This window comes from Cinclus cinclus, chromosome 23 (assembly GCF_963662255.1).
Source record: "Cinclus cinclus chromosome 23, bCinCin1.1, whole genome shotgun sequence".
NCBI classification, from domain to species: domain Eukaryota; kingdom Metazoa; phylum Chordata; class Aves; order Passeriformes; family Cinclidae; genus Cinclus; species Cinclus cinclus.
The window spans coordinates 1596663-1713308 of NC_085068.1; the positions used below are offsets into that span (position 1 = coordinate 1596663).

Sequence of the window (116646 nt, forward strand, 5' to 3'; positions counted from 1 at the left end):
CACCCTGGTCTCAGATGTGATGATCATGTGAGCATTTAGTGATTTAAATCAGCTCACAGAATCCATGGAAAACTTCACCCAGCCAAGGAAAAAAAAATAGTTTTCACTTGAATCACCCAGCTGAGCTGGTTCATCAAGGAATCTTGTGATCCTTAGTCCTTTCTGAGGAACATTATTCCTTGTTGAGGGAGGTGGCAGAAGCTGTGGGTGCCAATGTTTGGCAGTGAGGTTGGTTTGGAATCCCATGGAAGCTGACCTGTGGCAGCCCAGTGCCTGTGGCAGGGGCAATGGAAGCGCTGTGCTCTCAGGGTGCCATGCCTTGGTTTTCTTTCCTTTTCCCAGGGACACTGGGGCTGCCCCATGACCTGGAATTATTCCCCCTTGCCCCTCTAATTAACAGTGCTTCAGAAGGTTTCTAAGCAACACACCATGGAGGTGGAGGGTGCAGGGGGAAGTTCAGCTTTTAGATCTGCAACTTGCAGCACCTCTGTTTCTTTCCCTACCTGGCCACCCAGGGATGGAGGAATTGCAGGATGGAGGACTTGGGCTTTTTCCCAGTTTTTTCTGGTTCTGATCCAGGATTGTCCCTTGTGTTTTGAAAGCATGAAATGTGCAATGTAAGAGCCATGTAAAACAGTAATAGCCACTGAGTTCAGTCACTGGCACAATAAGTTGTTATTATTAGAATTACTGTTATTAATTACTTTCATTTTACTTGAGTAGACAGATGAAAATTTTTGGTTTTGGACAGGCAGCAAGGTGAGGTGGTGTTGTAGAGGTAAGCAGTCTGCTGGCTGACACTAAAAGGGATTTTATTTTTGTCAGGGCCACAGAAATAAGTATTTTGGTGGCAAGGGAGCTTCAGAGCTTTGTCTCATTTCAGGCAATAGCAGGGGTGCAATAGTTGCATAAAAATCTTCTCATTAAAAGAAGCAGTTGAGCTATTTAGGCTTGTGAACTGCCACTAAAATGCTAATTATTTTGAGATGTGAGGACGTCTGGAAAAGCTGCTTCATCAGGAATCATGAAGGTTTCTCCTGTTTAAATCAAGTTCATGCGTTATATAGAAGCCCAAATTAGTGTGGGCTGGGAGGGACCTTAAATCTCATCCAGTCCCACCCCCTACCACAGGCAGGGACACCTTCCAGTATCCCAGGTTACTCCAAACTCCATCCAACCTGGCCTTGTTTTGTGCCTGGAGCAGCCGACCCAGGAACTGCTGCCCCTCCAGCATTTTCAATAGGAGACCTCCTGTCTCGTGAGAATGGGCAGATATTCGGGTCTTCTCAGGGCACAGAAAGTGATTTAACAGCTGCTGCCAACTACAAGAATGATTTTAGAAGAAATGTCAATGTCTCTGGTCAACTGAAAGCCTGTTACTCAGTTTGGATGATTTTAATATTTGTATCTGTATTTACAGCTTCCAGATTGTTTGTTGCTGGTGTGGTCAAGTCTGGTCAGCCTCTGGGGGACACCACAGGGCAAGGATGGCTTGGTGGCTTTTCTCTAACTAGGAAGGGGAAAACTAAAAACTGTTTGTTATTACCTTTATCTTACTGAGGTCTTTTTATCCCTTGTGCTTCCATACAAGTGAGCTGCTGCTTTCAGAATGGGTTGTGCTCCTGGAAGAGATGCACATGGGTATGGGGAACAGCATCTTCAAAAATCCCCTTGTGGCCTCAAATCAGAGCATTAGTTAGGTAGATGTGTGGTTATGGTATAGCACAATACTGCTTCTGCTCGTTCTTGAGGGTGTGTACCTGCTCCTCCTTTCCCAGTCCCATCAAACATCCATCCTCTCATTAAATCCTCCAGACTTGCCTGATTTGTGAAGCTGGTGGTTCTCATGCTGTGAGTTCAAGTACTGAAGGCTTAGGCTGTTACCATCTCCTATGGGAATCACAGAATCATGAGGTTGGAAGAGACCTTAAAATTGAGTCCACCCATGCCCTAACACCTCAACTAACCCAAGGCACCAAGTGGTGCTGCCAGACAGGCACCGCCTGTCTTTTTTAAACACATCCAGGGATGATGAGTCCACCACCTCCCCGGGCAGTGGTGATTCCAGTATTTTATCACTCTTTCAGTAAAAAACCTTTTCTTAATATCCAAATTAAATTTCTGGCAGTGCAGCTTGGGACTGTGTCCTCTCATTCTATCAGTGCTGCCTGGAGGAGACCAACCCCACCTGACCACAACCACCTTTCAGGAAGATATAGAGAGTGATACGATCACCTCTGAGTCTCTTTTTCTCCAGACTAAACAACCCCAGCTCCCTCAGTCATTCCTCACAGGGTTTGTGTTCCAAACCCCAACCAGCCTTGTTGCCTCCTGTGGACACGCTCAAGGGTCTCAACATCCTCCCTCAACTGAGGGGCCAAGAACTGGACACATTAAAGAAAAATATTTCTTAAGGGGGATCTGCTTGGTTCTCATTTGGGAGTGCAGGAAAACTCTGGAAAAGCATGTGATTCAGCAGTGTAATTTTCCTGCAGAAAAGGAGGTTCAGGGGAACCTCCTGGCTCCGCAGAACTTCCTGACAAGAGGGTGCAGTCAGGGAGGGGTCAGACTCTGTTCCCAGGGATCAAGGGACAGGATGAGAGGAAACCAGGGGAGGTTCAAGTTGGATACTGGGAAAACCTCTTTACTGAAAGGATGGTCAGGTGCTGGCACAGGCTCCTCAGGGCAGTGGTGGTGTCCCCAGTTCTAGAAGTGTTCAAAAAAATGTGGGGATGAGGCACCTGGAGACATGGTTAATGGTGAACACAGCAGTGCTGGGTTAAAGGTTGGACTCTGTGATCTTGGGGGAACTCTTACAACCTTAATGATTCCACGATTCTAATGTTTAGGATTATTGGGTTATGTTCAGATCTGCCTTGGCAGCTGCCTCTGGGATTACTGCATCCCCACAGTTCTCACATCCCTCACAGTGCAGGGATGTGCTTAGGTAATCTACACCAGAAGCATTTAATGGGGCAGCCTTTCCCTGGGTGACAGCTTAATCCTTCATCTCCTCTCCGTCCACACCTGCAGGATCCTGCCCTTGGGATTACACCTTCCTGACAGTAATTTTCCTCTGATGCCACCTGACAACTTCGAGGTGCCATGGACGCCTACCCTTGCCCTTAGGAGCCTTGGGAACAGAGGCTTGTTTATTCCCTTGTTTCTGCTAGGAGCTGCCTAGGGATAGGTTTAAGTGCATCCAGCTGCTGCAGTTGTTTTTTTCTCAATCAGCTCGTCCCCTGAAAGGAACCTAGGGCTGGATTTGGAGTTTTAAAAAGCAAAATGAAAGGTTTGAGAGGAGGGAGTGAGTAATGGGAAGTTGCTGTGTCATGAGGTGGGAACAACTTAAAAGCTGATTTCATCAGGAACTGTAGTGATGGGATAAGGAATTACGGGTTCAAATTGAAAGACAAGAAATTTAGGTTAGATAAATAGAAGAAATTCCACTGTGTGAGGGTGGTGTGGCCCTAGCAAAGGTTGCTGTGGCTTCCCCATCCCTGGAAATGTCCAGGGCCAGGTTGGACGTGGCTTGGAGCAACCTGGGATAGTGGAAGGTGTCCTTATCCATGGCAGGAGGTGAAACTGGGTGATCTTTAAGGTGCCTTGCAACCCAACCCATTCCATGATTTCTTTTCCCATTGTCCTGCTGTTTTGGAAACCTCAGTGGTTTCCTGATCTGCAGACCTCCCAGACAGCCAGAAGTGGCTTCTCCAAGTACATCACCCCAACTTGGTAGCAGGGTGACAAAGGTCTTACCTCGGGCATGTTGGATGTGATTTATTCCCACACATGGCTGGTGCCTGGGAACGTGCATCTCCTCTGAAATAGCAACAGGGAAATGCAGGTTTTCTTTCCCTGCTTTATATGCCTGTGAATCACCTGTAAATGTGCATTTACACATTGTAGGATCCTTACAAACACACTCTCACTGCTCTGACTCTGTGTTTTGATCACTTAATACTTGTTTTAAGAAATAAGGGAATGATGTCTTGGTGTAGACCTTAAGATAACAAACAAAAATCCAGGTTTGCCTTTAATATACGGATGTAAGGAGCAACAGCACCAAAATCCTTCATTCCCACGCCTTGGCTCTCTCCTTGGTCAGAAAGCAAAGAAAAGCTTAATCATTGCTGAGAGCAGCACATCTCCAGCAGAGATCTGTAGTTATTTAATGGAATTTTAGGAGGTGTTTAGCCCTGTATCACATGGCATGAGCCCAGCTTCCTGGCATTGCCCTGCCTGGGTCTTTAGGGCTGTTTTGAGGCCTGTTTCCTGCAGCCTAATGGGAGTTTCAATTAACATGGACAAGTACAATCATAAATAACACTCCTAAAATTAATGGAATTTTAAGGCTACATCGTCACATTCCCTGTGATGATTCCCTGATTCTCTGTGGCAATGTCATGATTTCCAGCTGAAGGGAGCTGATGAGATGTATTGACTTTTTCATTTTTTAGAAGAGTCCATATATTTTGAGAATAAAATGTGAATTGAAAAAATATGGAAGTGGCTGGTGTTTTATGGAGGAAAGAGAACAAGTCAGCTGGTGAGAAGTTATCTGTAGCTGAGCAAGAGATGTTCTCCTGGCACGTCATTCACCTTGTTACCTGAGCTGGCACAGGCACAACCCAGGGAGCCTCTGTGACTTTTTTTTTTTTTTTTGTAATTGTTAATATTTCACAGCTTGGTTGAAACCTGGATTTAACCTTATTCAGGCTGTGCTGGGAACACTTCTGAGAGCCTTAAAAATACACCTCAAAGTTCACAGTTACATAAATACTCCATACTTTGCCTCCAGACCCAGCTCCTGCCCACCAACACCCTGCTTTGAGGAAAATCCCAGCAGGATTAGCAGGGGTTCGACACAGTTTCTTCCACCCCAAACCACCTTTCCAGGTCTCAGCTGAAAATAGCCTGTTTGCCTCCATGCTGAGGTTGCAGTGGAGGGAGACAAACTAACAAAATCAGGTTGCCCTTAGAAACGCATTTGTATGGGGCAGGAGAATTGATTGGAGTTTTGTGGTGTTTGTTGGGGTGTGGGTCTTGGCAACCCCCCGAGAGCTCTCTTCACCGGAGGAGACCTGTGGGGCGAGGGGAGGTCTGGGGTGATTTAGTGCAGGTGAGCTGTCTCAGTGCTGGTTAGTTTAGAGATGCAAAACTGAGCCTGGAAGTAATGAGCTCTGGCTAATTAGGTGCTTGTCTGCAGGTGGAACTATTGCAGCTGGTGCTTCCAATATTGCTGGTTTGTATTTGAATGCATCATGGAATCAGTGGCATGCTGGGAATACAGATAATTTGCAACAAAGGGGGGTTTTTTTCTGTTCTCTTCTTCTAGCCCCCAGCTTTCCTTTGGCATTTCCATTTGGCTCGACTGTGAGATTATCACACATGGACCAAAGATGGAAGGGAAAGGATGAGGCGAAAGGGGCTTTTTATACAGACAAGACAAAGAAGAATGGCTTCCCACTACCAGAGGGCAGGGATAGATGGGATACTGGGCAGAAACTCTTCCTTGTGAGGATGTGGGGGCCTTGGCACAGGTTACCCAGAGCAGCTGTGGCTACCTTACCCCTGGATGAGTCCAAGGCCAGGTTGGATGGGGCTTGGAGAAACCTGGGATTGTTGAAGGTGTTCCTCCCCATGGCAGGGGTGGGACTGGATGAACTTTGAGGAGCCTCAGAACACAAACTAATCTGGGATCCTGGGGTGTTTTGTGGAATGAATATTTAAAGGGATGTAAAAGTTGGATGATTTGGAGACGTGCTGGGGTACAAACAGGATGTGCACTATGTCTGTTGCACTGTGCACTGTGGCTGCTCAAACAGAAGCGCTGAGGATATGCTGGGTGGGCTCTGCCCCTGAACTTCAGCCGTGCAGTCGGATGTGCCAACGCCTGCATCTGCAGATTCCCAAAACGTGTCGGGAGTCCCAAAGGGAGAGGAACAAGAATCTGAATAGTGGCAGGAGAGGGACAGCACGCTGTTCAGTGAGCATTTGAAGGTGACATTTGTCTTTCAAGCTGCAATTTGTGGCCCTGGAAAGCTTGTTTTCTGACTGGCATTGAGGTTCATCGGCATTTGTGTGTCCCTTCTCTTTGGAAAGCTCTCCATGTTCCCATTCAGCTCTGTGCAAGTGCAGCTCAGGGGACATTAGGTGGCACACAGCAGGGAAAGGCAGTGTTTGGGATTATCTGGAAGATGATGCTGAGATTAATGATACATAGTTAGGTAAAAAGCTCAAGATGTATTTCATGGCAAGTTTTGTTATGAGGAGAGTGTTCAGTTTAGGGATGGTGTAAACTGGGAAAAGCAGGGAAAGCCTCGCTGTAACATTTGGATCCAGACAGAGCTTGGGGAGGATGATTTAATGAGGATCACTTAATGCAGAGGGATGGATAGGATGGTAACTTCTAGTTATCATCTCGGAGTTCAATTGGGGAGCAAGGAAGAAGTCCTGCAGTCAGGGATTTTGAACGAGGCAATAAAGGAGCGGTGAAACATCAACAATATTTATATAGGTGTGCTTCTGGTACAAAAGGAGAAGATAAATATCTTATTTAAGATTTTGTTCCAAGTACAAAATAAACAAGAATTCAAAGAAAGTTCAGTGATTCAGTTTAATAAACAAAATGCATGAAGAGTTAAAGAGGTTGTTTGTATAAACACTTCATTGATCCACTTAAAATTTATATGTCTGATAAATGGCAGCTGGGCTGTGAACACTGACTACACGTGTGGCACTAAGGAGCTTTATACCCGGCCATAAAATGTTGGAACAAGCTTAATGATGGCTTTTACCATCAGATCCTTCTGGGGATAAGTTGTTCTGGAAAGTGGCAGACCCTGGAGGTTTACATCTCTTGACAGGGATGACGTAGTGCTCCATTAAAAATCTCGGTACTTGTAATACATGAACCCCATTTTTTCCACTTTGCAAACACTTTTTATTGTGTTCATTTTTAAAACATTTGAATTGCCAGAAATAGTCCTTAGATCAGAATTAAGTATTGCTGTAAAGCTGTCATGGGCTTTTCAGGAATTTCTCACCTTCAACTCTTAACCGTGACCATATTCCTGATTGCTCATGCCAGCAAAAAGTTGTACTTGCTTTTCGCTGGTATAATAACAATAAACACCAAACCTTGAAACATCAGTGCTGTGTTGGATCTTGACATGTGGTGTAGTCAGGGCTCAGAATTGTGCTTTGTTTTGACATCCTATCACATTGTTCAAGAGCAGTTGTATCCAGCTGAGAAAACGGAAATAAAAGCACTCTTTTTATACACAGGCCTCCTCACTGCTTTGAGACTCAGCCAGAAGGTCTGATCCCCTTGTCAGAAATCCACTAGCAAAAAAAAGCCCTGAACAGACAAAAACCCCGTCCAAACACACCCTAAAATAAAACACGATCTCTACAAGGATGGGAGATGGGATATGTCATTGGATGGAGGCAGGGGAATGGTTAGGGAGGGTCAGCATTTTATTAGGTGGAATCTTTAAATGTTTTCCAGAGTCCTTGAATTGTGTTGATCTTGGGTTTTGTAGTATTAATTATCTTCCATCTCTTATAAGCAAGAGCATCTCAATTGTGAAGGGTCAGGGTGCTTGAGTCCTATAAGCTGAAAATGTGGAGGTGACAGGGAATGGAGGAAATCAGCTTGTGCCTCAGTAATTAGGGGCTGGGTTCTGTAGATACACAGGAGGATTGAATTATTGTCACCTAGGCAACATCAATCCTGCCTTTCCCTGAGTTTGGAGTTACTTGCTTTGTAACCTGAGTTTAGTTTTCCTTGGAAGAAGTCAGTTTGATTGAGAGTCAGTCAGCATGGAGAGATGACGATACTGTTTTGATCTTATATATTTTAATTTTTCCCAGGTAATGTGTCACTTGGTGGAGTTTGCTTTGGGATTTTGTTGTTTTGCCTTCTAAAGGCTGTAGTTTGCTTTGCCAGCATTCTTTCCTCGGGCTTCTGAAATGTGATCTGTCAAAAGAGGGATTGATTATGAAGGGACAATTGCTTGCTGAAGTAGTTACTTAGTAAAGGGGTTTGTGGTTCTACATTTGGGAGTAGTGAGATGAAAGCTGAGGGGAAACAAGTTGCAAAATTTCCTGATGAGGAGTTTGTGCCGTGATTTAATTTTCCTAATAGGGAGCACTGATGCTTTCTGAGCTCATTCATTGCCATGCAGCTTTCCAAAGAACTCTCTGCTGTGGGGGAGTTAATGTTTTTCCTTTATCCTTTCCTTTATAAGCTTGGCTGAATTATTATCCCATATCAACTTGCTAAGAGGAGCGTGATACTGCCTCCCATTCCTTTTCTGCTGCGTGCGCAGCATGAAAATTGGGGGAGCAGTGAGACTGCAGCTGCGTTGAAGCGTTCGGGTACCAAACCCCACGGAATCCCTTTGTACTGCCTCTTTAAGAGCTCAAGCTCTGCCTGCTCAGGGATGGGCAGGAAGAGCTCCAGAGCTAGCCCGACGTGGCACAGATGGGATGGGGCTGTGATGTGACTGTGATGGTATGATAGGACCATGGTGGGATGTGGCTGTGAAGGGATGGGGCCGTGGGCTTTGCTGATGGATGCAGGGGGAGGATGCAGCACTGCACCAGCTCGCAGCCAGAGCTCTCTGAGGTTTCCCTGACAGAACTCTCTGGGATCTCACTGCTGGAGCTCCCTGGATCTCACTGACAGAATTCTCTGGGGTCTCATATCAGAGCTCTTTGGGATCTCACTGCTGGAACTCTGGGATCTCGCTGCTGGGGCTCCCAGGATCACACCGACAGAGCTCTCCAGGGTCTCACTGACAGAGCTCTCCAGGATCTCACTGCTGGAGCTCCCTGGATTTCACTGACAGAGCTCTCTGGGATCTCACTGCTGGAGCCCACTGCCAGGTAGGACTGAGTGCACTCGTGGCCCCACGAGTGGAGGATGGTGGAGCTGGGAAGGATGGGGTGATGCCAGGGAAGTTCCAGCTGCTGTGACTAGCAGCTTTTCCCTTTGAACCTTTTCAGAGCTGTGTGGTTTCCCAGCTGGCTCAATGAGATTGCTGTTGTTAGGATGTTCACATCCTGCATTTTAATTGCATGCTGAATAGAGAAGAGGCTGCAGAGGAGAAAAATACTACCTGCCATCACATCTTTGCATACTTGGAGGGGTTTTGTAGATTCCTTGCTCCAAAAAGCTGAAAGAAATGCTCAGATTTGGTGTGGTTTCTTGCCTTTCTGTAATCTTGCTTGACAGTTTTTCCTTGGGATTTTTAATGCACAGTTTCAGTACAAGCAAGGACACATGTGGATTATATAACCCTGGGGAAGCTGGTGGGAGACTGGCTCCATTTCCAGGCAGGGATGAAAATCAGGAGTTCTGGAATGGTTTTGTGGAAGGTGTTTGCCAAGGTACCCATGGGTACCGTGGGTGTTTTTATTCCTGGGAAAAGGTGCTTTCTGTGAGCTGGAAGGGGAGGAGAGGCCAGTGGTGCTTGGAATAAAATGGTTTCTAGTTGCTGAAATGAGCTTAGGTGAGAAGCACCATTCGAGGAAAAATGAATCCATTTTGGGAGAAAATGGAATAATATTCTTTCTATCTTCCTGCAATCTCAGTGGAGTAGAGAAACCTGTACAAATTCCTGCTGGAAGGGCTCATCTTGGTGTGTGTTTCCAGGTCGGTAACAGCATACAGAAATCTCGCAGAATCACTGTTCTGTAGTATGATTGCAACAAGCAGAGAAATGTGATACGAGGAGATTACTGCAAGGAATTCCTGCTGACTGTCATTTCACTCTGCATTTGTCAGTGTCACTGATTGCTCCAGCAGCTCCAGGCCAGATTTTTTCTCTTTAATTGCTTTATAGAGCAGTCACATATTCCCCTCTCCTCAGAGTGTGGCCATGGCCATCTAATTAACAGAGGCCCTCCTCTTTTAGAGAGATTTTTGGTTTCCAGAAAAATTCTGTTTGGTTTCCAGCTGGTGTTCCCTCTCTGTCTGGGTCTGTAATAGCTCCCAAAATTCCCCAGCTTGTTATCACTGCTGCAGCCAGATGGGGATTAGGTGGAACTCCCTTTGCATCTGTGCCTGCATTTTTGAATCTGCCAGAAGTATCTCACTTAGGTGAGATTTTAAATATATATTTCATGAGTTAATGAGCCCTGAACAGCAACAAGGAGAATCCAGTGCTGGTGCTGCCAGAGTTGCTGTCCTTCTCCTGGATCCTGGCTTGATACTGATGGAGCAGGGAGAGCTCTAAGGAGTCATTCATGACATGAGCAAAGCAGAGGCTGCAGTTCCACTTTACCAACCTTGATGGTGCTTTAAGAGGTTCTTGGATTTAACAGGGTCTCCTTGCTCCTGCTCTTCTGCTTCATTGCTCTCCTTTTCTCCCTGTGGAAGGAGCTCTGAAAACTATGTGAGGTTTGGATTATCTTTGCTTTTCCCTCCCTCCCACCCTCCTGGATGATTTTGTAGCATGGTTGCACAAATCACTGATGTGAGTGGCAAGATATAGGGGAGGAATAGGGAGGGCACAGGTTGCTCCTGAATTGGATCTCAGCATGGCAGGGCAGTAACACAAAAGAGCTGCCTGATTACTCAGGGTGTCCTGGTGTTCCTGGCTCTGGTGATTCCAATGCTGCCATGAGGCTGGGCTGGCTGGACTTCAACTCCAGCACTTGCCTAGGTGTGCTGGAGCAGCCTGAGGGCAGCGATCCCAAGGCTTGTGCTGCATTCTGGGTTGTGCAGCCCCAGTGGCACCAAAATCTGTGTGAGAGCAGATGAGTGAGTGCCCTGGGGGTGGTGTGGGTGTGGATGTGCATGTGGATGGGATGATGCTGCTGGATGAGGTTCTGCTTCCCACCTGCCTGCCCTGACCTGTTCACCTCCCTTGGTGGAGTATCCATGCTGTCACTTAACCCATTCCTAGGAGAAGTGCCTCATCAGCATGAGTCGTGATGAACTTTGCTGTCACCCTGGCTTGCTTCTCCTGCAGTAACAGCAGCTATTATCCCAGGACGAGGTCCTGTGGCAGGTGGAGGGAGAGGGAAGGTGGTGATTTCCACTGGGTAGCAGGAACAAGCTCCAAGAAGCTTGGTGGGAACCAGGAGCCTTTCCACTTGCCCAGCTTCTCTCAGGGAAACTGGAATCTCTCCACTAGCCCAGCTTCTCTCAGAGAAGCAGGAACCTTTCTATTTGCTCAACTTCTTGCAGAGAGTCAGTCTGTGGATGCCACAAGTTGGATTCTGGAAATAATCACGTTCTCCAACCAGTATTTCATTAAGGCTTACTGGAATTTAAGGTGTTTTGTTCCTATTAGTCTTGTGGCCAGGTCAAATCCTTTGGCAAAAAGGACTTAAAAGGTTTCTTCTTACAAGAAGATCTGACAAGAATCATCCATTTCTAGGAGAGCTCTTAAACAGTGACTCCAAACTCTGCAAATCCATCTAAGCTGCTCCTTCCTTCAGGCAGCTCTTCCTGGGTGCAAAAAGAGCGGTTGCTCTGCTCAAAGGAGATTATTTCCTCCTGACTTATGTAAGTTCTAAAATAAGAATATAAATACCATCCTTGTCAAGGATGAAACTGTTTTTCAAAACTCAGGAATGATCCCTTTTGAAGCAGTGATTTGAAGTAATGAATTGGCAGGAGTGCTTGGAGAAGGGAAATCTTGGCTGTGACACAAGGGGGGCAGCTCCGTCCCAGGCCTCGGGCTGTCATCCCTGTCATAGGGATGTTCTAGGAGAGAGGGAATGGTGCTGCAGCAGGAAATGTAAGTTTTCTTTCCATCTTCCACTGTGTTTTTACTTCTCTCTCAGATTTTGGCTTTTTTGTTGTTGTTTTCCAAAACTTGGGAGTGAATGCAAGATCTTTGGGATGAAGGCTGGGAGTAACTCTGTTGAAGTTTGTGATAAATCTTACTATTTGGCTGGATCAGGGTTTTAAATCCCATTTGTTTTTTAAAAACCTCTCTGTTTACCAAATGACACTGCTTGGGCCTGAGCTGGCAGATGAACCTTAGAGCCTGCAAACAAATTCTTGCCGTCATTAAAAAAAGGTAAAAAGAGACGTAGAGTGAATGAGCACCAGCCTGGGCACCAGCAGGGCTGGATCCCATTCCTGGTTTTCCTGCCCTGGAGCTGGCCCTGAGCTGTCCCCTGTCACCTGGCAGGTGACAGACCAGGGCCTCCCTGCAAAGGTGTTGCAAAGGTCAGGGCTGGGCTATTCCCAGGATAATCCCATCAAGCAGCTTTTTATTGTGTCTAGTGCTCAAACATTGAATATATAACAAAACTGAGAAGTTTTAGAGTGATTTCTGAACCTCTTTGGTGAGGAGGAGCTTTTTTGTGACGAGTTCAGAGCCAGAGCAGAGCAAGATTGTAAATTTAACTCTGTGTGTTTCTGATGCTGGAAATTTGCCTCAGCACTGCTGGAGGAGGAGCTGATCCAGCTGGGATGTGCTGTGAGCAGTTGGCAGGAGCAGAGCAGGTTGTGTCTAACCAGTCCTTACTTCAGCCTTAACATTTGGTCCATTTTAAAGGGAATAGTTGGGATTGTGGAGCTTGGGGTGGCTGTTTAGTTGTATCAGCACTGGCAGGGTCTGTCCTGTCACTGTGATGTTGGTCCCTGCAAAGCTTTGGGCAGCAGCATTAATCTGGGAATCAAACTTGGGGTGCAAAGATATTTTGACTCAGACTAATCTGGGCTCAGAATTTAACCTAGCAATGTGTTTTTCCTTGTTAGAATAAAACTAAGAAGTATTTTAATAACTTTATTTTCTTTCCAAATGTTAACAGATGAGGTCTGTGTCCTTCCATGTATGCAAGGACCTCAGTCAATCCCAGCTGTTCTCATTTCCCATAAAATTTTGGTGTGTAAAATATAAACAGCAAAAAAGTAAAATCCGATTATGGCATTTAGGAAATTTTTTCAGCAAATGCCTTTTCCGTGACAGTGGGCATTGGATATTGTCTATATCTGTGTGAGGCCACAAAGTGTTGCCCAAGTCAGGCTTTTTTATTCTTATGGATCCCTGCATCCCCCTGTTTTATTCCACAAATAAACAAGATTCTGCTGTGGGGGCTTTTTTTTTTTTTTCTGCATAGTTTTTTCCCCTTAGATTTCCACAATGCCTTTACAATTGAAACTCTTGCAATTTGCCTTTAAGTCACCCTGCAGCAGCTCCTCAAAAGCTCCCATCTCTCTGACAACCCTTTTTTTTGGTGGGTGGATGAGGAAAGGAGTCACTGGGTGAAGAGAGGCAAACAAGGAAACAATTCCAGCAGGATTCCTGCGTGGTTAGCCGAACAGGAGCTGCCATTGTCCAGCAGGGCCCTGCTGATCCGCAGGGTTTGTGTGCTGAATGCCGAAGGCCTGTGGCTTCAGGGGTTTTTCCCTTTCAAATAAAAGCAGAGGCGGGGGTCGCTCTTGACAGACTCAAGAGTTTTGTGGATTATTTGGCGAGAAGTTTGCCTTGGTTTCCTCTGTAGCTAGTGTGGGAGCAGTTGCCTCTGGAGCCATGGGAAATCCCGAGGGATCCCAGCGGCCAGGCCCGGGGTGGGGTGTCCCTGGGGTGTCCCCAGCACTTCTACGCTACTTTCCTTGACTCGCTGTGTTCCAGAATCCCCCGAGGTCCTGTGCAGCAGCCCCTGGAGGATCGGATCTTCACTCCGACCGTCTCAGCTGTGTACAGCACTGTGAGTATCCACTGGGGCTGGGGCAGCACGGGGGGACCAGAGGCTGTGCAAAATATCAGTGCAAACAGAAACTGCACTTAGAAATTATGCACTGCAGAAAATGCAACTTCTTTTTGCCCCCTGAAATAAATAGTGCTCAAAAAAACTCTTGGTTGCATGTGAGTAGCCTTCTGGCTCTGCACAACTCCCTGACAGGGGGGTGCAGCCAGCTAGGGGTTAGGCTCTGCTCCCAGGAAACAAGGACAGGACAAGGGGACGCAGCCTCAAATCACGCCAAGGGAAGCTCACACTGGATGTTGGGAAAATCTCTTCACTGAAAGCACAGGCTGCCAGGGCAGTGGTGGAGTCACATCCCTGGACGTGTTCAAAAGATGTGTGGATGTGGCACCTGGGGACAGGGTGAAGTGGACATTAGGATATTGGTTGAACATTGGGCTTTACCTTGGAGGTGTTTTCCAACCTTAATAATTCAATGGTTTTCTGAAGAAAGTTTTATTGTTGCATGGGAGCAAGAAAGGGAGAAATCTTTGGAGGACTTGTGGGTCCATTGCTGTTTTTAAGTGTCTCTAGTTTTATTTAGCATATTGGAGAGTGGGTTTTCCCAACAATGTCACTGGAATGACAGTGTTTCGGCTGTGTTTTCACTTGGGCGGCTCCATCTCTTTCCCCTGCATCTCACAGACTGATCTTTTTGTGTACTATTGGCTTCACATTTCTAATACCTTCTTATGATAAAAATAATCAAGAAAGATTTGTTTTCACATGAAACATTCCAATACACAGAGGAAGAAATATTTTGATAGTAAATAGAATATTTGGGATAGGTGCTTTTGGCTTGCTGTACCAGATGATTGCTAATGTATAATGTTGATTGTTGTAGAAATTTAGCTTAGAAACAGCGATGTTTATTTGTGAACATGATAGTCCTTTCCTTTTATTCACTTCTTTTTTTCCAATGGCAATAGCTGGAAGCATGGGGTTATTTATAAGCTTTGCTAAATCAGCACAGCCCTGGGAAAGTAATATTTTGCTTTTTCTGGTTGGGATAGTGCAAATATTTTTAATGCCAGAAAACCCTACTTTTAAGCTGCTCTTTTAATTATTTGGAAAACAGGAAGAAAAGCTGTAGATGGGATAAATTCTCTATGTTTCATGCAGGAACATAAGCTGCTTATAGAAAAACATAAGCTGCTGTGCAAGGTTTTCTCCTCTGTTTGCAGGAGTGACTGGGGGTGGAGTTCTTGGCTCTTGCTCCCTGGGGGCACCTGGAGCATCTCTTGCCCACAGCAGCTGTGGCTGCCTCTGGATCCTTGGCAGTGTCCAGGGTCAGGTTGGACAGGATTTGCAGCAGCCTGGGACAGTGGAAGGTATCCCTGCCCATGGCAGGAGCGGAATGGAATGAGGAGGAATAAAGTCCCTCCCAACCCAAACCATTCCATGATGATTCCATGATGATGATGATATTTAGCCCTTCCCTTTTTTGGGTTGTAGAGGAGTTTTGTGTTGCCTCCTCTACTGCAGCTGTCAGGTGTGCTAAGCTGAGCTCTGGGCAGGATTGAGGGTAAAAGTGCTGCCAAGTGCCCCTTGGTCCCAGAAATGCAGCAGCTCAGGTGGCTGTAGTGGCAGAAGGTCTCAGGTATGGACTTGGGTGCTCTGGTGGCCAGGGAGCCATGGATTCCCATCCAGGTGAGTTGGAATGGTTGGGATACAGCTCTGACAAGGGGTAAAGATTTTGAGGTTTGTGGCATTGACAGCAGTGAATCAACAAACCTGAGCTGCAGGCTTTGCAGACCCTCTGTTCTCAATATCAGATATAGAAATGTTTGTGTGCAGAAAAGCAAAACCAAAGGAACGAATTCAGAAGAAATTTCTCCCTGTGAGGGTGGGGAGGCCCTGGCACAGGGTGCCCAGAGCAGCTGTACCTGCCCCTTGATCCCTGGCAGTGTCCAGGGCCAGATTGTACATTGAGGCTTGGAGCACCCAGGGATAGGTGAAGGTGTCCCTTGTTCCCATGGAACAAGATGAGCTTTTAAGGTCCCTTCCAACCCAAATTATTCTGTGAACATAAATGTACAAGCAGTTATAATAAATAATTCAGTTTATATTATCTTTTATATACCACATACAACACTTAAAAAACACTTTAAAAGTATCTGAAGTCTTTTAAAGAAGGTTTTTTTTTTCAATTCTTTCTTCCCAAGATATAATGCGGGTGCCTATGGGGAAAAATATGACTGTAAAAATTTAAATTAATGTAAAATAGTAAAGTAACTGTGAAGAAGGACCTAAAATAGCTTTTAAGTGTGGAAAAATATCACTCCTTGCTATGTGACAGGAATAGAAGACAGGGCTGGGAATATATCAGCTCAGGATTTGAGAATGTACAAGTTGGAGAGAAAATTTCATGTTTTGGGGAGAGAAATTTCTCATCTGGGTTCCTTTCAGGCTTCCATTTGAAGCCCCAGGCAGATTTCAGATTCAGAGGGAGTCCAAGGAAAATGAATTGGGATGGAGAAGGCACGTGGTGGGAGGCCCCTGACAAAGTCATTCACAAAAGGTCTCAGTGGTCTGTTGCACAAGGAATAGCACCATGTGTTTAAGGCCTGGTTTGCATTAACAGTCATTTTTTTTATTTGATGAATTTGGTACAATTTGTCTAGATTTTACAAAAATCCCCTAATTGAAGGTGAAGGAGAGCAGTATGAGATCACGGAATCGTGAAGGTTGGAAAAGGCCTCCAAGATCTTCAAGTCCAGTCTTCAAGTGCATCCTCAGTATCCAGAGGCTGCTTTTCCCCATTGGGGTTTTATTCACTTGCACATCCTCTGTGGGATGCACGTGGATTATGGATCGTTGTTTCTAGAGATGTGTGTTTTATCAGAGTGTGGCTGGTGTGGGAAGAGGTCTGGGGTCCATAACCACCACGTGGTGACTCTGAGCTGCTTCCCTGTACATCGTGCATGGGGTGGGAGGAGAAATCACTTGAGATATGGAAAACCCACAGATGAGCCCACAATTTTTAGCTAAAGATGAAAAATAAGTCAGTTATCTTTCCATGCCTTTCCACATGCATTATCAGGACCTTGGTTGCACATTCCAGAGATCTTTTTTTTTTCCCTCAGCTGTAAAAACGGGAATGGAAAATCATGTGGCTTCCACTGTGAGCCCCAATAATAAAACTGAATCTGAGGAACAAATTTTCCTGTAGTACAGAGATAGGAGGTGAGGAAGAGGTCAAGTGGGTTGAAGTTTGTCTGAGAACTTTGAGGTGCTCAGAATTCACAAGGCTAAATTCATCATAAGTCATCTTTCTTTATTTATTGTGACATCTTACACTGAGTGGATTGTTGGTTTGGGTTTTTTAATAAATAAATCCAGCAGTAAAATTATTTAAAAGCAAACCACAGTTGGAAATAATTATTTCAATGACCTAACTTTGTAATAATTTTCCTTAATAATGGAGAATGCTCTATTGCAGAGCTACTTTTGGACATACACATTTAGGGGTTGTCCTGTAAACAGCTTCTTGCCTGGTGTTTCCTAATCCTCTACACTTCAGGAAATAAGGGTGATTACTTGTGTGGCCTCTGAAAGATCCCAAACCTGTTGAGTTCAGAAGGGGCATAAGAATGAAATTCTGTTTCTGTTATAAATTATTTCAAAGAAATATATTCAAGAGAACTTTTGGTTTGGAGTTTTTTTGAAAGATGTAGATCTCTAACAAGAATGGAACTACACACAAGGTGACTGCAAATCCCACCAGCCACCCTGTTCTGTGCCCAGGGGAATGGGGCTGAAGCTATGGAAAGTGAGATTCTTGAGCAGAAGCAGACATGCCCTTCAAATTCAGCTTGAGGCACAACTGGAATTGGATAAGAACAATAACAGTGTTCATGGACATCCAGTTTTTGCACAAACAACTGTTTTTGGCAGGTTATAGTGGAGGTTTGTAACTGCTTTAGCAACATGTTGTGATTGGAAGTGCTGAAGCTTGGACCAGCACTACTCTGGTATGAGCTTTCATGGGCTGAGAAGCAACACTGAGGCCCTGAGCAATCTGGTCCAGTAGAAAGTACTCCTGCCAATGGAATGGGATGAGTTAAAGCTCCCTTCTAACCCAAACCATTCCATGCTTCTGTGAATGACTTCTGGATGAGAAGTGATGAGGAGTGAGTGTTAAAAAGGTGTGTTTGTGTGGCAGAAGTCGCTTGGTCAGGTGCGGCCTGGAGTGGGCTCCCTGTGCAGGGCTGGATCCAACACTCCTTGAAGCCACTTGTTAATTGCTGTCACCCATGTGCCTTTGGAGCAGGTACCAGCTCCTGTCAGGGTGCCCAGCTCATGCCAGCTGGGGGCAAAGAATGTAATGGGGAAATGAGGTGCTGAAGAACCCCCTTGCCCCAGATATTCAAGGATTAAGGGTTGACTCCATCGTTTGCTCTTGGGGTGTTTGGTTGTTTCCTGTCCTGGGGTGCCCGTTGTGTTTCACACCCAGCAGAAGTTCTGTGATTCGCCTTCGTGTCCTTTAAAGGGACCTTCCTGCAGTGAAGAGAATCCTGTAGAAAAGGGATTAGGGAGGATTAGCTGTTCCAGCACCCTGTGCTTATAGGAAGGATCTTGATCAGGAGGCTGATGTGGTCCCTGCCTGGCTGCTGCAGAGGCTGTGGAATGTGCAGGAGGGAAGCTCAGTTCCTCATCCTGTTCCAGCCTAGAATCATGGAATGGTTTGGATTGAAAGGGTCCTTAAAGGACATCCAGTGCCACCCCCTGCCATGGGCAGGGACACCTTCCCCTATCCCAGGTTGCTGAAAGCCCCATCCAACCTGGCCTTGGATGCTTCCTGGGATGAGGCAGCCACAGCTTCTGAAGTACTTGAAACCAGGGACTTGGATGGGATAAAGAGAAATCCCAAACTTGTAGGAGATGCTAAACCCAAAAGGTGTAAAAGGTCTCAGAAAGAAAAACAAGAATTCCAGACTGAGTTTTATTTTATATTTCATTACCTGCTTCCTTTAAAATACAGGATTAAGGCTTCTGGAAAACTAAAATTAGCTCTTGCTACTCAGGGAAAATAGAAAGTGATGCCCTAGAAAATTAGTATGTAATTTTGTGCATCCATTTTTAGGAGAACAATTTAACCTGTCGATTTAAGGAGGATATTTGCTTCTATAGTGATCTCAGACCATTTAAGAAATAGCAAACCATACCCTGCGCTCTACAGGGGCAGGTACCTCAGGAGTTATGAGCTTAGACAGTCTCTACGTTTTACCTTTGTTAAAAATTACTGAAAAACCACACAAATTCAGTAAGTTAGTCTTTGTACCTGTTTACATTAAAATCAGCATCTTATAATTCAGTTTATTTGTAAATAATTTGTTGTAGGAAGAGGAATGTGTAGAAACATCACCATTGCTGTAGGTGCTGAGAAAGGTTCTCTGTGCTTTTACTTCTGCTAGAACAAACAGCAGTCCTTGGTTTGGGTGCACTACGCTAGACTTGGCTAACCTTAGGAGGTCCTGGAAAATCAGTGGTAGGCTCTACAGGTTACTCTCCAAGTGTGCTGTTGCCAAACTGTAAAGCTAGTACAATTTTATAATTGTTCTGCTGCCTTCGTTAGGCTTTCAAGACAATTTTAGTAGGTCCAGGCCCCTGTCTGTCATGTGTCTGCTGGACTGCATGAAGGTGTCTCATGGACTTATTGAAGCGGCTGCAGTTTTCCTCTCAGCTCAGCTTCCAGATTTCAGATCCAATCATGAGAGCATTTCTTGAGGTCTTTCAGTAACCTGCAGCTTAGGTTATTTTCCCCAAGGCAGTGCTGGAGTCACCATCCCTGGAAGCGTTCAGAAGGTGTGGAGGTGCAGCACTTTGGGAACGTGGTTTAGGGGTGGACCTGGCGGTGCTGGGTTAATGGTTGAACTACATGATACTGGATGATACTTTCCAACCTTGGTGATTCTGGGATTCTATTCCGTTATTCTGTTTGCATGTTATAATTTCTGAGGAGGAGGAGGACTGCTGGATGCTCACACTGACCTGAGGTATTGGTAGTGCCCCTGTCCCCTTTGTTAAAGTCCTGTGTGGACTTGGCTGCTATTGGATCAGAGGATTTTGGATGGCTCCAGCCTTAGCTAGAGCAGTGTTTGCACTGCTGAGAGTAGGGAGGTGAAAACTGGCAGTGATTGAAGTCCCACAGCTGTCACAAAATAACCTCTATTTTCCCCCAAGAAGTGCCATTCAAGGAGATTTGTAGTGAGGAGCACGGGCACAACCTGCCACTGGGGCTGTTGATAGGAATGATTTCCTTGTATTTTGGGTTACCTTTGCTTCCTCCCCCTCCCTGACTGCATCATTTGATATCCATCACAATGCGTAGTCACTTCTAAGCAGCGAGCGCTGCACGACTGACATGACAGTTCTCTCAGGGTTGATACAGGAGTCATGGGAGAGACTTTGATTTTCTCAGGGATGGGCTGTGGAAAGTTTTGTGGAGCTCTCTGCAAGTCTGGCCCTGATTCAGCTGAGGCTGCGTGCGCACACCTGCCAAGAGAGATCAGCCTGAAAAAGAGATGATTCATCCCTGGCGCAGGGAAGGATCCAGTTGGGGACAGAGGATGAAGTTCTGTGACTGACCCACCCTTTCTTCTGATGAGCACTTGGGGTCTGTAAATCTTCCTGCAGTGAAGGCTCCTGGCACATTCCCAAGCCTGGAGCTTTTACATGCTGTGATTTCGTGGGATTTCGGTGCTGGCACAGCTGCTGTGGTGGTTTAGGAGCTGTAATGACAGGCGTGGACACTCTGAGTGCAGTAAAGTGATTTGGAAAAACCACTTCAGTGGTGAACTCCGTGACTTCTGCTCTCTTGCAGCTTGGAGCTAGTACTCCATTAAAGGACCCAGGAATTTTTCTCTGCCTTCTTTACCCTGCTAAGGACATTTATGCACACATTGGCCTCTGCAGTGCCAGTGACCTCTGTGGGCTTCAGGTGCCTTTAGCTCAGACTGAGGAATGTTAAATAGACATTGGGAAGGAATTCCTCCCTGGGAGGGTGGGCAGGCCCTGGCACAGGTTGCTCAGAGAAGCTGTGGCTGCCCCTGGATCCCTGGCAGTATCCAAGACCAGACTGTACAGGGCTTGTAGCAGCCTGGGACACTGGAAGGTGTCCCTGCCCATGGCAGCAGGTGGCACTGGATGAATTTAAGGTCTCTTCCAACCCAAACCATTCCATGATTATGTGGTGCTTTTCAGCAGACAAATAAGTGGGAAAAGGTCAGTGATAAGCAAATGCTGGATTTCAGTAGTGTAGTTTTAAAATTAATCTGCCAAAATTTAATTGTGTTGAACAGCTGGAGGTGTCACCCAATAGTTGTGTGACTTTTTTTCCTTTGATTCCCCTTTTTTTTTACTATAGCCACTCTCTAAAAATATATTTAAAGCAGTGCCATCATGGAGATAGTAAAGTGGAACAAGTATTTGTGTGCCATTGAAAAGTTTTCCTAATATTTTGCTTAATGTGTTTTGCTGAGTATTTTTAATAGAAGTTGAGAAAGGAGATAAACATATGCAATAATTGCTTTGCTGTTTCATTCTTTGCTTGTCACATGCCTTGCAGATACCATGGCCTCTCTGCAGTCCTTTATTTTTTCATTTTGGAGGGGAATATGTGAATTTCCCCCTTATTTGTTGCTGGTAATTGTATCCCCTTGCAAAATCCCAATATTTTTTTGATGTGGCTTTTCATGGAGGGATCAGAAGGTCCCAGGCCTGAAGGCAAAGGAATCCCACATATTTCCACCCGTGATTCCAGCTGGTGCTCTGATTTTTTGATCCTTCCACATTTTTCAGAATCACATAAATAGTTAAATAACTTATGCAGTGTTTCGCTTAGGTAAATATATATTATTTTGTCACTCTAGATATGTACAATGGAGTCTCTGCAGACTGATTACTAATGTAATGTTTTACTAACAGTTTATCTCCACACAGGTAACACAAGTAGCAAGACAACCGGGTCCTCCTGCCCCATCCCCTTATACTGCACATGAAATAAATAAGGGACATCCAAATCTTGCTGCAACGCCACCGGGACATGCATCGTCCCCTGGGCTCTCACAGGTAAGACCTGGTGTTGGAGCAGAGCATTCCCAGCCTCCCCCTTTTCCTCCTATCCCATTCTCAGTTTCTCTGCTCAACAAGTAACTGAGCTGTGTTGTTTGTGACCAGTGTAGAAATAAAGTGAATTCAAGGTGCGGCTTGACCCTTGCAGTGACCTATTGACAGTACTTAATTAGCACACCAATACCATAAATTGGTATTTATAAATTAAATACAAGTTAATTAGACATTAGTTCCTTGTGGAGTCTGTAACAGTAACTAAAAGCAACTTGAAAAATTAAGAGAAAATAATGATGGATGAGGAGGAATATGTTTTGCTGTTGGATCAGGCAGTTTGAGGCATGGCCTGACTTCCAGGTTAAACAGCCTGTGTTGTTTAAAAAGTGCCTGGTGTCTTCTCTCGGGGATTTTCCAAGAGGAGTTTTGTACGAGATGGTGCAGTTCTGTAATTCTAAGAAGTGGGTCAGGAAAACGAGTTGCACAAATGATTTCTCATAAAAGAGATGAGGCAGAGGGCTGGTTACAGAAAAGTCCAGAACAGGAGATAAATGAGGGTTATAAGAAGAATGGAGAAATAGAGTTGAATGAGATATGTGGAATGAATTGGTCTCTTTGTAGCCTCTCTTAGATAAATATTCTACAGGGCTCACTTGAGAGCAGAGATTATCTGAAAAAGGAGGGGACAAAAGAGGCAGATAGTGGGGTGAGAAAAAAACAGAGATAAAAGATACTGGGATGGGGAAAGTGGGATGTGTAAAGGAATGAGGTGTGAGATAGAGGAAAGTCTGATGTTCTTTCTGCTTTTGTGGATAAATCAGGAAGGCCTGAGCAGGTCAGCAGTTAAGGAGAGTGGGTTTGTTCTGAGGAAGGGGAGCAGGAGGAGAGGCCAGGGGTGGGTTGGGAATGGGGAGGTGATGGGGAGAGCCTCAAATGGATCCAAGCCCCCTGCTAGCCTCTGAAACATTAAACTACAGCTGACTTTCCAGACCATGAGATGCCTGGAAACAGGTCGTGGAAGGAGCACTTCACCTGAATGATGAACATTTTAGATAGAACATGATGGGGAAAATGAAACGTGGTTGTTTTTGGGACTGTGCAGATGCTCATCCTCCATGGGTGGGAAATTAGAAGGTGAAGTGTCTCTGGCAGTCATTAGTGGTGTTGGAGCTGTTCTTGCACTCTTGCTGCAGGGTTGTTGGGAGTGAAGGGTCTGGGTTGGGGACTCACAGAACAGGGAGGAGGACACAGAAGAGTTTCAGAGGAACCCTTAGATGCTGCCTGGCTTTTGTCAAGATGAAGACATTCCTTCCTAGTAAACCTCATCTACACAGGGAAGCTACTTATGTGGCAGAGGAGAGGGGAAGCAGAGAACATTCTGGGCAGCCTCTTTAAATCTATTGTAATCAAGGGATTTCTTTTCTTCCCTTAATATTTTTCCATTGAGTCAGTGCATCCATAGAGAGAAGGCTCTGTGCCAAATCTCCAGCCAGCTGGATAATGCTGCGTTCTACTGGCTCCTGGAAGTGAGGGTCCCTGCCGTGCTACTGGAGTGACCACGGATCCTCTGTGGCAGCTGAGGGCTCCCGGGGGCTCTGGAGGGTGGCTGTGCTCCTACTGTATGGAGCCAGCCCTTGTGTGTTGAGGAACAGGGAGGAACAGCAAGACCCAGGGGTAGGAGGCAGGCGAAGCTTTACGCGTTGTGGCCTTTGGGGCCAGAGAGACCACTTTGTTTGAATTAGAGTCTGATTAAGGGTCATTGATTTCTCCATCAGACCCCTGAGTTAATAAATACTCATCAAAGTGAGTCTTCCTGAGGTAGGGACTGTGCTTGAGGCAGCAGTGAGTGAAAATACTGGTGGATGCTTTAGGCTATGGATGTCATTTGGTACTAAATGGAGTTTGGGCAGAGGTAGAATGTGTGTCACTGCTGGTGTGGGCAGATTGCTCAGCCTGGGCTCAGCAGTCTCTTCTTGCTGTTACCCAGGTGGGATCTCAGCATCCCCTCACGCTCAAGAGTTTCTTGAAGTGGGGATCTCACAGAACCAGGAAATATCCTCAGCTGGAAGGGATCCACAGCGATCAGAGTCCAAACCCTGGCCCTGCACAGACACCCCAACATTCCCACCTTTTCCAAAGGCTCCTGGAGCTCTGGCAGCCTCGGGGCTGTGCCCATTCCCTGGGGAACCTGGGCAGTGCCAGCACCCTCTGGAGGAAGAGCCTTCCCTGATCTCCAATCTAAACCTTTCCTTGACACAGCTCCAGCCTTTCCCTCAGTCCTGTCCCTGCTCACAGAGCAGAGATCACAGCTGAAGCCCCCAATGAGAGCTCCCCTCTGGCTCTTCCAGGCTGAACACATCAAGTGCCTTCAGCTGCTCTTTGCATGGCCCCTCCAGACCCTTCACCCTCCCTCTTGGCAGAGGCCATGCTCCAGAGAACGAGGGTTAACAAATGCTTTGGTTCCACTAGTGACCCCTCACTGTCCTGGCTGCTCCAGAGCAGCCTGTCCCAGCACATCTAAGGGTTGAGAGATGAGGTCATAGCTTCAATTCTAGTAAGTGATAAAAGGAAGTGCTGTCCCTCACCAGAGCTCTAGGAGCTGGAGCAGTTCACTGTAAGTTTGTATGTGATAAGATGACAGCATTGTGCAGAGTGGTCTGAAGGGGAGAGTTTGGGAACCAGGGAATGTATGGGATACTTAACCTGAAAAGTCAGGTGCAAGTGAACACTGTACCTGTATTTGGTTTCCTTTATCTTTATCTAAACAGACAGAAACAGCTGGTGCTGTGGTTGGGTGGCCCTTCCTCTTACTCCATGGTTTCCATCTGACATAGGCAGAACGAGAGCACGGCTCCCTGTTCCACCTCCTCTGAGGGCTTTCCTGACAGACAACCTCCAGCTCTTTGCTGCCCTTCAAGGTCAGTTTGTGCAGCACAATGGGGAGACCTTGGCAGCAATGTGGAACAGTCCCACACCCTGTCTTTGCAGCAGCAGGCGGCATCTCTGCTTCCCAAATTCCAGGGCCTTGAAATCATAGTGCTGCTCTTGGGAATGTGCTGAGCTCTGGCACAGGGGAGTCCGCAGCACATGCTGCTGCAGTGATGTTATGGCCAGATGTGGCCCCAAGTACATAAAATTTCATATTCCTGTTGGGTTTTGCATACTTTTCCCTCATTCCAATAGGGAAAGGAGGGGCATGACCCCTCTGCCTCCTCTCCTGGCTTGAGGCTGCAGAAGGGGCTGGTTCCCTTTCTCAGTGTGTGCAGGAAAGGAGATGCCGTTGGAAAAGGAGCAGAGCAGTTCCTCCTTGGATGCGGCTCCTAGAACAGGTTATCCAGAGCTCAGGTGGGTTGACAATCAGGTACCATCCCATGATGGATGGGAGAATCCAGAGCGGCTGAGAGAATTCCCAGAGCCCTTAACAGAGAACAGCTGAAACACTATAAATCTGCCCCATTCCAGCTGTGCCTTACACTGATGAATGCGGCAGCCATGGTAGGATGGGATAATGAGAAAGCAGAGCATTTCCAGAGCAACTGGGCTGGGAGCAGCAGGAAAGAGCTTCCCTCTGTCCATGGAGTGAACAGAGGAGGAAAGGGCTCCTGCAGAGGCAGTGTGCAGAGCCTAGAGCACCAGGAGAAGAGAGTTTCATCCCCCTCATGACCTGGGAGTGTTTTGGAGGATCCCAAGGAGCAAATGCAGTGGGTTCTGGCATGTGAGGGTGAATGGTTTGGAAAAGACTCTTGGCTTTCTCTGCCTCAGCTTTAGAACTGCAGGCTCCAGTGGGATGCTGAGAGATTCTCTTAGTCCATGCCCACAGTTTAGAAGCATCAAGCAACCACACTTGGAACAAATTGCCAGGAATTTCCTCTATAACCAGGGATAGCTTCTGCTGTCATTAAGAGCATGCTGTACACTGAGCAGATTGGTGCTGCCTGCCCACGGCTGCCTCTTGGAATGGACTGGAATGCTGGAGCACCCAGGGAGCAGAGGATCCCACAGCATTGATGGGGACCTTCCTCTGGAGCTGTTGTAGTTGTGGACATCCCTCACCTGCTCCTAAAAAGGTTGAGATACACCCGAGTGAACAAAAGTGCAAGAGAGTTGAATTCTCTGGATCTTGGTGCATGGAGACCTTGACTTTTAGGTGACTGATTTCAATCCAGAACAGCTTGTACCAACTGAAACTTGTTACCATCTGGTTCTGTGCCTGAAGTGAAGAGAGTTTTGTGGTCTCATTCTGGTCCTCAAAAATGTCACCATCGTTAAATTAGCGTTTGTAAAAGCAGGGAGACAGACATTCCTTAGTACCTTCGGGTCTGGGAATGTGTGCCAAGAAGCAAGTCTGCCTGCCATCTGTGGCATGTTTATTAGGCAGTCCCCAAGCCCCTCTTTTATGATCTTGGATCCTTTCTACAGGAGCTGGAATAATCCTGTTAGAACCACAATGTTTATTCAATGCCTCCATCTTCTGCAGCCCAATTAGAGATGCTTTTAATAAAGGGATGTTTATTAAGGGATTGGAACAGAAGGAGAGATATAATTTAATTGTAACCTCACCCATTGGTTCCCTGGGGTCAGTTAAGTGCCCTGGGACATGGGGAGTGTTACTCCTTGTTCTCTCCTCATGTTGGAGGCAGCTGCCTTTGGAGTCTGGTTGCTGCATATTAAACTCATCTTCCCCCAAATTCTGACCAGGGACAGGACCCAGGGAAGAGCTGGAGCTGTTGGGGGTGTTTAGTTTGGAGATCAGGAAAGGCTCTTCCCCCAGAGGGTGCTGGCACTGCCCAGGAAATGGGCACAGCCCCGAGGCTGCCAGAGCTCCAGGAGCCTTTGGACGGGGTGGGGTTGTTGGGGTGTCTGTCCAGGGCAGGGGTTGGACTGGATGATCCTTGTGGGTCCCTTCCATATCCATGATTCCTCATTATTTGGGTCCACGTGTGCTTTGCTAGAAGGAAATAGTCAGCATAACATCAGGTAATAAATTTGCACTGCCCCTGGGCCACCAGGGGCTCCCACTTGTCTCATTCTGATGAAACCCCTGTCCATAATTTTCTGTATTCAGGAGCATCATTGTGGATCCCTTGATCTGAGTTGGTCTCTTAAACTTCCCCCAGATAACTTCTCTGTGTAGGAACTTCTATTTTTTTTTTGTGTAAGGTGCTATTATAGCCAGTTCCCTGCTGGTTAAACCCACCTGGCACCCCTAACTCATATGGTTGTCAGTCCAGGGTATTTATTCCTTGTGTAGACACAATGAAAGATTAAACTCTCCTTGTATAAATGAAGAAGTTGGTGCTGGACCAGCTGAGGGGAAATGTTGGCTGTTTGTGCTGCTCCTCCAAGCAACAGATTCCAGTTTCTTGTATCTTCTGTCCATTCTAGATAATGAGAATAAAGCAAATTTAAACAACTCAACTCCTAATAGTGTTTTGTGAATGATGAACCTACCTAAATAACCAGATTAATGTGTAGTAATGGATTTTTTTCTAACCAGTCAAGAGTTTGACTTCTCACTTCTTTCCTTGTGCTTCCTTCTGTACATCTGGGTCAGGCTTCATCCCAGCACATATCCAATGCATTTTGGAAATTCCAGGCTTGCAGGAATATGTGACTGCAGGTGGAGATTTGAAACTGCGAGTTATTTAATAGCTGATAAACCCAGAAGTGAAATCTTCTTTTGGCCTTTGTGTTCAAGACCTGCTGGAAGTGCAGCTGAACCCTCTGGTTTGTAATAGGATTAGGAGGTTTTTGATTGGGTTAATAATGCTGAGAATATTTCCTCCTAGAATGTATTTAATTATTTTTGGTTCATTACTGTGCTTATTACCTCATTAAGTTAAATCTGGGCAAATCTGGCTGGAAACATCAAACATATCTTGTGTCTTGGTGCCTTTGTACTTCAGGGGGCTTTTGTGTGGGGATGCTTGACTTCGTGGGTGTCTTCTAATTTGGGAGAGCATCTGGGTGTAAGAGCTGCAGGAAGGGAGACTTGGGAAGGCATAATGTAGCTTCAGATGCTGATTAACAATATTTTAATTATTTAACCTTAGAAGCAGTTGGCTTTCATAAGGCGCAATATAGGAGGGATGTATAAATTAGTATTTGTGCACTCAAGAAGGACAGAAAGAGCCTTTAATTGTTGGGTTTTGGTTTGTTTTTGTTTTTTTTTTCCTAGCAGGGAAAGAAAGGAAGACCCATTACAATTTTATCATGTATGTGTGCAAAGAAAAGATTACAGCACAAATACTGAGTCTAGTTGGTGCTAGGACTGGCTTTAGACCCAACCCACATCTGCCTCTTGGAATCCTATCATAGAATCCCAGGATGGTTTGAGTTGGAAAGGATTTTAATCACATCCCATTCCACCCCCTGCCGTGGGCAGTGACGCCTTCCCTTATCTCAGGTTGCCCCAAGTTCCATCCAGCCTGGCCTTAGACGCTTCCAGAGCCAGGGGAAGCCACAGCTGCTCTGGGCACCCTGTTCCAGGGCGTGCCCACCCTCCCGGGGAAGGATTGCATCCCAATACCCCATCTATCCCGGCCCTCTGGCAGTGGGAAGCCATTCCCTTGTCCTGCACTCCAGGCCCCTGCAAAAATTTCCTGCTCTGAGTGGTGTTTAATCCTTCTCCAAGTGGTCTGGTTTGCCCAGTGAGGAGAGAAGGGTTTTTCTGTTGCTGCTTGAGTTTTTCCTATCTGGAGTAGCCGTGACCTGGCTCCGAGTGTTGCCTGGCCCTTCCACCCTATGCAGTCTCAGGGATTTGGAATGAGAAAGCTTTCAGTGGGTGCCTCCGCCACACAGCCCATGCTGGCTGCTGCATGAGCGGAAGCAGCTTTGTTTGGTGTCTGACATTACTGAGAATCAAAAGCACTTTTAAACTCACCGGTAACTTGGTTTGGGGTGGAATGAAACAGCATTTTTAACAGAAAACCAAATTTCTCTGTGGCTGTTTAAAAATTCTCCACATCCCTTTCTTCAGGACTCTTCATGTGCATTCTCTGTTCTCAAAGTCGTGTGCCCTGGACTTTATTTTGGTGCTTTTCAGACTTTGCCACTTGTTGAACTACATTTTTATTCATAATAGAAGAAGACAAAACAATACGAGGCAATTTGCCATTTTCTTACATTTAACAATTTCAATTCTGGAATTCCTTTTGTAATAGTACCTTCTGTTCCATGCAATTTAATGGATGTTTTCTTGCATGATCCAGAAAATACGCAGTTTTTAAACACCATGTGTTCCATAAAGCACCAGAGTCAGCACAAAAGTCAGAGCTTTACACAGCCTGCATTTTGTAAGCACAGAGGGCCTAAAATATCCCTGTAGGCAGAGAAACCAGGGAGATGGAGCCCTGGAGTTCCTGGAGTCCACTGTTAGCTGTTGTGTCAAACTGGGAAACAAAGGAAAAACCTCTGGAGCCATTTAACCTGCAGCAGGGACCGCCACATTCCAGAGGTGAGGCTTTCAATCCATAAACATCTTGGTTCTCCTGCCAGCTGAACTCATTGTGCTGCTTTCCATTGAGACAACAAAGATGATGGAGCGATAATTACACTGCCTTCAACCTGGAAGGGCTGTGTCTGTGTTCTCCACAGATCCCTCCTTATGGTGCCATTAGAAACCCATAATTTATTCAACTGTTTTAACTTTGTTCAAATTCAGACATTTTATATGTAGGGTATTTCTGGGCTTCAGTGTAATTCAGTAAAACTTGAATATTTTATGTGATTGCTGCCCTCACACAGGTGAAAGTTGGAAGAGATCTGGGATCTTCAGGTCCAGGTGCCTGCTCTGAGCTGGATCAGCTGGAGCAGATAACTCTGGGCCACCTCCCCTTGGATTCTGAGTATCTCCGAGGATGGCAACATCCTCAGAGATACCAGGTGATGCAGTTTTGGAGCTTCTTGTTGGTTTTTGGAAGAAAACAGGAGGAAAGCTGCAAAGCTGCTGATGCTTTGATTTTTGATGTGGAGTAGGGTCTTGGGTGGTTGGAGCTGTGTTCCTGGGAACAACTGTTTACCCTCAAAGTCTATTTTGTCAAAATGGGAGGCAGTTCTGTAGAACAAGTGAAAGGCACTGTGAACTCAGGGGTTTTTATGCACAGTCTGAGCTCTGCTTTCAGCAGTGGAGATGCTGGAATTTCTGCCCTCAGCACGCACACACACACTCTCCATATTTTTGAGTACCTTTATTACAGAACATGCTGATTTACTTAATTACATAATGGTCATTAATAGACCCCCCCATGCTGCAAGCCAGGTGCTGCAGCCAGGGCAGAGCCTGGCAGTTCAGTCTCAGTAAGGAGCCATGTGACGCCATAGCAGTATTTCCAGATGTTAGGGAATGATTTCCTTTGACGTTTTCCGTGGCCTCACACCCTTGTTAGTAGCAGTTCCATGCTGATTGATTTAAAAATAGCTTTGGGAGGGAGCAGCCACCAGCAGGACACCTGCCTATCCCCATGGCTCAAAATCACATTGGTTTGGTCTTTCACTCCAGGTGCTCTGCTGTGTTTGCAGTTCAGCATGGGCTCCTGGGCTGGAGCCTGACCTAGGAAGGAGATAGATGATTCTTTCCTCCCTCAGGCTGGGTGTTCTGTTTGCCTTTGCACTGTGGTAAGGGACACGTACACCCAGTAGAGCTGAGGAGAAGATCACTGAAACCCAGAATGGTTTGGGCAGGAGGGACCTTAAAGCTCATCCAGTCCCACAACTTCCTCTGTCCCAGGCTGCTCCCAAGTCCCATCCAGCCTGGCCTTGGGCACTGCCAGGGATCCAGGGGCAGCCACAACTGCTCTGGGCACCCTGTGCCAGGGCCTGTCCACCCTCCTAGGGAACAATTCCTTCCCAATATCCCATCTGACCCTGCCCTCTGGCAGCGGGGAGGCATTCCCTGTGTCCTGTCCCTCTAGGCCCTTGTCCCCATTCCCTCTCCAGCTCTCCTGGAGCCCCTTCAGGCCCTAGAAGGGGGCTCTGAGCTCTCCCTGGAGCTTCCTCCTCTCCAGGTGAACTCTCCCAGCCTGGCTCCAGCTTTGGAGCATCTCTACGGGCTCCTCAGGACTCACTCCAGCAGGTCAAGAATGTGCATTTTGTGTCTCTGTTGTCCCTGGCACAAACAGTCCTTGTCCAGGAAAAAGCAGAGTATGTCTCTTCACCATCTTCCCTTGGAGACAATCTCATTATCCATATTGAAGTAGGAAAAGTGTCTGTAGCTCTGTGGATGTTACCTGGGACTCAGTTTCCCTGTGCCTTGCTGCTTTGCCCACTCAGATGTGTGAGGTGAAATTATGTAAAGCCATAAAAAAGATTGTTACAAATTTGGCTCTGCAGGTAATGGTATGGATGATGTATTCTGAGACAAGCTGCTGCATAGGAAAAAGGGGAGAGGGGAGTAATTCCTTGTGGGTCAGGATATTTGTGTCCTTTCAAAGGCTGAGCTTAATCAGAGAATCCCAGACTGGTTTCGGTTGGGAAGGACCTTAAATCTCGTCTTGTTCCACCCCCTACCATGGGCATGGACACGGACTTCTTCCACTAAAATGTTAATATAAGAGGAATTCCCTGAAGGCTGGGCTTATGAAAAAAGAATGCACTGGAATAAGCCAGTTTACTTGTCAAGAGAAGGTCAATGAGGATGCCAGCTACTTCTCTGCATCTTCTACTTGTCTGCAATTTGTTAAACTCCTAAAATCAGGCAAGACACCTGGATCTGAGTCCTGGCATTTCGAGGAAATAGCTTTAGATGAAGCCTACATATTTTAATAAACTCACTGACCAGTCACAGTTCCTGTTTATTATATGCCTCCACCCAAATCCAAACCTCAAAACTTCCCAGTAAATCCAGTGTGCAGAGATTTGGACCATGTCCCACCCTGGTGCCAGCCCAGCCCCTCCATCAGGAGCACTGGAATTGTGTTAATTCTGGTTTTTATGTGGAAACTCTTAATCTGCACAATTTGTTTGGTGTCAGAGAAGAGCTCTGGTCCCTTCATCAGTGATTTTAATGGGACTTTGAATATGCCAGGTGTTATATACCAATATACACAGGAAAACTATTTCTCAGGTGCTGACGCACCCTGCAGGGAAGTAGCCCTGGCTTAGAGAGGAAGCAGAGCAGAACTGCTGCATATTTTTGTTTTGCAGCATTGTCCTGGTGAGGATGAGCTGATTTCAGTGATTCTGGATAATTTGCAAATGACCTGCTTAAAAAATGTGTCATCCCTGGTATAATGGGTACCTAAAACCTGCATATATGAACACTTTGTATCTGTGAATGGGGACTTGTGTTCAAGCAGAGGGTCTGAGAATGTGTGTGATGATCATTGAAATATCATTGTAATAATAAAAGGCAAACTGGGAGGGGAGTTGTCCTTGTTTAGTGGTTTAATCATTTGTTGTGCTATTTTTAAAGCTGGAATAGTTCACAGGTATAGTGAGAAAATACGCTTTATGTATTATTTGAGGGGATGCTGTATAAAAAAGGCTGAAATGAATAAATTTAATAATTCAGGTTTCTCTCCCATCATCTGTAATATTTGCAGATGAGGTGGATCTATATGTTACAGATACTCTGGAGTTTCTCCTGCCAGCAGCTTTCAAGCCTGTTCTGTTGAGTGCAGAGCACACCAGGGAGGAAAAAAAAGTGATGTAGACTTGAATTGTGTGCTTGCCAAAACAGTGGTGACATTCAGATGTGTCCAGAAGAGGTGCAGGAGAAAGGCCCTCTTTGTGGTCAGATGAAAGAGGTGCCTGAGGCTGATCCTTGGTATCTCCCGAGCTCAGTAGCATAGTTAAAAGTGGTTTATTTTGTCCCTTAATATGATTTTAGGTTGGAAGCTGCTCTACCCTGTGTTCAGTGATCTCTGCTGCAGCCCCTGGGAGTGCAGTAAGGGAGACAAGGGAGAGCAGGAACTTCTTATGCCTTTCCCTGGATGCTGTCTGTGTTCCTAAGGCAGCACCTGGATGGAAAACGAGCCTTTCATTGGCCACATGTCTGTGGAAGGAGGAGATTCTGGGCTCTTCTGGGATTCTATGGCTGAGGCTGTTCTCTCTGCCTTCAATAACACAGCTTTTCACATCAGACAAAAGTAAAATGTCGCTGCAGCCTTCAGTCTTCAGAAGTTTTGTGCATTTTCACAGGAATGGGAGCAGCTGCCTGTGGGGAGGCCAGGAAAGGCTCTTCTGCCACCACTGAGTTTGTGCTGCTGCACCTTTCTCAAAATCCAGGGCATGCAGAAACCAAAGCTTGGGGGAAATCAAGGTGCTTGGTGTGAATGAAGAGGGGCACGCTGAGGAGCTGCTGTTCTGGCCTGTGCTGCCTTTAGGGAGTTCATTAGGGAGAAATGAAGATACAGGGTTTAAATTATAATCCTCTTACTTTCCCACAGCTGAATGCCCAGAGATTTCCCTCATTGGAGGATTGCAATTGTTTGGGTTGCAGTGATTGAGTTGTCACAGTGATTGGATTTGGGGCTGTGGGAGGGCAGAGCCACAGAGCCTAGCTCCACAAAGAAATGATGATTCACAGTTAAAAGCCACATCCTTTCTGTCATCATTGCTCCATACTTGTGAGCAAAATATTTGGTTCTGCTGCTGTGGGGGATTTCTTCACCTGCATCTGAGGCAAAATTCTTGCTGTCCAGGCCAGTGACCCAGGGGAAAACTCTGCAAAAGCAGCCTCAAGGGCTGGTGCATCAACACAGCTGGTCCCATGCTCCCTTTGTGGTTTTCCTCAATGAAAATCGTTCAGCAGCTGGAAGGAAGAACCAAGTCTTGTTGTTCAAAACGGGGATAAAGAGAAGACTCCTGTGCAATGATCTTCCCTTCCTGTACCTTGCTCCACGGGCAGCTGCCTTTGGTCTTAGGGGCTTGTGTGAGTAAGAATTTATAAATCGAGGGACAGGACCCTTACGATGTACAGTATAAAGAACACTGTCTGTGCCTCTGAGTGCCCAGCTGGGGGGTTTGAATCAGTATTTAGCATTTAACCAGATCAGGGAATTGCTTGGGAACAGACCAGTGCAGGTTTTATGCGGAAATCCCAGTACTGCAGGAGAAAAGGGGGTGGGCTGGGAGTGTTGTGTTGTTTGGGGAAAGAGATGGATCTCTTAAGAGTTTTGTCCTGTTTCCAGCCAGTGCATATTTTTCATATTTTATGTCTTGACATTGAATAATAACAAGATATTTTTGAAAACACGTGTGGTGGCACTTTGCTGAGTTTTTAGCTGGGGGCTCTTCATCAGTAATGCAGCGATACATGAGATATAATGAGATGTAAAACCACCTGGACAAGGGACCATAGTTTTAATTCCCCTGCAGCAACACATTGGTCTGTGGCCACACAGAAAAAGCCTTTCGAGACTGCTGGGGAACAGCCAGGGGCTGCCCATGGCCCTAGAAAACCCCGTGTTGTTCTGAAGTGTTTTGCTTTTTCTGTTATGTTCCTCCCAAGAGATTTAAGCTCTGTGCTGGTGACCAGGGGGAGCCAGAGCTGTGGCTGTGCCTGTGAGGCTGGGAAGTGACTGGGAATGCTAAGGTTTGGACTGGGCATGTGGAGGCTTCCTCCCCAAGGTCACCAGCGGCCATGAAGCTCCTGAGTCACGGTCATGTGCTGGAGCTGAGTCCAGTTCTCCTTGTGTGTAACTCAGTAAATACAGACCCAGCAACCTCTTCCCTGAGTCCAGAGAGGATTCGGGAATCAGCTGCAGGGATTAACCCCTTCCCAGCCAAGCCAGCCACAGAGCTCAGTAACTGACACCTTTCTGCCTAGGACTGGAGGGGTTTTGTTCCCAAAAAAAATTTCCAGAGGCAGAGCTGGGTGACTCAGCTCTTTTGAGCCTGATGTGTGTACTTCGCTGTTTATTCCCAGGACAGGCAGTCCCAAGGGAGTCATATTACGCTGCAAGCTCAGTGTTTATTAACCAGCTTGGGACCTGAGCTAAGAATAACTTTTTTTCAGTGGTTTTGTTAATAGTGAATATTTTTTCCTTGCTTAGCACAGGCAGCAGCTCCAGGGGGAAACAGCCCAGAGAAAGGGTTTTCCCAGCAAGTTGTGGGAATGCGTAAACACTCAGCTGTTATCACCTTCCTCCCCTGAACAGCCACAGCTGAAATATAAAGTCAGGAAGGTGAGAGCTTTAAGGGAAGCAAATTGCTCTGTCTCAAAGTGGAACAGCTCAGCAGCACCCTGTCCACTTCCAGCAGTTATTTGAACTTCAGGGATTCAATCCAGCCTTTAGATGCTTCCCCTTTACTTGCTTCCCTGCCCTCCCCTCCGTGGGAGTTTATTTAGGGGATTTGTGGAGCATTTCCTCTCTGATCTCTTCATTCTGTCACTCCAGCACTCCAGCCCCAGTGCACAGAGCCCTGTGAGCCCTGTGTGGCTGCAACATGACTGTGTCACTCTCGGTACCCATTTAGCTGCTTTGCACAGAATAAAGTCCTTTGACCGATGAATAGATGCAATGCTTTAATCAGCTGGTGTGTATGAAAAGCAGCAGAGTGCTGTGATTTATTCTGTTGGATCTTTGATAGTTTATTTAGGCTCTCACAGCTGATGTGAAGTTAATACCTGCAGAAATTTATAAACCACTTTTCCCTCCCTTTTCGTCCCCCTATTATGGTTTTAACATAAATACCAGTTAAGGCAACATCTCTCTAGTTGGTAATGTGTGGAGCAGAAGCATTTGTTATTGTACAGTAGTTGTAAAACATGTTTATTTAGCTGATGTTTGTGGTCTGCAGTAGGATTTGTATTGCACGTGTTCCTTACTTGTGACCTTGCACCCATGGAGGTCATCTGTCCAAAACTGCCTTGGTTGATGACACCTTAATAGCAGAAACCCTTCTGTGGCCTCTAGTTAAGCCTTCATATGCTTTTTTCTTTATAACTACATGCTGTGCTCATTTTGTAGGGTTTAAATACTAAAGCAAGTTTAATCCTGGGTTGTGTCAGTGTCACAAGCAAGTGTCACCAGTGAAGTGCCTTTGGCACTGTGTTTCCAAATATCTGTTTTATAGTTTTGCTGCTAAAACTCAGAGGACTTTTAGGCTTAGTGCTAGCTGTGCTCCCTTTCTCTCACATTTCTTTTGGCTTGGGTGATTAAAATAAAATGGGAGCTGTTTTGGAGGCAGGTACAGAGTTTGGGACAACATCAGATATCTGACTTACCCTTTGGGAGTAATTACAGAGCTCTTCTCTGTCACATGCAATTTAAGCCTGAGGAAAATGTTTTCATGAGCCTGAAGATGGGGAGGGATAGTAGATATTTTCTTCTCTTGCTGCTGAGGTGCTGTGGGAGCAGCAGTTTGGGATGAGATCTCATCTCCTGAGATGTAGAACTGGAGGCATGAGGAACCAGTGATCATCTGGTGCATTTATTGATACTATTTATTTACAGTATTTCCCAACACAGTCACCTACCCTGTGTGCTCACTGCTGGCTGGTGGGTGAGATACAAGGGAGAATGGCATTAAACAAAAAGAGAGTAGGTCTAGGTTGGATATTAGGAGGAAATCCTTCCCCATGAGGATGGGCACAGGGTGCCCAGATCAGCTGTGGCTGCCCCTGGATCCCTGGCAGTGTCCAAAGCCAGGTTAGACATTGGGGCTGGAGCAGCCTGGGACAGGGGGAGGTGTCCCTGCCTATGGCAGGCATGGAACTGGATGAGGATGACTGAAGTCCCTTCCAACCCAAACCCTTCCATGATTCCATGATATTAACAGCAACAGGACCTTTGGAAGAAGCCTTAATCTCACATTGGATAGAGATCCCAGATGCAGAAGGTCAGTAGCAGGATACTATAAAGGCAGGACAACTTCTCCAGGTTGCGGATGAATACTTTCCCCACGTCTCCTTAGCTTTGGGTTATTCACTCTGGAATGACACTGACAGCACCAGCTCCAGCAGAATCACTTATCAAGTAAAAGGGGAAAAGAGTTGATGCTGCATCTGACATCTCAAAAAAAAAATAGGCTTCTTTCTATTTAGTGGTTTACATTAATTAGGTTTTGGCTGGAGTGGATTGGATCAGTGAGCTCCTGGAGAGGAGGGACAGGGCAAACCTCAGAGGATGCTACTGCCATCAGGTGCTGAGCAAAGCATTTAATTGCTCTTGAAGGAGAGCTGTGCTGCTATATCAGTATAAACTCCTCCAGAACAACATCATCCTGCTAAATACCCTGCCCAGTGTGTTTGATGTCCTGGATCACAGTAAAGATCTAGTGGTGTATTTGGAGACACACATTTTATCATCATTTTGACCCAAAAAGCTGTGAAAATGAGGCAGAACCTAACAGAAGGTCCTGCCTAGTTAAGTTGTGTGGTAGGAGCAGTGTCCTTGCATGTCTGTGGAGTTGTGTCTAAGTTTTGCTCTTTAAAAAGAAGTTCCAATGTGGTCCCACAGTAGGAATAGAAGGTGTTGCAGCCATTGGGGTTTGGGATGGGGCTATTTTTGGGCTGTGCTAATTTTCTTCATCCCCTCTACCATGTTTTGGGGTGGGGGGGGGGGTGTTTGTTGTATTTATTGTATTTATCCCCTGAGACCAGGGAATTCCTGGTTGAATTGTTTCCGAACTGTATTTTCATTTACCCTGTGTTGCACTTTAGTCAACAGGTGATTAGTCCAAGGATGGAAGAGCAGAAAAAAAAAAAAAGATAATGCAAACTATCCCTGTGCTGGCACTTCTAGGGCATCTCCAGTTCTGGGGTAGTTCTGGGACCCTCATTAGAAGAAGGACCTGGGAAGGAGATGGGAACAGAGCTGGGAAGAGGCTGGAGCACCAGGAGTGGCTGAAGGAGCTGGAAAGGGCTCAACCTGGAGAAAAGGAGGCTCAGGGGGTTCCTTGTGGCTCTGCACAACTCCCTGACAGGAGGGGGCAGCTGGGGGTCGGGCTCTACTTGCAGGGAACAGGGACAGGGAAGGGCCTCAAAGTTAGGCTGGATATTGCGAGAAATTCCTTCAAGGAAAAGGTTGTTCAGCCCTGGCACAGACTTCCCAGGGCAGTGGTGAGGTCCCTATCCCTGGGGGGGGGGCGAGGGGGGGGCGGGTTAAAAGATGTGTAGCTGTGGCAGTTGGGGACGTGGTTTAGTAGTGGCCTTGCTAGTGCTGGGGAACAGTTGGGCTTTAAGATCTTAGAGAGCTTTTCCAACATTACCAATTCCATGATTCTGTGGTTCTTTGTTGAGGGAGATGAATCAGGAAGACCTTACAAATACGATTGCCTGGCAAAAGATGATGAGAATATGGAAACTATAAGCGAGATTGAAATGAAAGCCATCTTTGACATACCAAACCTTAGTTACTTAACAACAAAGAAAACAATAGTATGGCCAGCTGAAAGTAATCCCCTCTTGATTAAACAATTCCCTCTGCTTGCAGACAGGTCTAAGGGTCAGAGAAGACCCTACTAGCTTGGCAGAAGGGGTCCAAAGAGGAGTTTTTAGGGTTTGAAATGTAACACAGTGTGGTAATGTAATGATTCTTATAGGCTGTATGTAAATGGTATAGGATTTGTATAGTATATTAGATTGGTTAGTGAAAATTAGAATATTCAACACAGATGTATTGTATTGTAACGGGAACTTCGCTCTCTTACCTCTTACTCTCTTGCCTTTCTTTTTACTACTGCTCTTACTTTCTTGGCTCTTTATTCTTACTCTCTCAGTCTTCTTCTTACTCTTGCTGTTATGGACCTGCTCTAAGCTGTGGCTGGAGCTCCAAGCAGGGCCCTTTCACCCATGCCCTTTACAATAAACCACAAGTTCCAAGACTTGACTTCAGAGATCTCTTGTCTCCATCCGTCCTGACCATCCTACCCCACCGACGCTCCTACAGGCCTTCAGAGCAAAGGCTGTTGAAGGCTGGAGGCTGGTTTTTGTGCCATTACAATAATAAACTATCTCAAAAATTAATAATGTAAATTGTAGTATTTTAGTTCAAAAAGAATGAGGAAAAAGACATTCTGAAAAGTTATTTCTAAATGTCTCGTTAAAATGCGTCATCAGCAGAGCTCCATAGCTCCAGTTTATTGTTACTTTGGGCAAATAACACTTGGGGAGAGCATCTTTTGGGATAAATTGTTATAGCCCATGGAAATGGGTGGAAGAAGGAAAAATGTGCAGACCCTGTAGCCATGGCCTGCCTTCCATGTGGGATGATTTGGGGCTGTTCCATTGCATTGGAAAGGCTTTATTATTGCAGCAACAGCAGCTTCTGTTAAACACACTCAAGGTTGTTTCTTGCTGTTTGTCTGTTTCTGGAAGGATTTATTGGCATGATCTACAGTTCTGGCTTTCCTTGGAAGCTGGTTCAGGGACAGCTTTTGGAAACCGGTGTCCAGGCCTTTGGACACTAAGGGTTTTGGTGACACTCTGTTGGGGTATGTGTCTGGTGGATTGTTTTCCACTGCAGCACTTTGGGAACTCAGGTGATAAATAGTAGCAAACTGACTTATAAAATAGTAGTAAACTCTGACTAATCATGAGTAATGCAGCTGTTAATTACTAGTGGACCTGCTATTGTAGCTACAAGCTGCTACCATGAGAGGCAGTGTTGACGAATTGGTCCTTGACAGAGACAGTTTCTCCATTGTAATCTTTTCACCTTTATCTCACTGTCAGTCACTCCAGCTGATAACATGTTCTGTTCCTTCTTTTTTTTTTTTTTGGATGAATCATTGGATCCACTCCCTTTTCTTTTCTTGTTCCCTGGCAGGCTCCTTATCCCTCAGGACAGAATGCAGCTCCAACCACGTTGGTGTACCCTCAAGCCCCTCAAACAATGAACACGCAGCCTCAGACCCGCTCGCCGGTAAGGAGCCCAAGCTGACCTCATCTGTCGTTCTTTCCTCCTCCTTTGTGTGTTTTCTCTGTTTGTGTGTGTCTATAGCACATGGCTGGTTCTCTGGAAAGCCTGTTTTACTGACCTGGAAGAACATCCCAAATGTCAAACTTTAATTGAGTTTTTTCATACACTATCTTGGTAGGCTAATTTTCCTTCTGAAGTTCCTAAAGAAGCAGTGGAGGGAGTCTCATCTACCTTCAAATAACACCATTTATTTTTAGCCTAGTTGCTTTCAGGTTCACTTCATTATAGAGCTCAGGTTCATTGCCAGAATCTTTCTCTTATCTTCTTTTTTATTTTTATTTTTATTTTTATTTTTATTTTTATTTTTATTTTTATTTTTATTTTTATTTTTTTCTTTAAGGATGTGTTTTATGCAGGGATGGACCAAAGATCAGACACAAGCAATTTTGTGCAGAAGCACTCGGTCTCCAGTGGCCTCTGGGCTTTGCTCCCAAATCAGTACCACTGATCAGTTCTAACCCTGAAGGTGCTCACATGTAGCCTAGAGCTTCTGTGTACTCAGATCTTTTCGTGCTAAGCCCCTTTTTCATCCAACTTCAGGTTTGATCATCCTTCACAGTCTGTTTTTTGGGGGTGGGCATTTATTGTAATACAACTCTGCTGTTGTAGGACTTCAGTCCTGCAAACCTGGTACGTTCTGGGGATTCTCTGCTTGTAGCACAGCTCCACATGATGTTAGAAGACCCTCCTAGGGCATCAGAGCCTTTGCCCAGCTTCTGGAGGCATGATGGCTTCCCATCACTACATCTCAAGGATCCGTCAGCCCAGGGAGCAGCAATCCTGCAGCTCCCTGCCCCTGTGTGTCAGGACACCTTCAGGTTGTCTATAACTCCCTGGTGCCTTCCCAGCACTCTTCTCTTTTTAAAGTAAGGCAAATGCTCCTGGAGCAAACTGAAAGCCTCTGGGATGGAGGAGTTTGTCCATAAAACAGGTGTAAATACAGATATACCCAGGGCAAGAGCACCCCAAACCTGCAACGTTGCTGGGGGGCTTGCCCATCTCTGGAGGTTTGCCCTCCAGGACATGCTAGGATTTATTCTGAGGCCCCTTAACCTCTGCTGATGAATGAGCTGGCTAACGCTGACTTTTAAGTTCTTTGATGTGAACAGCTGGGAATTTGTCCTTAGTGCCCCATTCTGATCAGTAATGCAGGACACTGCTGGTAAAACTCTTTTTCCTCAGTAAGTATAATCATCTTTCTCTTTAATTGTTGCAAAGCACAGCTAAGCTGGTATGGTTAGAACTGGAGGAAAAACTTGACTGAAGAGCTGCATCTCTGAACCAGTTTTTTTGACAGCCCAGCAGAACAGTGCCAATACATTGCACAGAAAACTGGAAGAGGAGGAAGGTTTTGGAACAGAGTCCGGTTTACAGGTCCCTGGCTGGAAGAGGCTGGATAAAATACTGCATTGTAAGCAATATAACAGACTGTACTCCTTCTTGCAGGCAATTGTGCCCATGGCACTGTTTTTATTTCTTCTTCTTTTCTTTATTATATATATATATATTTTTTTTTTTTTACCACATCCTCTTTTGTTGGCTACAGAAATTGCACTGATTTTGCTTCTTTGCTGAAAGCACAAGCTGCTGTGGCAGCCTCTGCCAGGTGAGGTGGTGCCTCAAGGACCCAAAGCTGAATTACAGCTGGGAGGGCTCACCTGGGGTAGGACAGAGACCAGGGCCCCTTGGGCTTTGTCACCCAGCAGAGAGAGAATCTGCAGGAAATTTGGCCAGTAAATGTCAAATTTTGTAGGGTTTTGGCCCTGTAACTGAGGAGATCCCGAGGAAGACTTTATCTGCACCTGTCAGCCTTGTTTGTATTGTTCTGAGCTCTCCTGTGTGCAGGTTTTGCTATGTGCTCTGCTAGTGCCCATCTCACCCCATGACTAAAAGCTGCTCCCACCCATCACATCTCATTCCACCTCCCACCCCAAAACAAATGCAAGACTAGCCCAGGCCTGAGCTACTCCTGCGTTTGGTTCTTCACATGATTTATTTGTTTGTAATTTAATTTTTTTTCTAGTTTTATTTTTTAACTGTCCCATCTGGTGGGGAGGGGAGGGTGAGCAGGGGACAAGGAGGGTGGCAGGGTGGCTTTGCCATCCCTGGGTTTCTGTTGTGAACAGGCAGAACTGATCTAACCCCTCCCTCAAGCTGGAGTTTCCTCCATCCTGTTCTGCATCCAAGGTCCATTGGAAGTGCAGAGCTTAGGCTTTTCTGTTTCTCCCAGGACAGCTGCCTTTGCAATCCAGACAGCTTCATGTTTGCTCCCTGTTAGCATTGCTCCCATAGCAGGAATTGCAAAGCTCCAGCTGGGGAAGGAAAACAAAATCTGGGTCCTTCAGCACTGCTGAAAATTCCCCATTAGCCCTTGGCTGTATCAGACCTGAGCACCGGGTGATCTCAACACAAACAGTCCAATTTTAGGACTTCTTCCGAAAAAAGATATGCTGGAGAGGGTGCTGGTGCAATCCAGGAGGGGTGAGGTGTGCCAGTCCAACATCAGCAGGGAGAGAGTCCATGGAGCAGTGGGCAGGACTGTAGGGAGTGGGGGTGATGGGGCAGGAAGGTTGGACCCAGGATTTAGAAAGCTTTCCTATCTACTGTCTTCATCAAACAGAGAAAAAATAACCCAAAGTGTCTATTTTGAGCCAGCAGTGACTACAGTTTGTTCTGTTGCTTACAGCTATTATCAGGGATAATTCATATCAGACAGAATTATTTAAAAAAAAATAAAAATCAAGAGCCAGTGGTGACCAGTGCAAAATAGTTGAGGGCATTTTTCACTAACTTGGAGCTTTTATTTTATTTCTTGTAACACACATTACTTTCCACCATGGACTAAACTTTGGCTTCTTCAGATATGAACTTCCAGTTCTTGTTTTAGGCACAGTGAGAACAGGTCTTTTCTGTGCATCAGGGATGAGAAGGGTGCCTTGGCCCTGAAGTGAAGCAGTGCAAGGATTCTGCATCCCAACATTCTCTTTTTGGCTGTTTTATTTCACTGGTGTCTAACACAGAATGTGCACCCTTGCAGAAAGGCTCAGCCCTTCCAGGGTACCTTAGTCCCTTTTCCCAAACACAAAATATTTGAGCTGGTTTAAAGGAAGTTCTTTGAGAAAATATGGACTTGAGGTGCTTTTATCTCCAGAGACTCATCCAGGTACTGTTTCTCCTCATCCTCAGAGCTACTGCCCTCCTCTCCCCCAAGCCTCAGGAGGATGCCAAGAGGCTGAATCCTTCTGTTTTATTAAAATAGAAATTAGAGCTTCTTAGTTTGACAAGGTGACCATGCTTTGCTTTTTATTCTTTAATGTAGGGCTTAGGGAAGATTTCTCAGGGTGAGAAAACTATTTGGTGTACCAGTGCAGGTCATTCTTTATAAACTCTTGTCCCAGGAACAGTTTGTGGTGTCCATATTTACTCACTTCTGAAGGTTTCTATGAGTTCCATCCAAGTGTCACCAAGTGCCATCATGAAGTGAAGGTAGAAGGAATATATCAACACCAGTTTTAACAGAGTAGTTCTTGGAAATCTTTAAATATAGGAAACTTAAATGTTTATAAAGGAGAAGATCAAATGGACCAGTGAATTTGTATGGTTTGCTTCATGTTTGATGGCACTAGAGGAGTTGGAAGGGTTGCAAGTGAACACAAGCCCACTTTTCCTTATAGAAAAAAAGCTTATTAAAAAAGTCGATAGTAGCCAGTTTTGATCACTGGCTACTAACCTAAGGCAGAAAGTAAACCACAATGAGTCCCTGAGAGAGCAGAGGTGGCTGTTCTAAGCCGTCACAGCAGAGGCACACGGTGGGTAAAATCCACTCTGGATGTAGTTGTGATCACTGCAGTTGAGTATCAGAGCTCTCATCAGTAGAATTCTCTGGTCTCATTGTGGAGCTTTGTTCGTTACACTGAGAATTAAGGGTCTCAACACCTAACTCAGCTCTGGAATTGAGTACCTGGTCATCTTTCTTTATATTTTCCATTTCTTGCATTCATTTTTTATTTCTATTTTAACAATCAATTCTTTATTGGGAAATGCTTTTAATGTCAACTAAGCATGTTAAATTAGGATTATTTTCCTCTGCGTGTGGCCCAGGTGAGTGGGAAATGATTGAGTAGGCTGAGCTCAGGGCTGGGAACAAGGGCCTCCTGTTCTCCCTGCAGGCTCCACTGCTGATGCCTTCAGCTCCCCAGGATAACCTGATCCTTCCCTTTCAGAGAGGGTGACAAATCCCACTCATTACAGAGGGGCTTGCTGCCATCCCAATGGAGGAATAAAGCTGGAAATGCAGTAGCAGGGGGTGTATGTGCACGGGATGGCTGCTCTTTGCCTCTCAGGGATGTGCCATGGCCCCTGTGCCTCCTGGCTCTTCCCAGCCATGAGTCTCCATCCTCCACTTCCACCAAACCCCTGGAATGGCTCTGGCCCAGCTGCTTTAACCATTGACCTCCACCTTGAACAGTTTCAGAATCTCCACTGCCGCTCGTTTTAAGTTGTTGGGTTTTTTTATGTTTTGGTTTGTTTTTTTGTTTGTTTGTTTGTTTGGTTTGGTTTTTTTATGTTTTCTGACCAGGCAGGATAAGGAATGTCTACATCCCTGAGTGCCTTTAGGATCCTGGGCAGCTTTGGCTGTTTATCCCAGGTCCTAGCACAGTGCCTGTAGCGATGTCCATCGTGGCACCTCAGTCCCTGTGTGTCGCTGTCCTGCAGCAACGCTTTTGACTGTGTCGTTGTTTTTTTATTTTCCGTGGGTTTATTTTGCATAGAGTGTGACATTTTGGTTTGTTGTGGTGTTTCTGACTCTTTGTGCCTTTCCTTTTGTGTTTGTTTCTCCCGCCTTTCCTCAGTTTGCAGCGGGGCCTCGACCTGCCCATCACCAGGTACAGTACCTGCCCCTTCGTTATCACCCTGCACTAATTGGCTGGGGGGTGGGGGTGGTGGTGACTGACCCACTAACTGAGTGGAGGAAAGCAGCCCTGTAGTAGCTACTGGCACGTGCATAACCCTGCTAACAGCCGCCTGCACCACTGACACTGACTTCATCCCAGGGTCACTGCTCCCATTAACCACCCCATGCCCGCAGGGGAGGAGAACCTCTAGGAATCATTGCCAGGGATTTGTGGGATTCCCTTGCCTTCTCACATCACTAGAAACTTGTTCAGAATGTTTCCCAAACTAGTCAGTGGATTCCGTTTCCTGAAGGTGTCACCTGAGGAAATCCTGCTTTTCCAACTCAGAGCAAAGCAAACTTCCTAGTTCCTACATTTGTTGTGTGATACACCTGGTTATCTGTCACCATTGCATTGCTGAATGTCGTTTGCACTTAGCCCACAAAAGCCAGACCTACAGGAAATTTCTGGTATTCCTGTTGCACAACTTGGGCTTTTTAAGGAACCACTTTATTATTAAGAAGGAGAACTAGGAATAGCTCTGGCTCATGGAACTCAGGGCTGGTAGAATTGGGACTTCTCCAGTGTCAAGAGATACACAGGCCTGTCTGTCCTAGTCAGGGTGTCTGGAATTGTCTTTTCTTCAGCTGCTACACTCCTCTTTGCCAAAATGCTTATCCTTGGGAACTGATTTTGATGCTTCTTCTAGGTTTTGAGGGAACAGAGGTGGCACTGCTAGTGGGAAAGAGAAGAAGAGTCAGGGCAAGGCAGGAAAGCTCTCCCAGAGCTCTCTTGGCTTGGAAGAACCAGGTTGTTTCTACAAATTAATAGGAAAAAAATCCCATTAATACTGTGGTGTCAGGACAGGGGCTTGAGGCGTGGAAGGTTTTTTCCAGGGAATTACTCTGTTCTCACTTCTCTCATGTTACTGAGCAGTTGAACACTGGGATGAGCAGCGTGGGGAGAGTTCTGTCTGAGAAGAGCAGGTTAGTTAGCTGAGCACAGACACACCAAAATCCCCATCATCCTTGTTCCTTCCAGCTCAAGGAGCAGCAGGGGAGCTGGAGCCTTCCAGAGCAGGGCAAAAAAAAGGAGTTTGAAGAGCAGAGTGGGACATTTGCAGTTGTCAGAGGTCATATGGGACGGAGCAATGGTTTCTGTGTGTGGCTGGGATGGCATGGACAGACAGTGGTAGAGGAATATTTGCAGGATGACTGGGCAGTCTGGGCAATGATGGATCAGGATCTTGTTTAGATACTTTTGTTCTTAACTTCAGGTTGGTGTTTATACTGCATATCTCTGTATATACAATACAGAGAGTGCATTGCTGCTCTGTAGCTCCTTAGTTCCTTCATGGGTCATTCCTAAGGGATATATTCACTGGAAGCCATTTCATGTTCTCCTAAACTTTACTGAGCTCTCTGAGCAGGTTTTGGCCCATGAGTCTTGAGGCAGCAAGCCTTGGAGGAATTAATTCCCGTGAGTGGGGGCTTTACTGGTGGGACTTTGCCACCAGTATGTCAGAATGGAATCCAAAACTTTCCTTTGGACCCAGTTATGGCCCTGCCCTTACTATGCTTGTAAATCCCAATGGTTTCCCAATTTTATCACAGTTAGATTTTTGTCTCTGTTACATTTGAATCTGCTTATAATTATCTGTGAGAAGCTGTCACCATTAGAAAAATATCCCAGGCTTTATTCCCAGTTATATCTGTCATGTGATGCCTCAGGACAGGCACAGAGAAACCTGGGCTGAGGATGAGCTGTTTGTTTCCTTAATCCAAAACACCTGTGATGTGGAGTGGGGGTGGAGAGAGGGATTTTGGCCCCTGGCACATGCAGGAGGGTCACGGCTCTGGGAGCAAGTTCATCCTAAACCCAGCACTCCCAGGATGCTCAAGACCAACATAAATAATTATCCGCACATGAGAGGTTTTAAACTTGGTTAAACTGTGTAACACAATATAAGAGCTTTGAGAGTGAGATTTGTAAGCTAGAACATGCTAAATAAGTAAATTTGCCTCAGCAGGGCTAATGTTTACTGCAACAACTCCACATTCCCTTTGAAGACAGAAGCAGCACCGAGGAGTTTGCAATTCCCTGTGTCCATCCCAGCTTTTATTAACATGTGCCTTGTATTGATTCTGGGTCTCCTTCAGACAAATAATGGATTGTTCTTTAATGTTACTGCCTGTAATTACTAGATCTTTAAGGTACTCAGATGAGTGTGATTTAAGCACCTGAAGTTGAATGGCAACTTTATAAGCAGGGCTTTTTTCCTGGATGGAAAAGCCTGTCCTGAGGTTGGACAATTACAGTGGGAGTTGATGGAGTCAGTTAATGCTGGAGAAAGTGTGACCACACTGTGTGAGAGAAAACAGCAGAGATTTAGGGTGTTAACAATAGTGGCTGAAGGGAAATGAAATCATTGCAGCAGTTCTGACTGGAAGGTAAATGTGCATCAGTAATCCCTGATTGCCAGATCACACACATGAGAATCTGCAGGAAAACCTCACTTTATAGGAGACAGAAAACAGTCCCTACTAAGTTTTTTTGGGGAATAGATTTAAATAACATTGCTGCTCCATTTCCCACTTCATGCACTGAGTTTGTTTTTCTTTTCTAAATGAGGCTCTGGAGTCACTTTGTTGCTTCTGATCTTCACAAAGCACAGTTGAGAACAGAAGTTTTCTTCTAACCTGAGCCTCAAAATGCAAATTTTTATTACATTTGGATCTGCCTAAAACCCTTCACTTATGAAGTAATTTGGGGAACATGGGGTTTATTTTGGAAATGGGTGCTAAGAAGAGAGGCTGGTGTAATTAAAAACAGAAATCAGAATTATAAACTGAAATGTGGTAGTTTCCTTTTGACTTGAACTTTGTTTGAGATGGGTTTGCTGCTCATGGCTCAGCCTCTCACTTGAGCTTGCTGGAAGAGTTTATTCCAGTTTTAGTTTGGGATTACGTGAGATGGTCTGGGTGTACTGGTACAGCACAGCATGGGCTTGGCTGGGTGCTGTTGTGAAAAAGCTTTGGGACTTGGAGAGGTTGGGAGTTGAGTCCCTGAACTGTCCCAGCTGACCATTTTGTCACTTTTGGGGAGTATTTCAAGTCAGAAAGTGGCAGGAAACAGCTGCTGCAGTTACTTCCCTGTCTGCACCCATGAGTGTGTGAAGGAGCTGCCACATCTAAATACCAAGAAGGGCTTTTCCCCTTCATTTTATCATTTAGTGAGTAATAAAACTGGGAGAGTCTGAGGGGGAGGAAACGAGCCTTGCCTTAAGGCAGCCAAAAGAGCTGCACTGAGGTACTGGGGAGGCAGGACATGGGGATTTATGTTGCAGTTCCTGCTCCTGGCACCAGGGAGCCAGGGACAGGACAAAAGGAAATGGCCTCAAGCTGAACCAAGGGAGGTTGAAGTTGGATATTGGGAGAATTTCTTCACGGAGAGGGTGGTCAGGCAGTGGAAGAGGAGGAGTCAGCGTCACTGGAAATGTTCAAACAATGTGTGGATGTGGCACTTACGGACATGGGTTAGGGATAGACTCGATGATCTTAGAGGGTTTTTCCAACCTAAACAATTCTACAGTTCTCTGATCTTCACATCTCAGGGCTGCAACTCCTCAGTTCCTAATGCGTTGCCAGTGCAGGCACCTCTTCCTCCCTTCCCTAGGCCAGGCTCAGGTCATCCCACCAGCCTTCCTGGTGGCACCAGAAAGAGTAAAAATTAATAACGGGGGTACTAGAAGCTTGACTGAAGTGCAGAACTTGGGTGAGAACTTGGTGAAGTTTCATTTTGCTTCCATTCTCCGCAACCTCCCACAGGGCTGTGTGGACCTATCACAACATCCAGCCATGATCCTAGGAAAAAAATAGATGAATGCCCATGTTTGCCAGGCTGAGCTTAGCACAGGTTTGTTTTCAGGCTCTTATCCCATATTAATATTTTGGGGTGCAAGGGAGCACTGCTGGCACTGGGAGCTATGGCCTGGAAATACCGAACAAGTGGCAAATCCATGGAAAGCAGTGGTGGGTGATCAGAGGAGGCTGGGGCTTGATCTCTGCTTTTCCTAGATGCCACGTTGGTCATTGATTTTTTTTCTCTGGGCACAGAGTGATTGGGGAAGAAAATGAAGAATATGGTGGTAAATAAAAGGATTTGAGGGGGTTGGGATATGTTAGCAGTGACTAAAGGGAAAATGGCAGGGAAGTACAGAAGGGTAGGCAGGAGGTTTGGAGTGGATTTCTGTAAAATTAGTGTTAATTCCTCTGGCAGGTATGTGTCTACAGCAAATTTAGTAAGTGCAAAGCTGGAAAACAGGGACAGCAGAGGGCTGGCATGGCAGCAGGTGACAGCCAGCCTGGCAATTAGTGCCAAGGAGAAGGTTTAATTCCATGAAGTGGGAGCTCATCAGCTGAAACCATCTCTGCAGTGCAACTATCCGCTAAAGCACTGGAGTTATTTCCAGTTACGGAGTTTTGGGAAGCACTGGGGGAACCCTGTGTGGAGGCTGTTTGCAATTCTGCTTTTTGATTTTCCAGAACTTCTTGAGCAGGGAGGAATGGGCTGCTGGGACAAGGAGGGCTTATGGGATGAACAGGCAAAGGAGCTGAGCTTCAGGCAGCTGATCACAGCAGTGTCAGAGGGCTTTGCTTGTGCTCTTCTGGGAGTGAGAGGGAGCAGCCCTGGGTGAAGTCAGAGACTGTATTGCCCAGGAATATTGATTCCAAGGTGATTCAAGAAATCCCTCCCTAACAGACTTGGGCAGATAAGGGATGAGATATGACTCAAAGACCATGGCTCAGGTCCTTACTGGTTGCTGAACAACCAAAATTTGACCATCAATAGACATAGCAGGGCTTAATTTTTGAAGGAAGGAGTCAAGAAAGGGCTCGTGCAATGCAGAGTTTCTCTCAGAAGCTTCTCTGTGGCCCAGGGTACCTTTGCTGTGGTCCTGGGTGTTCTCCACTCCAAATCCTGCACTTGATAGAAGAAATAGAGACCAAATCTATCAGATTTTCATTTCCTGCTGTTCTTCAGTAGGACGTGGTTAGTGTTACTTGAAGGCGTTGCCTGTGCAGGCATCTCTTTGACCTTGCAAGGCTGATTTAAATAGCAAATAAAGTAGCAAGAAACAGAAAAAAAACCACCAAAAACCTAGATGAGTGCTGATCTGTTTTAGCAAATCAAATAGCAAAACATTCCTAAACATTCCTGTGAACACTGCTGGCTGAGCTCCTGAGGGCCAGGGGTGAGGATGGGGCATAAAGCAGTTTGTCAGCCAGGTGCTGCAGGTTTAGAACAGTCAAACTCATGTCCAGGTCAGATGCATAGTGCTCCCATACCAGATTTCCTCCAGAATCCTAGCTTTGCTGACAGGAACTGGAGTAGCTACAAGTCATTCAGACTTTGTCAGAGAGGTCTCAGGTTGCCACTTCAAAAGCTTCTCATGGTCCTGTTGCTTGGAATAATGAGCTGCTGTTCTTGCTGCTCTGTCTTCCTGCTAGGGATGGAATTCTCTTCCTTTTCTCCCCATCCCTGAAGCTGAGCCAGCTCTGGGATGGTGTGGGCACACAGGGGATCTCTGAGAGGTTTTTTGACATTCAGTCTCCTTATCAGAGACCCCCCCTGCTGCTGTGGAGCAGCTCTGTGGGGGTGTTCAGTGCTCCTGGAAGAGCAGGTCAGTGCCACCCCCACTCCAGAGCAGGGTGCTGTGCTTCCTTCTGCCACAGCAGGGAAGAGCCCTGGCTGTGTCCCACAGAATGGAGCTTCCCCAGCCCATGCCCCCAGCAGGGCTTACCTTGGGAGCCTCTAGGGAGGGGCTGGAAGTGCTGGGAACTGTCCATGACCAAGGAGTTTTCAGTGCTGGCAGTGTTCCCTGCATGGTCTCACTTGCTTGTGAGCAGGTTCTGTAGGTACAGCAGGAGCCTGAGGAGCAAATTCCATAGGTAGAGTCTCCCCAGCTCTGGCACTGCCCTGTGTGTGGATGTGCTGTTGGTAGAGAGAGGTCTCACTTCTGCCTCCAGCCTTTTTCACTCTGCATTAGGACACACCTGTGGGGGTTATTAAATTTTTCCAACCCTCCCTGGGTGAGACACATGCTGCAACATGCTTACAGCTTAAAAATTATCATTACTCAATGAATTGCAGTGAAAAAAGAAAGATTTTTACACTTTCTGGTGTCTTTGGATATCAAAAAATACAAACTCTGGTGATTCTCACTATAAATTCCGCACCTGTGCTTGGTTCATGGTACACTCCTGCATCTCCCCCACATCTCAGCCACATGGTTTTATCAGAGCAAGATCATGGCAGGCTGTTGCTCTTCTCATTTGCTTTCTCCACCCTCACTTCCAAACTTTTCTCCCCAGACTGTTACCTTCTCCTGGTTCAGGTCACATTTCCAGCTTGTTGAGGACAGCTTTTCATCCAGGTTGACATATAAAATCATTGTGCTCACCATAACAATGTCTGGTTATGTGAAAGAAAGTCACCCAGGGCTTTCCTGGAGAAACGGTTTGCTGTGGGGAGCAGCTCAGGTGTCATGACGTCTTCAGCAGCACCAGAATGGCCATTTTAAGCTTGTTGGTTATATCAAGGATGAAGACATCTCAGCTTCCTTCTGTCTTCCCCCATCCTTCCCAAACCTGGGAAGTGTCCCAGCTCATCCCTTCATTCCCCTCTCTTCTTTTCTCATTCCTGGCACAGTTACTCCCTGTAACACATCACTGCACAGCAGCCAGCAGGATTCAGTGGGATGTGTGGTAGCCTAATTATTATAATTATTTTTTACTTAACAGTTAAATATGTGGCATTTCATCTCCTCCCAGTCTTGGTGCAGAAAAGGAGAGAAATCCATGATAGGAACCAGGGTTTCTGCTTTTTCTACCCTCTCTGTACCACTGAAAGAAGGAGAAATACTTGATGTTTTAAGAACAGAGTAAACATAAATTCTTTCTGTAGTGTCACATTTCATGCAGTAAATCATTGTTTGATTGGGTTTTTTGTTTGGGTTTTTAAAAAAACTTTTATGCTTCCATATAAAGCTTTTCTAGGAGAGTTCTGACCCTGTGGGATTCTGGCAGCAGAATCTGTGGTACCACTCCGTGTCTTTTCCTGACCGTTTCTGGAAGGGATGAGTCAAAGCAGGGCAGCAGCTGACTGGAATTGTGTGCATTTAGAGTGCATGTTGTATCCTGTTCCTTCCTGTTGATCTGTAAGCTGTTCCATTGGCTTTCTTTCTGTTTCCTGCTGCTTTCTTGCTCCGTTATTGAAGGGAGGATTCAGACCTATACAGGTAACTCTTAAGTCCTGGTTCTGCATGGCATCAGTGTCTCTCACCTGGTGACTCCTCAGCCAGTGAATGCCTCGGTGTCCAGTGCATCTCTCACCTGCTGAGCTGTGAGCTGAGATGCAGAGGCAGGGCCTGCAGCTCCCTGCCCATCCCGGGGCCACTCCCAGCATGGCAGGGCCAGCATGGAGCTGGTGCCAAGGCTTGCTTGGTTGCCTAGGCCTGGCCCATCCACTGGGGCATCGCCTCATCTCAGCGTGGTGCAAGGCTTTGGGACCACCCTGGGACAGGTTGCCACCCTTTGGAAAGCAGGGCAGGACAAGTCACCTGTATGTGAAGGAGAGACACGAGGTACCTCTGGCCTTTGTGAAATTCTGGATTTTTAGCTCTTCTGGAGATAAATTGGAACAGTTGCCTTGATCCTTTATTTCCCTGGGATATTTATAAAGGTGGGGCTTTTTTAGCAGCCACCTTATAAAAAAAAATTAGACAAACTCATTTTTCTGAAGTTTGGTCTGAAGGTTCAGCTGTAAAAGTCGGGCGATGCAAACTAATAATAATTAGTTTGTAAAATTCTTGACTGTGTCCGCTTTGTAAAATAGAAAGCCATAGATGGGCCTGCTGTTCATAGAGGAACATGGATTGTCCTGCAGTTTTCTGGAAGTGTGGCAACCCCTGAAACTAGCACCATAACTATAATATTGTAAGGATATTTCCAGTTCTTCCCCAGAAAGTCTGACCAGTTCTTTGTTTTCTCTCCTCTCTCCTTTCTCTCTCCTAGTTTTTTCAGAGGCCTCAGATCCAACCTCCAAGAGCCACCATCCAGAACAGCAGCCCCTCCATCCGTCCTGGAGCACAGACCCCGACTGCCGTGTACCAAACCAACCAGCACATCATGATGGTGAACCACCTGCCAATGCCCTATCCGATGCCTCAGGGCCCCCAGTACTGTATCCCTCAGGTAAATCCAGCATTCAGGCACCTGAGGAATTGCAGAGCAGCATTTGCTCCGTGGGGGTTGTCTCGGGACTGGCCAGGAGCACGTGGGGATGAGTCTGTGAAATCAAGCTGGTAGTTGCATATCATGTGCCAGGGGAGGTTTAGATTAGATATTGGGAAAAATTCCTTCATGGAGAGGCTGCCCAGGCCAGTGGTGGAGTCACCATCCCTAGAACTGTTCAAGAAATGCATGGGTGTGGCATGTGGGGACAAGGTTTAGGGGTGGGCTTGGCAGTGCTGGTGGAGTGGTTGGACTTGATGATTTTAGGGTACTTTTCCAGCCTAAATGCTTCCATGATTCTGTGGTTCAGCCTCTGTCCTTTCTCTGTATGAAGTATTTGTTCTCCTGTGCATGGAGGCAGTAGGAACCAATCACCCTTTTCAAGCCTCCTTCAAACACGGTCGGAAACCAAGCTCTTGGAAAATATCTAGTGCTTTAAAAATACCTAATTTGACTTTATAGATCCACAGGCACTCCAGAACCTTGGGCCTCATAACACAGAGTGTTGCTACAATCAGGGAGTGACTGTTCTACCTCAGCTCCTGCATCCTCCCTACCTTGGCTTTACCTTGCTTTTGGCACTAACATTTGGAGAGGTTTAGGTGGATATTAGGGAAAATTCCTTCATGGAAGGGGTGGTGAGGCACTGGCAGAGGATGCCCAGAGCAGTGGTGGACTTGCCATCCCAGGAAGCGTTCAGACAACGTGTGGATGTGACACTTGGGGACATGGTCAGTGATGGGCTTGGTGCTGGTGCTGGTTGATGGTCTGACTTGGTGATCTTAAAGATCTTTTCCAACCTTGGAAATTCATGATTCTGTGATTCACAAAGCTGTAATTAAAAAGCTTGAGGATCAGATCCCTTTTGATTGGGGGGGGGGGGGGTCTCAGTTACATGTTGCCCAAGTCCTTGTACAGTGATGTTGTTTTTGTCCCCCCCAGTATCGTCACAGTGGCCCACCCTATGTTGGGCCACCCCAGCAATATCCTGTGCAGCCACCAGGACCAGGACCCTTTTATCCAGGCCCAGGTCCTGGAGAATTCCCCAATGCCTATGGTAAGTTCTGCTTGGAGAGTTCTTACAGAGTCTTTTCTTGGTGTGTTTTTCTGTTGTCAAGATAAAGATTTATAATAACAAGATGGATTAGCATTTGCTTGAACTTCAAATAGCTGCTAAATTTGGTGGTGTCACAGCCCTGATTATTCACTCCTGAAAAATCCCAGAGTATTGTTTGTGTGAGTGTGTCAGGAAAGGCTGCAGCTGCCCAGGATTGACTGTGACCAGGAATGGGGCTGTTTGTTAGTCCCTGCTCTATCATTATTATTTATTAAGGTATTGTAGGTGCATCTGGCAGTCCTGGTTTTCATTGTGCCATGACCTGGGAATGCTCCAGCACTAACAGTGAACAGCAGTTAACAGTTCTTATCCCAGCGTTTCTTGTTTGGTGTGTGGTGGGGGATAAGAACAAGCCATGTTGGTTTTTCCCTGCATTGATGCTGCAAAAATAATTTAGTGCAGTGGAAGAGTCTGTAACCCCTGCATAGGTCAAAACTGGGCCTTTTCATGCATTTGGTCACTCACTGTTCCCTGCCCACTCTACAACCTGTTGGGGGAAGAGATATTCTCAGCCTCCCATGGGAATTCTCTGTTGGAATTTTGGAGCCTTGTGGTGACTGATTCCCTTCCAGGCTGAATAGTAACAGCCCTGCTCCCTTGGCAGAATTGCAGTTTGCTCTTCACACACAGAGATCCCTTTGCGGGGAGAGAAAAACCCTGTGCATCATTCAAAGAGGTCTCTTGTTTTTCCTCTTTTCCTTCTTTTATTTATCTGCCTGTGTGAAACTCATGGGAATCATTGAAAGGTTGCCTTCATGAAGCCTTTGAACCTGGTAATGCAATTTCAGAATAGGAGAGAGAGTAATTACAGGGCAGCTACTTCCTGGTGGTTGATCCTGGAGAAAATAAAAGAAATATTGTATTGGTTCTTCAAATTGGATCCACTAGACAAGAAAATTGCCCCGTATTCCTCATTTTTTGTGCTGTTTTAGATCTGCTTGGTGCCATTTATGTGTTTTTACTCCTGTAATTAGGAAAAGGTTAATTTCCATCTCCTTTCCTTTCCTGGAAGCGCCTGGTGTGTTGCAGAAAATCTTGGAATCTTTCAGTCTCAGGGTTAAGTTGCTGCAACTTTGGAGCATCAGTGGGTGAAGCCAGAGCTCTCTGTCCTGCAGAGTTTTCCAGGCAGGGAAGGTTTAACCAAGGATTTGCCTATACTTACCCACCTTTCCCCCCATCACTCCCTTGCTGTGTATAGGAATGCTCAGTCTCTCACCAGGTGCTGCCAGGTTTGGGGAACAGCTAAATCTACAGTCCAGGCATGGAAAATGCTGCTGGCAGTGCTTTTTCAATAAACCACAGGATTTGTTGCCAGTGTGGCTGCTGGATATCAAAATCATTGCAATTTGGCAGGAGCTAAAGAAGGTAGTAAGGGAAAACACAATGGAAGACAAAATTTGTGAAGATGGACAGTGCAATTTTATAACTCAGTTTTGTAGTTTATAATTTTCTGATATCAGGGGGTTTCTGTACAACATTGGGGAAGACCTTGAAATGATCAGTGGGTAGGAGGGAGAATGAAAGTTGGGTGCTGGAGAACTGGAAGGGATCAAAGGCAGGGAGCAGAGCAAAGAGTGTGGCACTGGCAAATACACTTGGCTTGTCATAGAAGCTGTTCCTTCCCAGAAGTTGCTCTTTTCAGGATTTGGGTTTTTAAAATACTTTTCATAAAGGGAGAGTTGTTCCCTGAGTTCTGCTGGAGCTGCTTCTCCAGCAGGGATCATATCGCAGATGATGTGGTTAGATCTGGTTTCTAGAAAACTACAAAAAAAGGGAATTCACACATTGCAGGATCCCAAGCTCCTCCTGTTCCCTCACCTTAACCCAGGCACCTGGTCATCAGCAAGGTTCATAGAACCACAAAATCCCAAGATGGTTGGGTTGGAAGGACCTTAAATCCCATTCAGTGCCACCCCCTACCATGGCCAGGGACAGCTTCCATTATCCCAGGCTGCTCCAAGCCTTGTCCAGCCTGGCCTTGGACACTTCCAGAGATCCAGGGACAGCCCCAATTTCCGTGGGCAATAATTTTTGATTCCCAGCCTGAAGAGATGCTGAAAAGAGACTTTGAGGCCAGATCTGAAGTGGCTCTGCTGACCCTGACATTCAAAATGAGACATTTCTTGAGTGATTCAGCCCAGCCAGGAGTGTTACTTTGAGCTCCTCGATGCCATGCAGTGTTCTCTGCTTGGACAGGAGAAGATTCCCACTCTGAGGACTGCTGACAGGGAGCCTGCTCCAAGCTGGGGCTTTCCAGCTCTCACTCGCCAGGAGGAATGCATCCTTGGAAGTTGCAGATCAGGCTGTGATGGGCTGGTTTAATGTGCCTTCTTGGATTTCACCCTTTGCCTGAGATCCAGTGACCTCCCTGTTGGGTTACAGGCACAGTCCAGATTTTAATTCCCAGTTAAAGGTTAGTTCATCTGAAGGATAGATCAGATTGTGCCAGAGGCAAGTGCAAGCACTCAGTTCATCCAGCATCCATGCCTAGAAGGGAGAACACCCAGCAGCACCTTACACATTCCCCTGACCCCTGATCCATAGGCAGGAGGAAGCTCTGCTCTGCCACCCAATCTCTGGCATGGTCTTAAAGCACTTGGTTATTTATTGAGCCACTCTCATTCCACTGAGAAGACCAAAATGAACCATATTGGCTGTTAGGAATGTGATCAGCTCCATGGTGTAATTCTGCACTAATCACTGTGGTTATGCTTTTTGTGTGTTGCAGCATGAGAATAACATTGCTGGTAATTAAGATTTCTGGTTATTCTTCCAAATAGGTTGCAGTTGACCTCACAAATTGTTTTTATTGGTTAGACTGAATTCCTTTACAAAGGCAGAAAACATGTGATAAACCAGCAGCAAACCCAGCAAAAAAACTTCCTGTTTGTCAGGCAGAGGAGTTCAGGGATGGTCCTGCAGTGCCTCTGTGGTGTCCACAGCCTCTCAGAAAGGGATGATGTATGTGGCCAATTTTTGGTCATGGAAATCAAATAAGAAATAGTGGCTGAATCTCTTGTCTTGATGGAGCATCAGCTTCTGTTCAGTGGAAGTGGAGCTGATCAAATGCAGCATTCCCAGACAGATGTTGGAAGTTCTGGCCAGTGTTACATCTGGCACTTGGTTTTCTGTCCTGAGCTGACCTTGTCTTTCTGGTTTGTGTTGTTCTGCCCCAGGAACACCCTTCTACCCCAGCCAGCCCGTGTACCAGTCTGCACCCATCATTGTGCCTACTCAGCAGCAGCAGCCACCGCCTGCCAAGAGGGAGAAGAAAACGGTGAGTGAGGCCCTGGGGGACTCAGCCCCGGGGGACTCAGCCCCGGGGTCTGTCCTGTCTGGGAGGTGCAAGGACATGAATAATGTTCTTGAGATTAAACATGAGCTTTACCTTCACTGAAGGCCCTGTCGCAGGCTGCCCAGAGCAGCTGTGGCTGCCCCTGGATCCCTGGCAGTATCCAAGGCCAGGTTGGATGGAGCACCCTGGGACAGTGGAAGGTGTCACTGCCCATGCTTTAAGTTGAGCCTTAAGGTCCCTTCCATCCCAAACCAGTCATTTTGTGATTCCCAAAGAGATTAAGTGTAATTAAACATTGCACAGTGCTGCAGTGGTACCTTATTTTCCATTTTTCTGTGGCCACTCTCCACTCTGAGTTTGTAACATCTCAGCCAATCAAAAGGGAATATAATTTTGCTGTTTTAAATAAACATAAACAAAAGCAGCATGGTCTCCCAAGCCTGGAATCCCCACTTGTGCTGCTGCTTAGAGTGTTCCCAAAAAGCCAGGTGGGAATGAGTGAACGAAGCAGTCTGGGAGAATGTTGGGAGCTGGTTCAAAGTGACAAATTAGAAATTATTGAATATTATGCCTTGAAAAAGGTGCCACTAAGTTAAGGATGTATTTGCAGGCCTGAGAGAACCTGACCACATTATAAAGGTGGACATGGGTTTGGAGAGCATATTCCCTCTCTTTCTAATTCACTGAGAGGAATTTGAGAGAGGCAGATGAATGGAATTTAAACCCATCTACAGGAGGATGGTGGGGAACAGTAAAGGTATATATGGTATAAAGGTGAATGTAAGGTTTAACCAGAAAAAGATGTGGGCTTGAACTTGTGAATGAATCTTTTGTAAAGGACTGAAAAGGAAATCACAGTAGTATTTGTGTGAGTGTTTTGGGAACATTAAAAGAACAGTTTCCTGGGGGGTAGAAAAGAATAAAGGGACCTAGACATGCTTCAAAATGCAGAATATTTGAATCTTTGGAGTTTTGAGGATGATCTGGGGTGACACTTGATTTGGGAGACTGGAAGAACTGAACAATGTGTGAGCTGTGCTTGCAGGAAAGGCCTTTTTGGTGGCTGCTCTCAGCAGCTTTTTTGTCACCTCTTCAGTCTCCAGGAGTCTATGTTCACATCCCAAACACAACATGCCAGGATCCCCCATGCCATTGAAATGCAGAGCTGATCAGACACACTCAGCTGGGATTAAGGCAGTTCCATGCCAGCCAACCTTCATTTTTTGAGGCAGAAAAGGGATTTTAAATGCCTGAGATGCTTCTCTCCGAATGTGCTATTTCAGTTTGGCAATTGATGTTGCAACTGGAGAAATGAGAAAAATTAAAATTAAATGTATTCATGTCCACATGTCCACATCCACCATGAGTTGAGTATTTGAGTATTACAAACTTCCAGGCAGGGAAATCTTGTTTTTAATACCATTGACTCTGTGTCAGGGGGAGGAGAGGGCAGGAATTAGTGCCAACTCTCAAGTCCTTGGTGCTGTAGTTAATTAAATATTTTAGCAAAACAATTCCATCAAAAATAGAAGCTCAGACTCAACATCTTGAGTACAGCATGTATGTTTGTGTGTTAACAACCCAGAATAAAGCCACCACCCCACCAAACTGAGTTTGGCAAATCATAAAACCCTTCTGCATTTACAGTTTTACATCCCAGAATCCCAGAAGGGTTGGCTTGGAAGGACCTGAAAGACCATTCCCACTCCTGGCCATGGGGCAATTACAGGGGGGTTTCCAGCAGAACCCCTGCCCTGGGAAGGGTGATGGTGTCTCTTGGTTTGCTTGGAGTTGTTTGCTTGGATTTCTGCATGGAATTAATCTCGAGTTCAGCCAGGAGCTTTGGAGAATGTGAGCAGATACAGAGAATTCTGTCTTCAGGGTTATCAGAATCTCCAGTTCTTACACTGAAGATGAAAAGCTCTGTTTCACATTATCCCAGACATGCTGTCTCTTCCCTCTGTTGAGGGACACGGATTGGCTTAAGTGTCAGTTCAGGATTGAGGGAGTGTTCTGGAGTGGTTTATTTTGGAAAATATTTTTTCTTCCACTTTTGGGGTTGTGAAGAGACTCAAAAATCCCACTTTTTTCCTAAATGCTGCCGAGTTCTACAGGATTTGAGTTTGCTCTTTCAGTTTCCCTTTCCTCCACTTAGTATTTTTGTTTGATTCCCTCTGTTTTGATGGAACTTGGGCCTGATTTGCTGATTTGCTTTCCCCCTTTCCCACAAGCTGGGCTGGCAAGGTCATGGAGTTCCCTGTCTGGGTAAAATGCAGCCTTTTCTCCATTCTTGCCCTTTCCACTACTGGGCATGCTTAAACTGTCTCCCAGATTTTTTCAGTTGCAGGAAACTCATGTTCCAACAGCAGAGCCTGTATTTTTGAATTACAAGTGCACATATTTAGACTGAACTGGTGTGGTTGATGATTAAATTAGGTTTTGATTAAATTAGGTGTTGATGAAGGGATGACATGACATGCATTCCAAGCCATGGAAACAAGCCACATCCCAGTGTTCCTGCTCATCCCAGAGCATCTCCTGCTGGGTGTGGTTGGGAGCATGTGCTACCCACGCTGCTCTCCACAAGGACAGCAGTACCAGGAACACCTGTGGGAATTATTCCTTTGTTATTATTCCAGTTCTTTCAATCCTGTAGATCCGAATCCGGGATCCAAACCAGGGAGGCAAAGACATAACAGAAGAAATCATGTCTGGAGGGGGCAGCAGAAACCCCACACCCCCCATCGTCAGACCCACCTCCACCCCAACTCCACCTCAGGTAAGGAAGGCCTGCATTCCTCCCCTGTGAGCTTTGCCTTGCTGTGCCTCTCCCTCACACTTCCAACCACATCTCTGATTGCCTCAGAGACTTGGATGCTCCTAAATTATCAATATTCTTCTGAGATTATTTTTTCCCAAGTTTGATCATTTTTAGCAGTCCCTAACTTGTCCATGTGGAGCCTCAGTGCTCCCGCACATTCCCCCTCCCTGGTTTTCTATCAGCAGTAGATTTTCAGAGATTTTCAGCATTTCAGTGTTAAAGAAGGAGTCAGAATATCTGTAGGAAAGGAGGTGTCTGTTAAGTCTTGTGCATCTGAGGAAAGTCATGTCTCACAGGTGATTGATTATAGACCTTCAGTTGCATCACTGTTCTTGCTGCCTTTGTGGAGCTGTTTTAGAGTCACCAGAAGATCTGGAGCTCAGGATTTTTTCACAGAACTGTAATAAATTTATCACACATTTGGTCTCTGGGTGTTCAAACTTAAAAATGCATTTTTATGATGAGAGGAAAATTATAAATATTCCAAATAATTTTCTGTAGCTCCTAAATCCTGACGAATTCTTGTCGTCATACACCTTTGAGTCTGACCCCTTTAAGTCTCTGGTCAGAAGTCAGGAAGGTTTGCCAGGTGATGGCTGGGCTGTAGAGCAGAACTGGTGATGGGTTGTGATTTCTTCTTCTTCCACATCCTTCCATGTTGGGTGTCAGCAGCTTTTGGCAGCTTTTAGGTGAAACAGCTTTTCCTGAGCTCAAACCTTCCTTTCCGTGTGGGAGTAGATTTTCTTCTGAAAATCCTGTGCTGAGGCAGGAGCACAACACTGTCTGGGAACACTTGTGCTGGAGTGGGAGCTCAGGATTCCAGGGATCATTGAGGTGAAATGAGAGCATGGCCTAGAGACCCCTCACTGAGACAGCAGGATTTCAGCTTTCAGCCGTTCCCAACTCAGTCAAGTTCTTGTGCTTTCTGAAGGCACCACCCTGTGCTTTGTTACCGGTGTTCTCCTCTGGTCCCCATCAAGGACAAGCAGCAGCAAGGCACCTACTAAACTTCTTTCCATCAAAGAGGAAGTAGAGATGTCAAACATGGGAATCTTGGTGAGATCATCTCCCCATTTCTTCTTGCTACCTGACTTTCCCCATTGGTAGTGGGAAGAGTTGGAACCAGCCAGGATTTCCCGTGGTATTCCCACACAGTGCAGCGAATCCAGCCACTTCACTGATCATTCTTACATCCTGAAATCTGTTTTAAGGCACTACAATTAAGTCAAACAGAAGGAAATAAATGTGTTTCAAGAGGAAGTTAATAGGCCTGAATTCTGATCAACTGTAATTTATATGCAGAGCACAGCAGTGATGTCCAGTCATCTCCTCCAAGGTATGCAAATATTCCATTGTTTAATATCCAGCCTTCTTTTTGATTAGGTGCTTGGAACCACTTTTGGTAATCACAGAAGAGATCTGAAATTGGGCTCACCAGAATAAGTTCATTAGTGTAACATAACTGAAAATTTAAGCCCACTTAAGCCAGGAAATTCAACATTATTGACCCAACAGCTTCCTTAAATCAAGTCTTCGGAGCATGTTTAATATCTTGGGTGAAATTAAGTAGTTCCTTAATAACTGTTCTCAGGAATTGCAGTAGTGGGGGTGGTACTGTTTTGAACAGGCTTGACTCAGTAAATTTTTGATAGTTAGCCATAACTTTTGAGATGCTGCTGACTCGGGGCAGGTCCTGCAAGAGTGCAGGGGGAGCAGAGCTGCTGTTGTTTGTTCCACCCCTCTGAACCAAGCCCTTCCTGCTCACCCCCATGTACCAAACCCTGCTCACCCCTCTGAAACAAATCTTGCTCACTCCCCTGAACCCAAACCCTGCTCACTCCCCTGAACCAAATCCTGCTCACTCCCATGAACCAAACCCTGCTCACCATCCTGGACTAAACCCTGCTCACTCCCCTGAACCAAACCCTGCTCACCCCCATGGACCAAACTGTGCTCACCAGGGTGCTCATGGAGATTTCACCTGCCTGAGCACTCAAAATGTGAGTGTGCAGCCTCAGGGCTTGACAAGGCAGCATCAAAAGTAACTCCCAGTCCAATGAGATTTTTAGTATTATAGCAAATTCTAATAAAACTTCTTTCTGTGAATCTGTTATCTCATTATTTAAATGGTACAAACTCAGAGGAAGAGACGTTCTCAGGAAGTGCTGGAGACCAGGCCCTGTCCAAAGTTCTGCATTTGAAAAATAAACCCTTTTATAGTAATAATAGTTTCCAAATTTTCTTTTTTTTTTTTTCTTTAGATTTGGATTATCAAGTGACTCTAATAAACTAAAACTTTGCTAACACAAGCCCAAAGCACCCTCTTCTCTCAGTAGATTAAGTGCTGAGCATCAAAAAATTGTTGGAATTGTGCGTAACATCAAAACGTTACTGGAATTGTGCAGAAGATGAGCCTTGCTGCCAAGATGAGCTGCATGGTTTGAGCCATTCCTGTACCTTTTACTCAGCAGTGCTGACCAAAAAGTGTTTTAGGTGGAGTTTCCCAGTGCCTCTGTAGTGTATTTTAATTACTTTTGAGCAAGTAAAGTGTTTTAATGTTCCTTACTTGGAGATGTGATTTATCCATTTCTAGCAGGACATTATTTGCACTCTATTTTTTGATGGGAAGAGAAAGAAAATCCAGGGACAGAATCTGATTGTGGTATTTCCTCAGCATTGGCTTCCACAGAAGATCACTATTTAAAGAGTGAATGATCTTATTTTCCTGGCCAAACTCTTCCAGGTCTCAGTGAGTTTGTCAGAGCTGTGTTTGCTCAGTGTCCAGGCCGTGGTAGGGTAGAATAACCCCGAGCAACCCTTGGAACATCATAAATCAGGGGAGCAATTTTCAGTGGGACTTTTTTTTTCCTAAGAACTCTCTAAATGCTCCATTTTGCAGCTGCAAGGCTCAGTGCATAAGGACTTCATTTGCAATATCATTTCCGCAACATAAATGAGTGTTTTCCACATTTCTTAAGGAAATACATTTCCTGACCCAAGAAGTTCCTGGGCTCACAGGTTTCTTCTTCACTGGTCTGTTCAGTGTCTGTGGCTCTCATCACAGTTTTCTTTCTCCACATTGGTTTCATCCATAAATTTTCTGATAAAATCCTGATCACTGAGGGTGAAGGGAAAATGTTCTTGAAACATGCTCATTTGTAAAGCTGGGTTTTCTTTGGCTTCTTCCATTTGGCTGGAGGCTGGGCTGAAGTTCTTCAGCCATTCTCCAATCAATCTGTCAGGCTCATTCGTGAAAGAAGAGCAATCCCAAATAAAACTTAAACCCCTCACCCCCACTTATTTTTCCAGATGTGTTTTTTCCTGGTCTTCCTGAAATGGTGAAAAAATAGTGTCTTGGAGATAATTCCTTCTTTATCCTGCACTGTTCAGATGCAACAGAGGAAAAGCTGAAGATGGTAGGAAAACCCAGAGTCTCAGGAAGCGAAGCAGGTTGCCAGAGCACTTATTTTTATAGGGAATTAAGTTTTGCATGGATTTCTGAGAGCCTGTCTGCAATCAGAAATTGGGCACCTGTGTCTTGAACACTCTGCTCTGCTTGGATTGATGAAAAATTCCTTTTCCTGTAGACTTTCAGAGAAGTTCATGGATGTGGAACTGGGTGAGAGCAGACACTTGCAGGCAGCTGCCTGGCTTTACACTTGGCATTAGGAAATTAAAATTTAGCCCCATTTTCTGTCCCCGGTGTGTATTTAAGGGGATTTTGTGACCAACTGCCTTGCCTTCTCTGTGTCCACTCCAGCAAGTGTCTCACCTTCAAGTCTGGGCACTAACTTGGTGTTCCTTTAAATTCTGAGACTAAATACAAAGGATTTTATCAAACTTTCATGAACACAAGTGAGCATTTGGTGGGAGATAATTAAAATATGTGTCTGCCACAGGCTGGGGCTTCCTCAGTCTTCCTTTAGTCTTTGCAGGCCTTTTTTGTTTTGTTCTTCCATACAGACAATCTCAGTCGGTGTTCTTTGGAAATCTGCTCCTCCTGCTTTCCCTCTGATTGCTGCCCAGCTGGTTTTATTCTCCTCTTGCCCTGTAGGTCCAACCCCCAGGGTGCTTGTGGGCAGCACTGGGGGATTTTTTTTATCCAAACACTCCCAGTCTGGGATGATCTTCCTCCTGGGGTAAGGAGCGATGTGTGTGCAGATACATCTATCTGCCATTCATCCCATCCTGCACACATCAGCTACTGATAAATACATGAGAGAGTAAATCAATAGATTTAAATCTCTCATGGGGTTGAAATAATGGATCAGTAGAGAAAGGAGTCAAGTCCCAAATGTGAACTTAAGTCACAGAGAGATCCAGGAGCGTTGGCGTGTGTCTTGCATGGAAAAGCATTCCTGCAGCTCCTGGAAGAAGTGTTGGGAGAGCAAAGTGTGTTCATAACGGTGCTGTGCTGTTCCTTCCTTGCTGTTCTTTACAGTGAGCATCCTTTTCCCCTTTTCCTGCTGCCTTTCCTTCCCTTTCCCATGAATTTTTTGGATTTATACAATTGCCTTGTCTATATTTTCTCTTTATTTTTTCTCTTTATTTTCCCCACCTTTGGTTTCTCCTCTCTATCCCACCCTGTCTCATCTCCTCCTTGCCTTTGCTCCCTGTTTTTATGTTCCCAGGCTCATCCTGTTGTCCCTCCCCACCAGCAGGTGCCCAGCCAGGTCCCCGAGCCTGTTCCCATGGTGTTTGGAGCCGTGGAGAGCTCCCACCCCTCTGGCAGCACCCCTGGCACTGCAGCCCCTGCCTCCAAACAAGGTCGGTTCATGGAGGTTTCCTCCCTCATTATTTTCAATCATTTATATTTTCCCTTCCTTTCTTGTTTTAGTTGGAATATTTTTGGCAGGGAGCCCAGCAGGCAGCAGAAATAAGAGGGGAGGAACTTCTCTTCCTCCAGTGGAACATTTTAAGTGTGTTTCTAAGGCAGTTAATTGGAATTTGCTAATGTGGAGCTGGTTAAAAATAATTTTCTTCAATCTTCTGTGTCCTAAATGTTGTTTCAGAGCACATAGAAGGATGAAACTTCTCTCACCCAAGTGCCATCCTCCAGAAACCAGCATGTTGTCAGGGAAACGCTTTAGCCAGAGAAGCTTTGGATCATTTGGATAATTAGCCACAGCAGTGGCATGGATCCAGAGGATCATATGGCTTCCCCAGAGCTGCTTATGTGTCCAGTCCTGTAGGAATGGGCAACATTAACTAGGAAAAAAGCCATTAGTGTGCCAAGTGTCTCATAAAGCCCATAGCAGGTTTTGCTGACTTTGGTAAAAATGGCACAGATGGAAAAAGTTTCTTAAAATTCTATTTCCTTGGACAGCACCCTCAGGCACAGGATGGGATCCTTGAGAGCCCTGCACAGAGCCAGGAGTTGGACTCAATGATCCTGTTGGGTCCCTGCCAGCTCAGGATATTCCACAATATACATTGGAAGGGAGATTTTTTTAAATGTTCAGGGAATTGTCCCAGGAGGCTGACAGAGCAGCCCAGGCTGTTCCCATGCTGGAATTTGCAGCCATTGCAAGCTGCAATTCCTGATGTGTGGCAGCAGGATGGGTGCTGGGGCACAGAGCTGACACAGCTGTTTGCTTCCCAGTTTTACCCTGTGATGGCATCACAGCCTCCTGGGCTCTGCCTGGAGCAACACATGCAGAGAAGTCATGGATTGCTGAGATTTTTATTTCAGAGTCACAGAATCACCAGGGCTGGAAACATCCTCCCAGATCTTTGAGTCCAGCCCAGCACTGCCATGTTCAATACTAACCATGTCCCCAGGTGTCACATCCACACGTTTTTTTTAACACTTTCAGGGATAGTGACTCCACCACTCCCCAGGTCAGTGCCTGGCCACTCTTTCCATGAAGGAATTTTCCTAAAATCCAACCTGAACCACCCCTGGCACAACCTGAGGCCATTTCTTCTTGTCCTGTTGTGTATTTCCTGGGCGAGTTTTGCTAGCAGAAAACCAAGCCCCAGAGGAGCACAGCTCTAGAAAAGGCGACAAAAACCAACATCTCTGGTGCTGCAGATGTCCTCAATCCCAGCTGCAGCATGGTCACTGCTGGGAAGCCAAGGATGGTGTCCCTGGTGTTGCTCTTACAGCCACAGCCTGGACATTGGAGTTTCCCTCTTCCAGTGCTGTGCCTCTAAACTGCTGCAGTGTCTGGAAATCGGTTGTAAAAGGTTGAAAAAGGACTTCTGGGGCTGGGCTGGTCCCATCTCCCACTTAAAGGCAGGCTGTGGCTCCACTAAGATGTTGGTGCAAACCTTTGATGTCCCCAGTGTCACCAGAACAAGGCATGCGTGGGTCTGATGTCCTCTGGCTCTGCTGTGCCTGTGCTGCCTGAGCTCCCCTGGCTGTTCGGTGCTGCCCAGCTCTGGCACGGCTGCTCTTCCCTGTTTGTGTCCCCTCTGCCAACATTCCCGAGTCCCTCTTGCTGCCAGGGACATCCCCTGAGCACACCACGTGGTCAACTGGTGGAACCGGTGATAGCTGAAGTGCAGCTGCCCTTGGGACAGAGCTGGGGCTGAGCTGTGAGGCTGTGGAATCACAGAACATCTCCAGCCAGAAGGGACCTGTAAGGATCACCAAGTCCAGACCCCTGCTCCTCACAGGAACACCTAGCATTAAAACCATATGACCAAGAGCTCCTTGAACTCTGATCTCTGAAAATCCAGCACTTTCCATCACAGTATTTCATCTCTATGTATGGAAATGTGGATTTCCAGGACAAATGGGTCTTACCCCTCTTCTCTCTCTCTTTAACTTAATCCCTTTGTAGGCAGCTGTGAGTAAACTGCAAGTAAGTGTGTTTGTTCAGTTACATAGCTCTGACAGTGATGGTTTAAACATAAAGCAGGGCTTGAATGGGGTTTAACACCGATGACCTTCCCTATGTGTATCTCTGTACTATCCCAGAAAGAGTCAAACATTTGTTCCAGTCCAAAAATTGCTAATGAGCACATTTATGTAAGCACTGGAGGGAAAGCCCTCGAATAACACCCGGCTGTGGTGCCTCTGGGGGGGGCAGAGCAATGTAAGGATTGGTGTCGGTAATTAATAGACCCCATTAATAATATTTAAACTAAGCTAATGACTTTTGGGGGGCACGTCTGTTCAGAATTTCATGCCAAGATATCAAAATTATTTTTCACTTCAATGTTGGGGGTTTTTTGCTTCCAGAATAGAAGCAGTGACACATAGGGCTGCATGGCTGAAGTGTTTATTAAAAGCAGTGTTGTTGTTTCTCCAAAGTCCCCTCTGCCATGTTCATCCACAGATCTTCCCCGTGCCCTTCCTCTCCTTTGCCCATTTGCAGCTGTTGAAGTTTGGAATCAGGCTTTCATTGATTCTGTGACACCCAGTGCTGCTTGTGAAGCTGCTTCTGACTGTGAGCAGCATTCAGCTGGTCCGCTGGGCTCAGATCGGGATCAGAGACGTGTGCTCTGCCTGCAGACCTGGATCTGTACTCCCTGTTGGCTTGGTCTGGAAGTCATTCCCATGGCTGGATTTGGGATTGCATTATTTATATCCTTGGTTGGTTTTTCTTTGAAGACCAGCCTTTGGCATTTTGTAGAATCCCAGAATGGTTTGAGTTCGAGGGACGTTAAAGCTCCTTCCATTCTGACCCCCCTGCCATGGCAGGGACACCTTCCAGTGGATTAGGAATAGGAATTGCTACTATAATACCTTGAAATATCACAATATTTAGGTGCAAATTCTGGTTCATGTAGATGCCCCTGGTATGTCCATAGCAGCCAGGCTGACAAGAGGGGAGGATACTGCTGGAGAATCCAGGTCAAGCCAGTGGCCAAGCCTGCGGAGCCTGGCTGCAGGCCAGGCTGGTGCAGGAGCTGCAGTGGATAGAACTGCATGGAATCAGAGCTGCCCACATTTATTCCACTTGCAGAGGTCCAGAGGGATGTTTGGAGTAGTATTATCCTCTTTTTAAACCTCTCTCCAAATCTTGCAATGTATCAGACATGGAGAATGTGCAGCATGGTTTGTGGAAAATAGATTAATGTCAGACCCTGGAGTTTGGAAAGCTCCAAAGTCCTTCTGCTGACACTGAGTCAGTCCCGGTGCTGCCTTGTGAGTGTTTGCATCAGGACAAAAGATGGAAAAATGGCAGCAAGCCCAGCAGTTATTGTCAGATAAACACCGCCAAGCAGGAAGAAATTCCCATATCCAGTAAAATATTCCTCATGCCCTGGCCAGTCTCTGCCACTGGGACCACCCAGCAGCCCAACAACGGCTTTTCCATGAAGGAGGCAGCAGTGTCTGTCCCACTGGGTATGTGAAAGAATCTTTAAGGAATAATTTTGCATAAGCTGTATTTATCAGAAAATTTTTAAAAATAGCTCTTGATATTTCCCCTGGAGCAGCCAGTGCTTCCTGTAAATACTTTCTAAATATAACATGAGGAATGATCTCAGCATATTTAGGAAGAGGGATTTGATCCAGTTGGGATGAATTATGTTGATTATTGTTTTCCCTCCCCAGCTGTGAGATGTTCATGTGACTCTGTAACAGTTGGCAGGAATAAGTCCTCCTCTGCCAGGACTTGGAGATTTGTTCTCTAGGATGGGGGTTCAAGTTCAAATTTGCTTCTCATTAGCCAAATCTGCTCCTTATTCTCTGAAATCCCTCCTCAAATCACTTTTCTCTGGGATTTTGCACACACAGTCTGTATCCATGATGAGAACATTGGCCAGACAAGGTGTGGCTTGAAGGAAGGGAGTTAAACCTCTGGTTTCAAACACAGGTGTAGATTTGTGCTGGTTTTATCTTTCAGAATTATTTTCTTAGCACTTGCAAATGCATTTGGTTAGGGTTTTCTTGAGCATTTTCCTTTGACTTGGGGAGAGAATATCCCGGCAGTTGTTTATAGTGAGCTGTAAATGTCAGGAATGCTCCAGGAATTCCTGCAAATGATGTTCCAGAAATCAGAGGTTACGTGTTTCCTTTTTCCTTACCAGTTCCCACATCCTTTTTCTTCCACGAAGCCTCCAGAATCAAAATCAGTTGTTGGGATACTCCTTCCCATCTCTTTCCTCACTTGTCCTCCTCCAAACCATGTCCCTGGGTGCCTCATTAGGTTGATAAACTACTGCTTTGGCCATGGGCCTCTGTAATGCTGCTGGGGCTGCTGATGGCTGCAAGCAGAGTTCACTTTAGCTATTCCTAAAGGTGGGATTGAATACTCCAGGGAGTTTCAAGTGGGTCTTCCTTCAACATCCCTTTCCCTTCAGCTGAGCTATTGAATAAGCCCCAAATGGAAATCCAGCAGAGCCAAACCTGTTCAGTTCTACCTGAATTTTGATGATTTGAGGTCATTGTGGTCTTTGACTTCCTAATCTGGAGAGCGGGTTTGTGCCTCTGGCTTTTCCAGAATTATTTTTGCTGGTGTAACAGTGTCCTGAGGGAGTTTAGTGTTCCTGCAAGATCCTAAACCACAGTGGCTCATAGTTTTGTAGAAAAGAAGTGGGAAGCAGCGGAGCTGCAGCAGAGCTGTGTGATGGTCATGACAGGGATGGGATCACCAAGTCTGTTGCTAATCATGGGATAAGTGCAGGGACTTTTTTTGCACATTTTGGGGGTTGTACTGATACATTTCTTCCAAACATCTAATCTAAATCTCTCTTTCAGTTTAACCTGTTCCCCCTTGTCCTGCAACTTTTTGTCCGTGTAAAAAGTTGTTCTCCTTGTTTTATAAGCCCCCTTTAGGCACTGGAAGGCTGCAATGAGTCTCTGCAGACCCATCTCTTCTCAGGATGGCAGAGGCTGTATTTTCAAATGTGCATTCCCAGTGAGGTGCAGTTCTTGTGTCTTCCTCAGAACTCCTTGCAGAAGGCAGGAATGGGAACCAAGGGCACCAAGGCACCAGGCAGGAACAGGGAGTTGCCTTGCTGTTGATAAATGTTTTTTTTCTCCTTTCCCAGAAGAGAAGCCAAAACTAGATCTAGTATTAAAACCACCTTCTCCAGTCCTCAGACCAGAACCTACTGGGGAGAAGAAAGATCAAGCCGGGCAGATGAGCGAGACCCCCACCTCAGTGGAAACCCCACCAGAACTTCCTCGTGCTCTGTCACCAGCCCCAGCCACTCTGGTCGCAGCTGTCACTGCGGCTGTCACTGCTATCACCGTGTCTAGCAAACCCCCTCCTGCGGCCGAGCCGGAGGACAAATGTGAACTGGCCTCCCCCCCGGAGGAGATGATGCCTACACCCAGTGCCACAGGCTGCCCAGAGCCAGCGGCCCCTCCTGCTGCGGGGGAGCCCAGAGCCGAGGTGTGCACGGAGCCCATCAGTGCAGTAGCATCACCCGGTGACGGCCTGGTGATGGTGACGGCCACACCCGGGGTCATCGATGACAGGAGCAGTGCCAGGGCCGCAGGGGCCGAGCCTGTGGCAGAGGTGGCCCAGGCAGAAGCTGCAGCGTTGACTGTGGAGTTGGAGCCCATCGAGGCCCCCCCAGTGGGGGTGGAGAGTGCTCCATCACCTGCTAGTGCTCCTCTGACTGCTCCCTCTCCTCCTCCCACCCCACCATCCACCCCGCCACCCCCAGCCCCTCTGGTTTCCATCACTGCTGGCACCACTACAACTCCTTCTTCACCTCCTCTCCTGTCTCCGAGTGCCCTCCCTGTTGTCCAGGGAGATTTAGAAGGAGAGGAGAGCACAAGAACTACTCTTAGTGAAGAGGTAAAAGATACTGAAAAGAAAGAAGAGATAGAAGCAGATGGGCAACTGGAGGAGAGCCAGGAGGCTCAGAGTGTGAACTTGAGCAAGACTCCTGTCCCAGGTAAGCGCTGGGCTCTGTGGGTTCATGTGTTGAACTGCAGGATGAAGGAAAGGGGCTTTTTCTTCTTCTAACAAATGTTTCTGTTTCTGTCTGCAAAAGAAAAAAGCCTCCTGGTGCTGCATGTCTACTGTGATCTTCGTTGGAAGGCATAGAAATCTCTCCTGGTTGTTAATTGGTCACTGATGTGGACGTGTGTCCCAGGCTGGGGTGGGCTCATGCTTTCAGGACTGGTGGAGGGGGAGTGCAAAGCACACTACTCTTCATGGAATTCCAGGATGGTTTGGATTGGAGGGACCTTAAATCCCATCCAGTGCCACTCCCTGCCAAGGGCAGGGACACCTTCCACTATCCCAGGTTGCTCCAAGCCCCAGTGTCCAGCCTGGCCTTGGCCACTTCCAGGGACCAACCGGTCACAGCTCCTGTTACCCCCGAGGTGAGTGGTTGGTCCAAGGGCCTGTGGCTCTGGATTTGGGACCCTGAAGCTCTTGGGATGAAACCTCTGAGCCAGCAATTTCCAGAACTGTTGGAATGCGGTCTTTTCCTGTTTTCCAGCTTTAAAAATGTGTCAGGGTGTTCCCAGATGTGGGAAAATGAAATGGACCATTCACACTCACCCAAACAACTGACAACCAGAGTCATACAAGGGTCACACCCCATTGTCACCTCAGTGTCACATACCTCTACCTGCTTCTGCTTTTCATTTGCAAAAGTCACATGGAAGCAAAATGTACAATTTCCAATTTTAAACTTCAATTCTGCAGTTTACAGTTAAAAATGCACTAAAATCTCAATTTCCGCAATCACGTTTTAAAATCCCGCCTGTTTCTCCAGGTGTGGTTGCCTGCCTTTGGTTTCAGCCCTGCCACATCTCTGGTTTGGCACTGTGTTTCCTATGGAAACTAGAAAATGGTGCTTTTTTGCAGGACTTCCTGGAGGTCAGATTGTGAAAGAAGAACTTAAATAATCAATTCCTTGTATTTGCTGCTGGAGGGGTGTAATGGGGGCTAAATTCACACCCAGCAGTATTAAAGCATTTAATGTGTCCCATTTTCTATGCCTTGTTCTGCAGTTATTTCAATTCCTTGGAGCTTGGTGAAGCTTGGACAGAGAGGACAAATGGTTGTGATTTGGATTTTGTTGGTTTCATTTTGCTAAAGTAACATTTCATAAAGTGTTTTTTGGGGTTTTTTTTTTGTTTTTTTTTTTTTTTTTTTTTGTTTTTTTTTTAGTTTTTTCATTGATAGATGGGAAATGGGCCCAGAAATCTCGGGCTCTGCTCTTAAATGCACAGAAAGGCTGAGGTTGGCCCTGTTCCATGTTTGTGTGTTTGTGTGATGCTCAATATGCTGATTTTAAAATCCAGTATCTACAGATGAGAAGAAAGATCCCTTTACTACACTGACTGTGAGGATTTTTCCCTGTTAATCTTCTTCTATTTTTATTTCACTCGGGTCATTTCTGGCACTTGTTGTTCTTTCAGTCTGATCTACTTCGTAAGCCAAATTAATTTCCTTACAAAGGAGGGGAGAAATGGGACTCTGTAAATAAGGTATTGCAGAGGCATGTTCCAGCTTGCACTGTTATTGCTGCATTTGTAATGGCCTGTAGTTTAAATTTTTAAAAAATTAACTTACAGTGTTTGGGCTTTTAATTATGCAGAAGATTAATTTTAATGCTGTAATGTCATTATGCCCCAGAGCACACATTAGCCAAGCCACTGGCTTTGGCAACATGGAAGCAAGGAATTCTCAAGTCATGTTAAAAGATGACTTGAAACTCGGATTTCTGTTAAAAGCTCAGGGCTTCAAAGAAAGCACAAAGCTCTCCAAGTGTTTTTTTGTGCATTACCCCTGATTTAATGATCCCGAACTACTGCATTTCTCTGCCAGCCTTCTTTTCAGCAATTATTTTCCAGTTCTTTGTTGGAGAGAGGAAGAGAGATTGAAATAACATCATCTGAGTCTGCCTGCTAATTCAGGAACGAGGAACAGCATGTCTGCTATATACATTGGAAAATCCAGATGCTGACCCTCAGGAGCAAGGAGAAAAGGTTATACTGTTGTGTTTTTCTTGGACTAAAGGCCGAGAGATTTTTTTATGATCTCTGGAGTTAGAATTAAACCTGGGTAAGGGAAACTTCTCAAGCATGTGCTGGTAGCTGTGAGCTCTGTGATTTTGAGCAATATTTCTTTGGGAGTTTCAGTAGAATGGTGTTTTTATTACAGAGCAGTTTGGCCACAAATCATCCCTCTGCTTTCCCTTTAAAGGGAGCAGAACTAGGCTGGCTGGGGGACAGTGCTGGGACTTCTTGGGATAATCTCATTTCTACAGCAGTTCCTGCTGCATGTCCTTTTCATAGGTATACCCTGGCCTGCCTGATTTTGAGAATGAGACCTTCATCCCCTCCCTGAGCTGCTGGGGCAGCACTGCTGAGGCTCCCAGGTGGATCCTGCATTTTGTGCTGGAGGTGGCAGCTTTTCGGGGATGAGTAAAGGGATTTATTTGCCTGTTCCTGCAGTGTTTTACAGGACACACCTGTCCAACACTCAGACAAACCAGACTTGGATTTTTTGCTCTGTCAAGCTCTGTGGTGAGAAAGAAAATATATTCAGGCCCTTAAACATCTTTATCCTGCAGCAGTTCTTTGTTTGCAGCTCAACAGAATAACTTTGTCAGTGTTTGCCCGGAGAGGCCAGAGCTGAGTTGATCCTGTAGGGATCCAGGGGAACCTCCACTCCTCCTTTTCCATTTGCATTAGGTCTCTACCAGATTTCCAAGGTCAGGGGATTCTACTGGAGCACCCTTGTTGTATTTTACACTGAATTCTGCCTACTCTGAACACCCTCACAGCAAAGTTAGCAGCTTTAATGGTTCAGTCTCTGTGTCTGTGAGTCACAGGATCATCATTCCCTGCATGTCAGCATCACTGGTTGTGCATCCTGATGAAATGGGGAAGATTTGCATTAAACCACTGAGCAGTGCAGAATGTTGTAACAAGGGGTGGTTTCTTGCTACTGTCTGTGTCCCTGGTCTGAGATTCTGTCCAAAGGGGACATGTTCCCCCTGTTCTCAGGGCACAGGTTGTGTTCCTGCCTCCTCAGGAATTTTTGCCTGGAGTTTTTAGGACAGGCAGAGCTGTTATCTGAAAGGGGCAAGAGCACATACATTTTTAAGTAAGTAATTCCTACTCACCTGCTCTACAAGGAGAAAAATAGATGATTATCAAGAGAGGACCTGGGCACTCCAATTCACACTAAAAACATCATCCTGGCTAAAAGTCATCAACTTTGCTTGCTTTTTATTTTCGTTAATTTACGTTGCTTTTTATTAAATTCTGGGGTTTCTGTAGCTACAGTGAGGGACCAGCACTTTCCAGGCAACAAAACAGGACAGGTGTTGTTGGTGGAGTGGAATTTCTGCAGAAGCTGCTGCCAGAGACCTGAGGCCTTTGATGTCACCATTCTATCATGGATATTACAAGAAGGAAAGAGGAAAACAAGAGACTGATGTGTGCCCCAGACAGAACTCCTTGGAACACAGGAAGCCGAAAGAACTTAATACACGTGGAATTCAAAGGCCTGTTTCTTGCAGAGCTCATTTATGAGACATATTTCTGTATTAAGTAACCCAGCTGTGGTGAGTCCTGGCGTTTCTGAGCTGGGGAGGCTGTAATGAGCAACTGAGACTGTAATTGGAAATACCTTGGAGAAATTTATCCAACACCAAAACCTGGAGAGGCAGAAACCTAAATCGGGTGTTGCCTTTTTCTTGATTTGCTGCCATGACCACTGGAATATATATTTTCTTTTCCATGAGCTGGAAGGTGATGGTGAAACTTTGCTTTGGTCTTTGATGGCATGTTGGATAGTAAAATAAAAATATAAGAGCTGGTATTAATTTAGGCTTCACAGCTGGCACCATATCAGAGGGGAGAGGCCTTGTGTCCTGCTGGATGGCTGTGAGCTTGCGGGTGGGTAAATCCTGTGGGAAGATGTTCCACCTGGAAGTGTAACAGAGCTGGACAAATGGGCTGAGGGAGTGTTGGGCCTGCTGAACAGATACGTGCAGTGGTGGGTGGGGCTATCCCTGGGAATGGTGTCCGGGATAGTCTGGAATTAACGGTTTGTTCCTCTTTCCAGTCCTAAATTAAATCTGTGTTGTCACTTCTGTTATCTCCCTTGGCTTTGTAAGCCGTGATAAGAGCTCAGAATATTGGTTGGGTTTCTGGTGTTCCTTCTCCAGAGGAATTAAATGAGCTGAAAACAAGGTCTGGAAGTGTGAATAGTCGCAAAAGTGAACCTGCCTTTGGACAGGAATTAAACTCTTGAGAGCACGTGAAGTTGCCCAGCTTGGGGACAGGAAAACAGAAAAGAAGACCAGAAGTGTCTGAAGTTGTCCCTCTCCAAGAGCCAAACTGGACATATGACTTTGTATTTCTCTACAGCCTCACAGATGAAACTCCAGATGAGTAGCACCATTGTCCTGTTGGATTTGGGGTTTGGGAAGGTTGGCACCCAAACTCACATCAGTGCAAATTGTTCTTTGAGCTCCTGCAGCACAAATGTGAACTTGACAGAAAAGAAGAAATCTGGTGTCTGCTATTTTAAGAGGGAGGAAAATTGAGCAAGCTCTCTGGAGATCCATCCCAGGCAGCTCCACAACATGATCGGGGGTTGCTCTGGCTGCAGAACCCCTGGGCTGATGGAAGTTGTGGGATTAAGGCAAGACTCGTTCAGGAGGCTTGGCAAGATTGCAGCCTTTACCGAGCTTACTTTTGCCAAAAAAAGGTGAAAAAATGTATACTTGAGTAGCAGTAATGTTCATATCCTGACAGCTGAGGAAGGAAACACCTCAGACCATTGCCAGCCCCAAATCCATGACCCCTGAGTTTATTTCTGTGCAGTTAAAAATGAAACATTATTTTACGCTGTAGATGGCTTCCATGGTTTGAGTTCGAGGGGAGTGAAATTCTGTCAGATTAAAAACTTTGGGGTTGATCAATTAAATTTTTTGGCTGAGGCAAAATTGAGGTTGTTGTTTTACAGACCTGATCCATTCTTGGGGAAACCCCTGGTAGTATGCAAGTGACATCACCAAACAAGAAGACTGAAAACAGCTCTTTGAAAAGTGCTCAGTTTTCACTGAATTGGTAGCAGATTTTGTGATGGAGGGAGCTGGGGAGCCTGGCTTAGATCTGTGCTTTGCTGAATTCCAGAAATTGCCTGTTCAAGGACACTGATCATTCCCAGCCCTGGTTTTACCCCAGCATAGTGGGAATTACTGGGCTGTTCTTGCCAAGGTGCCGGAAGCTGCCAGGACCAGCAGTGAAGGGAGCTGGGAGATCCCAGTTGTGGAAGACAAAGCCATGCTGCAGTCTGGGCCTGCTGGGCCCTTCCTCTCCCATCCTTTGAGCCCCAGGAAATTTGGGATTTGTGCTGGGGCTCTGCCCTGCCCTTAAAGCCTCTCCACAGGGAGACACAGTGGATGGGAAGTGCAGGACCTGAAGCTTGGAAGATCTGGGATTTCCAGCTACTGGTTCTATGAACAAGAGATGATGTTTGAATATTTAAATAAGACTTACCTTTTTTAATTAACATTGCTTTTGGGGTGTTCAGCTTGAAGGTAAAAGTCTTCCATAAGCACCATTAGCTCCTGTTGTTCTTTGGGCTGGGGTCTGGATATGGTGATTCCCATGGGAATCTGTGGAGCATATGCAGGTCGGTGGTCACCCTCCAAACAGGGAAACACTGTGGAGAAGCCACAGAAGCTCATGCATATCCTTTGGGGCAGTGGGAATGCAGCAAATCCCATTTGCTCCATGCCCTTAGGAACTCCAGCCTTAGGTTGGCTTCTATTAACCCTTCTTATTTATCCGTAGTGAAGAACCTTTCAAAATTGTATTTTATTGTGATCAAGGAAGTACACACTGGGTTTTCCACAGTAGCTGCTGGATACCAAAGGCCGGAGCTGGAAATCTTTGCAGTAAACTTCAGTCACAAAATCAGTCCCATTTGCACTCTTTTAACTGGGCGTGTGTGCCTGGTATCTGAATTTAAGCTGGGAGAAGTTGCCACAAATTAGGAGCAGATTGGATTGATGGGTTTGTCTCCTCTTAATATGTCGTGTGGTTTCTTCTACCCTTTAGGGGGAAAACATGATTGGAGTAATTCAGTGCTGATCTTGGGAATACTAGTGGTGTTTCCTTTGACTCAGTTGGCCAGGGAGTTCATTAATGGTGGGAATACAAGCCTGCTTTTAAATTGAAATATAAATCCAGCTTGGAGCAGTACTGCTGGGTTGAAGGACTTTTCCTTTTGGATGAAATACTGGAAATTTGGGCTTGCTTATGGTTAGTATTATAATGATGTTAGAATTCTTGAGAAAAATATGTTGAGAACAGCCTTCTCTCCCTACCAGCACCTACTTGATCTTTCCAAACACTTGACTGCCTGAAGGCTTTTTTCCCTGCGTGATCCTTGTGCTGTTGGCAGTGACCTCCTTGCTACCCCAAGTGCCATTTAGAGCTTGAATGAGCAACCTGTAAAACAATTCCTGTGTTTTAATGTCATTCTAATGTTATTGCTGCATTGAAAGCCAAAGTGGTTAAATCAAGCTGGATCCTCCACAAGGCTGCAACTGCTTCGTTTTCCTGTGCCTCAGACCAGCCCCTGAGAGGGAAGCTCCTCATCTCACCCACGGCCACACGAGCTCCGTGTCATTCAGTGTTGTAACAGATGCACATTTATCTTGCAGCCCAAACTGCTGTAACTGCACCAAAGACCTGGAAGAAACCAAAAGACCAGACCCAAGCCACTGAGGAGGTGATAGAAGCAGAAATAGAGGTGAGAGGGAACCAAAGTCCTACTTTACCCAAATTTAAAGATGGTGTTCCTTGTATTTTGGAGACATTGCTTCCTCTCATTGTCTCACAGGGTCCACAGCAGTTTTGGGGAGGAACTCTGCTATTCCTCAGCATCCTTTAGATAACAGGTGTCAGTCTGCCCCCTTTTAACGCTCTTCAGTTTTCTTTGGGTTTGCCTAACGTAATGACTAATACAGTCACAGAATCACAGTCTGGTTTGGGTTGGAAGGCACCTTAAAGACTCATCTCGTTCCAACAGCTGCTATGGCAAAGGACACCTTCCACTAGAAGGTTCCAGTAAACTTCCACCAGCCTCCCAGCACTGAGGAACACCTTTCAGTGAAGGGTGAGGGAAAAGTGGGTTTGAATCCCTCAGCACTGCGCCATTTTGGTCCCAGGCCACTGTCCTGACATTTGGCAGGTTCTTAATATAATAGGGATATAATGACAAAGGATAGTTTTCCTGATGACCAACTGATGGAGAAGCTGACAAAGGAAAATGCTGAAATTTTCAGGCAAAACCACCTCAAGAATGATTAGATGAGTAAAGTAAACCTCCCTCACTGCTGTTCCAGTAGGGATATTGCAGCATGGAGCTGTGCTTAATATCCTGGGTCAGTATGGTGTTGGAATTAATTGAAAAGGGAGCAAGAGAGTAAAAATATAAAAGTTGACTGCCCAGTGTGTGGATAAAAGCTGAGTTGGCCAGATGTGATGCGGAGCAGGAGAGCAAAGGGTGCCATTGGGGCTGCACCAGCAGATTCATTCTCTACACTTTCCTCATGCTCCCCTGGAGGAGTCATGTCTCCTGCACCACCTGGCAGTTCCACTGAGGAATTCTTCAGAGAATTCCCTTGAAAAATCTGCAAGAAGCATTTTAGGATGTGGTTGGGAGCGGGTTGCGGATGTGTTGCCATCGGGTTGGGAGGCGAAAGGATCCGGAGCTTCCTGCAGAGCATCCTCAATGAAGTTACTGCTTTGTTCAGTGCTAAGATGTGCTGGGATTTCTCCCGGGAGAAGCACATTCCAACGCCTCCTCATCTGAATGCACAATCGGGCTGTGTCCTTGGAGAGCTCTAAAATTAACAGCCAGGGATACTATTAATACTTTTTCCTGAAACCAAGATTCTGGAATTGTGGCTGGATCTCACATTGCCTTCCTTAGTGATCTGCTCCAGTTGGCAGCAGGCATTTAAAGGAAGAATCCCCCAAAACAAGCACCGCGTGCCTTTTGCCATCCCTTTATCATGGATGGTAGGAGAAGAGGAAAGCAGAGTTGTACTTCCAGGCTGGGATTGTTCATAGCTTAACAGTTCCCTCCATCCAATCCTGTGGGGATTTCATGGTCAATGCTGGGTCTTTCCAGTTGCACCATTAATTATCAGTGGGTTGTCCGTGGGAATGAGCTGGTAAATCACCCGGTGGCTCAGTGTGGTGTTCCATATCCCTGTGTAAGATGCATTTGCATTCCTGCTGCTCCCAAAGATGCCATGTGAATGCATGAAGAGCCATTTCACATGCATTGAATTTGTCGGGGTGTTTCTAACAAAATCTCTGCCTTTGTCCGTGCTCCAGCCGAAGGAAGAGGAGGAACCTTCAGGGGACAAAGTACTTGAATCTGACCAGGAGAAAATGAGCCATGGGCTTCAAGTGGAGAGGGAGCCTTCAGAACTCAAACCAGTGAAACCCGTGGAAGAGAACGGGGAGCAGGAAGCAGAGTCAGTGCGAAATGGAGCCGAGAGCGTCTCAGAGGGCGAAGGCACTGATGCAAACTCGGGCTGCACAGAGAGCTCTGGAGAGGGGCCCACGTACCAGTACAAGCCAGGTAAGTCCTGCTCCCCTCTGATCTCTGCCTCCTACCTGTAAGGGCTGCTGACACCCCGTGTGTCACCCTCTGGCTGTTCCCATGGGGGATGGAAGGGGATTCAGTGTTCACCATGAGCATCTCTGCCAAGATCCACAATCCAGCAGGCCCTGAGAGATCTTCCAAGGTGGCAAAAGGGGAAAATTGGTTTTGTCTTGCTGGTCATGGTCAAGAGAAAATCCCTAATTCCTTGAAATTTTTGTGCATTTGGATACTGGCTGTAGCACAGTGGAAATGGCAGAGAGTTGATTCCTGTGTGATCAACAGCTGGAAACCATCCAAGAAATGCCACATAAACCAATATGCATCTGAAATAAGAGGTGGTTAAATAAGAAATGAAAGCGCTCATTGGGTCCTAAACACAAATATGTATGTTCATAAAGATTTAATTTCCTGGCTGAACAGTTGCATGGATCTTCTGATTTCTAGAAAAGTAAGGAAAATAAACAGTTTGTGATATTCAGTCCGGGCTCTGCCCATCTCAGTCCCATTGATTAGGGTGTAGGATATATATAGAGTACTTTTGTTATTTATGAAGACCTAACCTTTTTGTTATTTATGAAGATTTTGTAATTCATAGACCTGAACCTCAATTAATCCACCTTATTTGCAGAGAACTTAGGACCAACTTCTCAGTTGCTCCCAATTTTTAAGCAATTTTTTATTCAAGTGAAACTTCCTCCAGATAAAGTAGTCATTTCTTTAGGAGCCCAGAAATGAAAGAGTATAATAATAAAAAGCAAGGACCTGGAGAATCTGGTGTACAAGGAGAACCACCATTCAGGGATTCCACTGCAGTGGTTATTTCTGCCCCACTTTGTTCTGACAAAGACCTCAGTTGCTTTGGCTTTATTAATTAAGGACAATCATATTGTGGAGATGAAACACAGAGGCTTCTTGATAGTTCATCACACTCAGAGTACCTGACCAGTTCACTAACCAAGCACTTCTTGAAGTTAATCCATAGTTCATCAGTTTATGCAGTCAGAAGAATCCCAGTTGGGTCCAGATGTCCTTTCACTCATCTGGAGGCGTTGGGTTCATCCCTGGTAAAGCAGCATACATCAGACTTGTGCAACAGTCCTCGATTTTGGCTCTACTCTTTTCAGAAAGGGGAATTTCTGCCTTTTGGAGGAATTGTGTGTTTGATCCCTGTGTCTCCCTGAATTGGGGATCCTTCCTGTGATGCTACCCAGCTGCTCTTCACATTAAAACAGCTCACTGAGAGCTTTCCAGGAGAAGGAAGCTTTACATAAACTGCTTGTTGTTATGTTGGAGTCTTTCCATGGTAAAGGACAGGTACAGTGAGCAGGCCAGGAGTTCCAGCCAGGATCCAGCCAAACCATTTCTGCACCCCTGTGTCCTGAAACTCTGCAGAAATAAAACTTCATAAAGAGCTAAAGTTTGCACTTCTGTGTATTTTCATTCCCAGTCATTAAAACCCATCGTTCGAGTAAGTCACTATTTGTGGCCTCTGCAGAGGTATGGATGGTGAGATCCCAGAGATCCAAAGCAGGGTGCCAGGGAGGGAAATAAAGGAATAATAAATAGCTGAAGGGCTGATGAATGCTGAGTAATGCAGTCGGGCATGAGGGAGATCCAAAGGCAGCACCTCATACAGATGTTTTCCTTCAGATAAAACATGTTTTCTTCCCTAGCTTCAAACAAACTGTGTGTCCAGTACCAAAAATCACATCTCCAGGCCACCAGAGGCTGACTTTTCCTTCTGCTAAAGTGGCTGTAGGTTTATAGTGTGATTTGCACCAGGCAGAGTCCTCCATACCCAAAACACCCCCACGAAAAATAGGTGGAAAGTTGTAATTCCCAGATCATGGCTTCTTTTTTTTCTGGTTGTTATCTCCAGTCTGGGTTCACAGTTCCATGGCTTCACATTTTCAGAGTGTTTTTGTTCCATGCTCTGCTCTGCTCTGCTTGATTTCATGTTTATGACTCCCTTTTACACCAAACAAACCCTTTTAACTTCTGCACTTTCACACAGAAACAGGGAATTGTCCCCATTCCATGATATCCCACAGGAGAGCAGAAGTCAAATTAGATACATGGGTTAGAAATTGAATTAGTGAACAGGTCTGGGTGTGGTTGCTCTGGACCTGGCTCTACACTCCCCATTATTTATGTCCCTTTAATGTTATGTATGCTGCCTTCCTCTCTCCCTTAAAAATTAAAATTAAATTAAATTGAAATTTCCCTGGCTGGTGCGGTAGCCTCTTCCTTTTAGATGTACCAGAACCACATCTGGGTTTGTTTCCTGTGACTCTCAGGGACTTCTCTCCCTATAGAGCAGTGGAAGCCCCTGGACCCGGAAGGAAAGAAGCAATACGACCGGGAATTTCTGCTGGATATTCAGTTCATGCCTGCCTGTATCCAGAAGCCCGAGGGGCTGCCTCCCATCAGTGATGTGGTGCTCGACAAGGTGAGAGGAGAGCCCATCAAACAGGTACGTGCAGGGTTTTGATATAAATAAAGATCCCTAATGCCTCATTCCTGAACCATTTTCATGTTGGGTTTTGGTGGGAGGTGGGAGGAGTTGGTCTCATCACAAAATTCTACAAATAGAAGTGTTGGTGCCTGACAAATGTGCACAGATGATTAAAAACTGAAGCAATTTTGATGATTTTTATCTAGATTAAGTTATACCAGGTTGTTATTAAAATTTGAAATGACCAAGCCATGAAGAGCTGAGGATCCAAGCAAGGCTGGATGGAGAGGCAGTGGCTTCTGTTAGATCAATTAATTGATCTGTTAGATCAAATAAAAAGCAAAGAGAAGCTTTTGGGCAAACTGTTTTTTGATCTGAAGCAGTTTCACTATTTATAAGCTCATCTAATAAAAGATCTTGAAGAACTCCAGTCTTGGGCAGTTTGGGGATTTCTTTCCAGCCTCATCTCAGAGCTGATTGTCTCTGCTGGAGGTCTGGGCTTAGTGAAACACTTGGGATTTCTGAGTTCTGTGAGGCCTTGTTCTGCTCTCATTGAGTACTGGGGAGTTCCTTGGCTTTGATGGAACCAGGAAAGACTCACCCTTGAGACTCAGGGATGTGGGTGATCCTTGGGTGCAGAAACATTTCCGCTCTGAGTTTCATACCCAGGCAAATTGTAAAATGCAGCTTTATTCCCAAAATTATTTCATCTACCTTCTACTTTCCCATGATTATTTCTCACTGTTCTGTGTTTGAGCTTCCTCAGCTCAGTTGCCCATCTCTCGTGTTGGCACAGAAGCCATTGCTTTGAGGGAAGGTGGCAGTTTCATGCTCCTGAACCAAGACAGGCCCATGTTACCATGATTTTATCCTCCATAATCTTTGAAATGTTTCTGAACTCCACCTGTTTCCTCAATAGTCTCCTGAAGAAGATATATTTTAAATTAAATGCTTATTTTTAGCTGAAGTGTGGATGCCTAAAACTTGAGCAGCCTCTTAAAAGCTTTAATTTGGATGTTAAATATGATTATTATGGTTTAGCAGATGTTGTCTATATGGTTGCATGACCTCTGGTAGCTCAGCACCCCTGAGCAGCCCCTGTTTGTGTGCTCTGCTCACGGCACAGGTCAATCAGCCAAAATTGCCACTGAGGACTCTGGACCCCCGGATCCTGCCACGAGGCCCCGACTTCACGCCAGCCTTTGCTGATTTTGGGAGGCAAGCCCCTGGGGGAAGAAACGTGTCTGGCAGTGTGAGTTTACCCCAACTTGCTCATTTAAAAACTGGCCTTAACACTGATGAAGTCCCTCCTCAGGCTTTTGAGCCTCTTCTGATGCGCCGGTGGTTCTGGTTTTTTGTCAGGATGAATGCAGGGGTGATGTTTGCTTGGCTGACAAAACGTAGGGAAATTCAAAATGGTTGTGGCTGTTTGTCACGAGTAGGTGTTGTTTGGGAAGGGTTCGATCTCGTTCCGGTTTCCTGTGTGAGAGGATGAAAGTGTTTCCACACCAAGACCCGGCAGTCGCGTGTGTTGTCGCGTGTTCGTCGTACAACAAACCCAGCGTCAGCGCGTCAGCCTGGTGGGCTGTGCTGCAAAGCATACCAACAGAGCAAAGAGATTTTACTAACAAACAAAATACAGCAGCACTTGTGTGTTCCTGCTTTCTCTTAGCTTCCACATGTTGATTTGGTCACTTAATTCCTTGTTTTCCCATCTTTTCTGCTGTTTTTGTTTCACTTTCCCTTCTCCCTGTGTCTGGCTTTGCCCACATTCTGAAATCCCTCTGTGAGTTCTTCACTCATGCCTCTGCCATGTCTTTTCCTGGGGCACAGGTGCCCCCAGCACATGCTACCTCATCAATGCCACTGGAGGAGGACACTGCCGCCGTTAGGGGCAATCACTGCTTTTCAGCTATTGAGCTGCTTCTGCTGTGTCCATCTGTCTAACAACACAGCCATCGTGGAACTTTCAAACCTGCTGCTTCCAGAAGAGTTCCCTGAATCACTCCAACTTGCAAGCGTGCAGGTTTCCAGGAGTCAAACCCAGCGATTTTGGGTCAATGTAATATTTTTGCTTTGGGAGCGGCCTTGTGGCCAGTGCCTCAGTTCTGAGGTGCACATCCGTGTCTTGGAGTTGCCTCAGTGCCACAGTTTCTCTTGGAGCACCACCTGGTCCACAAAACCTTGTGAGGTCGCCAGTGCTTCCCACGTTTGGGATGTGCAGGTTGTGCTGTGGTGCCTCCTCTCCTGTCACGTGCTGAGTATCCCGAGCCCTGCAGCGTCTGGGTAATGCGTCTATCGCTCTTTGTCTCTCCGCAGGCCTGCAAAGTGCAGAGCACCCCTGGATTGCCCTCCCTGGCTCGGTGTGGGCCCCCAGCATGCCCTCTCTTGGTCTCGCCTCACCCACCATTGAGGAACCTGCCGATAGGGGTAAGCCAAATCCCCCTTTCTCCCCCCAGACTTTGCACCTTTTTGTAGAGTTGCCTTTTTTCCCCAACACCCACTGTTGATAAAGAACGACTGGCAGAAAACTTTACAAAAAGGTGCAACCTTGTTTAAAAAAAAAACAAAACCAGACTTGCATTGTACCCCTCTAGGCAGTCTTCAGTGGTGGGTGGGACATCACCAGCTGAGGGCATGCTGGGACGTTGGCCTGAGCGGGATCCGCGAGGGTCTGCACTTTGCAGACCTGTGGAAAGGGGGAGAAAAGGTAAGTCCTGCTTACCCCGTTCATTTGGAGCATTCAGCACATAACATACATCTTACATTTGCGCCTTTGCAGAGCAGAGCCTCTCCTTGCCTTGTTCTGGAGGATGGCTGGAAGGTGACATGGTTTAACCAGCCTGTCCTCGACACCAGTGGTTGTAGGATCAGAGGGTTCTGAGCCCAGCAATGCCAGATGTTCCCCCCTCGTGCCGCATGGCAACCCCTGCGTGTGTGCTGCCTGCCCCCAGCCATCCCACCTCTGCACAGGCCATGCCATGAACCATCAAACCACTGCCTCTTCCTTGCCCCAAATAATGTAGAGCAGCTCAGCGCTAACTGCTTCTGGCACATTTAGTCTTTTGTTTTGCTTCTTTGGCTTTTGTCTTTGTTTCCTTCTTTTTGCTTGAACATGTTTTATGACTGTTTCTGGCACTAACCAATGTTGCGTCAGATGGCACCGGGGTGGAGTTGCACAGGAGCAGAATGCAGCTGGGAAGGTTCTTTCTTGTAGGCAGGGTTAGGTGAGTGTGGCAGGTGAGGAGATGCAAACTCAGATGTGGGGCTGGAGCAGACAGGTCTGTCCCTGCACAGGATGCATTTGATTTGTCCTTCCCGAGAGGTGATGGACACTGAGATCACCTAAGTTCTTGTTCCTGGACGGCACCACCTCTCCCACCACTGAAGATCAATTTCACTGTGTGCATTCAAAGTCTCTTATAGAGGGAGAAGCACTTCCTTAATTCCTTCGATGGTTTCTAAAGTATTTCCATGACTTGCCTGAGTGAGAGCACTAGGTCAGTCTATGCTGCTGTGAGTCCTTGGCTCCTCTGCAGGAGTCTTGTACCTGTGTCTTCCTGCTTTCCTTTCCCACGTCTTCCTCCAGAAGAGCGGTCATTCAGATTAATGCTGGAGCTCCTGGTAATTGCCCCATGCCCCAGAACCATCATTATTTACAGGAAGCCAGGCCTGAGCTCAGGCACCTCTTTAACTTGCTGTATATGTCTGAAGCAAAAAACCCCAGACCACTAGATAATTTCTGTTAAAAGTTAGATCAATCTATTATTTTATTACACTTCAAAGGAGGCTTCTGTTCACTGATTGAAAACCTAATCACACAGTTGGAACTGAGTTTATTCACAGATATTAAAATCATAGTCTCAAATAAAATATTTGTTGTGTTGATGCCTGGAAGGTCTGGACTCAAAGGCAGCCTAATGTGAGGAGGTGACACGCTGGTGCTCCATGCATCCCTCAATTTTCCAAGGGAGTCACCTCCTACAGGGGTGGGTGTTTGTGAACAAGGAACATTAGCATGGACCCGTGCCCAAGGAAGCGCCAGCCTCTGTGACACCATCCCGCGCATTCCAGCCTGGCATGTTTGGGAGGGTCTCCAGGCCAGAGCTGCCTCTGTGCAGGAGATGGGCTGGCTGCAGGTCACCTTTCCTTGGCTTTGCCCCTGTTCTGGGTGGAATGATCTCAAAGGTTTGGGTTTTCTGGGCACATTCCAGCCTGGCTCTGATTACAGAGCTGTCCACAGGCAGGAGGTGTGTGGTCAGAGCCTGGGCAGCAGAACTGTGTAACACCAGAAGTGGTGTGTGAAGGCAGGGCTGTTGTCAGGCCTTGCTGTGCCAGACTAGTGTCAGTAAAGGCTCAGGGTGGGAGCAGAGAGGGGACATTGGGAGAGTTCAGTCTCTGCTGTAGGAAGCAGACACACGCACAAAACATTATGTTGTTTTGACATGTTGTTTTGACACACAAAAACATCCTGAAGGCTCCCTGTTCCACTGTTGACTCCTCAAGAGTGATCAGCTGGTGCAGTTGCACTACAAGTGGTTGGACTTGGTGATCTTACAGATCTCCAACAGAAAAGATTCTGTGAATTACAGCATTCACAGGGCTTGTGCCCCTTGCAGTTTGGATAATCTGCTTGGCTGTTTCTGTGCATGGCAGGGGATGTGAACAGGGATCTTTGTAAGCTGAGGGGAGCCCAGTGACACCTTGCCCCTCGGAGCCCTCTCCCAGGCATCACTGGGCACACGGAGCAGGCCATGGTGTTAGGTCATTGCCTTCTGACAACATCTTCCTCTGTTGCTGTTATCCCATAATGAAGCCGAAACAAGAGCTCCAGCATTGCTGGTGTTCCTGTTCATTTGCATGCATTTACCTTGTCAAAGGCAAGTGTTTTAACTCCCTCCTGCCTTTAAGTTGGATTTTGCCTTTCAGTAACACAAACCCAGGTTTGTGGCTGATGTATGACATAGGAGGCACCAGGCAAGAGCCCTTACCTCCTATTCATTGAAGCTCTTGAAATAACTGCAGTGGTTTGGCCTTTTTGATGCCTGTTGAAAATCCTTTTGTTGAACAAAGCAGTCTTTGAAATGGCCTGTCTTCCATGAGTGGCTGCTGAGCAGATTAATTACTGCTGTGGGAAGTACCGGGTTTGATAATGGAGTTTTGCTGTGTTAATTTGTACCTTGAGGTTGGCCATTTGTGATAAATGAGTTCAGAAATATAAAAGAGCGTGGGGGAAGAGCAACCTTCCCACAGCAGCTGGTACCTTTAGTCCTTAATCAGAAGCCCTCAGATGATGAAGAGGAGTTTTGGGGGTGTCTTGTGCCCTACCACTTGTACATCTGGTGAAAAGCTCCCCAGGTGTGGCAGGTTTTGTGCCTGTCTGGGAGGAGCATCACGTTACACAGGATTGCAGAGGTGCTTAGGCAGTTCCAAAGCACCCTGATTCCCTTTCTCCTGTGAAACCCAGAGTTTGTCCCATATGTGTTAGGATCTTTATTTTTAGAGTGCAGGAAATGCAGTTTTCCTTCACTCCTTCACTATGTTTTACATAATTCCCATTTCAAAATGGCTTTGTTGGAAGCAATCTCCAGTAAAACTTAACATTTCTGGCAGAGCTGTTAATTTATCATTGTCTAAGTGCTTGGGATGGCATGTTTGAAATATACCTGTAAGGGCTGAATTCTTCCACACCTTGCTGTGATGTCTCAGTTATGCAGTTTTTGACTCCCCAGAGGCACCTTTGGCCAGTCAGGGTTAGTTCAGCCCCCTATAGCAGCACCCAGAGTGCTGCTGGGTTGTGTAGGCAGAGTCGTCCCATCTCTCTGTTGGGAAAAGCTGCCCAGAGAAATGTGTTTGGTGTCTCCATATTCCCTGTGAGCAGCCTGGAGCAGTACTGGGTCGGAGGGACTCATGTCCCAGCAGGATGTGCTGGTGCTCAGCGGTGCTGTCAGCGAGTGTTGGCATTTGCCCCGGAGTGTGTTATCCAGTGTGAACCTAAAGTGGGATATAACAAGGAATGTTTTTATCCTAGTTGTTGAATGTTGGACCGAGGAGATCTCAGCCGGGCCAGAGGAGGGAGCCCAGGAAGATCATCACCGTGTGTGTGAAGGAGGACGTGCACCTGAAGAAGGCAGAGAATGCCTGGAAGCCGAGCCTGAAGAGGGAAAACCAAACCGAGGACCCAGAAAATGTCAAAACCCAGGTGAGAGCATAAGCAGGTCTGAGGATACAGCAGCTGCACCAGGTAGTGGTAATTTGCCTTCCCTCTTGTATGAGACAGTGAGAAAGGGCAATGAATTGCTGTTGGAATCCCAGCTTTCCCCTGCCTTGATGGTAGTTTTTGTATGTTTATTCTTGACCTGGCTTTTAAATGCCAGTCCTGTATATTAAGCAGAGAACACCACACAACCTCCTGTCTCTCTTCCAGGACTGCTTTCCTACTGCTGTTTTACTGGAATATTTCTGTCTCTGTTCTAAAGCAAAGAGCCCTACATTCCCAGCACAGAACCTGGTTTTCATCTCCTTTTAGACCACATTTCTGCCCTGAATCCTCAGCGAGACTGAGGTTCCTCTGTGAAATCCCTTACTTGGTCCTGCCCGGCCTAATGGTGCCATCTGAAACTCCCTCTGTCCTTCTCCCCCTCCTCTCCTCCATGGGACACTCGCTCTGGGAGGACGTGTTTGGTGGTCAAGTTTGTAATTTGTATGGTAATTTGGGATGGTCTTGAAGGATGCTGGAATTCTGTTCTTGGAGCTAATGGTGGCATTGTTTGACCTCATTATCATCCTGGATAGGAAAAGATAAAGTGCCTTAAAGTGAATTATAGGAGAGGTTGGTTACCTCTGGCTGAAGGAAACAGAGGCCACTCCCTGTTAATTTATATCTCATAGATTAAACTGATACAAAGGAGAGTATTTCTGACAGGAAGGGCTTTGTGCCTCTGTTGCACTTGATAAAAGCACTTGGGTGTTTCCAAAACTCATGCCCTGTAGTCTTGGTCTTTTGTAGCCAAGTGAGAACTGGGGTTGGGCTGTGCAGAAACATGTGGTGTGTCCCTCAGCATTCCCATGTCTGGGAATGTATCCATTCCCCTGTGGAAAGCATCCTGGCTCATTCCTGAAGTCCCCCTGCACCGCTTGTGCCTGAACTTTCAGTGTTTGTCATTCAGGAGCTGTTCCGCAAGGTACGGAGCATCTTGAATAAGCTGACACCCCAGATGTTCAACCAGCTCATGAAGCAGGTGACAGACCTGACTGTGGACACAGAGGAGAGGCTGAAGGGAGTCATCGACCTGGTCTTCGAGAAGGCCATTGACGAGCCCAGCTTCTCCGTGGCCTACGCCAACATGTGCCGCTGCCTGGTGACGGTAAGAGCTGCCGGCATGGGAACTCCCTTGGGCAGGCTCCAGCATGGGCTGATGGGCAGTGACAGAAACTGCAGAGAGCAGAGTTAAATGTCAGTTTCTGAGTGTAAGTAAGAATAAATGATGTGGATAATTGGTTTGTTGGCCATGCCCAAGGCAGAGGAATTTGCTTGGAGCAGCTTTTGGGAGTTAAAGACTCCTTGCTCCACCTAGTCACAAGATGAGTTGTATTTGGGAAGTTCATGGAATCACAGAAGCTTGGAATGGTATAGGTGGGAAAGGGAATTTAAAGATCTCATTCCACCTGCTGCCATGGGCAGGGACACCTTCTACTATCCCAGGCTGCTCCCAGCCTTGTCCAACCTGGCCTTGGACACTCTGGGGTGAGGCAGCCTGTGCCAGGGCCTCACCACTCTTCTGTGTCTGTCAGTTGCAAGGGAGCCCAAGATGAGCCAGGCTTTGCACAGATCATTCTCAGATAGTGAATTTGGGACAAAAGAGCTCCCTTGTCCCCAGACCCTTCATGACATGCAGTGAAGGAATATGGGTTAAGCCTTCAGCACAGAACAGGAGTGCTTTTAAGCAAGGGGTGTTTTTAAGGAATCCCATGGATGGAAATTTAATTCATCCCCGGGCAGACGTGCTGTCAGCCAAGTTTGGAGTGTGACTTTACATCTGCACTGTAAGACTCCACTGGAAATCCTGATGTGAGGCTTTACTTTCACAGCCTTTCAAAGCTGCACAGCTCAACATGAAGAGCAAAATAAATTGTTATAGATGACTCCTCCTTGTGGAGTTCATGCCTGTTTTTACTGATGTTTTTCTTCCTTTTCACTCCAGCTGAAAGTGCCCATGGCAGACAAACCTGGGAGCACAGTAAATTTCCGTAAGCTGCTGTTAAATCGCTGCCAGAAGGAATTTGAAAAGGACAAGGCTGATGATGATGTCTTTGAAAAGAAGCAGAAAGAACTAGAAGCTGCTACCACTGTAAGTGGTGTTTTTCTCCATAAGTTCTCAGATCTCCCTCAGAAATGTATTTCCTTTTGGGACAGCAGTTGATTTGGGGGGATTTTGGAGTTGAGACTTCTGTTTTGTCACTGTGCCTGAGGATAATAAAAAGTACTTGCCTTGACAGTGGGTTTATCCCAGCATTTTTCTGGGCTTTAGGAGAAAAAGAGGGAACAGTGTCTACAGACATAAAACTAGATCTTTCAAAGAGTTCTGTGCACTGGGAACATGGTTTTGCAGAGCTGTTTCATGTTTTACAGCCAGAGGAGAAGACGCGGCTCCATGACGAGCTGGAAGAGGCCAAGGACAAAGCCCGGCGGAGATCCATCGGGAATATAAAATTCATCGGCGAGCTTTTCAAGCTGAAGATGCTGACGGAGGCCATCATGCACGACTGCGTGGTGAAGCTGCTGAAAAACCACGATGAGGAGTCCCTCGAGTGCCTTTGCCGCCTGCTCACAACCATTGGCAAGGACCTGGACTTTGAGAAGGCAAAGGTGGGGCAGGAATGAGAGTGAGGGATGAATTTCTCTGGGCAAGGCTGGAAAAATGGGTGTGGAATGTTTTTATTTGAAAATTTGTTTTTTCTTCAAGAATTTCCATATGGCATGAGGAAATCATCCACTCCTCTGTGGATGTTCCGTCATGATCTGGCCTTGCTCCCTGCTCTGTAATATATTCTGTATCATTTTCAGCAGTGTTCTCCAGTTGTTATTTCCAAAGATTTTACCCAAACACACAATCCAGAAATGCTCAACATTTACTTTTTCCAAGTTGAATGTCCCTCTTTCTTTGTAGTTTCCAAAACATTAATATTTCCAGTTGAAAGTTTATGTTTCCTACAGAAGCCACCATGAAATGTATTGTTCAGGTTAAATCTAAAACACCCTCATTAACCTGTCCAAACCCCCACCTGAGCCTGGGGGGGTGCCTGTGTTTTGTGTCATCCTTGTCTCCAATTGTGCTGGGATGCGGAAGCTGTTCTGCAGCCGCAGTGCTCCTGCATCCTCCTCCCCATTTTCCAGCAGCTATATCTGTAGCACGGAGCATTGTGCACTCCAAGAGCTTCTTTTGGCACAGTCTGCTGCCCCTTCACAAAAAAACAGACTTGGGATGAAAAACTCGAGAGTTTTGCCAGGAATCAGTGGGACTCAGCTCTAGAAAAAAACAGAGCTATTTGTGTTCAGCTGCCCCAGGCAGGGAGTTCCCTCTCTACGCTGGGTCTCAGGAATCACAGAGGATCAATCCTGAGCCTTAGGGGGAAGGAATTTCCCAGACTGTTCTGTAAGCATTGACCAAAACAATGAGGTTCATCAGCAGTCCCAGGCTAAACACTCCGTGCTGTGAGCGCAGCACCAGTGTGGGATTCGGTTTCTCCGTGTGCTTTGGAAAGAAAAACAGGTCTGTCTTCCGAGCTGAGGTCAGGCTGGACGAGGCCTGGATGATGTTTTGGGCTTTTGGAGCACGTAGAAGCCAACGTTTTGGTGCTCTGCTGGTTCTGCACCCTCAAGCTGGGGCATGGCGGGGCACAGAGTGAGGGAGCAATTCCAGATGCCTCTGTCCTGTTTTTGGGGTTGGTTATTTCTGTCAGGACTGAGAGAATCTTTCTTAATGGGGTAGACATTTTATTATGTGTTATTATTGAAGCTGAACTGCTAGTCATAGTTTAATTAAAACTTCTGAACAAAGTCCATTGGAAGTGTTTCTCCATCATCCCTAACTTTGGAAATGTTTGCTCCCAGAGCTGGAACTTTCCAAGGCAAGGTCAGACACAAATTTGAATGGACTTTTTTTCTTGTTTGTTTAACTACAAGGACAAGGATTTAGCTGGGGTTTTTTTTGTGAAGAGAGTGGGAAACATGGTAGGAAACTGCTCTGAAACTCTTGTTTGAAATAACCAGAGACTCTATTTTGAGAAAAAGGCTTTCTAGAGGTTGGTGGGCCAAATTTAGACGTAACAGGAGCTTCTGTGCTGATCTCAATTCATGTCTTAGTGTGAACCAATTGGGATTCCACCACATCAGTTTTCTGGATAAGAAGGAGTTTGTGGGGTTTTTCCCCACAGGTGAGCCCATTAAACTGTTCTTGCAGAGAGACCCAGAGCTGCTGCTCAGTCTGGCCTGGCTCAGGGCTCATCAGCTCCGGGGATGAACCATGGAATGATGTGTCTTAGGCTGGTTTTGTAGCCATTTTGCTTCCTGAGCCAATTTTTCTTGGGCTGAGGTGAGCAGACATCTGATTTGAGGAGGGGAAGCTCAGATTGAGACGTATTTTTCGTGGATGTAATGTTTATTATGTACATGCAGAGGGTGTAGATCATTTGTGTAATTGAAAACCCAGAGAAACTGTTTGCCTGTACAGTTGTGCCTCATCTCCTGCACATGCTGCCCTGTGCACCCTCAAATCCACCCTGGAGGAGTGTATAGGACCCAGCACTCACCCCTCTGGAGAGCAGCCCTGTGTCTCTGATGTTTCTGGTACAGAAATCCTGGAATGCAGGACCCTCTGGGTGCCCCTCGAGGGAGTGTTTTCATTTTTCTCCACAACATGCTGATGATGTTTTTCTTGTCCAGCCCCGCATGGACCAGTATTTTAATCAGATGGAGAAGATTGTGAAAGAAAGAAAAACCTCCTCAAGGATTCGGTTCATGCTTCAGGATGTAATAGACCTAAGGCTGGTAGGTCCTAGCTCCAGTGAGTTAAAGCATGAAATCATGGAAGGCTAGACTGGTCTGGGTTGGAAAGAGCCTTAAGGATCATTTCATTCCATGGCCACAGACAGGGCCACCTTCCACCACGGTGCTCCAAGCCCTATCCAACTTGGATTTGGACACTGCCAGGGATCCAGGGGCAGCCACAGCTTCCCTGGGCACCCTGTGCCAGGGCCTCCTCATCCTCACAGTAAAGGATTTCCTCTAATATCCCATCTGACCCTGCCCTCTGGCAGTGGGAAGCCATTCCCCCTTGTCCCAGGTCCCTCTCCTGCTCTCCTGGAGCACCTTTAGGCCCTGGAAGGGGCTCTAAGGTCTCCCTGGGGCCTTCTCCAAGTGAAGGCACCCAGCTCTCATGCCAGTCTGTCATGTTCCCTTCCATATCCAGGATGGATAAGCTGTCATTCAAGAGCAGGGATTCACGGCACAAGTGTTGTTAGGGGGGAGATCTGTTCCTTTTGTCTGCAAAGTCTGGCTGTTCAAAGCCAGGAAATGTCTCCATGTTGTCCTGGTGCCATGGTCAGTACATGTGTGGTGCAGGGGGCTCCTCACTGTGCAGGTGAAGATGTGACCATGGGTGGAACAAACCTTCCCAGTACATGTAATTCCCCATGAAGAGCTGATTTGGGCTGTGTGGAGGCTGAAGTCACCATTTTGGCTGCAGGTGGATAATTACCATGAGAGCTGTAATGAGGCTGCAGCAAGATAAGGGACAGTGTGGTCATTCCAGGGCTGGAAGGGTCTGGGCACTGCATGGCTGAAAAGACACATCAAGTGAGGAAAGTGGTTTTGGAGTGACAGCTCCTCTCTGCAGGATTCCTGTGTCAGCCATCACCATTCCTGGAGTGCAAAGCCCTGTCTCCACTTAAAATCGGTCACTTCTTGTTTTTTTGTATTTTCAGTGTTTCATTTTTTCCCCTCAAGCTTGAAGGAAATGCTCCCACCAAGGGTATCAGTCATAAACAGAGGGTGACAGCAGCTTTTCTCTTTCCTCTGAACCTTGAAAGAAAAGCTGGGAATGTGCAGGCTGGGGGTTAACGTGCCCTGAATTCAGTCAGGTCTTTGTTGCAGTCTCTGTACCTGAGTACAAGGCTCTGCTCTCTGATGCTGGGATAACCATGTCCATAATGTGTCCCAGCTCCACATGATTTTCTCCAGCCCCTCTAAGGCATGACAAGGGTGGGAGGATGAGGCCTTGTTCCCAATGTTCAAATTTCCTGTGTTTGATGCTCCCCTGGAAGTTTCCCTGAGCACATGTTTGGTTTCTTTTGCTTCTTCCTCAGTGCAACTGGGTGTCACGGAGAGCAGACCAGGGCCCCAAGACCATCGAGCAGATCCATAAAGAAGCCAAGATTGAAGAGCAGGAGGAGCAGAGGAAGGTGCAACAACTCATGACCAAAGACAAGAGGAGACCAGGTAAAGTAAAAGCCAAGTTGGATGCTCTTGTCACTCATGTCACATACAGTGGCCTTAGAGGGAATCCCACAAAAAAGGAAAAAAATCCGTGATTTTTTTTTTTCCTAAGTGTAATGAGCATATATGACAGAGGCTGGAAAAGGGACAGATCTGCCGTGGGTTGGCTGTGGGGATTTTCATGGGCAAATCTCATGGGTGAAAATAACCAACCACAGGCCAACAGTGCTTAAGCTTTCCATTCATGCAAACTATGTTTGATTTTTTGACAGGTTGCCAGAAGTCTGTTCTAACCAGTTATGACTTAGGGTCAGATTTGCCATCCATTCTCATTCACTGCAGAGTCTCATTTGAAGAGAAAAACATTTCATGAGTAACTATGTTGTCTTTCATTGTTAAAGTCATGAGGTGCTGACTCTGTGTGAGGGAGTGTCTTGGCATCACCTTAAACTGCTCCTGGCCCTCAGGGCACTATCTGAAGATGAATTTGGAGTGACTGGGAAAATGAAGACTGGGACAAAGCAGGGCAAGGAGAAAGTAATTTTGGGTATTTTTTAATACTGAGGATTGTCAAATGAAAGTGCTTTGAAAACAGGGTGTAAAGAAAATACATGTAGGCTAATTATCCTAAAAGTGACACCAGGAGGTGAGGAACCTGTGAGTGCCTGAGGGGCTCCATGTCAGACCAGCCAAGTGCTACAGGAATTGTGGGGTGAGTAAGGCTCTAGTCAGGGAAGGCATCTCACCTGCTCCTTCTCTGAGCTCCTGAAAGTGCAGCACCCACAGGAATGCAGAGAAATCCAGCCAGGAACCATCCCTTCCAAAAGCAGCCCTTGAAAGGAGTGAGAGTTGTTCTATCCAGGCTGTTCTGTGAGCAGGCAGCAGGCAAATTATGTCCACCTGAAGGATGTTCCTGAGCAGGACCCTGCCAGTCAGAGCAGCAGGATGAGCTGAGGGTGGCTCTGTTTGTCATTCTCAGGTGTCCCACGAGTTGACGAAGGTGGCTGGAACACTGTGCAGGGGGCAAAGAACAGCAGAGTGCTGGACCCCACCAAGTTCCTTAAAATCACCAAGGTAGGTGCCAGCACAAGCCTCCTTCAGGGCAATAAAATATCTGTTAGTCCAGGAAGGACCGGGATGATGTGTACAGGTCAAAGCTTGGGGTTGGGACATTTTAAATCCTCAGAGTTAACCCTGTGTGTAAATCAAGCTTCATTATCTTCTGGATGTTCCTCTTTTGTCTGGAGGGAAAGGAATGTGCAGACTTTCTTTCTCAGGTTCACAGTGTCCTTTTAGTAATCCAGAAGCTCTCACAGTCAGAAAATCTGCATTTTATTTGGTGATGAAAATGTGAGCCAGGGTATTGTGTCACATGGAGATGCAGCACAGCACCCATGTTCCATGTGTCTCAAACATATCACCTGGGGGTCTCAAATACCTGCTGGAAATCCTTGGCTGCCTCAAGTTCTTGAGACCCTGTTCTGATGCTGTTCTTCAGTAAAACAGGGAGGCCACATCCACTTTGATGTGTCACAAACAGCAGCATTCCAGTAGAGGCTCCAGTAGAATTGGAAGAGCTGTGTCTGCTTTTAGAGGTTTCTCGACTTGGTGGCATGGTTGCATCCCCCAGCATGTGAAAAATTCTCATATTCATCCTCCAGATGAGCATCTTCCTGTTATTTCACCATTGGACTGGTGGGTTTGGGACAGTTTTCCAGGCTTCAGGCTGGGCAATTTCTTGCTTCAGGTTGGAGATTTCTCCTTTGTATCAGAACAGCTCTGGGTTTTCTTGCCAAGGAAAAGTCTGGCCTTTGCATAAATCATTGACTCCTAAATATTCCCTTGTCCCACTTAATGTCACTCACCCTGAAGTTTTACACACAGTGCCTGGATTCTTGGAGAGCTATAAAGAAGGACCTGGACAGACTGCAGCCCTTCTGCAGATCCAATCAGTGGGTTCCTTCTGAAAATCATAAAACAGTCTCCAAAACTTCATTAGCAGGAGAGGTTCAACCTCCTCCTGCCTGGGCTTACAACTCATCTGGGAAAAGCCCTTCTCCTTTGTTCCATAGAAATGGAGCTGGTTCTACAGCAGCTGCTTTGGAAGGAGAGGAGCTCCCCTGAGATCTGTGAGGTCACAACCTCCTTGTCAATAAATTCTCCACTGAACATTGTAAAATCAATGTTCTCTTCTTGCCAGACACAGCTTCTTCCCTCCAAATTCTATGACCTGTTGTTGTCCTTTGCCCTCTGGATTATTTGGTGCCCTGCAAGTCCTCACAAAGCCATGACTGCAGAGTTGATGGACAGTGAAATCAGTTTATACATCACAAACAAACTGAACATCTTTTAAATACGGGTATACTGAGTTTTTTCACCTTCCTGAGCTTCAGAATTCCCAAGAAAAAGAAGCTCCTGCTCACTGTGAATGTCTCTCACTGACATTTGGAAGAGGCTCTTTGTGATGCCCTTTGTTGTTTGGGCATCTGTCTTGGGCCATAGTTTGGTCTTCCAAAAATAAGTGAAGTGTATTTTGGTGTTCACAAGACTGGGATTATTGCCAAAAAAAATCTCCCATTTATTATTAAACTGTATGATTTGCTCTTGTAATTGTATGTCCTGCCCTGTTTTACAGCCCACAATAGATGAGAAGATTCAGCTCGTGCCTAAAGCCCAGTTGGGCAGCTGGGGAAAGGGCAGCAGTGGTGGAGCCAAGGCAAGCGAGATGGGTAAGTCAGGATGGGCCCTCACCCTCTGCTTTGCTGCCAAAGAGCAGGTTTGGGTGGGGTTCATAGAATCATGGAATATCCTCAGCTGGAAGGGACCCACAGGGATCAGAGTCCTGCCCCTGGCCCTGCACAGACACCCCAACTATCCCACCCTATCCAAAGGCTCCTGGAGCTCTGGCAGCCTCAAGGCTGTGCCCATTCCATGGGGAGACTGGGCAGTGCCAGCACCCTCTGGGGGAAGAGCCTTTCCTGATGTCTAGCCTAAACATGACACAGCTCCAGACTTTTTCTTATTCCTGTCCCCGCTCACAGGGCAGAGGTCAGAGCTGCCCCTTGGGAGGAACTGCAGCCCCCAGAGAGGGCTCTGCTCAGCCTCCTCTCCTCCCCCTGTGTGTGACCTCCTGACAAGAAGGGTTAAAGTGGGCCAGGACCAGCCTTTTCCTGCAGTTCTGTCCCCATAGCTCTGAAATAGCTCTGGCTGAACTGCTCAGTGATGCTGAAGTATCAGCAGTCCTGACCTTGTTGCTCTGCTCTGTGTTGTCTTCACGATCTCCAGACTCCTTGCGACCAAGTGCCACAAGTCTGAACAGATTTTCTGCCCTGCAGCCTCCAGTCTCCCCAGTATCTGCCTCATCTGCATCTTCAGAACTAGAATCTCGCAGGGCCTTAACGAGGTGAGTATCATTCCATCGCTCTTCACTGCTGCATTTTGTACCCCCTGCTCTGGGTACCAGCACTCAGAAAGAAGAGAATTCCTTGCTTTTCCAGGAATGGCTGGGTCCTTTTCCCCCTCTGAGTTAGCTTCAAACACATAAGATTATATTATCTTATAATATCATAGGAGAGAGAGGTGGAATTAATTTTTAAAACCTTTTTGATGAATGTTTTTGTTTCCACTTCACCCTTCAGCCAAGGGTAGTTACGTTTAACAGATTAAAAACTCTTCAGATAAAATGTAGTAATAAATTGGTTGGATTTAATGGCTGTGAATTCAACCAGGTCAGTAGGTTTATTTATCCAAGAGAACACACCTAAAACCTGGCAGAAATGCAGCAGAAAACCATGTCTGACCCTTCCCAGCAGTGTGACCTGCCTGTGCTCTTGCATCCAACAAAAAACTGCAGAGCCTCTCTCTCACTCCAATTCCTTTGGGGCTGCAACCACTCCAGCTTGAAGCATGAAACATGTATTAACCCTCAATAATTTATTAACTGTAGACATGGTTTATAAATGTACAGTTCATTTAAAATGTCACTGGATCTTCCTTCCAGTGCACACAAGCTGCTGAAATGTTTTCCTGAGTTGTGCCTCTAATGTTTTCCCTCCAATTTCAAGTAAAACTTGGACTTACCTGGAAATTATTCCATTTTGGCATAATTCTGCCCATCTTACACATTAACACAGTAATTAATAGGACAGATCGTTGTCACCTGTTGTTGGGAGCCTTCACTGTTAGGGAAGTATTTTTCAATGAATGGGTAAAAAATACAACTCTCATGGAATCACAGAATGTTTTAGGTTGGAGAGAGTTGAAAGATGACCCCATTCCCACCCTCTGCCATGGGCAGGGACACCTTCCACTATCCCATGCTGTTCCTTGGACACTTCCAGGCATGCAGGGATAGCCAGAGCTGCTCTGGGCACCCTGTGCCAGCGCCTCACCCCCCCTCACAGGGAGGAATTTCTTTGTTACATTTAATCTAAAGCTCTCACACCATTTCAAAGTAGAACAGAGTCCTTGTGTTATAAAATTCACTATTCCATGTATAAAATGGGCACTGTAGAACATTGCTTTTCCATGTGCTCGCTAGGAAGCATTAGCTGTGCCTGTCCACTCTGAGTATTTGTGTTTGTGCATCCCTGAAATTGAGTTACTTTTGTTTGTAGGTACAGCTGTAAGAAATGGAATCAACAATCCCATGGGGCTCCAGGGGTGGTTTTTTCTTACAGTGAAGCCCTCAAGTACCTTTTCTAACCTCTAAGCGTGTTCTTGTTCGGCAGTCGCGGGAGCACGGGCCGAGAGAAGAATGACAAAGCTCTGCCACCTTCCCTGTCCCGGCCCAACACCTTCCTCCGGGGCAGCAGCAGCAAGGAGCTGCTGCTGGACAACCAGGCCCAGGAGGAGCAGCGCAGGGAGATGCTGGAGACTGTGAAGCAGCTGACAGGAGGCATGGAGATGGACAGGAACAGCACCGAGGCTGAGAGGAACAAAACCAAGGAATCTGGTAATGGCTCCTCTGTGCTCGGGGAGTCTTGCTGAATGCATGGAAAGGCACAAGGGAGAATCTGTCGCGAGCAGTGACAGGTGTGTCTGTGCAGGACGCTGTCAGGCTGCTGCAGCTGGGATGCACCTCCCAGAGCTGGGTGACACAGCTGAATCAGGCAGGCCTGGGCTTACCCCTCTCACCAGCTCCTCCATAGGATCCAGTGGAGTTGAAAGGCTGCAGGTGCCAGCACAACGCCCCATGGCATTGTCTTGCCTGTCTTCTCCTGTCACTGTCCCACTGGCTTCTGGTCACAAAGTCCCCCAGATCAGTGTCAGTTCTTCAGGAATGCTTTTCAGTGCCCAGTAAAGCCATATCTACCCTTTTCAAGCATTTCCCAGGGCAGGGCAGGGATTTGGGTCCAGGACAGATGGTGCAGGTTTTTAGCATGGTGGTGTTGCCAGCCCTCCTTCTGAGCCGGGCCTGGTGCACAGGATGGTGGCACCCATCAGGGTGTCACCTTGTCAGTCCTGCAACTCCTGCTTTTCCCTCCTGCCAGCCTGGGCTGATCTGTTAGTGAGAAAATGGGGACTCTTAGGGTGATGTTCCCAGTGGACAGAATCGTTATAGCAAGGACAGCATTCAGCTCTTCCCTGGGAAACATCTAGAAACTGTTGCAGTGAGGGAAACACCTCAACTGCCACAGCACAGGCTTATCCTGAAGTTTCAGGGTGTTGTAGTCAATGCATGGGGACCAGGGTTTTGGTATGTGACTGGGAGATTGCCTTGGGCTGCTGCCCATCACAGTCAGCGTATTTTAACTTTGCTGCAACAGCTCCCATTTAATTATTTAATGTCGGTGCAGAGCTTTGAAGGTGTTCGACCTGTGCCACTGCCAGCTGTGATCCTGCAAGGTCAAGTTACACAAATACTGGGAGTTCATATGGGGGAAAGTAACCAGGAAAGGATCACAGAATCCCAGAACGGTTTGAGTTGGAAGGAACCTTAAAGCTCATCCAGTGCCAACCCCCTGCTATGGGCAGGGACATCTTCCACCTATCCCAGGTTGCTCTAAGCCCCATCTAAGAACTGCCCTGTGCCTGAGGATGGGAGAGGAGACACACCTGCCCTAGTGATTTCTGTTCTCAGAATGTCATCTCTAAAATGCTGATGTTCTTTTTCCAAACATTTTTGTTGTTGTATTTCCACCAGCCAAGCCAGAAGCTCCCCAAGCTCCTGTACAAGAAAAGCCTTCACTATCAGAAGAGGAAATAGAGAGAAAATGCAAATCTATCATTGATGAGTTCTTGCATATTAATGATTTTAAGGTAAGCAAGATGAAAAGCTCACTTAACAGAAAGCTCCAGGGGGCTGCAGTGATTTCTCTCCAGGATGTGTCTCTGTGAGCACCCAGCCCACACAGAGGCAGCAGAAGTGGTGAGGCTGGACAGAGCCAGGCAGCAGCAGCAGCTCTATGAGCACTCTCAGGACAGTTATCTCCCAAGCTTGTTTTCTGCCCTGCTGGTAATACGAAGAATAGCCCAGCCTGTGTGTTTTAAGTAGCGAGATGGATGTGTATCTGTCATGAATCACTGAGCAGCAACATAATACCAGCAATTTTGGAAGCAGAAAAGCTAGTGGGAAAATAAACAGAGGTTTTCATTTAGTTATCAAATCGTGCTGTTCTGATCTGGAGGCAGATAAAGCAATACTAAATATTGAACAAACCACTCCAGAGCATTTTAATAAACAATGGAAATTACTGAGCAGCTGTCATCACTTAAGCAATTTTTTTTTAAGGATTTTTTTCCCCTTGTAAATGGGTTTTTTTGCTCATCCAGGGAGTTTGCAAGAAGTGTTACATTGGCTGCAAAACTGCTTCATTTGATCTTTACTGAAATAAATTTTAAAACCTGAAAAGTCTGAAATGGCAGCACTTCGGAGCTGCTGGTTTAGTACCCTAAAAGCAGAGTTGCTGCTTCCATTTCACTGAACTTCCAATTAATAACTGGAAAGAGGAATATTCTCATGATAGATTGTTTAGGGTTCACATCTAATTATTGGGATAAATTATTAAATACTTGATGTGGAGAGGAAAAACCTTGCTCTGACTGGCAGTGAGCTGGCCTGGGACCCAGGGCTGGTGAGCCAAGGAGTTTCTGCTCTTTTTCCTGCTTCTGATGGACTCCAAAGGCTCCCCCTGGATGCCTGTGGTGAAGGGGCCACATTGGTTCCCTGTTTGCAAATACAGTGATGTATTTCTGTGGCTGGCTGGAAATGGAGCTGAATTGCATTAGATAGGGCAGGGCTGATTAAAAGTCCATGGAATCGAGGCAGCTTGTTTGCTTCAGGAATTACTTGGTACTGGGGGATTCTTGATGCTCTTCAGATGCAACAAAGCTCTGACTAAGTGCTTCAACTGTGTTCTGCAGCCACCTGTGAGTGAGTTCCTGCTGTATAGAGCAGAGGATTGGCCCTTTGCAGTGTTTGGTCCCCAATCTGACCTGACCATGAGCTCAGACTGTGACTGAGCTATGACCCTGGTAACAGCCTGGGGCCACCAGGCTCCTGACCTGCAGGAAAAAGCCATACAGGGCCTGAGGAAACACATCTGGGGCTGCCAGGTCTTGGTAATTCAAGGCATAACTAGTCACAGAGCAGGTGCCTGTAGTCAGGAATGCTACTGAAATCTGTGGGCTGGACCCAGAAGGTCACTGGAAGGTCCTTATGATGGCAATGGAGATTTTTGATGTGGGACTTTGAGAGCTGCTCTCAAAGTCTCTGATTGTTTTCTTTGTTTAGGTTGCAAAATGCTTAAGTCAGAAAGTAGGAGCTTTAGAAAGGGGAAATCTTTCTCCAAGTGCTCTCCAGCTATTTTCTGTTTCTTGATGGGCTGTGGGTTTGTAACACAAGCTTTTGTGCCAGGTCAGATCAGTAAGAAATCTGACCTGATACCCTTTTTTTGACTTGGCTTGATGTTTGATGCAGTAATAGGTGTTTTGGTGGCATCCAGAAAAGAGCTCCTACCATTTCACCAAGCAGCCCTGGAATATGATTTTGTATTTTAAAAATTCTTACCTGAGTGGTATAAATTCCATTATGCTGTTAGTGTTGGGTTTTCTTATTATTTTGTGATGAGGTTCCACAGCCTAATTCAACACTGCCTGGAAGCCTCACTAAATACTCATTTCATAAAAAATCCCCAATGTTACAGCGGAAAATACTCCTGTGCCGTGTTTTTGCTGCTTTTCAGTTGAGGGCTGACTGATGTGTGTTGTTCCACAGGAGGCCATGCAGTGTGTGGAGGAGCTGAGTGCCCAGAACCTGCTGCCCGTGTTCGTGCGCGTAGGCGTGGAGTCCACGCTGGAGCGGAGTCAGATCACCAGGGATCACATGGGCCAGTTGTTACATCAGCTGGTGCAGTCAGGAAAGCTGAGCAAGCAGGATTTCTTCAAGGGGTTGGTATTCTGCACAGGGAATCCACAGATTCTCTTCCTCAGTGTTTCTTGCAAATGGATGCTGAGCTGCAGAGAAATGCTCTCCCACCTTGTTTTGGTATCCTGCCCTCTACACACGTTCTTTTGGAAGGACTGTTATCATCTGGGTGTATTTATAAGAAATATTAATATTGTAATATATTCTAAAGTGTTTCATATGCTTTAGTGAACATAAATATGTTCATATTTATATCAGCTTTTATTTTGAAGCAGATCTGTAGGTGTCTGTTTAAATGTGTGTGTTCAGATCCCTGTTCTGTGCTGCATTTTGCCCTGTTTGCCTTTCTCAAATCCCTGAATGTAAGTGGAAGAGGACACACAGAATCCTTCACACATCAGTACCTGGGAGCTCTGTAGCCTGAGCTCCCGCGCACCCACAGAGCCTCAGCCACTCTCCCACTGGGAAAAAGGCTTCACCCACATGATGCCATTTCTCAGGACACCTCAGCTGGAGCAGCCAAATCCTCAAGGACTCAGGAGGAGAATATGCAGCAGATGGGTTGGACCTGCCTCAAGAGACCCGAGTTTTGGCTCCTGGCTCATTTCAGCTCCCTGAGTTTTGTGTTCCCAGCCTGGTGTCCAGTCCTAAAACAATCCCTGTTCCCATGGAAGTCCCTGGCAGTACTCAGTCCTCACTGGGGTGCAGAGCAAGAGGGATAAAACAGGGATAGCCACAAATGCAGCACGGAAGGAGCAGATGAAGTAACTCTTCAGCACTGAGTTTCTAGAAGTTGGCTCTGTCTGGCTTTAATTTGAATCCCTGTCATTGTGGTACCACCGACTGCTCCCAACAGGGAACTCCCTGCACCCGTGCCTCTTCCTGAATTTCAGCTCACAGGAAGGGTTTAGGCAGCCTGAGCTCAAAACCATATGCAACAGCTGAAAAGATCTATATGCACAGGGAATACACTTGTGTCCACACAGCACTGATGGTCAAAGGGACTCATTTGAGGTGATACATATCCAAAATGTATTGTGATTGAAGCTGTTCTTGAGTTTCCTGGAGTTTGGATAAGTGGATCTTGATGAAATATTGAGATCTGTGCTCTGAATGTGACATAAACAATGTGAAACAACTCCTGAAGATGATGAGGGAAGGGCAAGTGGTGTTCAGTGGGTGCTGAGGAGACCAAAAACCACCTCACCTACTGACACAGGAGAAGTGAACATGTAATGAGGGATCACAGGATGAACACTGGTCCCAGCCCATGTCTGGGAAGATGCACAAAAGGAAAACAATTTCTGGCAGAAGGGCTGGAGGAGCAGCAGAGGATGCAAAGAACAAAGCAAAGGAGGTGGTTTCTGGTTTGAAACATGAGAGAAAACATGGATTTATAGTCACTAAATAGGACACCAGCCTTCTCAAGGTTTTCAGGGAGAAACTAACCATGACAGAAACTGGCAGGAGAGCAGAAAAATTACCATCTCTCAGGCATGGGAAGTGAGGTCACCTGCAAAGTTTTCATGGGAAAGAAGAATTTTGAGCCATTCTGGAAAGTGCTTCACTGGGGAGCAGTCCTGTAATTCCTGCTGCAGATAGAAACTTCTCTGCTGAACTCTGAGCTCTTATTTACTGACATTTCATTGCTTACTTTACATTTGGAATTCTGTTAGGATTAACCCCCTTCTTTAAATGTTTGGATATTTTTAAGAAAGTTTCATTTACTTGATTGTTTATATATACAGACAAAAATGCTTTTTAGTTTTATAGATGTTACTGCTTAGCAAATTATTTGGTACTGGGATATAAGAATTATTATAACTGGAGGTTTCCTGGGTATATCTGTTGGATCTACAAAAGGTGGTGTCCTTTCCACATATTCTCAATATTACTGCATGGAGAAATTCAGTCTTGTCAGTTTGGAAGGGCCAAAAGCATTAAATGGCAATAACAAAAACAAAGGTAAAAAAAACCCTTTGTGATTCTCTTCACTCCTCTTTTGTGTTACAAAACATTTTTAAGGTGCAGATTTCTTCGAAGGAAATGTCTCAAATTTTATTTAATACTTGATTTCTTTTTTCCTCCTTCTAAAGTTTTTCTGAGACCCTGGAGATGGCAGATGACATGGCCATAGATATACCCCATATCTGGTTGTACCTGGCTGAGTTGGTGACCCCTGTGTTAAAAGAAGGAGGAATCTCTATGAGAGAACTTATACAGTAAGTGGTGCTTTCCCAGCTGTGCCTGTAGTGTCTACTCATCATGGTTTCCATCAGTAGGTGAAGCATGAGCAGTGCTGGAGGCTCAGCTCCCCACAGGAGCTGATGGAAAGCTTGTTGCACTTCCTTGGGGGCCCACACCAGCCTGAGAGCTCTGCTGGGAAAGGAGCTTGGTGCTTTCACCCTTGGAGAAGGGTTTTACCCATAAGTCTGCTGTTTGTTTCAGCTGAGCTTAAAAATACCTGTCAGTGCTGTAGAATTTGGGAGCACAGACTCTGGGAATTAATTAGACTTGCAGAGAGTGAGGTATCTCAGAGGGGCAACTGAAGGAGGGCTGGGTTAGGTGGGATATTTGGAATAAATCCCCCCTCATGAGGGTGGGGAGGTCCTGGCACAGGGTGTCCAGAGAAGCTGTGGCTGCCCCTGGATCCCTGGAAGTGTCCAAGGCCAGGTTCGACGGGGCTTGGAGCAACTTGGGATAGTGGAAGGTGTCCCTGCCCAAACTATGGGATTCTGTGTCTCTGCCACCTGGGCACTGCCTTAAACAGACACAAAACCTTGTTTGCAAGACCAGAAACAATTCCCTGGACCAGAATTCTTGTATGTTCTATATGTCCTTACATATTTGGGGATTAACTGCGAGTGGTTTCTATTTCTATTGCCAGTATATTAAGAAAGTATTTTCCCTCTACCCAAATACAGCATCACAAAAAAATGAGTGGATTTGACATTAACTATAACATACTTTTGGATGTAAAATTCAGGTCTTTGTAATTAGCCCTTTTGTGACAAGGTCACTGCATCACTGAATGTTTTATCAGCAGTGCTGGATTAATCAAATCTTTCCTCCCTGACAGAAGTTAAAGGTGATTTCCTGCCTCAGTTTGATCACTACCCCTGGATTTGCATTCCAAATACAAATTATAAAGGAAAAACACCTGTTTTTCTTTCATTCTAGAGAATTTAGCAAACCCTTGCTTCCTGTGGGAAGAGCCGGCGTCTTGCTTGCTGAAATCTTGCACCTTCTATGCAAACAAATGGTGAGTGCCCAGTGCTCCTGTCCTCCGGAGGGAGGAGTGGATGCAGCGCTCGTGTTCATGCATGAAACCTACACCATTCCCACGTGAGGACATTTAGGGATGGGCCAGCCAGTCCAGATAACTTAGGAAACCTGCTTTGCACCCCCAGTTTCCAACCAATCCTTACAAGGTTCCAAAAAGTTGAGTTAACTTTTTGTTTTCTCATCACTTTTCCCTTTTGCAGGTACCTTTGCACCTGGCTTCTCCCAGAAGCTAAGAGTGCTGAAATACTGCAAGAGGGACATGCTCAAGGGATTTCTGGGCTGACCAGAAGCAGCAAGTGCCGGGAATCTTGCGAGAGAACTGTTCTTGCAGACCGGAGAGGTTCTCAGGGTTCGGATAAGCTTCCGATGGCCTCAGACTGCTTTGTGCTTATCCAAACTAAACCTGCCGACTCTTGAGGTTCACCCAGCACTGGGGTAGTCACACCTCCTCACCCCTTGACTCCGAGAGCTCTCTTTCACACCTCACAGCTGTGTGTCCAACCAGTTTGGTGGTTTCCCTATAACTCGTTTCCATTTTTGTCTTTTTTTTTTTTTTTGATCCAGCTAAATCCTGCACTTTGGATAGTGTCTAATTCCAACCCTGTAAAATCCCTCACTCTCCTTTTTTTTTATTTTTTCAAGCATGCATTCAAGTAAGGTTGAATGTTCGAGGAGCATTTCAGTCCAACAGTGCAAAGAGTGACTTTTTATTTATTTATTTTAGTCTTGTGCTTGTTTGGACAGTCAACTTCCATTTTTTTTTTTTAACTATTCTGTGAAAGAAAAGCTGCTGTGTTCTGGGTGTGGAAGTCCAGCCTTGGGTCTCTGTTTCTGCCACAGCTTTCTGATTAGATCTTGTCCAGGCCAAGACTTGGACTTGGGTATTTCAGTGGAACATCAGCCATCTAATCGAGATCTTGATGGATCAGAGCACGAACTATGCGGTTGGATCTTAACAACCTGTATTTTAAACTGAAAATTGTAATCTGCTTTGTAAACTTAAAATCAGTTTGCATTTCTCAGCTTGGCTTAGGCTACTCAGCAATCTCCTGTGAACAGGTGCTATAAGGTGAAACTTTGGCAAAGCATTTGGGTGAAAAGACCTGGTTGTGCTTAGCATTTTTATTCTTATCAGAACTGTGTGTGTCAGAACTGTGCTCTCTAAGGTAGGAGGCTCAAAGGTCAGTGTGAAATTAGAGGCTGCAAAAGGCTGATGTGTCTGTGCTTAGAGGCACTGCTCTCAAGGTTTGCACAAGCTCTAGGAACTGAGGAGAGAATTTGGGATTATGTGCCTGAATTTGAGGTTTGGTCTGTATGCAGAAAAGAGGCGTGTAAATGAGGAATTTTCTCAAAGGAGCAATTTGCCAGAGCCTTACTGTCAAGGCAAGGGAGTGTGAGTCATGGAGTAGGTCAGGAGAAGGGTCTGAGTCACCCACAGCAGCTCTGTGTCAGGCTGTGGGAAAGTACCCTGTTCCATATGTCACTGCTCCTGGGGAACCTTGGAGGTCTTTGCGAGCCCCCTGTGTCACTTCTGCATTGCCCATTCCCTGTCACGAGGCGCTGCCCACCCGACAAGATGTGCATACCCGGGGGGATTGCACATGTGGTGTCTCTTGCACGGGGTCTCCAGATGTTCTCACTCATTGCCAGGCGTTTGTTGGGTTGCTGAACTGTCCTTTATTCCTCCTGACACAGCTGCACCATTCCGGCCCCTGTGAGCTCCCAGGGTGTCCTTCAGCTCTTTAAATGAACAAACTACTTGTGTTTCAGAGCCATAAGAAAGTGGGAGCCTTATGGAGGGAGTCTGGCCTCAGTTGGAAGGACTACTTGCCTGAAGGGGAGGATGTACATACCTTTCTCGTGGAACAAGTGAGTTCAGATCATTTCCCGTTCTTATGTGCAGTTGGAATATGGGGTGAAGTTGGGGTAGATGATTTCAGCACCACCTTTTGAAGGACAGGGAAGACAAGCCTGTCCCCACTGCTCCCAGACACACATGTTCACTCACCTGGCTTCCTCTAGGTGACCTGTTTCTCCAGCTGGGTAAACAACGTTAATAATGAGTTTTGGAGCAAGGGCAGACAATCAGCAGAAGGGCCACAATTAATGGTGGCAGCCATTCACTCACACCACCTTAGATTATGATCCTGGAGGGAGCCAGGACTGATGGAGGCGCCTCAGCTCTTGCTGGTGCTGCTCCTCAGGAAGTCACTGTCTTTCTTTGGAGCTTCAAGTGAGCCCCTGCCCTATTCTGACACTTTGGAATTGCTACAGGAAATGAAATTATTACCGTGGCCTGGGCCTTGCTGAGGGGACTGCAGCTCTTCTGTCACAGTTTTCAAGGAACTGGAGCATTGACTGCAATTCCTTTGAGCCAATGCCAACTCTGGTTGTTGCATTCCAGCCCCTGTAGCTCCAGCTGGGCAACACACACTTGATTTTGTGCTCTGCTGTGCAGAGCTGGAGCTGCCTGGGGTTACTCATTGTCTTTGCTGGATAATGGAGTTCCCATGTGTCTGTAAAATGCTTCCTAACCTTTGGAACAGGGAAAGTTTATATTGTTGTAATGATAACTGAGCAGCTGAAAGATTCCAGGAAGCAGAATTAAATGTAGTTTCCTGCTTCAATCTGGTGTAATTCAGCCGAGGAAAGTACATTTCACTAATTCTCATCATCACATGTGGTGTTGCAGAAGTTGGAGTTCACGGAGTCTGACTGTTCCAGTTCCTCAGAAGCACTTTCAGAGAAAGAACTCTCTGCGGAAGAGCTGAATAAGCAGCTGGAAAAACTCATTGTTGAGGACAAGGCGAATGATGAACAAATCTTTGATTGGGTAGAGGTACAAAGAGATTTTCACCCTCCCTGCAGACTGTTTAACTGCTTTTGTAAATATGTTCTGGTCTGAACATCTCAGGGTATGGGTCACTGTGAGGATTTGGTCTGAGCAATCAACACTTCCAAAGAATTAAAATCTAAAATATAATCCGTATGTAAGAGTAAGCTTCCGGAAAGATTTTTACCTGTATTAACTGTATAACTTTTTAAATACTGTAGTCTTTCTGGCACTGAATATCCTGCTTCTGCCACTTGGTACATTTTAGATGTACACTGCTACATTGTTTCTTCAGATAACAGGGAAGAGAAGCTTCTCACTACTTTTTTCCAATACGACCACACCAAATTTCCCCCTGTAAAAATATCCTGGGCAGTTACTGAGAGCACCTTTTCCCAGTGCACTGGGCCAGGCACTGTAAAGAGGAAATAAAAATAAAGAAAAAGTGGAAAAAGCCTGTCAAACCACTGGTCTTTGCTCTCAGTCCGGCTGATTTTCTTGTTGATTTGTTGATTTTCTTATTTAACTCAGATGTTTAGTGTCTGAATTTATACCCAACCTATGCATTTACATCTGTGCTTACACTAAATCTTGGTCAGCTTCAGTTATTTCTGTGGCAGAGCAGTGGGTTAGAAATGTTATTTTTCCACTGCTGTTAGAGGAGTTGAGAGTGGAATGAAAGCAGCACTGGAAATCTGGGATCACCCACAGGCTGTCTGAACCCTTGGACAGGTTCCACAGCCATTCCCTGAATTTCTTCCACAAAACAAACAATCTCCACCCAAGGAGCATGCCGTAAAGTTTGTTGGAAAAGCCTGAAATTCTTTGAAACTCTGTAAGGGTGTTGCAGGAGCCCAGTGTGGCTGGTTTGGTTCTGCAGGCAAACAGCTCCTTGTGGAGGTGTTCAGTAGCACGTGGATTCCACGGGAACTGGTGCTGCCTCTTCACATCCCTGAGGGAGTTTCAAGGAGTGAGTGGGGAAGCCGAGTGTTGCCAGGGTGAGCTGGGTGTGTGCTGCAGCAACAGCAGTTGAGCCTGGACTTGCTGCCAGATTCAGCGCTGGAGTTTTGCAGTGTTTTTAACTGGTCCATTTACTCTTGATTCCAGGCTAATTTAGATGAAAACCAGATGAGTTCACCTACATTCCTTAGAGCTTTAATGACAGCAGTTTGTAAAGCAGCTATTATAGGTGAGTAACTTGCAGTGTAAACATCACACAAACCAAACCTGCAAAGAATTATTTGGTATTTTTCAGGTTTATATCACATTTCCCTGCCCAAGGCTGGTTTTTATCACACTAAGGCTTTTCCATCATTTGGGATTGTGCCTGAGAGCAGGGTGTCCCTTCCCCATGTGTCAGCCAAGTGCTTTGTCAGGTGTATTGTTCCTGAGGTGACTCTGATGTGTCCCAGTGACCTTGTATGAGCAGGGGTTTCAGACAGCGCTGGGTAATGCCAGGCTGTTTGTTGATTTTCTTAACGAAGGTGAGACTGAAATCTTCATTAAGGCATTTAACATTTCCACTCCTGTGTCAGCAAAGATGTGTGGGCAGCCCAGCGTGGGCTGCAGGAAGAAGCCAGTCTGGGGCTCAGGCTTGTAGAGTTTTATATCCAAAGTTTAAATTTTGGAAAGGTGATTTATGTGGATTGCCTGACTATACAGCTGGAACCACAGGAAAGGGAGGGCTCCTGAGTCAGACACGTGAGCCTTGGGCCCTCGCGGGGGTGGGGTTGAGTAAAGCACTGCAGCCAGAAACATCTGCTCAGTTCAATTGGTTTTTAACTTTACTGTTGCCATCTGGCACAGCAGAAAGTAGTGCTTATAAAGGGTCTGGTTCTGCTCTGAGTCGTGATTTGGGGGAGGGGACAGGCAGGATTCTACCTTGTGAGGGAGGGAAGGGACAGCCCAGCTCCTTCCTCTCTCTGGGAAGAGAATCTTGCTCGTGCCACCTAGTGTTAACAGGGACGTGACACAGGACTCCATTTCCAATGTTTAAGGGTTGGTTCCCTGTTGTGTAAGGAGAATCGTCCTGTGGTTTAAATTTTGACCTTGACCCTGAGTTTTTTTTCTTTGTTTTTCAAAATATCACTTAATTGGGTTGCATGATCTACTTGAAAGCTGCTGAATAATTTATCCTTGTGGCTGATGGACTTCTAATGCATATTATATATATATAATTTATATACTTTATATATTTATGGTTTTTTAATATGTGCAACTTAGGATTCTGTTTCTGCCCTGGTATTTAAAAAAAAAAATTCATAAAAACCTTCTAACCTTCTAAATGCAGTTGCCTGTGGACACACAATTTGCACTGCAAAGGAAGGTTGTGCTGCTTCTGCATGTGTTAGAGCTGGGGTCACTGCAGGCAGTGTCTGAACTTGGGAACTGTAAGGACCAAAACTTCCGGAAATAGCCATTAGCCAGAAATACTTCCTGTTGTTTCTCATCCTCCTTTTCTCTCCACTTGAATCTGTGTTAGTGATTGCTGTTTGCGTAAGTAAAGGCAGTCAAAGACATGTCCCTGTTGCCATGTGCCAAGCTGACCCTGCTTTCTCCTCTTCCTCTCAGCGGACTCTTCCAGCTTCCGAGTGGACACTGCTGTTATCAAACAGAGAGTGCCCATCTTACTCAAATACCTGGACTCAGACACAGAGAAGGAACTACAAGCACTTTATGCACTACAAGCATCAATAGTAAAACTTGATCAACCTCCTAGTAAGTGTTGCCTCTGTGCTGGGGATTTAAGCCTACATAGGAAAGGGGGTTCTGTGGGAGACAGGAAGATGTACTTTTCCTTACCTTGTAGGTAGCAAATGAGAGAAGCTGGGTGGGTTCAGCTTGTCTAGATCCCAACTTCTTCTTAGAGCAGCTCAGGTTCCCAAATGCTTGGCCAGAGGCTGGCTCTTCTTTTGGTTGCTCCTGTGAACAGCCACACAGAAAGAAGGACTAACCTCTGTTGATAAAAAGGGAGGAAAAAAAAAGAGCAGTAAAAAATAATCTGTTGAGTTTGCAGTACCTGGGCATATGAGAGTATGAGTGTTGTTACTGCATTACTACTCCACAGATGTCTGTGGGCTTGGAGGGAATAATATGCGTTGGTCGGCTGATGAGTTTTGTGCCAGAGACGCTACAGAAAACTCTTGTGGGACAAGAGGCAAGGGAGTAGCCAAAGAAACAGGGATTCCCAGGGAATATACAGCACAAAACCCAAGAGTGCCTCAAAACACCCAACACGATCATCCTTAGTTCCCTTTGTGGCATTAGTTGGGCATTACATCTCCTTATGAGCCACAAAAATTCAGGGTTGGAGGGAATCCAGATGTCTGGTCCAGAGGAGGTGGGCTGCTGTGGTTCCTGCTTGCCAGCCAGTCTCTAGATAGGATATTCCCACAACGGCTTTCCCAGCTTTCCCTCTCCTCTGTCAGTGTCAGAGGGGTCGGTTTTCCCCTTCACCTGAGTGTGAGCAGCCAGGAAGCAATAACTGAGTAAGACCCCTTTGTTTTCCTTGTCTAGCCACCTCCTGTGCCAAGAGGTCGCCTTAAAGTGTTAATCCCCTTATCTGCAGCCGGTCTCTGTCTGCAGCCACAGCTGACAGATGTTCCCTCCTGTTATTCCATTACTGCAGATTTGTTGCGGATGTTTTTTGATTGCCTGTATGACGAGGAGGTCATTTCGGAGGATGCCTTCTACAAGTGGGAAAGCAGCAAGGACCCAGCAGAGCAGAACGGGAAAGGAGTAGCGCTGAAATCTGTCACAGCATTCTTCACGTGGCTACGGGAGGCTGAAGAGGAGTCAGAGGATAATTAAAACTTAAATACAGATTTAAAACAAACAAACAAAAAAAGGAACAATTTAAGTATTTTTTTAAAAAGTTTCACGTCTTCGCCAATCACAGTGCAGCAAGGCCAATTCTCTCTCACAGACCCCCCCTTGTCCCACACACGCACGAGTGGGAGAGGTAAAGCCCGATAAACACCGAGGTGATCATGGAGGCAAAAAGGTACTTGAAAACAAACCCACAAAAGTAAACTTCAAATCTGAGGGCGGGAGCACTAAACCAAAATACATGTATTATTTATAGAAAATATTTTCTGTTTTAATCTTTTCTTTTTAAACAAGGACTCATACTTAGGAAAACACACAGCAAAACAAATCTGTTTAGCAAAAACAAAAACAAGTTGAAAACTTTTAATTTATTATTTTAAGGACTGCAAATGCCAGTGTAATTTTTAAATTTGCAGTTTCTGTAAACAAATTGTATAATAGAACAAAAGCAAAGAAATAAATTTCCCTCCCATTCATATGCACCTCAGTTTTGTTTCAAAGCATGATAAATAGACAAAACTTTGAAGGGGGTTGGGGTGAGCTAGATGAGGACAAGATCAAATTTTTTTATTGTCATCAGATTTTTCTGCCTCTCAGCTTGCTTCAGAAATTTAAAAAGAAAATAGTAATCAAACCATTCATAACCTTGGATCTGAAGGAAAATGCATTTGAGAAAACCGCTGTGGACCCGAGTGCTCCGAAAATAATTCATTGAAAACCATGCTACCCTGGGGAAAAAAGTACTAGTGATACTTTGAGAACCTTTAGAGCAACTTTAAGGCTTGTAAATACATAGAACAAATATTTAAAAAAAAAGAAAAAAGAAAAAAAGAAATTGACTCAATACTATTTCTTTCCACTTTCAAAATATAAAGAACAAAATAAAAACAAACATTGCAAGTTTAAAAGAAAGTAAAACGACTTCTCCTTTGACAGCTGCTGAATGTGTGCACCATCCTGAGCGGTTCTGGCTTCCTTGGCATGCCACAGGTCCTCAGGCCCAAATTGTGTACATCAAGTGTGTGTCTGTATGTGTGACTACCAAAAATGAAGGGTGAGAGGAATTGTTGTTTAAAAACGGAAAGGAAAAAAGGGCTTGATGTTGTGCTGAGAAACTCCCTAGCCAGGGAGCAGCCGGTGGCTGCGGGGCCACGCGGGTGCAGTTGGTTCCCGAGGCTGGGACGTGACCTCAGGGTGGACGGTGCCCGACCCCAGCTGGGTGGCTCCAGCCATGTGGCAGCCGTGTCTCGTGTGACTTGAACCAGTGGTGTCATCCAGGGACTTGTGACCCTGGGGAGCTCCGGAGGTTGCAGCTGTGTGAGCCAAGATCCGACAGCCCCGTGGCCGCTGTGCCTGCACAGCCAGAGCCCCGGAGGAGGAGACCAGCGCCAGGGAAGGGTGTATGAGCGACGTGGAGCCGGCCCGGTCTGTGTGCACAGGGCCAGCACGGCCAGGGACACAACCGCAGCCGTGCAAGCCCTTCCCATGTGCCCAGCTCGACCCAGGTCCCCACGCTGCTCCCCGCCGAGCTGCTGCTAAGGATGGGAAGGCCCTCCCGTGTCTCTTCAGCCACCAAAGATGACCTGCTGGCTCTCACTGTAAGAAGCACCTGCCATCAAGGACTCTGCAAAGCTGGGGAAACACTGAAATGTGGTTTGTGAACTGTGGGCCATGGACCGTGAGTACACTGTGGAGCACTTTCTGAGGGTGTCTGCAGCACTGACTGTTCACATGATGCTGTCTTCTTTCCAGCTGCTAAATCACTTCTTTGGAAAAAAAAAAACAAAAAACAACAAACAAACAAACCCCAACAATAAAAAAAGGGAAGAAAAGATACAAATACATTAAATACTTTCCTAATCTTACTTTTACATGTAAACAATTGCTGTACTTGCCTGAGGATGTTATGTGATGTGATCACCAAGGGGAAGGGAGGAGGTGCCTGGTTGTGGCCAGAGGGAAGATGTCCATGAGACACTTCCCTGTTAAGGAGTTCCACCCCATGAATCTGAGCTAGAGAATCCATGGCCTAAAACACTAGAGCATTGTTTGGGTTTTTTGTTTTTGTTTGTTTGGGGGGTTTTTTGTAACAATAAAACACTTTTCTCTGATGTTTTGTTAGAAAAAAAGAAAGAAAAAAATATTCTCACCATTACTATATGCTTATGTATCTGCATGTACCACATCCAGCAATGCCTCAGCCTCGCCACTGGGCCCAGAGGTTTGGATGGGCTCTCAAGGTCTCCAAAAGGTCTGTCCCCATGGAACCCCCACTCACCAGGGTTCCAGGGGTGCCTGCTAAACCTCTGCAGAAGGTCGTGTGGTTGCTCTTCTAAAAGGCATTTCTTTGAGCAGTACATGGTGGTTTGTAGCAGTTAAACAGTTGAATTAAATGGATGCCAGATTGCATGTAAAAAGGGTAAATGTTTGCCAAGTCGGTGTGGGCAAACAATGGAATTCCTTTCAGGATGGGCAGTGTCAGAGCCTGCTGGGAACATGAGTGTGCAACAGCAGAGCCGTGCAAGGACTGATTTCTCTCTCATTGCCTTGGACTGGACAGGACAAAATTGCTGTAGAGCCTTTGAACAGCCCTGCAAATCCATTGTGTCAGGGCTGGGGAATCTGTGTGGGGGGCTTAAATCTTCTGGCTGAAAGGGTTGGAAAACCACTGGCTGGAGGGAATGGGAATTGCCAGCAGGTGGGTAGAGGTGAGGTGACAAAGTCTTTCTTCTTTTTTTTAGAGCCTTTGTTAGATATTCCAGGAGGTGAGAACTTGCCCTGTTAGTGTCCTACAAAGGCCAGGAAGGGACTTTGCAGAGATTTTCACGAGTGGTTTTTCAGAATTACCCACAGTTGCGTTTGTAGCATGGCAGGTTTTGGTTTCTCTGAAGTTAGTTCAGCTGCAGGCTGGATGCTGTGAGCAGTTTATGCACAAGGCCTTGAGGTCTTCAGCTGTGGGTGTGTCACCTAAGGTTTCAGCTTCCCAACAATGTCACTGCAAGGAGCAGAACTCCTGACTCCTTCCTCTGCTCTTCTTGTGTTCTTTGCTATGTATTTACTGCATCCAGTTGCTTTCCAGTTTCATTCTAGAAGAGCACAGGTTTGTAGGTGGTTGTGGCTCCTCAGGATGCAGCTCATGAAAGATCTTTGTAACCAGTTTCTTGTGAACAGTGTTAAAATACAAAAGAACTATAAGATAGATGCAATAGAAAAGGGAATTATTAATTAAAACAGGTTCCTGTGGGAATGTGATTTACAGGACCTTCATTTTGTGTGAGAAGAGATGGGCAGTGGTCACTGGCTTAATGTTACAGCAAAGCCTCACCAGGGAGGGCAGCAGGTTTATACCAAAAATACTGCAGGTTATGATGAGGTTTTGTCTCCTAGTTTTGATCCTATTTAAATACATCTTGTGTGCAGGCTCCTGACTGTGGTGGAGAGTTAACACAGCTCAGCAGAGAAGAGTGGCATTAGAACCATTCATACTGTTGGGAACCCTTCTTTTCCCTAGGCTGGGGTACAGGCAAGGAGCAGATGCATTGGTTACATCCCTCTTTATTACTGAGAATGTCCCCTAACCTGAAGCCATCAAACAGCACATTTTCAGGCTGGGTGTCTGCCTAAGGCTGGTTTCTTTCTAGGAAAGGATTTTCAGAAAGGAATCAGCCATTTCAGGGGATGAGATCAGGAAATTCACTGATCCTGGATGCTGTGCTCTCTCTCCCTGTGTCAACCTGTTCAGGTTTTACCTTATTTTCCAAAAATGCCTCAGGTTCAGGAGCAGAT

General features: G+C 46.1%; 1 protein-coding gene across 7 annotated transcripts; it reads left to right on the forward strand.

Moving 5' to 3' along the window:
• Positions 1-13645: 13645 nt before the first annotated feature.
• EIF4G3 (eukaryotic translation initiation factor 4 gamma 3) lies at positions 13646-114965 on the forward strand. 7 transcript variants are annotated; one of them, XM_062507368.1, is made up of 36 exons: positions 13646-13683; positions 21649-21792; positions 39504-39599; positions 40954-41067; positions 44510-44542; positions 51831-51851; positions 52627-52806; positions 53788-53902; positions 57139-57239; positions 59914-60036; positions 64737-64845; positions 70027-70884; positions 77638-77726; positions 79322-79571; positions 81911-82068; positions 83177-83302; positions 84370-84480; positions 88082-88252; positions 89220-89417; positions 90255-90401; positions 90683-90919; positions 92996-93100; positions 94417-94549; positions 95526-95620; positions 97182-97275; positions 97832-97949; positions 99277-99500; positions 100692-100807; positions 102765-102937; positions 105011-105136; positions 106095-106176; positions 107970-108068; positions 108892-109038; positions 110140-110221; positions 111604-111750; positions 112661-114965. In XM_062507368.1, the coding sequence occupies exons 3-36, from the start codon at positions 39570-39572 to the stop codon at positions 112840-112842; spliced, it is 5094 nt and encodes a 1697-aa protein (XP_062363352.1). In that variant the 5' UTR covers positions 13646-13683; positions 21649-21792; positions 39504-39569; the 3' UTR covers positions 112843-114965. The 7 variants fall into 7 exon arrangements, with proteins under 7 accessions (XP_062363352.1, XP_062363353.1, XP_062363359.1 ...); XM_062507369.1 differs by lacking the exons at positions 13646-13683; positions 40954-41067 and having other exon boundaries at positions 21657-21792; XM_062507371.1 differs by lacking the exons at positions 13646-13683; positions 21649-21792; positions 84370-84480 and adding an exon at positions 84738-84741 and having other exon boundaries at positions 39114-39599; positions 81911-82044; positions 83177-83292.
• The last annotated feature ends 1681 nt before the right edge of the window (positions 114966-116646 follow it).

Excerpts from the sequence above, each read along its gene's own strand:
- EIF4G3 (XM_062507368.1), top strand. The coding sequence starts at position 39,570 with ATGAACACGCAGCCTCAGACCCGCTCGCCG. Across the intron at positions 51,852-52,626 it reads GAGGATTCAGACCTATACAG|TTTTTTCAGAGGCCTCAGAT; the intron begins GTAACTCTTAAG and ends TCTCTCTCCTAG. Across the intron at positions 53,903-57,138 it reads AGAATTCCCCAATGCCTATG|GAACACCCTTCTACCCCAGC; the intron begins GTAAGTTCTGCT and ends GTTCTGCCCCAG.